This window comes from Salminus brasiliensis, chromosome 8, assembly GCF_030463535.1.
Source record: "Salminus brasiliensis chromosome 8, fSalBra1.hap2, whole genome shotgun sequence".
Classification (NCBI taxonomy): domain Eukaryota; kingdom Metazoa; phylum Chordata; class Actinopteri; order Characiformes; family Bryconidae; genus Salminus; species Salminus brasiliensis.
This window is the reverse complement of record NC_132885.1, coordinates 42648987-42777754: the sequence shown is the minus strand read 5'-3', so window position 1 is coordinate 42777754 and position 128768 is coordinate 42648987. Positions and strand designations below refer to the sequence as shown.

The following is a 128768-nucleotide window of genomic DNA, read 5'->3' as shown; positions in this document are numbered from 1 at the left end:
GCAGACCTCACCTGCACGTACAGCCCAGTCAGGTCCAGTCTGGAGCCTCTAGGGTACGAGTCCAAGTCTTGAGTATCAGTGGTGCGAATCTATGTCCTGAGTCTGAGTCAAGTCTCAAGTCTCTGAGGTGCGAGTCTGAGTCTCGAGGTGTGAATCTGAGTCAAGTCTCTACTGTGAGTCTAAGTTGAGTCTGAAGTCCCTGAGATTTCGTGTTCTGAGTAAATCCGAGAGTTAAAATCTCTGAGTGTTAATCTTAGTAGAGTCTCTACAATGTCTACAGAGTCCGAGTTGGGTCTTTATAATCTGGGGAGTAAATCCAAGTCTTGAGTCTCTGAGGTGCAAGTCCAGTCTTGAGTCTGAGTCTGGGGTGTTAATCTTGAGTCTCCACCACGTGAGTCTGAGTTCTGTCTGTCTGTGAAATCAGGTCCGAGTTCTAAGTCTCTGAGAATCTCATAGAGTCATAGAGAGTGTTCCAATAGTTTTGGTGACGTTGTTGGACTGTCTTGCAGTCCTGGACGTCCATCGCGGGCTGTTAAAGCTGCTTTGATGGGTGCTGTGATCCTGAACTCGACGGTATCCGTGTTTTAATCTCCACACTCCTCAGTGTTTGTGAAACTGTCCCATTTTCTAAGAGCTCTCGTTCCAACGCTGTCTCCAACAGAGTCCCTCCTGTCTGCTTTTCTGAGAACTTGTTTTCACTCTGCTGTAGCCTTTACTGCCCTCCAGCTTTCTCCTTTCACAGCGTTTATGTACAGTTCTATTACGCCACAATAGATTAGTTCCTGGCCGTCCTTGCAGGCTAATCCTCTTGTCTGCTGTGGCACCCAAAGCCTGGGCTCAGCTCGAGCTTTTCTCTCTCTCAGCGCCAAACGACCCTCCTCCTTTCAGCTTCTCCAGAGTTCCTCCATACACACACACACACACACACACACACAAAGTGTGTGAAGACCTTGAGAACAAAGCCTTAAAACCTACTAAGAAGCCACGGAGGCCTTGCAGCGGATGCTAATGTTAGCAAACGTAAAAGGACAGAAGCAGTGAGAGAGGCTCTGCGACAATAGCTGCTGTGTGCTGTTGGTTTTTGAGCGTTTCACGCCTGAGCAGGCTTGAGTAATTCTTATTACTGCATTGTTTGGTCTTTGACTGGTCAGCGATTGTCTTTTTGGCTATTAGCGCTGAGGACTGAAACACTAGCCTCTTTATTTGGGCTGCTGCGATTGGGGCGCCGTTTAGCCTTTAAAAGTTCAGCTTTTTTAGACTGAATCTGTAACAGTAACATCTGAAGTCCTGTTCCTTCTTAAAGAAAAAATATGGAGATTAAATCAAGACAACAAAGAGATCGCATCTCTCATTTCCTCTGATTCTGTTTCTCTACAGCAATTTTTGGAAAAACATCTGACAAAGTTGATTTATCCTTCTCTGTAAGCTGCACCCATTGCTGACACAGATGTGCAAATGCACACACAGCTTGTCTAGTCCTGTAAAGAAGTACTGCCAATAGAATAGGACTCTCTGGTTGTAAGCTGGGGAGTGAGGATGATGAGGTGGGGTGGTGATCATCATCCAGCATCCTAAAGGATAAAGGTGCACGTATTCGTCACTGTACAGTGTGGACTGTACAGCGAAATGTGTCCTCCGCATTTAACCCATCTGGTAGTGAACACACACTCACACACACACACACACACACACACACACACACACACACACACACACACACACACACACACACACGTGTTAGGGGCAGTGAGTACACACACACACCCAGAGCGGCGGGCAGCCAACTCCAGCGCCCGGGGAGCAGAGAGGGTAAAGGGCCTTGCTCAAGGGCCCAACAGTGGCAGCTTGCCGAGCCCGGGAATCGAACCCACAACCCTGTTATCGATATCCCGGCGCTCTAACCGCTGAGCCATCCTGACCTCACTAACGCTCTTGTTGCTGAATACAATCAAATTTTCACAGCAATGCTCCTCCTCCAAAATGAGGACAGTAGAGACAGTTACTCCAACCAAAGCAGGAGAAACTCTTTTAATACCCCTGATTTCACAAGAAACAACTGTGAAATAGCAGGTGTCCCAATACTTTTGTCCATACACTATAAGTGTCCTGAGACATCATAGATCAACATTTGAGCAGTGAGATGTTCCTCTGGGATGGCAGGGCATAGATCAGGTGCAGTACTCTGAACCAGCTGCAGTGTCTGAGCTGCGTTACAGAAGTCTAAGCTTAAAAAAGCTAAATCAACAGCGCTGAGTTCTGAAAGCTGCTGAAAATGATTAAACGCTCGAATGTGACTCTAAAGAACCCGTCCCTCTGTTCTCTGCTTCTGGAAAGAATGAGGAGTCATGACTTCTTGCTTCTGCTACTGATGAAACCTCAGTGTTTTCTTTCCTCCTCTCTGTCGCTGATTAGACGAGCGAGGGGGGCTGGAGGCCCGTGACCTTGCCCAGGGGCCGGCGTGTTTCTGGTTAGTTTTCCGGGTCTGGACAGGGTGCACATGAAAGGCCGCCTCCGTCCGTGTTCCGTCTTCGCCTAATCAGGAACAGGACGCTCTTACATACGGCAGAACAGAACAGAGCCAGACGAACGGCGGGCGGGCAGGCGGGTGGGCAGGCGGGCGGACAGGAGGGCCCGGATACACTTCTGGGCCTTATCTTCTCCGGCTTGGTTGGACTCCAACTCAAACAGAGTGAGATGCGCTGCCTGTTTGCACTAAGACATGTAAATGGGAATGATAAGGACACCAGCTGTTGGGCTAAATCTATTCAAATTGCTGCGCGGACCCAAATCTGGCCGGCGAGCGAGATGGCGATCTGTGAATCTCTGGATGTCTGGAGCTGATAAGCAGACACGATGAGCACGTCGCCGCGAGCCGGCTGTTTTGATCAGGCCGGCCTGTTGACGTGGACATTTGGACGCTGATCTGTTTCTGGGACTTTCAGCCTCGCCACACGCACTGTAGCCCCGTCGCCAGCTTTCCCTCACCTTTTGCAAGGCTAACACGCTAGCCTCAAGTGTTACCCCAGGCTACAGATGGCGTTTAAGCTCAGCAGAGCGCTCTGAAACGGCGCTAATGTCTTTAGCAGCGCCGCTCACGCTGTCGACAGGGCGTAGGAACAGCTGCGGTGGAGAGGAAGGTTCTGTTTATGCTATTTGCAGTCAGGCGTCCCCATTAGGCAATAAAGTGGGAAGGAACCGTCGGTAATTATTTACTCAAGGAAAAATACCTTCTTGGCCCATGTAGAATGTCAGCGTGGGACTCGGACCCCCACAGCCGGATTTGTGAAGCCTCCGCTGGGCTGCTGCCGCTTCCAGCTAGCCGTGAAGGTGCTAGCAAAGCGACTCAGGCCTAGCGTACTGTTTGGTGAAGGTAGAGCTTCCAACAGGAGACGATTCTCCAATTCCAGCCATCTGGGGGCTTGAGAGTTGACTCCAAAGCTTCTGAATCAAGGCCCAAGTCCAGTTTGTGTCCTAGTTGACTCCAGACCGAGCGGAAAACAACTTAACTGTACAATTTAGACCAAAATCAAACAACTCGATTCTCTAGTGCAGCATCTTCCCAAGTTTCCAAAGATCTTCTTGAGCTTCTAATAACTCAGAGAATTAAACATCTTAAGTTCCTGAGGTTCAGCTGAGGTGAGGGAGCATGGGGATAATACAGAGTTTGGAATTCTTACCAAATGCACACACACAGCTTGTCTAGTCCCTGTAGAGAAGAATTACTGCCAATAGAATAGGACTCTCTGGAGCAGATCAACATCATGACCCTATCGGCTCCATGCTGCCTAATAATGCCAGGCGTGGGCTAGAGGGGTATAAAGCCCCCCAGCATTGAGGAGCTGTGGAGCAGTGGAAGAACTGTGTTCTCTGGAATGATGGTGGAGCTCCATCCAGTACTTTTGGGATGAGTTGGAGATTAGGGATGATGGAGGTCCTGACCTGACTAACGCTGTTGTCTTTGAATGCAATCAAATCCTCACAGCAATGCTCCTCCTCCAGAATCTAGTAGAAAGTCTTCTTCTCTGGACAGTTGAGACAGTTACTCCAACAGAAGCAGAATCAACTCTTTTTATACCCTTGATTTCAGAAGAAGTGAATTAGCAGATGTCCCAATACTTTTGTCCACATAACCCTCAGCAATAACATTGCATTACCCTTTCTGCTAGCGCCCTCATAGGATTGTAATAGTATGTAGCGCTAAGCTTAAAACACATATGTTGGTTTAAACTGGTCTGAGACTGGTTTGGTGCTGGTTGATGTCCTTGATTTTCAAGAAACAGTGAATGAGCTGTAGGAGAAGAACTGTAGAGAACTGTAGGAGAACTGTGGGAGAACTGTGGGAGAACTGTAGGAGAACTGTGGGAGAACTGTGGGAGAACTGTAGGAGAACTGTGGGGGAACTGTAGGAGAACTGTGGGAGAACTGTGGGAGAACTGTAGGAGAACTGTGGGAGAACTGTGGGAGAACTGTAGGAGAACTGTGGGAGAACTGTAGGAGAACTGTAGGAGAACTGTGGGAGAACTGTGGGAGAACTGTAGGAGAACTGTAGGAGAACTGTGGGAGAACTGTGGGAGAACTGTAGGAGAACTGTGGGAGAACTGTGGGAGAACTGTGGGAGAACTGTGGGAGATTGGCTCTTTAAAGGTATCAGTATCCGGGCCGGTGTCTCTGCTCCAGCCTGAAGCAGTGGAAATCCCGGCTGTAGGGCTCCTCCTGCTGCCCTCGCAGTGGGCCTTCGGGTCACCGTGTCAAATCAAACAAGCTCCATCTGAACCAGGCTCCAGGTCAGAGGTCAAGAGGTAAATAAAAGGGTCCACCTGAAACCGGCGTTTATGTTTACTGAGCGTCCCGAGAGACGGAATTACTGAACCTCTTTAACCCGGACAAAAACTTCCCCTCGTGCTGGAAATGCTGCCGCTTTCGCCGCAGACTCATTTAAACCCTTAACGCTAATTACCGTCCATTTCCCCGTTATCTCTCACTGTCCTCGCAAACATAACCTCCGCTGACCTCTCCACCTCCTTCAGCTCTAAACGAGTCAGTGGAGCCCAACAGCCCCGGTGTCCCTAATAAATCGACAAGAGGTAATACATATACAATAATCAAATAAAAATGACCTGATCATATTTCACTTCAAAGTTCAGTCCAAACCCAACGTTATTCAGCCAATCAGCAGGAGAGCTCTTCCTAACTCAAGTCAACTTAGATCTAGATGTGTGCAAAAGTTTGGGCACTCCTGGTCAAACGGGTGAGGATGATGTTCTGAGTGTAAATAAGTGAAGAAATCCATTTTCCTGCACATTGTCCACAAACACTCGCCCAGCGAACACGTCCGGGTGGGGCCTGTACGGGCAGCCCAACTGGGAACCAGAAGGTTTCGTCGACATATGGAGGGCCCAAGGGTCAGTGATGGGACCAGGAGGGGTTAAGCATGGATCCCATCTGTGTTGTACACTGCATATGGGACCTAGATGGGACCCATGTGAGGTTAGGGTGGGATGTAACGATGGGGCCCATTTGAAAAGCCCAACTGGGTCCCATTAAGAACTTATGTACAAACCCACTCTGAGCCCATGCCCACCTGGAAATCCACCAAGCCCACATTCCACCCATGTAAGAAACACATGGGCATGTTGGCTGAACTCAATACTCCACCAATTAGCATGCTGCTATCTGCAGTACCGAGTCTTCGGCCACCTAACTGATGCAGCTTTTACTTTCTAACACTTCAGACCAACGACTGTTCCCTTCCCTTCTATACAAAATGAAACTGTCCACCATGTGGTCAAATCTGCAACCAGAGTCTGTGCAGTAGAGCCGCCCCCTTCTCCCAGACTGAGCCTCAGTGTCTCAGACCGTCTTCACTGAGCTTCCAGTGCAGAAGCAGAGCGGGTTTCCCCCTGGACTCCCAGTCTGTCCGGTAAGTGGAAGCTCCAAAAGTAAAAGTTCCTCCATGTACTGACCAGAAAGGATGCCATGCAGGTCCTGCTGCAGACGACTGTCCTCTTCCAGCCAAGACTGTCTGTCTGTCAATCACTTCATTCCTAAGTGTAGCCCCGCCTTATTACGATAGAGCAGAGTAAGGGTTAAACTGATTTCTGGGGGAAATTTATAGTGGGTCAGTATCAGCACAGAGAGACTAACTGCTGGAATCTGGAGACTCTGGAGCTGGAGATGGAAGAAAGATGAGATGGAAGATGGGCGGGGCTTTTAAAAAATTGAAGTATATAGTGATGGGCGGAGCTACACATCATACTGCAACATCTTCACTTATGAGAGATGTTGCCTAGTCTAGGGATTGTACTGCCAGTGCATCAGGCCTCAAATAAGAAGCTTCACACACACACACACACAGCCTTGTGTCCACTCTTGCTGGTCATTTCTCCTGGACTGGCGGTGGTCTCGTATTTCAGCTCTCTGTGTGTTCAGGCTGCAGAAGGCCGGGAGTAAACAGAAGGTATTGGGTTGCGTGGTGCTGGATGGTAGCGCGGCCTTGAGGCAGGTCAAAAGGTCAGCATGCCCCCAAGGAGGGCCCAGCATGAAGAGAGGTCAGTGTGAGAGGGACACACACACACACACACATACATACACTATATGTCCAAATGTTTGTGGACACCCCTTCTAATGAATGCATTCAGCTACTTTAAGTTGCACCCATTGCTGACAGATGTGCAAATGCACACACAGCTTGTCTAGTCCCTGTAGAGAAGAAGGACTGCCAATAGAATAGGACTCTCTGGAGCAGATCAGCATCATGACCCTATTGGCTCCATGCTGCCTAATAATGCCAGGCGTGGGCTAGAGGGGTATAAAGCCCCCCAGCATTGAGGAGCTGTGGAGCAGTGGAGGAACTGTGTTCTCTGGAATGATGGTGGTGGAGCTTCATCCAGTACTTTTGGATTAGGCACCTAAGATTCATTGATGCTGATGGAGGTCCCACCTCACAATGTACAGGACTTAAAGGATCTGCTGCTTGGCTTCAGATACCACAGCAGGACACTTGTGGAGTCCATGCCTTAATGGGATGTTCTGGCAGCACGAGGGGGACCAAATTAATATTAGACAGCTGGTACTAATGTAATGGCTGATTGGTGTACGTAAACTAGACTGCCTGTTTCAGTGTATGAAACTCCAGGCGTTGGGGTCCATTCACCTCTGTGAACAATTCTGGTTTCACACCAGACCCCCTCTGACGGGCTGTTCAGTTCTTAACCGCAGAGAATGTTTCCAGTGCACAGCTGGTTCGGCAGAGGCTTATTTAACACTTTCCTGATGAGCTTGTTCTCTGTTTCCTCCCAGGAGCCGCATTAGCATTCTGAAATGGCTAAAGGCCTCGTCACGTCTCCAGGTTCTGACATCTCTCGGTCGGAGCAACCGCCACTCGGCCGATCTAATTTATAAGCTAATGTGGCTCTGAGGGAGAGACATAACCGAAAAAACATGAGAACAAAAGAAGCAGAAAGCCGAACGAGCCTCAATTTTCAAATGACGCTGAGCTCTCCGGCTCTTTCAGGTCAAGGAGAACGGGCTCTTTCTGGGCTCCTATAAAACCCCACTCCAGACCGTAATGACTGGCAGACGACACAGATGGCCCGCCTTTTGTTCTGGAGTCTTGAGCCTGTCTCAGACATGTGGAGGCAATGAGCGTCTACATTTGTCAAAGGTTCGGTGACGGGTCGTAGTCCAGGACCAGCGCGGATGAAAGGGAAGCGACTCATGAACAACATCGCTTTAATTACGCAGAGTCGTGCAAATGAGGCGCTAGCAAATGTCGCAACTCTTGCGTCAGCGCCGCTCATCGTGGCCATAACTCAGAGCGTCCTCGGCGAGGGTGTCCACACCCTTTCAAGGTCCAGTGATGGATGTTCTCCTGCGCTCGTACGTGGCCAACAGTGCACAAGCAATTAGTAGCCGATGCTAAAATGGCTCGTTCCTCAGGTTCCTCAGGATGGAAAGCTAGCAGGCCATCACAGCTGAGTATGAGGGACAGCGGGTGGAGTGGGTGGATGACGCTGTTCTGTGAGCACGTTCTACGCTGGGCTTAACATGTAGAACTTTGGCAAAAACACTGATGTTACAGACTGGAGCTCCAGATATTATTGGGGTGGTGGACTGTGTTCAGCTCTGCCGTGACACTGACATGGTAGTGTGTGAGTGTGTGTGTGAGTGTGTGTGAGTGTGTGTGTGGTGATGTTACGATCGTATGCATCCACCCCTCTGTAGAGCAGAGTCAAGGCTGAGAACGTCAGCTAGGAATGATATTAATGAAGCCCAGGTGTGTTTACCATTAAGCCTTTCCTCCACACAGGCCTCAGAGAACATGAAAGGTTCTGCTCTAAACACGTCCAGATCCTGCGCTGTTGCCACGGGCGATGTGAGGCCTGCTCATAGCGATTACAATCAACCAGACTGGACATGATAAGAGAGGGAATGGGCTCAAGGCCCTGACACACACACACACGCCTGTAAAGGTCTGTGTTCTCGTAGTCAACGCGGTGGCTGTGGAGAAATGGGCAGCGTGAAGACCTGAGACACTTTGATGAGGGTGCAATGTGCCTTGATGCGCAAGGGTGATGGAGTGGGGATGGGTGGAACCAACAGAAGTTCTACTGCAGCAAAAGATGAGAACAGAGATGCTTAATGAGGTTAGAGGAGGAGGAACGTGGCACAGAACATGTTGCAGCGCCCCCTGCTGCATACTGCAGACTGGTCCACTGTCTTCTGTTACAGACACAGACGTCAGAACTGCTTCTCGGACTGATGGAGGAAGGCGCTGTCTTCTCCCTCATTTGGACGACCGGGTGTATGTGTGGCCAGATGGGTGTTTCTATTAAAGTGGCCGGCTCCTGCAAGCACAAGGTTGGTGTTTTAGCTCCTGCAGTCAGTAGGCAGGGGGGGGGGTTCTGCTGTACAGTTCCCCTTCCTGTTCACTTCGCACACTGACCCCACACAAATTGCACCACGACTGAAAACACCCAACACCCTCATATCCACCCAAACACCAGCGCAGAAGCTGAGCACTGGGACAGAACCGCTCAGTGTTCGAGTCCGAGGAGGGTTTCACAGGAATGCACAGTAGAAGGCCTGAGGGATCTCTGGGTGGGTCCTTTTTCGTTGTTTTAGCCAGAGGTGCGCGTTACGGAAGAGCAGCTTTCACGGTCCGTGTGCATGTCTGCTTCATTACACTGCTTTTGGCCACCAAAGCTGGACGTGTTTAATGGTCTCCAGAGGTCCACCAGATGTTGCGGAGTTGAAGTTTCACACCCTGAAAACTGAACAGAGAGTAAACAACAACAGCATTATATAAAAGGCAGTGGAGCTACTTGGGAGGTGTTTCTAATAAAGTGTCTGTGAAAGTGAGGGGATGGTCGTTCTGCTTGTTACAGCAGGAGGCTCTACAGCTTCCTCACGGCCCATGAAACGCAGTCATGGCCTGGACTTGTGAGGTTGACCGCAGCATATCGCCATGTTCTCTGGGCCTCCTGGGGTGGAGAACCGGATCACTGACTCTGGGAGAAAGAACCGGATCACTGAGTCTGTGGTGCAAACCCAGCTCTTCAGCTCAGAGTCTTCACCGCCCATAAACCTCAGCTAAACCTCACAGACGGCGACTTCCGCCACGCTCTGCGTGCTTCCCTCAGCGCTTAGCATTACTTATTACGATGGTGTGCATCACCATGACCCCACTGCAGGCCGGCTGCGGAGAAGGTGAGGGCTCGATGTGGTCCGATGCTAAGTGTGATATCGCGTGGCTGGAGGCACGTGATCAAAACCATGTGAGGTTAAATATGGAATATCACATTTCAGATATTATGGTCTTAGAAATATTGCTTTGGCGGACAGCGATGGAATATTTGATTGGCATGTCCTGAAGGAGAGCCATACGCTGGACGTGATGGAGATGAGTCCTGCAGTTTAACAAGATAATAATGTCATTGAGCTCTACTCAGCATCGCTGAGGCCTAACACATCACAGATGCTGCGGAAAGCCCTCGCTATGTCATCACTTCAGTGGATGGAAGTCCTGAGTAGCAGAACATTCCCAGCAGCCCCTCCAGATGCGTCTCCAAGGCCAAGGCCGCCAAGGTCTTACGAACCGAGGTCCAAGTCTAGATGCCTCCAAATGGAAGCTCACGTCAAGTCATAAAGCAGTGTCGGTGTACCGTGGGGTTGTTTACGTCACTTTAAAAGCGATGCCGAAAACCGGCCCCAGCATTCACGACTGGAATGCCGAGGGGATTCCAGGGCAGGAAAATTCCAGGAAAAAATTCATCAAGCCAGATGGCAACATCGCTTGCACTCTCTCATCTGCATAAGTTCCACAGCCTCAGGAAAGTGGTGCATAAACTATGGTGGCCAAAAGTATGTGGACACCCAAACCTCATGTCCACATGTGCTTGCTGGACATCTTGTTCCAGATTCAAGGGTGTTAACCAAGACAGTCTGGAAAGGCTTTACACTAGATGTTGTGAGAATCTGACTGCGGTCAGCCACAAGAGCATTAAGCAGCCGTTGTTTGCCCATGAAGAAAACTGTGCCGTTCAGCCCAGTTTGTCACTGACCTTTCCAAAGTGGAACCAGTGAGATAAATGCTTGAGCATGACATGGGAGAAGCCCCTCGCTTCTTCTCCAATCTGTCATCTTGGTTGTCGCTATTTATACACGCATCGGAACTGACTCATCTTTAGCCTTACGAGTGACGTGTCACCATGGAAACACCATTCTTTGAAGTGTCCAATAAAACTGTTTTAGGGATAAAGCTGCTTTTAAGGGGCAGTGTGGAACTCCTGGACTCTCCTCACAATAACACAATAACAGCACTTACGGTTGACCGGGGCAGCTCTAGCCGAGGAAAAATCTGGTGAACTGACTGGCATCCACTATCTGTGCCACGCTGAAAGTCAACGGGCACTACAGTAGGACCTTTTCTGCCTATATGAAGGCTGTGGAGACTTCTGGACTGCAGACTTTACTTTGTGCACCTGTTAGCAACGAGCACGGCTGAACCCACTGATTAGATGAGCACATCTCTGATTTACAACAAAGTTTGCACAAAGTTCCACTAATTGGTGCCTACTGGCATCCACTTAATCACGGCAACATTAGCATGTAACTGAGCTCCACTGGACCTCACTGGGATAAGCGAACCCTGCTGGGTTAACTCTGGCGGGCCATATAAGTGAGCGCTCCAACCTCGAATTATTAGCATAATTAGCCGGCTACGAAACCGAGCCAGGAAGCAATAACACGTGAAGCTAATACAAAACCCAAACATTTTATTAACTAACCACTCGAGTGGTCTGCTCCGAGTCCCAGCAGAGGACGTCTGGTGATTTGTGATCAATCTTTTTGTGAAGAGCCAGAGCTCCACCGCCAAGAATAGCACTCTTTCTCCTTCTCTGTGGTGCCTGGCTCTCATTATAGACCAGATAGGTTTCTCTCTCTCTCTCTCTCTCTGTCTCTCTCTCTCTCTCTCTCTCTCTCTCTCTCTGTCTCTCTCTCTCTCTCTCTCTCTCTCTCTCTCGCTGAAGGGTTACCTTCTGTTTCTCATCTGCACTCTGATGCTGGAAGGCAGCCGTACGTATATGTGTATGACACCGCTCAGATCTGCTTCTCTTCGCTCTGTCATTACAGCTGAGGAGGCCTGTGTTCTGACCCAGACTGCCAGCAGCACTTTCTGTCTAAACACACTCACACACACACACACACACACACCCAGCACTGCAGGTATTGACCACTAACCTGCTCTTTTTCACTGCACACACTGCAATAGTCACCACTTACAGCAGAACCCAGAGTTCAGTGTGAAACTGAGCTTCACTGTAGAGAAACCGACCCACTCTGATCTCTGTACAGTGGAGGTGAATGGAAGCAGGTGTCGCCATGACTACAACAACACAGATACAGCCCATAATTTATCTCCTATCCAAACCCACCAGTGCAGCTACACGAGTCTTCTGAGTTTTATATGGAATGATGATGATGATGATGATGATGAAGGTAAAATAGTGGAGAATCTGAACTAATGCAGTTTTCTTTAGGGACTACTTTCTGTAGCCGCACTACACCCTGCAGCATGTATCCCTCCACCATTTTAATGATCTGGTTCTAAAAGCAGGTTCTAGAGCCGAGCTCTTCTCAGAACTCTGGTAGAACCGTGTCTCAGGCATCAGGCAGCGTCTTCATCACCATTAGGTGAAGAACTTTCTGTGAGGAGCTTTTAGTAGAGCTTCAGACTTCTGCTTCCCTTCACCCCCACTGTAGAACCACAGCTCTGACTGGGGGAGCTTATCTAGAACCTCCACTGTAGAACCACAGCTCTGACTGGGGGAGCTTATCTAGAACCTCCACTGTAGAACCACAGCTCTGACTGGGGGAGCTTATCTAGAACCTCCCTTGTAGAACCACAACTCTGACTGGGAGAGGTTATCTAGAACCTCCACTGTAGAACAGCTCTGGATTTTTCAGTAGTTGGTGAAATTGCCCTTTAAGTTTTTTAGCAGCTAAGCTGTTGCTATGACAATGCTAACCAGTAGGGTGCTGTTGCATCTGATGGTTGCCATGCTATTCAAGGTTCTTGCTATGGCATGACAGCCGGTTGCTTTGGTTTTGCCTAGTGGTTGCTATGATATCTTACATGGTTTTGAGGGTGTTGCTAGTGTGCCGCTTCTGCAGAATTTCAGATTCATTCCTGTGGGGAAAAAAAACTGGATGAGAAATGATTTCTGTATGGAAACAGTTCAGCAAATCAAAAATCTGCAAACAAGCACATCATTTTAAAGCAGACTGAACATTCTGGACCTGGCGAGTGTCGAGTTACAACACGAAAATCAGGCCGGAAAAAAGACAATAACAATAGTGCTGCACGCTACAATAACGAAGAATGAGGTGATAAAATGGGCTTTTTGAGTTTTATTGGTAAAACCTGGGCTGAGTGAAGAGCCTAGAGAGGCTCCGCTCCCACCGCTGGACGAGCAGATCTGCCCTCAGGGGATGAAACTTTCACGGTGATTGAATCTGGCGGCGATGCATTTCATCTGAGGCGAGCGGCCCACCTTCTGCTCAGAGAACAGATTGAGTGGTGGTTCAGCTTTCACGCCTGGCAACCAAACGCTTCAGCTCCTCGAGCCCTTCGGCCGCTTCATTACCCAGAGTAAAACTCAGGCTGAGGTCTGCCTGTTTGAGGAGAGAGCTGGAGGAGTTTCTGTGTGAAAGTCTATTTCGCAGAATCACACTTCTGGAAATGTGTTTCGACGACAAACAGTAATCAGAACCAGCCTTCTTCATCACACAGCACACTGAAGGTCCATAAAGCACCGCTAATCTTCAGGAACGCAGCTTCAAGAAACTGAATAGTTCGACTTCAGGGTCACGCAGACCAGGTTTAATAAAAGAATCCATCTCTTTATCCACTCTCTGGCCACTTTATCAGAAACGTCTCTCTGATGAAGCGTGTTCCCTGTTAGCCATTCTTTAGACCGGGTATTTCATTAAAATTCTGAAAGGTCCAGTTAGAGAAAACGTCCCCAAGCCTCGAGCTCTGGAGCATCATAGTGACCAACCTGCCGTCTGATCCCATGTCAAATCCTCAGTGCTGGACTAGACTAGCAGTTCTGCAACTGACTGCCCAATCAGACTACAGTAACATTACAGTTCAGTAAATGTGGGCAGTATTTATGGTCAGTTTTCTGACTGAACTGGATCAATTATAAATAATAAATACTGTAAATAAATGTTGTTTTTATTTCAGTAAAATTTAAGCATCATAAAATAAAGAGCTTAATAACTGGTCTCGTAGTCCTGCTCTACATTGCTGCTTTAATAATCTCCACAGTCTCAGAGCACATGAGCCATACTGGTGTAGTCAAAGCTCGGTTTAGAGCCGGCAAGTAAATGATTGGCTGAGGAGCATCATGTGTGATTGGTCTGTGAGTCGCCTGGGCTGCTAAATCTGTACCGTAAAGTCTAGAAAAGCTACTCCAGTTAAAATAATCCACTTCCATCAGAATTAAACAGATCCCAGGAGTTTATCAGTTATAGGCCCAGGTCCAGATAGGACAGCGCCTGGGTCCGGACACAGACCACGGCCCATCTACCAAGCTACGTTCACACAGCAGCCTCATCATATGTGACACAGATGTGTTATCGGTGTACTTTTGGATGGGATGAGTTAGGGAGTTGAGGATGAAGAGCGAACGTTCTTCGCTGAATGCAATCAAATCCTCACAGCAATGCTCCTCCTCCAGAATCTAGTAGAAAGTCTTCTTCTCTGGACAGTAGAGACAGTTACTCCAACAGAAGCAGGATCAGCTCTTTAATAGCCTTGATTTCAGAAGAAGCAGTAAGTGAGCAGCTGTCCCAATACTTTTGTCCATATAGTGTATTGTAGAAGCAGCAGAATGCTAATGGTCAACAGAAATGTCCAGCTGAATAGCAGTGTGCAAACACAGTCATGCTAACTGCTAACTGTGAGGTTCCGGTTGTTGTTAGCCATGCTAGCATGCTGGGCTGAGCTGTCGTAGCCTGGGTGTTTCAGAGGAGTGTGAACAGAGTGGATCTGAATCTGCTCACTTTACTCGTCTATTTTCTGGCTGTAAATATAAAAAGCAGACGAGCGTCTCTGCGGTTAGCGGTGGGTAGCGGGGAGAGCAGACGGCTCCCTCTAGAGGCCTGCCTGTTTCTCATCACACTCGTGGTCAGAACATCGCCTCAGGTAACGTCAGCAGCTTCACCTAACGGCCGTATTTATATCTCAATGTGGTAAATGTGCAGACCGCAGACTGACTGATGTTTCGAGGAAGCTCTCCCCCGTATCTTAAATATTCATGCATCTGGCTGCCTGCAGGGGGGTCACGGCGAGTCTAAGCTGAGGCCTGTGGTACAACAACAACAACATGGGCTTCTGTCTCCATGGGTCTGTTTCCCATTACACTGCCTGAGAGCCCTTATCCCTCCATCCATTTCCATCTTGTTGAGCTTCTTAAGGTCCATCTCAAGCAAACGAGGCAGGAAATGTTCTCAGGGCAGTGTGTTGCATCTCTGTGTTTGAGGCAGCAGCAGTCAGCGGAGATGTGGATGAGGGTCTTGGGTTTTTATTTTTGAGGTTTTGCAGAAGAGCCAACTGCACCTGTCCAAGCTGGAGGCCGTGCTATTAGAGAATGATTTGGCTCCTGAAGATGTAGCTTTGTGGCTCGAGCTCTAGTCTGCTGGTCAACCAGTACCAGGCCATCATAAACCAGCAAAAAAAGTTTTGAACACTGGGTTACTGATCAACCAGCACCAAACCAGTCCCAGACCAGCATATGTTGAGTTTTAAGCTTAGCACTACATACTATTACAATCCTATGAGGGCTCTAGCAGAAAGGGTAATGCTATGCTATTGCTGAGGGATCTTTTCTAGTTAAATTATATAGGGACAAAAGTATTGGCACATCTGCTAATTCACTGTTTCTTCTGAAACCAAGGGTATGAAAGACTTGATCCTGCCTCTGTTGGATTAACCGTCTATACTGTCCAGAGAAGAAGACTTTCTACTAGATTCTGGAGGAGGAGCATTGCTGTGAGGATTTGATTGCATTCAGCAACAAGAGTATTAGTAAGGTCAGGATGTTGGATGATGATCATCACCCCACCTCATCATCCCCAACTCATCCCATCTAAAAGTACTGGATGGAGCTCCTCCACCATCATTCCAGAGAACACAGTTCTTCCACTGCTCCACAGCTCCTCAATGCTGGGGGGCTTTATACCCCTCTAGTCCACGCCTGGCATTATTAGGCAGCATGGAGCCGATAGGGTCATGATGTTGATCTGCTCCAGAGAGTCCTATTCTATTGGCAGTACTTCTTCTCTACAGGGACTAGACAAGCTGTGTGTGCATTTGCACATCTGTGTCAGCAATGGGTGCAGCTTAAAGTAGCTGAATGCTTTTAGTAGAAGGGGTGTCCACAAACATTTGTCCATATAGTGTGTATATCAGTACTGGGGAGAGTCAGCAGTGGGACAGTCAGCAGCACGGTGGAGTAGCGGAAATTGAGCAGTTAGCCAAAACCGAGTGGTGTACGTACAGAATGTCATCACACTTCAGGAGTCTGAATGCTTCTGGAAGGTTTTGGAGAGCCTCAAACAAGCAAAGCATGGCCCATATACCAGTCCGTCGCCAGCTAGCTTCAGCTTTGACCTCCTGAGGAGCTAGCAGTGTGGGAGCCGCAGCCACAGCGCTAGCAGGCTCATGGCTGCCTGAGCGCTTGGCGTTTCGGAAACAGCGGGGAGGCTCTTTCTCTCCGGAGTTGACACACAGTATTGTGTTAAAAAAAGAAAGATTTATTACATTTGATCTCTGGAACGCAGATCCCTGACTAACACACCAGCGCTGGGTGCGTACTCACTCACTCCGGCCCGCTGAAGCTCCACAGATGTTAGCCTGCTCTTTGGTCCAAATCCATAATTTTACAGTGACAGGAACCCAATATGTGTTTTATTACCCCTCGAGAAAGTAAGAAACAGTCGCGTCTGCGTCGTGTAATTCAGAGCTGTCAGCGAAGTCGCCAGTAAAATTAAAGGCCGTTTCATTTGCCCGTCACCTTTTAACAACGTTAGCCTGCAGCGTCTGAAACAAAAGCTTAGCAAAGCTCAACATGCTCACATTAAAACCCCTGAAGGGAAGCCGTGTTTGTGTGTGTTCGCAATACGGTCAGTGATGGTCATCTCATAGCTGAGGAATTTCCTCGTAGAGTCTGTTTCATTTAGAAAAAGGCAAATAACCAGTTCTCGTAACTTCAGTCCAGGCTTTGTGTGAGCGGGAGCTTCAGTGAACTTCAGATCAGGTTTAAACCTTTATTTCACCAGAAGAAACAGCAGCAACTCACCAGTTACAGCAAACTACTTCAGTTCTGGACACACACACGCCCTGTCTACTTAACTCACTGGCCACTTTATTAGAAACACCAGCCTTGTGCTTCCCTCACTGGCCACTTTATTAGAAACACCTACCTTGTGCTTCTACTCACTGGCCACTTTATTAGAAACACCTACCTTGTGCTTCCACTCACTGGCCACTTTATTAGAAACACCTACCTTGTGCTTCCACTCACTGGCCACTTTATTAGAAACACCAGCCTTGTGCTTCCCTCACTGGCCACTTTATTAAAAAACACCTACCTTGTGCTTCCACTCACTGGCCACTTTATTAGAAACACTGACCTTGTGCTTTCTCACTGGCCACTTTATTAGAAACACCTACCTTGTGCTTCTACTCACTGGCCACTTTATTAGAAACACCAGCCTTGTGCTTCCCTCACTGGCCACTTTATTAGAAACACCTACCTTGTGCTTCCACTCACTGGCCACTTTATTAGAAACACTGACCTTGTGCTTTCTCACTGGCCACTTTATTAGAAACACCTACCTTGTGCTTCCACTCACTGGCCACTTTATTAGAAACACTGACCTTGTGCTTTCTCACTGGCCACTTTATTAGAAACACCTACCTCGTGCTTCCACTCACTGGCCACTTTATTAGAAACACCTACCTCGTGCTTCCACTCACTGGCCACTTTATTAGAAACACCTACCTTGTGCTTCCACTCACTGGCCACTTTATTAGAAACACCTACCTTGTGCTTCCACTCACTGGCCACTTTATTAGAAACACCCACCTTGTGCTTCCACTCACTGGCCACTTTATTAGAAACCCCTACCTTGTGCTTCCACTCACTGGCCACTTTATTAGAAACCCCTACCTTGTGCTTCCACTCAGTGGCCACTTTATTAGAAACACCAGCCTTGTGCTTCCACTCACTGGCCACTTTATTAGAAACACCAGCCTTGTGCTTCCACTCACTGGCCACTTTATTAGAAACACCTACCTTGTGCTTCCACTCACTGGCCACTTTATTAGAAACACCTACCTTGTGCTTCCACTCACTGGCCACTTTATTAGAAACACCTACCTTGTGCTTCCACTCACTGGCCACTTTATTAGAAACACCTACCTTGTGCTTCCACTCACTGGCCACTTTATTAGAAACACCCACCTTGTGCTTCCACTCACTGGCCACTTTATTAGAAACCCCTACCTTGTGCTTCCACTCACTGGCCACTTTATTAGAAACCCCTACCTTGTGCTTCCACTCAGTGGCCACTTTATTAGAAACACCAGCCTTGTGCTTCCACTCACTGGCCACTTTATTAGAAACACCAGCCTTGTGCTTCCACTCACTGGCCACTTTATTAGAAACACCTACCTTGTGCTTCCACTCACTGGCCACTTTATTAGAAACACCTACCTTGTGCTTCCACTCACTGGCCACTTTATTAGAAACACCAGCCTTGTGCTTCCACTCACTGGCCACTTTATTAGAAACACCTACCTTGTGCTTCCACTCACTGGGCAAATTAAGACAGGGGCTGCAGTCTCTAACTTTACTCCAAAAAGATGGAGGGGTTTCTAATAAATTGGCCGGGTAGTTTATATATGTGCTAAATTTCCACTACCGTACCCCCCCCCCCCCAACTCCCCACCAGAGTAAAACGACTCCCTCAGTTCATCAGCGCTCTATTGTCTGGAGTTTGGCTCGAGCTCAGGAGTCATAAAATGACATGAGCTTTTCCACAGCAGCGCAGCGTGGCGCGACAGCAGCCGCCTCGCTCCTCATCAGGTGGATCAGGGCCACCGTTACTTTGCTTCAGCATTTCCAACCTGACCGGTATCTGCTCCATCTGGAGCCTCCGGTCAGTTACAACAGTCCCCTGAACTCAAATGAACAGAGAACCTGCTGATTCCAAATGTGAACTTCTCTATAATATATCCTATATTGACAAAAGTATAGGGACACCTGCTCATTCATAGTTTCTTCCAAAATGAAAGGTATTAAGTGTATAAATATTATGTTTAGAGCTATTCTAGTGGCAGTATTTCTCTGAAGGGACTAGAAAAGCTGTGTGTGCATGCATTTGCACATCTGTGTCAGCAGAGAAGGGTGTCCACAAACATTTGGACATATATAGTATAATTACAATTTGTAAATCCAGCATTACCTATGCATAGCTGCTTATTTCAGAGATAAGAGTTTTTTCAGGATGTGCCTGATCACCATGGTAACCAGAAAAGTGCAAATAACCTGAACTACTTTTTGACTGTGTAGCTCCAGTTTTGTAAACCCCCATACTGTGCTTCCACTCACTGGCCACTTTATTAGAAACCCCTACCTTGTGCTTCCACTCACTGGCCACTTTATTAGAAACCCCTACCTTGTGCTTCCAGTCACTGGCCACTTTATTAGAAACCCCTACCTTGTGCTTCCACTCACTGGCCACTTTATTAGAAACCCCTACCTTGTGCTTCACTGGTTTCTAAGTTTAGAGAAACCCACTGAGGTTATTGTGGTAATTGACCAAACAACCAAGATGCAGCAGATGGACGTTAGGTCGCAAATCACTGGAGCACTCCTTTAGCGCTTGGTGACCCTTTGAGTGGCTTTGGTCAGACGCAGAGCGATTCGGGCCCTCCTGTCTGCGGGGGTCCTGTTTAGCTAGTCAGGAGGTGAAAGTAAACAAGCCTGCTCTTGTACGTTTCCCGCTGTTCCCCTCCGCTGTTCCCCTCCTCGCTCCCCCGCCGCCCCCTTGGCTCTCTGGGAGCGCAGCCAGCGGAGTTTCTGGAGGGTAATTAAAATGCATGGTATGGAGAAGATACGTTCTGAAGACGTATTGTGTAATCCGGCGCTGGGACTGATAAGTCTCCCAGGAGAATGAATGAGCGCATAATGAGAACTCCGAGTGTCTTCATGATAATAATTCTAAAGCTGTAGGAGCTCTAGCTGCAGCAGAACAGGGGCTGCTGGGGCTGCTGGGCGGTTCTGCTCCCTTCATTTACAGCTGATTCAGTGTGGAGTTTGCTGTACAATGGTCTCAACTTGCTGTTGTAAGATGTAAGAACATGCGGCTCAGTCTGCGTCTGAACTGAAAGGAACCCTTCAGCACATGCACTCCAGTTCAGTCTTGGCGCTGGAGCTGGAGAGTTGATGAGATTGGGGGATAAAGACTCTAATGGAGAGAGGAATGTCAACACACAGCACGCCCTGAACATCTGCCAGCGCTCCTCGAGAAAACGCTCTGAAAGAGTCCAACCAGCCTCGTACGACACTGCAGACCCAGAGCCAGGAGAGCGGACGGTGTCGTTTAGCCGGCATCACTGGATGTGGAGGGAAGCCTGTCGAAGTCCTGCTTAAGTGTGATGGTATTACTCCCTTTTCCGTTCCTGGAGAACTGGACACGCATGCGGTTCGGCATGGATCTGACTGCTGATTGACGAGGCCACTCACTATGCTAAGATGTTCGGTCATTGTGGCAGTACCGGTTATGAACAGGCTGCTCACTGTCCATTGGCCAGGCCTTTGGGTTTGGCTCTGTATGGGAAGATCTGACCAAAACAAACACCTTTTATGATGAAAGCATTCAGCTACTTTAAGTTGCACCCATTGCTGACACAGCTTGTCTAGTCTCTGTAGAGAAGAAGTACTGCCAATAGAATAGGACTCTCTGGAGCAGATCAACATCATGACCCTATTGGCTCCATGCTGCCTAATGCCAGGCGTGGACTAGAGGGGTATAAAGCCCCCCAGCATTGAGGAGCTGTGGAGCAGTGGAAGAACTGTGTTCTCTGGAATGATGGTGGAGCTCCATCTAGGATGAGTTGGGGATGATGATGTAGGGTGGAGTAATCATCTATCCAACATCCTGATCTCACTTATGCTCTTGTCACTGAATGCAATCAAATCCTCACAGCAATGCTCCTCCTCCAGAATCTAGTAGAAAGTCTTCTCTGGACAGTAAAGACAGTTACTCCAACAGAAGCAGAATCTCTTTTTTGTTACTTACTGAATAAATGAGTAGGTGTCCATATAGTGTAGCTCATTTACATCAACATATTTAATACAAGAAACACACGTTCCTGTCTGCTTCCCTCGGTTCTGCCGATCTGTAGCTCATGGCCTCAGTAAATACTGGCAGAGCTGACCGGTGTGTGGATTTGAGGGGGTGGAGAGACGCATGTGGGGTTTTTATGGGTGACGATTGATTTAGACCAGCTTAAGGACACCATAGGACTCTAAGTTTTCGCTTGTCGGGGTGAATATGGTCAGACTTCGGGTTCTGTAATGTTTTTATTTAAATGTGAGCTGAATATTTTCGTGAATGTAATTGAATAAAAAATAATAAATTCATTTTTGTGCAGATTCCGTGGGCATGACCAGCGTATGTCAGAGGCGCTGTGAAGCGAGCCTGAGCGCAACACGCTGGCAGGGTCCTGCTCCCCGCAGCCTGAAAAATAATCACTCCCTCCTGCTGGCGTTTATAAGGACCATGTGGGCCGCCTGCCGCCGCTGCAGCCGCACGCAGCGAGGAACACGAGGCTGAAAGCAAGGCGTTAGCGGGCTTCTCTCGTGTGTGTCGTGTGGAAACGCAGTCCTGCTTGTTAAACTGGAAATATACGGGACCTCCAAGGACATGAACCGCCCAGGGACCTGAGTTTTGTTTGGGATTGTTAGCGATTTATGCTCTACAAACGCACACGACGTTCTGAGAAACCAGCCTCGTGATCAGGAGAAGCTGTTCTTCAGATTTTTACGGAGAGCGGATTTCGGGGTTGGTGATGTTCGTGTTGGTTTCAGAGCGGCGGAAAAGAGATCAAATAAAGCGCGCTCGTCTATCAGGCCATAACTCTATAACTGTAGACCTGCGTATAGTGCTGCTGCACATGTGCTTCCTATCAGGTCCAACAGGCCGATATTAAATCCTATCGCTCACTTTCGCCCATGTGAGCTTATATAAGCGTGCAGTAAAGTGAGGTATGTGTCCCTGGGCTCTGCAGAGATCTTCTGTCCCACTGAAGGAGCTCCAGCACCCCCTGGGAAACGCAGCGTCCGCAGACTCACCGGGACAACGCTGTATTTTTAAAGAAAAGTGGAGCCTGAAGCTACGCTGCTGTAGAGAGTGCAGTATCTCAAAGGTTCAACAACGTGCATCCATGAAAGTCTCCAGCGCTAATAAGAACCGCATGAACATCCACTATATGTCCAAATGTTTGTGGACACTCCTTCTACTGAATGCATTCAGCTACTCTAAGCTGCAGATGTGTCAATGCACTCACACAGCTTGTCTAGTCCCTGTAGAGAAGTACTGCCAATAGAATAGGACTCTCTGGAGCAGATCAACATCATGACCCTATTGGCTCCATGCTGCCTAATAATGCCAGGCGTGGGCTAGAGGGGTATAAAGCCCCCCAGCATTGAGGAGCTGTGGAGCAGTAGAAGAGCTGTGTTCTCTGGAATGATGGTGGTGGAGCTTCATCCAGTACTTTTGGGATGAGTTGGGGATGATGATAAGGTGGGGGGGTGTTCATCATCCAACATCCTGACCTCATTAAAGCCCTTGTGGCTGAATGCAATCAAATCCCCACAACAATGCTTGTCAGAAATCTACCAACAAGTTTTCTTCTCTGGACAGTAGAGACAGTTACTCCAACAAAAGCAGGAGAAAGTCTTTTCAATACTCTTGATTTCAGAAGAAACAATGATGAGCAGGTGTCCCAATACTTTTGTCCATATAGCATAGAAATAGAACAAAATAAACTGCATGTGAAGCAGGGAACACAGGCCAGGCAACAAGCAACCACGCATGCAGGTAATGACGTGAGGGCGGGACTACAGAATACACACAGGTGGGCGGGGTAAAGACAAGGCAGGAGAACTTTAACAGTGGCACTAGTAGAACCTTTATCGTGAGAATCCTCACTGTCTCCTGGACTGTAAGAGAACCGGGCCTCGATGCAGCTGTCACATGAATGGTCACGTTTACTCCGGCCTGGACCGTACTATCCCGGCCAATCAGAGGAGGAGGAGGCGTTCTGGAGGACAGGGGGGGTTTTATGCGACCCGGTTCGCCCATAAAGGAGGAGGCTGAGGATTGAGACTGGCCGTGTGCATTCAGCTTTTTATGAAAAATGGAGGGAGTTTAATGTAGAACTTGCCAGATATAAAAATTGCTTTCTTGGAAGCCGAGTCGGAAGTGCCAATAAAAATCCGTTTATTATTGTAACTGTTGAAGGTTCTGGCTACTATTAAGCATTTATTTTATTTCCGTGATTAAAATCCGGGCTGACGTTAAACCTAAACAGCTTATAATGGAGAAAATATGAGGAGCTGAGGATTCATTTAAAGGAACAGTTCAGTGAAAAATCTAAATTACACAGCTCAGCACGTTACTCCAGACGTACTCGATAACTCGATAATAAGACGAGAACTGTCTCCAAAATATTCCCCCTTACTCTAGATACTCTAGAACAGGAGATACGAGGCTAATGTCACTAACAAACGCTAGAAGTCAGTAGTCAGTGGAGTAATCTTAGGTGTAAATGCACGCTCACAGGCTTCTCCCAACCCACTCAAAACCACATCCAGCTCTTCCTTAGAGTGTGAGCTGAGTGAACATCACTCTAGTCTCTCTGGAGGTTCTAGATAGTGTAAGTGGCAGTGTAAGCTTCTGTGGGCACAACTTGATCGGTTGTGAGTGTGAGCAGTAGTGTGAGTAGAATAAACATCACTTAAGTCTACCGGAATGTTCTAGATAGGCTGTGAGTGTGAGCAGAACAAACATCACCAGTCCACCTGGAGGTTCTAGATAGGCTGGGAATGTGAGTGGTAGTGTAAGCAGGTTTTGGTTAGGTGTCAGAAATGGAGCTGAACTCTGCTGAAAGAGATGCAAGCGAGCTCAAATACAGGACACAGATCAAGCTCTCAATGTTCCTGTTTAATCTAGAACCTCCAAAACATGTTGAAGTGCACAGTTGTTAGCTTTGAGCTAATATATTGCTAGAATTCCATAAGGAGGCTAGCTGAAATTAGCATTATTTGACCCTGAGTTTGACCCCGATCTGAAGGCCGAGTTCTCACCGTTCTCCTGATCTGCCGGTTTTGAGAAGCTGCTGAATGCCGGACTTTTATTGGTTCTAGATTGAGGCCAGACTTGCATACTTTGAAAGATTTGGTGAATGACGCTCCTTCCTTTTAGACAGCAGGTGTTTCAGGCATGTGGTTCAATCCTCCGATTCACACTTTACCCCTGACACCCTCATAAATCCCCCGTCTCTCCGCCGTCCCCCACTGCACTTTACACACCTCCACACTGACATTTACAGTTCCTCTGGAGGCAGAGATCGTTATACCACACTTCCTGTCCTCTCGTCCACTGTCTGTGGAAACTTCCCAATGTCCTAACAGGTCCCATGGACAGGCCTGACAGCAGAACGGCCTTATGGGAGAAACATCTGAGACAGGTCTTGGTTTGAGGCCCAGATCAATTCATTGGAAGCTGCCTTTAACTCTCTGCTCTCGGGTTTTGTTAAGAAGAGCTTCAGTAAAACTAAGCAGCCTAATTACCCAGAGAACGTCCCCATCTGTGGCCAGTAAGGGTAGCCCAACTGGGAACCAACCTATCCATAACTTCCAAGGAGGGGTTAAACATGGGCCCTGTCTGTGTTGTACACTGCACATGGGGCCTAGAATGGGACCCATATGAGATTAAGGTGGGCTGTAATGATGGGAGCCCACCTAGCCCACGTGCAGTGAAACACCTTCACAGGACCGTAATAAACCTAAATAATTCATTCAATTCAATTATTATAAAGGTTAGACATCAGAAGACTTCGCAGTTCTGAGGAGCAGGGCTGCTTCCTGTTTCAGATCTACAAGCCCGAGAGAAGTTGAACCCGGGCTGTTTAATGAAGATACTGATGAAAACGAACATATTTATATATGAACGTCCGCATATTCGCCACAGAACGGAGCAGCGCAGCTTCTCACACTGACGTTGATGACTTTGTTGGTGATTGCAGATTGTGTGTAAGTGATCCATCACTCCGCTCCTGAGTGGATTTTAATTTAGCGTTTACGCTTCGCCCTGCCAATCACTGGGCGGCGCGCTCGGGAAAACGTCTGGAACCAATCTGCGTGGTGTGTGACCTGCTGACGTGAGGTGACATTGAGCAATGAAAGCCATCTCCGCTGTCACCGCAACGGCACGCTAACGCGTCAGACTGACAAGTGTCCTCTCCGCCCGCCCGCACCAGGAGAAATTACGCAGGGCTGATTGTTGGACTGTGAGGGGCAAAGGCGCCCCGAACATATGCAAGCAATTTGTTTGGAGTAAATGAAGAGGAACCGTGTGCTTGACAGTCTTCGCAGCTGTCCGTGCTAACGGCTAAAGCAGCCTTTGTTGTCAGATTGACAAAAGAGACGGCCGCTCGGGTTCGTCAGTTCTCTGGTGTGAAAATGTGGGTTCACGGGACGAAATGCTAATGCTAATGGCAGTAATAATAATCGGGCGAAGAACAAGGAGCGTCGACAAGTTCTCCTCTGGTTCTCAGAGTCTGTTCACTTCTTATTGCGTTCACTTCAATATTGAGCATTTTTAGCTAATCCGCTAACACTTCCCTGCTAACAAAACAGACTGGCCAGCTCAAGCTGAGTTTGACGGGTTAGCATGACTAAGCTGGTCCATCCAGCTTGATGGCCATCTTTGTCATGCTGGTAGACCAGTTGGCATTGAGCAGTGAGAAGCTGTGAAGCAGTGGAATGATGGTGGTGGAGCACCATCCAGTACGTTTGGATGGGATGAGTTGGGGATGAGGTGGGGTGGTGATCATCCAACATACTGACTTCACTAACTCTCTTGTGGCTGTATGCAATCAAATCCTCACAGCAATGCTCTAGGTCCCACAACGTTAGCTGAGATCTCCGTCCTCCTTTTCTTCAGCAACACTGACGCTACTCTTCTGAAAATGCTTTACACTCGATGTTGGAACATTGCTGTGAGGACAATTTGATTGCATTCAGCCCTGAGAGTGAGAGCATCAGCGAGGTCAGGTTCTGATGTTGGGTGATTAGTTCTGCCTCTCCAACTCATCCCATCCAAAAGTTCTGGATGCAGCTCCACCACCATCATTCCAGAGAACACAGTTCAACACAGCTCAGTGCTGGGGGGCTTTGTACCCCTTTTGGCCCCTCAATGCAAAAGTCTGTGCACCCCTCGTTTTGGCCACCTCAGCAGGGTAGGAATAAAGTCTTTAATAAAAAAAAAAAGCTCCAGCAACTCGTACATGTTTAAACCCGACCTGAGAGGAATGAACTGGCAGCAGTTTAAAGACTCCACTGCCGAGCTGCTGATCGATGGAGGTCCACTTTCCTTCAGCCCAGCCCTCCACTGGGCACCAGCGACTCGCGTGTTTACGCTTGCTGGGCACAGGCCGGGATGAAGAACAGCGCTGTGTAAGGCTTGTTAATGTTATTACAGTAAAAGTGAGATGATTTCTAACCTGTCTGGCCTTCCTTCTGTGAAGCAACCGCAAAAGCTGGTTAAAAAGTGAGTCGCTGATGAATTGGTTCAGTGGATTCTGAATAAAGAAAACATTTCCAAGAAACAAATTACAGACGGCAAGCCTCTCCAAGCAGAGGAAAAAACTGATATGAAATTTGCAACAGTAATTTAAAAGCAATTGTCCTTGAAAATAAAAAAGGAGCCTGCAGAGGTTTCTATCTGGAGGCGGTTTCTCTCTCCAGAGCCGAGCGAGGCATTTATAAAGATAAAATGTCTCAGTGTGACAGAAGGTTTTTCCAGCACCTTCAAATGAAATTTCTTCCATTCCAGTCAGATATCCAAGACAAATAAAACGCTTCGTATGGAGATAAACTGCAGCCTGACGTGCAGTGTGTCATTTGCCATATGGTCCATGTGTGTGTGTGAAATGTGTGTGTGTGTAAGAGAGAGAGTTTGGTTTGGATAAGATGGAGCTGTTTCTGTCCTCATGGATACTGGAACAAACAGTACTGAAGACCAGTGTTGGCCCAACTGCGTCCCAAATGTAATCTATTATAATATTCAGAATAACTGGTTGCATTAGGTGTCACTTCACTGGCTCGAGTCCGGGGTCAAGCCAGGCGTATTTTTTTTTTATAGGGTTTTAAATCCTGATCTGGTTCCGTTCCTTTGTTTTTACCGCTGTGCTCTAGTGCTAGAGCGCTCTCTAGCACCCTCTAACTGCTATTAACAGACATTTTCCCCAGGCAGCAGCAGAAAGCAGCGTTCTCAGTCTGGAGTCTGCAGTGTAAAACTATTTTACAGTGGACCATGAGAACACAGCGCTATATCTGTGGTTCTAGAGCTTTGACCAAAACCATGTGGGTGACACACTAACACTACGTCTTTACTTCTGTATTATTGTTGGACAGATGGAGCTACAGTCTGTAACTGTACAACTGAATAGTGGAGCTATATAGTTTCTAATAAAGTGGCATTTCCAGATTCTTCCACCTAATGGTGATGAAGACGCTGCCTGATGCCTGAGACACTGTTCTACCAGAGTTCTGAGAAGAGTTCGGCTCTAGAACCTGCTTTTAGAACCAGATCATTAAAATGGTGGAGGGATACATGCTGCAGGGTGTAGTGCGGCTACAGAAAGTAGTCCCTAAAGAGAACTGGATTAGTTCAGATTCTCTATTCACTATTTTACCTTCATCATCATCATCATCATCATCATCATCATCATCATTCCATATAAAACTCAGAAGACTCGTGTAGCTGCACTAGTGGGTTTGTATAGGAGACAAATTATGGGCTGTATCTGTGTTGTTGTAGTCATGGGGACCGACTCCTGCTTCCATTCACCTCCACTGTACAGAGATCAGAGTGGGTCGGTTTCTCTACAGTGAAGCTCAGTTTCAGACTATTGGAAATATGAATCTAGTTTTGTAAGAATTGTGAAAAATCAGTGGAATTCCTCTTTAACCTCAGTACTGGAAAAGATTTTCCTCTTTGTCGCTGATTTTCTGATCACTGGAGCTCACATTTGGAATCACTCTGAGCTGAACCGGTGTCGGAGCCAGAGCCAGAACCAGAGCTGGATCTGAGCTGAGCTTCACATTTTTCTGTGTTTTTTTGACACAGATTTGATCCAAAAATACCACGTAAAACACTGCATAAACTCGCCCTGGCCCTGCACTCCTCCACCGCAGAAAAACCTCAAATGCAATAAAGGGAGCGCCCCCCCACTTTAGGAGGTCCGGGAGGGTCTCCTGGGGGCTGGCCCTACAAGCTAATTGTTTCTTTCGCGTCAACGCGGCTAAAGGAAAAGACCTGAACCCTGAAGGTAAGAAAATCCTCAAAGGGCCGTGAAGGGAGCATATGAGTTCTGGATCAGGCCGGCCCGGCGCGGGGAGATTTACAGCGGGACGGCCAGCCGACAGAGGTGCTGGATTAAAACGGACTACAGGGCAGAACATCTGGAAGGCCCGTCCTCCACAGAGTGGCTGTTTCAGAGCGATAGTGTGGGTCCGGCCCGGCCTGGCTGCAGGAATGCAGGGCACAGCCAGGGACATGAGGTTTTTCTTTGTGTGTGTGTGTGTGTGTGTGTGTGTGTGTGTGTGTGTGTGTGTGTGTTGGACTGCTCTCTTTAGAGACCTTCATGAAAGGTCATTCAGTCTCCTCAGTTTAGCCTTAATTGTTTAAAAACTGACCAGACTGACTAGAACAGAGACTCTCTGATGTTTCTGACCTCTTTCCAATGAACCATTTGGACTGTTCAAGTTAGCAACCTCGCATAAACACGCCAACACTTTAACAGAGCCTGGCAGCGACTCGTCTCAGAGCGGAAACAGCTCGGCTAACCAAGACTGAATGTAGCTGCACTACATGTCCAAATGTTTGTGGACACCCCTTTTACTAAATGCATTCAGCTACTTTAGGTGGCACACATTGCTGACACAGATGTGCAAATGCACACACAGCTTGTCTAGTCCCTGTAGAGAAGAAGTACTTCCAATAGAATAGGACTCTCTGGAGCAGATCAACATCATGACCCTATTGGCTCCATGCTGCCTAATGCCAGGCGTGGGCTAGAGGGGTATAAAGCCCCCCAGCATTGAGGAGCTGTGGAGCCGTGGAGGAACTGTGTTCTCTGGAATGATGGTGGAGGAGCTCCATCCAGTACTTATAGAGGGAATGAGTTAAGGAGTTGGGGATGAGGTGGGATGAGGTGGTGACCATACATCCAGCATCCTGACCTCACTAATGCTCTTTGTTGCTGAATGCAATCAAATCCTCACAACAATGCTCCTCCGCCAGAATCTAGTAAAACGTCTGTTTCTCTGGACAGTAGAGACAGTTACTCCAACAGAAGCAGGATCAGCTCTTTTTAATAACCTTGATTTCAGAAGAAACCATAAATGAGCAGGTGTCTCAAAAATTTTTGTCCCTATGGTGTAACTAGAAAGTGGCTTCTAATGTGACTTTTTTAGACATTCTCAGGAATGTTTTAAGGAGTAAATGGCACGACCAATCAGACCAGAGCTCATTTACATATATCAGCTATACAGGCACCATCTGTTTCACAGTAAGGGATTAAAATATGACCTCAAGGTAAGAGATCAAATTGGAAGGATGTCGGCTGTGGGCGTCAGCGTCCCGTTGACGTCTGTGGTAAGTGAGGTCGGAGGCAGCGTGTTGTCTGTTAGTGTTAGCGGTCACTGAGCGTACGCTACAGATACAGCAGAGGCAGGCTGGGCGGAGGGGTGTAGGGGTGCAGTAACGGATCAGCCTCCGGGTCACAGCGAGGGGAGCGCAAGGCCGGGTTTGAGTGAACTCGTCTTTCTGTCCTACAGAAACATCACAAAGCATGTGGAGACAAAACATGATGCAATTTGATAAGTTCTCCTCAGGAGCTCCATTATGAGGCCTGCTTTTCATTTAGCACATCAGCTCTGCAAGAGAGAGAGAGAGAGAGAGTGTGTGTGTGTGTGTGTGTGTGTGTGTGTGTGTGTGTGTGTGTGTGTGGGAAGGTGGGTGGGTGTTCCAGCCAGTCCTGCAGAGCTCACTCATTAACACAGCGCCTGTTTGACGTGCGGCCGATGGGACTGGCACATTCCACTGGACTCTAGGAATGACTCATGCTGTATAGACTCACACACACACACACACACACAGACAACCATACTGCCCACAATTCGGTGTGTGAATGAGAGGTAGAACACGAGGACTGATGAACAACAATGCAACCATTTAAAGGAGAAGTTCAGCAAAAACCCAGAGTCTCCTGACTGATCTCTGAGCCCAGATTCAGCCAATCAGTCCAGACGTGTTCAGTTCCTAACGTGAGCTTCTTTAGTTCACAACAGGAGATGCTAGGCTAACACTGCTAAGAAACACTGGACTCTCACCAGACTGTCACCAATTTCAATGTACTCTTCTCTGTAAACACACTGCCCTCAGCCAGGCTCTCCAGATCTTCATTAGCTGGTAGATGGATGAGGTCTAGGAGACGGTGGGACTTACTTTAGTCTAGAACCCCAAACAGAACCTTCTCCACAGAGCTGAGGAACGCTGGAGGAACCGGACCCACCTTCACCTCAGTGCAGTGTGTGGGATCACTTCATGCACTGTATGGATGAGGCGTTCCTTTAAAGGGTTAAATCTTCTGAAGCCACTTGAAGGGAAATTCAGGTAGTCTGTAAACTCAGCTGACCGAGCTGACCGGTGTGTTCCAGGTGCATTAGATCAGAGCTGGGCCGAAGATCTGCAGGGTCTTTATTGGGCTAAATTGAAAACATGAAGGAGGCATGTGTTTGTTTTGAATGTATGGAGCTCTTGGAAGCCTCCACATCTTTGAACGATGCTTTAGAGTGATATTTCGGGAATCAAATTTCCCTCCTTACTCCAAATATACACAAACAGCCAGGAAAGGCTTGATGTTTGAAGTTTGCTCTGCAGTGTTTTTATGAAGATAACGCTAACAAGCAGTAGAAGCTTCCTGCTAGTTATTTGTAGTCTCTGAAGGTGCACGGGGTATTATAGGTATTATAATCACTGTATATATTTATCTGCAACCAAATGGATTGTATGTTATTGAAAACACTGATTATAGATGTTTTATTAGTAGCGCCCCCTAGTGTGACGTCCTACAGTGATGGTAAGTCTCCGACTGTAGGTTTCAAGAGGGAACCACACCGCACCCCGCACCAGTTCTGAAACCTGCTGAAAAAAACATCCTGACAACCATAAGTTTAGCTCCTGGCCAGTATAGGGTCTGTTGTTTTTTGAGTTTGATGGTTCAGATGGTCTACAAGAGTGATCAACCTGACCAAGGTAGACAACCAGTACGACCAAGCCTGACCATGCTAGTAGACCAGCATTACCGGCGTCGCCAAGCTAGTTGACCAGTACAGGTTATGTTTTCACCTGGATGAGCAGCTTTTCAATCATCTTGACCATCAAGACCAGTCTAGATCGTCCAAAACCAGCTTCCAGCAGAAGCTTTGGTTTGACCTTTGAGACACAGATGTATCAGATGGAGGCTGAGCTGAAGAAGTCTGGAGTATCTCTTTGAAGCTGCTGCAAATAGCAAAACCATGTCAGTATTAACGAGCCCACAGACAAACGTCAACAAAGCAGATGACACCAGGGAGACTGTGGGTAGAGCGGTACCATCTGGTGGTAGGAGGCGCTTTCTGGGGTCAGCATGATGGACGGAGGGTTTCATGAGACCACCTTGGAATGGAAGAACATAACTTTTTTTCTGAGGTCATGTGACCTGGGGTTTGGTGGAGATTAGCAACAGAACCTCCTTAGATCTTAGACTGTGAGGAATGACAACAGTGCTGCAGACTTAAAGAGTCTAAAGGGTTTAATAAATCCCCACTACTGGAGCTACAGGCTAATGTGAATTATGCATTAGCATTAGTGAGTAAACAGCATGAAGCCATGGACTGGTTTGAGGATTGCTGCTGACCATGTGTATCCCTTCATCACCACAGTTTAGTATCTTCTAAACATGACGGTTCAGTTCACCAAGGGTTCTTCAGGGGAGGTTCTTCGCAGTTCAACACCTTTAGGATTTGGTAGAATGAAAGTTCTCCTGAAAAATTTGTTGGATGATCACCACCCCACCTCATTCATCCCCAACTCCCCAACTCATCCCAAAAGTATTGAACAGACCTATTGGCACCATCCATCATTCCAGAGAACACAGTTCCTCCACTGCTCCACAGCTCCTCAATGCTGGGGGGCTTTATACCCCTCTAGCCCACGCCTGGCATTATTAGGCAGCATGGAGCCGATAGGGTCATGAGGTTGTTCTGCTCCAGAGAGTCCTATTCTATTGGCAGTACTTCTCTACAGGGACTAGACAATGGGTGCAACTTAAAATAACAGCTGGGTGTCCACAAACATTTGGACAGTGTATATCTTCATATGTGTTAAATGATTTTTAGGTGACTCTGAGTTGGGTTACTATAGTACACCTCATTTCTACACCACTGGCCTTAGCACAGAGCTCAAGTGGTGGAGGATCGCTGATGTGAATGACGTCCCCCTGAAAGTTTGGCCTCGCCTGGCTGTTATTATAGTCCCGTCAGAACACTCAAGACGCTTATTTATTTAAGTGCACATTAAAATTTGTACACAGTGGGTCACACACACTTAAAACCAGGGAAGCTTTATGGCAGCATGTTTTTGCCCAGACCTTCACACCTACTAAAGCTGCAGAAAGCCTTAAACCTCACTGAATGGGCCCTAAAAAAAAGTCCATCACCGTCTCCGAATGGCTGCCGTCATTACCCTCCAATGAGCAGCGCAGATTAGAATCGAAATTAAACTCCAAATTGCTTTCGGGGTCAAATTGGCTGGTCAATGGAGATTCAGTCCGCTAGTTATTAGCGAAATCTCCGGTACCCAATTAGTTCAGGACACGAAGGAATAGCTGGACTAATTCAGGTGACCTCCGAGCGGAGCAAGGACACGAGCTGGTTCAAATGCCAAGCCTCCTGGTAATTGGGTGGAGGCCCGCTGACTGTGCAGCTTTGTGTGCCAGGAGTGTTTCTCTCCTGCTAGGTTAATGCTAGCAATGCTAGGACGTGGTGATGGCGGAGGTGGTGGTGGAGTTACTCAGAGGAAGCAAGTGGGGTGTTTTAATCGGACCTTCCTGGAACCATTAGGCTGATGATGTTTGTGAGTAAAGATGCCATCACACAAAATCACAAAGGTGGAAACAGAAAACTAGCATTTTAGCATGTTGCTGCAGTTAGGAAGCGAACTTACCAACTACAAACAGTAAAACGTAATTATGGTTATACCAAATAATGCAGCTTACTTACTGACACTGTGTCATGTCCTGGCTATTTTTTGGTGTCAGTATATAATCTGGGAATATTACGATGATACTGTTGGGCTGTTAGCAAGCTAGCTAACTCGTCAACTGTAAACAGTAAGAATCCAACAGTAAAGACAGTTCTACGGCCTAATCATGCATCCTCACATAGTCTACTGTGCTTCATTCTGTCTTTCTTTATATTTCTCTTTATGTATCAATTATCGTGTCCAAATGTTTGTGGACACCCCTTCTAATGAATTCATTCAGCTACTTTAAGCTGCTTCCATTGCTGACACAGATGTGCAAATGCACACACAGCTTGTCTAGTCCCTGTAGAGAAGAAGTACTGCCAATAGAATAGGACTCTCTGGAGCAGATCAACATCATGACCCTATTGGCTCCATGCTGCCTAATGCCAGGCGTGGGCTAGAGGGGTATAAAGCCCCCCAGCATTGAGGAGCTGTGGAGCAGTGGAAGAGCTGTGAGGAGCTCCATCCAGTACTTTTGGGATGAGTTGGGGATGATGAGGTCGGTTGGTGATCATCATCCAACATCCTGACCTCACTAATGCTCTTGTTGCTGAATGCAATCAAATCGTCACAGCAATGCTCCTCCAAAATCTAGTAGAAAGTCTTCTTCTCTGGACAGTAGAGACAGTTACTCCAGCAAAAGCAGGAGAAACTTGATTTCAGAAGAAACAGTGAATTAGCAGGTGTCCCAATACTTTTGTCCATTTATTTAGAACACAGAAATCTTGTGATATAAGTGGCTGCAGATAGATCTGTAGATCTGTTCAAAGTTGATTCTTTTTTATTTTGGCCAGAGTCTCAGTTTAGCGATCTGGGCAGGTACCGCTCTGTTTGGCCTTCGCTGGGTTCGGCCGTCATTGATGTCACCCAACGATGTAATTTATCTTCAGCAAAGGATACAATGAAAGTCCTCTCTGCTCAGCTCCTCTGAAGTAAATCTCAGTTCAGTCCCCTGTGCTTTCCATACAGCACTTAACACAGCAGGCAAGCAGACCTCAGAATCGAACCCTCCCTGCCGTGTACGGCGGTGGATATATGATGTTGTGGAGCTGTTTTGCTTCCAAAGAAACCCAGGGGTTCTAAAGGCGAGTTGTGTTTGGATCTTCCAGCAGGAGAGTGCTCCAAAGCTTTCCTCCAGATCTGCTCGAAAGCGGCTCACGGAGTGAAGCTTTTGTTGGTCTCCTGAGATCGCCGTAGTTAGGGGTCACTGGAGCTAATACAGTGATGCAGCGGCCCATCGGTGCTTCCCCAGGAGAAAAGGGGAGTGCAGGTTGACGAGGGTCTGTTAGAAACAGTAATGAAGTAATGATGTCCTTTCACATGCCTTCTGGCAGTTGTTCTTCATATTGTATAAATATGGGTTTTATGATGAATGGACCAATGGAAATGCTCCAAAATTACGTTTTTTTTAGCATTGGCTTTCAGTGGAAGTCAATGTAAAAGACTTTATTCCAGGTCATTTTGGAGCATTTCTATTGGTCCATACATCATACAATTCAGGCATTAATATGGAGCTGGTCCCCCTCTGCAGCAGGTCTGAAGCTCTGCTGCAGTTACTGAGTCAGTTGGAGGACTCTGCTCTGAGCTCAGCACTCGGCCCTGACCCCGCTCTGTAACTTTACGTGGTCTGACAGACACTCGGTGGCTGAGCTGTTCTCTGTGAGCTGTTCCTCCTAAACTCTTCCACTGTTCAATAATAACACCACTCACAGCTGATGGAGGAAGATCTAGGAGGGAGGAGATTTCACCAGCTGACTTGTTGTTGTTGGTGCAGCGGTGTCTCCTATTACATACAGAACCACGCTGGAGTTCAGTGAGCTCTTCAGAACCTCCCGTTCTTTCACTGATGTGTGGAGGAAAGACAGACTGCAGGACTAGAGGCTGGAGTTTATACACCTGTGTGTGCAATGAGACTGAATCACACACCTGAATTCAGTGATTAAGAGGTGTGTCCCAATACTTTTGTCCATATAGTGTGTACAACATATATGTACTGTAAATGTATTTACCTAATAATCCAAAATATATGTATGATCCATATGTTATGCATGTGTCTGATACAGCAGTGTATGATACTTACATATATATGCTATATATATATACAGTATATTTTGACATATATAACTGATTATGTTATATCTGATATGTGATCAGATAAAGTTCAGCGTCTCGTCAGTAGAACTATCCTGAAAGTATGTTTACGGCTCCCTTATTTTCACACAGGTTTGTTAAAATCCTGAAGACAGGACCCGGCCTTGCCGTCCTCCTCACTGTCCTCGCTGTTCGGGTTCTTTCGGCTGCAGTTTTATCGGAGCTGTTGGGCGACGGCTGCAGCTGTGAACGAGCCGCATTAGACACAATTACCCGCGCACATCGTGCCAGTGCATTTTTTCCAGCCATTATCAGCGGGGATGCTGTTAAGTTTTTAGAGCGGCTATAGGTGATGGATGTTTTCTCACAGACTCGGATAAAGAGTCCCATTGTTTGTGTTTTCTCTTTTTTTGGGGTGAAAAGAAAAGGACCTCTCTGAGCTCTGGGGAAAGGTGAACAGAGCTGAAACCACTTTGTTGCCATTATGGTGCCGAGTCATCATGACACACATCCAGTAAACACACACACACACACACACACACACACACTTGGCCTTACCTCCCTGGACCATTTACTTGTGTGACTAGCAACACATACTTTTCATTCTGAAAGGGTTTGGGGGGTTTGGGGGGATTTTGGGGGTTTTTGGGGGGTTTGAGCACATGGAGCTGTTAGAAGCAATTTCAGGGGCCAAGCACTTTGTACTGGATTATGGAGAACCCTGCAGGTGATAAAGGATATATGGGCTGCTCAGAACCTGACTTTCACAAAAGCAGCCAAACGACAGTTTGAGAGAGCAGTGAGACCTGATCCTGAATCTGAATTTACAGAATAACTATATTCCTGAAAACTGGATGAATTGTTGGGAATTCGCACCCATGCTCTCAGTGTGGAACTGTGTTTAATGTGATTAGTGATAGCATTTCCTTATATATAACTATATTCTTCATCATTATTATCTTATTATTACTACTTTGCCAATTTTTGTCTCCAAGCTTGCAACCACTGAGTAACACCCTAGCAACCAATTGCAACAGCTGCCTAGTAACACCATCACAATCACCTAGATCAGCCTCATAGTAGCCTCATAGTAGCACCAATACTTGGCAGAAGAAATCAGCATGCAAAGCCATTGCAACCACCTGAGTTGCCATAACAACACCATCACAACCACAACTAAGATACCATAGCAACCAATTTGCAACCTTCTGGGATCTCATATCAAGCCTTGGGCAACAGCAGTGCAACCATTTGGAACAGCACAGGAACAACACTGAGCAAACTCTTAGCAACTGCTTAGAATACCATAGCATACCATAGACTGCCTAGCAACACCATAGCAACCACCTGGGAATTGCTGCAATACATCCTGTGTTTTACATCTATAAACAATTATGCCTTAACCTTATACTGTATATTTATACACACACACACACACACACACACACATACACCAATCAGCCATAACAACATAAAACCTCTGCCAGGTGTATTGATCTGGTTCCTGTGTCTCTGGTCAGGGGGTGGATCTACATATTAGGCAGTGAGTGGACAGTCAGTTCTTGAAGATGATGAAGGTGATGAAGCAGGAAAACTTTGACAAGAACCAGACTGTGATGTTCTAGATAATGACTGGGTCAGAACATCAGCAAGCATGGGGTGTTTCCGGTATGCAGTGGTCAGTACCTACCCAAAGTGCTCCGAGGAAGGACAACCGTTGAACCAGCGACAGGGTCACACACACAAGGTTCACTAATGCTAATGTAGGCCTCGCCCACCTCACAGCTTACAGGACTCAAAGGACCTGCTGCAGGACACCTTCAGAGGCCATTGCTGGAATGCTCAGATCTGTTGTGGCACATAGACACAGCATACCTCAGAAGGAACATATGAAACCATGCAGGGATCATTTGCTGCTTTCACAAACATCATCTCACTTCCTTTAGAGATGCTGGATTTGCTGCAGTGCTGTTTGGAACGTTGCTGGAGCTCAGTGAGCAGAGAGAGAACCGGGGTCCTACATCAAAGCATGTCATGAAGCCCAGAAGGATGTTTTGATATGCTGCTGCGGAGCTTAGGCCATCCAGGGAATGAGCGGGGAGCCGATCGGCGCAGCGTAAGACGAGTCGACTGTAGGCGGTACATACTTTGTTCCTCCTGGGGGTCCGATGCCGACTGCCTGTGTTGTGGTGTTTGCTGGGTTTGAGTGACGCACTAGATAATAACAGATATGCGTTCTCTCACCATGCCTGGTAATTACCGCTCTAATTATACCAACTGTAAATGATGGAAGGCATGCGTGACTGCAGACGACGGTGAGCAGTGTTGGTATTTTGTGTGAGTTGTTGTGGGTAGGGGTGTCTAGCTTGTCGGAGCTTGCTGATGCCGAATCACGGAACACTGTAAGAATAACAGTGGGGACCCCTCTGGGCCTTCTAGACATTCAGAGAAACACTCCGGCTTTCTGGGAACTAAACTAAACATCAGATTAACCACTAACACAGTAAGGAACCAACCAATCACGCTCTGATTTACAGTGGGTGGGACCATTACGACAAACATCACTCTAGTTCTTTTAGAGGTTCTCGATAGGTTGTGAGGGAGAACAGTAGTGTAAGTAGAAAAAACATCACTCTAGTTCTTCTGGAGGTTCTAGATAGGGTGTGCGTGAGAGCGTTTAGTGTGAGCAGAATAAACATCACTCTAGTTCATCTGGAGGTTCTAGATGGGCTGTGAGTATGAGTGGAATTGTCAGCAGTATAAACATCACTAGTCTTTCTCTAGGTTCTAGATAGGCTGTGAGCGGTTGTGTGAGCAGTAAAAGGCACTCTAGTCCTAGCGAAGGTTCTAGGCAGGCTGAACGTGAGCCGTAGTGTGAGCAAAATAAACAGTTCGAGCTCCAAATGTTCCTGTTTAATCTAGAACCAAAACATGTTCAAGTGCATTGGCGTGAGCTTAGAGCTAACATACTACTGGAATCCTGTAGTAGGGCTAGCAGAAATGAGCCTTATAGAACAGGTGGGGGTTTCCTTTGTGTTCTGAACTGAAGAGCAAGTTCTAATAGCTGAAATGTCACGGTTCTAAATTGATGGATTCACAATTTATATCATCTGAGTGTCCTGATTCTTATGTGCTTCTGGGTTCTCAGGCCCAACAAGACCCCAGGTAGTCAGAGGCCCTTGGGCTGACACAGTAATCCACCCCTGGCTGTGAGTGTCTTGGGGAAGGTTCCACTGTAATCGAACCCCGTCCATGGTCAAGCTGAAGAATAACCGTCCAGTTCTGCCGGTTCAGACCCGAGAGCTGACCCGTCAACTACATTTGGCCTTCCTCCAGTAGGCAGCCGAACATCTCCTGCACTCCAGCGTTTATGCAGCGTCTTGGGAGGTTGACTCAGTCAATACGAAGCCAAAAAAGAAAGAAAAAAAGGCGAAGCGCTCCCCTCCCCTCCAACCTCCACCCTCCCCGCCACCCTTTGGCGCATCTCATAAAAGGCGGATGTGGAGACATACCTCCGCCATAGTAAAGCTTTTGTGCAATAACTGGAATGAGAGTGTTTCATTATATCATTAGGCTGTTCTGCCCGACCAGGTGATTCACTCGCAGTATAATGAGCGGGACATTTTTTTTCACAGGTCCCATCACAGCCAAATCACGGTAAATGAGCCAACTGTGCACTTTTATTGAACTGAAATCCACTGATTCATTGTGAGGCTCCAGGAGCCGGGCCTCCGCGGCCGACCTGCCTCTCGCTGTGGAAGAGAGCCAGATCTGCGTCCTGTAGGAGCTGCATAAAACTAAATGAGAAGCAACGGGGCTGGAGGAGCAGAGCCGGAGGATATTGTTCTATTCCCGAGTGCCACAGGAGGCAGTTTAAACAACTCGGCGTGATAATGAGGAGGACTTACAGGGGAGGAGCAGGAGGCCAGACCCACAGTAGCTGGAGCTGGGGGTCCTGTTGGGTCTCCATACGGGGAAACACAACTTTGCCAATGTGGGGATAGTGCTACTGCATTAGTGGAGCTGTTTCTCAACCCGACCACTCAAACCATCATACCATAATAACTTTACCGTAACAACAATTTCACCATAAGACCAATGTCTGTTTTTGTTTTTTAAAGAATCGATACGGTATGAATTACAACATACATCAACATTTCACTGAGTACAAAGAGATAAATACTAAATAAATAATATTAAAAATTATTAAAATTATTAGAGCTTCATACTGGATATTAATGTTATTAGAACTTCATACTGGATATTAATGCTATTAGAACTTCATACTGGATATTAATGTTATTAGAACTTCATACTGGATATTAATGCTATTAGAACTTCATACTGGATATTAATGTTATTAGAACTTCATACTGGATATTAATGTTATTAGAGCTTCATACTGGATATTAATGCTATTAGAGCTTCATACTGATATTAATGCTATTAGAACTTCATACTGGATATTAATGTTATTAGAGCTTCATACTGGATATTAATGTTATTAGAACTTCATACTGGATATTAATGTTATTAGAGCTTCATACTGGATATTAATGTTATTAGAACTTCATACTGGATATTAATGTTATTAGAACTTCATACTGGATATTAATGTTATTAGAGCTTCATACTGGATATTAATGTTATTAGAACTTCATACTGGATATTAATGCTATTAGAGCTTCATACTGGATATTAATGATATTAGAACTTCAGGTTCTTGTCATGTTATAAATACTAGTATATAACACATCATACCCGATATAATAAAACAGTGCATAGTGGAGCGTAGGCGTCCTCATGTCTCTCAGATAAATGCGTCTACCTTTGATTCGTTCCACAGAGCAGAGCCTGCATTCCACAGCAAAGGAGCTTCAGGTGAAGAAACATGCTTTAATATTCTGACATCTCTGGTCACTTTGGGTTTCCATTCAAGGTCAACCTGAGACGCCGTTATTGCCCAGACCCCCGCAGACAATTCAATAAATGATTATAGCGCTGCTCCTGCTCTGTGTACGCTGCTGAAATGAGATAGTCTTCATCCTGCCCTCGGGTCATCCTCAGAACCATCACAGACTCTCTGTGACTTCTGAGGAGGATAAATTGGTTTGGACTGTTCAGTGTTTTACTTTTTCCTGGAAATCAGCGGCTTTCTCTTTCTGGCAATGCTCCTACCTCTGCCCTCTCACGTCCCTCTTACTGACCTGTACTGTGAGTTATATGTTTTATGTTTTTTGAAGCCTCCTTTTGAGCTCTTCAGCTGCATTCATAACATTTTAAGGGGAAAGTCCAACCACGGGTTAGAGATGAGCTCAGAGATGATAATCTATCTCCTATCCAAACCCACCAGTGCAGCTACACGAGTCTTCTGAGTTTTATATGGAATGATGATGATGATGATGATGAAGAAGGTAAAATAGTGAATAGAGAATCTGAACTAATGCAGTTTTCTTTAGGGACTACTTTCTGTAGCTGCACTACACCCTGCAGCATGTATCCCTCCACCATTTTAATGATCTGATTTTAAAAGCAGGTTCTAGAGCCGAGCTCTTCTCAGAACCCTGGTAGAACAGTGTCTCAGGCATCAGGCAGCGTCTTCATCACCATTAGGTGAAGAACTTTCTGTGAGGAGCTTTTAGTAGAGCTTCAGAATTTTCACACCAAACCCGACTCTGTTTAATCACGAAACATTTTTTTTAACGTTGGTGGAATTTAATAAAGGAGGTGTTGTTTTTGGAGGAGACGGTTTTGTGGTTCTGTTAGAAAAATACATCATCATAAATTTAGGGCAACAAACAACGGCCACAAACTTTTATTTGGATTACAGCACCTGGCTTCACTGGATTCACACTAAGCAACGGAGAACACTGTGCATGCACAGTCATCCGACGCCTGAGAAACAGCAATACCGACTGCAGGCCTGTGGCGGGCCTACAGGAATGATAAACACACTGATTAAAATCTCATCTGACTTTGGCTCTGCTTGCTTCATATAGTTTCCAGACTTTCTCGCTTTCATTAGGGATCATAATGACCAAAACACAACACGACTGGCCCACATGGCTAATTGGCGTCCTATGGCTGAGGTCGTGTACGCTTAATCAGAAAGAAATGGGCTTCATGTGCCTCCTATCAGCAGACACACAATCACTCGGGTTCCTGGTTCAGGACAGGCCAGGTTTGAGCTAGTCCATCATAACTGCACTGATGCACTTCATTTCCTCTCATGGTGATTTGGTTTGTTTTGGCGTCGACTTTCATTACCTTAGATATAATTACAGATAGACACATATGAAGCAAACTTCTTCAATCAGAACATATTAATCATTACTCATTAATCACCATAAATAAGCGGATATTACTCATAAATCTCCATCATGCTGGATTTCAGCTCTCTGAGTTGACTCTGTGATGAAATACTGTCCCCTACTGGACGAAATGTGGCAATTAAAATTACAAATCCATTTTTGTCCATGTCCAAATGTTTGTGGACACTACTTTTAATGAGCTACATTACGTTGCACCCATTGCTGACACAGATGTGCAAATGCACACACAGCTTGTCTAGTCCCTGTAGAGAAGAAGTACTGCCAATAGAATAGGACTCTCTGGAGCAGATCAACATCATGACCCTATTGGCTCCATGCTGCCTAATGACAGGCGTGGGCTAGAGGGGTATAAAGCCCCCCAGCATTGAGGAGCTGTGGAGCAGTGGAAGAGCTGTGTTCTCTGGAATGATGGTGGAGGAGCTCCATCCAGTACTTTTGGATGGGGTGAGTTGGGGAAGTGGTGATGACGAGGTGGGATGGTGATCATCATCATTCAACATCCTGACCTCACTGACACTTTGACGCAATCAAATCCTCACAGCAATGCTCCTCCTCCAGAATCTAGTAGAAAGTCTTCTTCTCTGGACAGTAGAGACAGTTACTCCAACAGAAGCAGGAGAAACTATTTTAATACCCTTGATTTCAGAAGAAACAATGAATGAGCAGGTGTCCCAATACTTTTGTCCATATAGCCTCCTATATTCCGATATTTACAATCTGGCTTGGTTTCTCCTCATGTTCTTAAAGAGGTTCTCCCTTTGAGTGCTGGTTTCTTACAGAGGTAGCGAGGTTCTCCCTCATACTCTTAGAAAGGTTCTCCTGGTTCTTCTGAGGTCTCAGGTCGTATCACTGGTTCTTCCTCATGCTCTTATTGAGGTTCTCCTTTTGGGTCAGGGTCTCAGTGGTTTATCATGTTCTTTAGGAGCGTCTGCTTGTGCTCCTGCATTTCTGCCTTGGAGAACACAGTCACGTGTCTAACTGAAAGGGGGCTGAGCTGAGGTCAGTGGTAGCGTGGCGTGTTGGGCGTTTGCATGTTAAAACATCTGATTTTTTAAAAAGTTCCAAGAGAATCTGAGCAGAACGTGACTCTGATTCTAGTGGGACTGAGTCCATTTAAGACTCTGAGGTTGTTTTGATTCAGGTTCTAATACTGCCATCTATTGGTCATTCCTATCCAGTACCGGTTCTGCTCTCAGTGTTCTAGATGTAGCAGATCTGCACTGTTGCATTGATGTGAATCCAGCACTTAGACCTGTTCTCCCACGGGTTCTACTAATTAGAGATGAAACATTCAGGTCACACTGCAGTCCTGGGGTGGATTTCTACAGTCTCGACCTAAACTTTCCATCAATACTATTTATAATATGCATTTTATCTACATACACTATATGGACAAAAGTATTGGGACGCCTACTCATTCTTTGTTTCTTCTGAAATCAAGAGTATTAAAAGAGTTGATCCTGCTTCTGTTGGAGTAACTGTCTCTACTGTCCAGAGAAGAAGACTTTCTACTAGATTTTGGAGAAGGAGCATTGCTGTGAGGATTTGATTGATTGCATTCAGCAACAAGAGCGTTAGTGAGGTCAGGATGTTGGATGATGATCACCACCCCACCTCATCATCCCCAACTCATCCCAAAAGTACTGGATGGAGCTCCTCCACCATCATTCCAGAGAACACAGCTCTTCCACTGCTCCACAGCTCAATGCTGAGGGGCTTCTACTTTCATCACTGAAGGATGAACCGCTCAGAGCTGGGTTTCTCTACAGTTTGGCTCAATTACAGCAATCACTCCCACGTTTTTGCAATACTAGATGATCCACTTTGTGCCAGCTTTCTTTTAGAACCCAGAAAGAGGTGGCACTCATTCCCCAAGATGTTCAGTGGACCTGAGGTGTGGAGATGAGAACCATCTACTCTTGAAGCACCAACTGAGCGCAGAACTCATCACTTTTTGGACTCTGCTGTACCTAAAGGTGGAGCCAGTTCACAAGTGAATATTGCCACCATTATCAAGCCACCAAATGATGATGGAAAGTCTTGTGGAGGAAACATCACTGCAAAGAACAGAGGTGAATATCTTTTGGCTATTGTATATGAAAACTCTTCTGGATGTGAAGGATCGTCTGCATGCTGGAGGTGAGGGAGCATCTGAAGGTTAAGGAGCTTCTGGTTGCTAGTGGTTAAGAATCTTCTGGATGTGAAGGATCTTCTGAATGATTGAGGTGAAGGTTCCTCTGGAGGCTACCTGTGAAGAATACACTTTAGGGCCTTTAAAGAGCAAAGAACCAGAACCACCTGAGCACCCTGAACACATTTCTTGTGGATGGGATTGTGGATGGATTTGGGGTCATGGTATGATGAGGTATGGAACATATTCAGGGTTCTAAAACTGGCCCTACCACGTCTAACATATGCTGGCTCTCTCGCTCTACACTGTTAGCTGTTTGCCAGAGTGCTGATGGTGATTCACACTGTCCACAAACCGTTCCTCTTACTCAGAACCCAAAGGAGCTGAGTCTGTCAACACTTAAGAACAGCCACACCACTACGGACAGTCTGAGCACTCTCTGAGCGGACTGGGTCGGCTGGAAGTTTCACCAGTTTTCGTTAGTCATGTTGGCCCCACAGTCAGTGATGGGACCAGGAGGGCCACATCTGGGTTGTACACTGCGCATTGGGCCTAGATGGGATGCATGTGAGATTAAGGTGGGCTGTAACAATGGAGCCCATTTGGGAAGCCCAACTGGGTCCCACTACAAACCCACCTGGAACCCACCTAGCCCATGTCCCACCCATGTGAGCTCACATAAATATGTTGGCTGGGGAACCAGACCGTCTTCTACAAAGAAAACAGGGTTCTCACAGAAAGTTCTTCACCTAATGGTGATGAAGACGCTGCCTGATGCCTGAGACACTGTTCTACCAGAGTTCTGAGAAGAAGTGGTGGAGGGATACAACATTTTATGCAGGCTGTTGTGCAGCTGTGAACGAAAGAAGAAAACATTTTTTATCAAGGTTTGGATGGTAAATAAAATGGCTATATTTGTTTCCCTGGTTCCCTGATCACCGCCACCACTGAGAGATGTCTCTACCCCACCACCCGAATGTCTTTGTTTACATCTGAGCTGCTGTGTTCTGCAGAGAAGATGTGGAAGCTCTGAGGCCTTCCCCTTTAAAACACATTTCAAGACTTTGTGGGCGGCATTCGGATGACAGTGTGCTCCAAGGAAAAGGGAGAAACAGCGCTACAGTAGTGTGTGTAGTATCTGTAGTATCTTCTGGACGCTGCAGGGATGTGTGAGCTCCGTCCTTCTGACTGGTCGCCGCGCTGCACCAGCAGCCATCTGCTGAGAGAATGAGCGATACGTGGGCTGGAATAACAAGCGGCGCTGCAGCGGCGGCCGTGACGTGAGGTGTGTGCTGAAGCCCTGCGGGGAGACGCCGCATTGCCATTCACTTCCACATCAGCGTGGGGAGGGCAAGGGGGGTGGGGAGGGTTGGAGCGGGTGGGGGGGTGCTGTGATGCATCCTCAATGAAAAGAGCTCCTGCTAATCTTAATGAAGGCGCGGGAAGGAACCGGGGCACGTTGAAGGCCGAAGAGAGCAGTGGATATTCACACTGACCGCCTGGAAAGGAGGAATGGTCACGGATCTGGCGTTTGATTTGGCTGCCGTGCCGATGTCTCTAATGCTGCTGTTTATGGTCAGAGGGGTGGTGGTGGGGTGGTCAGGGAAGGGGTGGGAGGGGTTGTGCCTTGGGGGTGACACAGAGGTGACCATGAATGATTCATGTGGCGGGCAATGGTTTATGAATGTCAGCCACTGTTCCCTCGGGCTGCCCAGGGCACGGCTGGACCGTCTCCTCTCAGATACATAAGAAGTACCTCAGAGAGTACACACACACACACACACTCACACACACACACACACACACGGACACACACTCTTAATACATGCAATGAGGGAATTTAAAGAGTGCTATACAGCATCCTGGACAATAATGTGTTTGAACGGCATCATATCATTCATAACGATGATCATATTAATAATCGTCAGCAGGCCTCATAATAAACACCTACCTCATGCTTCTACTGACTGGCCATCCTCTTAGACTGTCGCACCTGCACACCTGTGGTAGCATCTTGGAAACTTCTAACTTCATGGGATGTTCTAGAGCCGTTCTAGAGCTTGTAACAGTGGTGCCCCACAGGCCATTAATGCCAAAGGGGGGCAACACCTTCTATTGCCTAATACAGTCCACGCCACGATGTCTCACTAGTGTCATCCGAGCCAAGGCCGGTTATTCCCACTACTAGGTAGGTGGTCATAATGTTCTGCTATGACTGTGTACATTAAAACGCTGCTGTAAAATCCCCCAAAAAGCTGCTAGTAATATAACAGCATGGGAATTGGACTTACCGTCCAATCAACATGCAGCTTGTGTAGTATGTCCAGAACTGTCACAGTCTTTATTGTAGAAGTCCAGTTCATGCTGTAATGTAATGACAGACACGTCAGTTCAGGGTAAATGCAGTATTTTTGAGGTCGTGGTGTAAAAGTGCTTGCGAGAGTTGTGGTCGCGCAAGTGTGACATTAAATATTGACGAGTTCTCGTGGTGTTAGCTCTGCTCGGCGGGAGACATCACACCGTCTGTTACCAAAACAAACAATCTGCTGATCCGACCAGCGAGCTGTGGAGGTTCGCGCTGGCGCAGGAAAACGAGACGCTCCTCCAGCCAGGCTGAATTAGCATGCGAGAGCTCGACACACCAATCCAATGATTCCTTTAAAGGAGGTCTAAAAGGAGGGGGGGACATTCTCACGTCCCAAAAACCTCCAAAACTTGAACAGCTTAAGAAACTCCCACTTAAGAGAGTGGTTGCTATGCAGTTGCTAGGTGGTTGCTAAGAGGTTGCTGTGGTATGTGATTGTACAGCTTAAGAAATTCCCACTTAAGAGAGTGGTTGCTAGGGGTTGCTAAGTGGTTGCTATGGTAACTGATTGCACAACTTAAGAAGGTGGATCAGAAGCGTACTGTAGGTGTGATGGTGGGTGACACAGCAGCTTCTTTTCGCTGACTGTAAGTATTTGGACGCAGATGGAACCTATGTGGATGTGTTTGGGTTCAGGAAAGCTGGACTGAACTGATTGAATAGAGTTTGTATGGATTTACCACACCGTTACAGCGCCCCCTTCAGTCTGGTACAGTTAACCCAGCCTCTGAGGGGAAGCTGTAGCGTTTACACTCACAATAAAGGGTCGGAGCTGAAAGGTACAAAGATAAGGTGCAGAGCAGAGATGTGGAGGAGTACTGTGTAATAATATTATTGGGTTCGCAACAACATTTTGAGTGATTTGGTGAAAAAGTAGAAGAGGTTAGATTCAGTAAATGAGTCACAGTGCTTCACAAATGGTCCGACTGTTCAGCGTAGGCCGAGAGGGAGTTAAATCGGAGGCCTTGTAATAAACCTTCAGACTGAGTGGAGCTAAAGCCATATCTGTAATCTCCGCCTATTAATTAGACGAACACTAGAGCCGCAAAGAGGAGGAAAAGCCTTCTTTCCTTCTGTGGGAAACAGCTCTTAAAACACCACTGACTCAGTTGGCTCTGCAGCGATGGCACAGGCGGCTAATGTACTCTATATGTCCAAATGTTTGTGGACTACCTTAGCATCCCCATAAGTGTTAGCTAGTTAGTTAGCTAAGGTCTGCCTGTAGTCTTCTACCTGTGGCCTTAGCAGAAGGCTAGTTTGTGGCTGCGTTTGCTTTAGCCGCAGCTCTGGGTACAGCAGTCACAACAGCAGGCGAGGGCTGATCACATTAACAGAATGAATTATGTGAGTGCCACGGCCATATGGAGAGGAAATGAAAGCGTTAAGTAAAGTAAAGTTAAAGTGATAAAGATGTTGACGTGATAAACGCGCTCTCGTCATGTTTAGCTAAGTCCCTCCGGTCTAATCTGAGGCACGACTTAGCCTTAAATTATAAGAGTGCATTATTTATCTCCGTACTTTAATTAACTCCAATTCATAAACAGTTATCAGTTATAATTACCTCCCTGCCCTGATTAAAACTGAGTGAATGCGGCTTCGCCTCAGAGGGAGTGTTTATTATGCTGTACTGCTTAGCAGGACGAGCAGCTAGCTAGCGGCAGTGTGCGGTGCCAGTGCGGTGTGAGGGTTAATGGTGAGTGTGTGTTGCTCCTGTGGTCCGGTAAAGTGTTTATTTCCCCGGGGGTTGTGTTTTTCTACCTGCCCGCTGCTCAGCTCTGTGTACACAGTCTGCTAGAGCTCATCCGTTTGACTGAGGCCTGCTAGCAGCCGGGTTAGCCGCCGTGACGGCCCGCAGCTCCTCAACCCAAAACACCAGAACCCTACAAATCCAGGCGGTGTCCAGCTACGTCAGTAACAGATGCACTAAGATTTATATAATATGCTTGTGGAATATAGTAAAAAAATATTGAATATTTAAATATTAAATATAATCACATTTCCACAATTTAAGGGAAATTAAATTGATTGGCTATGTAAAGAAAATGTCATTTAAATAAATAAATAAATCAATAAAGTAATTTAAAAGAATATAAAAAATAAGCAATAATTTAAAAAGCTAAAACGAATAATATATATATATAATATATATAGTCTAATAAGTTCAAATTAGACACTATTTGTTAAATAATAGCAACATATAAATGGTTAATACCTAAATAAAAACAAGCATCACGATAGCTTTAGCATTAGCTATTAAACTGTGGCCTAGATAGCCTAGTTAGCTACAGTGCTAAGAGAAGGTAATGTATTACAGACAGCTGCAAAGACGTCAAGCTGCTCTCTAACATCAGACTCTGAGTCACTGATATCAGAGCGCCGTGTGTGTGTGTGTGTGTGTGTGTGTGTGTGTGTGTGCGCGTGTGTGTGTGCGTGATGGGGGGTTTGACGGTGGGGAGAGTATAGCCACAGTGGTGTCAAGAAAAGGCACCTTGGACGCCTAGTGTATTCAGATCACACAGAGAGAGAGAGAGAGGGAGAGAGAGAGACAGAGAGAGAGAGAGACAGAGAGAGAGACAGAGAGAGAGGGAGAGAGAGAGAGAGAGAGAGAGAGAGAGAAATGGGAGAGAGAGAGATGGGAGAGAGAGAGAGAGAAATGGGAGAGAGAGAGATGGGAGAGAGAGGGAAGGAGAGAGAAGCACCATGGACAGCGTCCTCGGCCTGAAACACCTCTCAGCTTCTCTAGCTGGAGGTCTGGGATGAAATTCCACCTAGGCTCCCGGCTCCCACTTTATCAGAAACCCCTCTCTTGATTGTAGATCATCTGTTCGTGTCATGTAGGTCATGTGTTCGTGTAGGTGTTTCCAATAAAGTGGCCAGTGAGTGGAAGCACACTGGGGGTCTTTGATCCTTCATGTCTTTCTTTTTTTTGTCTCTGTCTTTTACTAATTATTAATTATGTAAAGCTGCTTTGTGACGACAACAGTTGTAAAAAGCTGTACAAATAAATTTGACTTGACTTGACAAGTTGGGTGTTTCTAATAAATCGGCCAGTGAGCGGAAGCACAAGGTGGGGTTTTTAATAGTGGACGGTGAGTATTAAAGTTTTGCTCTGTGCAGTTCATTTGCTTTTTTTAGCTTTAGGCTGGAGTGGTCCGGAGGTCACTCTTGACCTTGCAGCTGACCCCATGAGTGGCAGCGTAAAATCAGTCAGGCCTAGAAGCCCCTGTTATTCTGAAAAGGGTAAAAATCCATCAGTGGACACAGGAACGAGATTTGTCCTGCTGGATGAGTCACAGCATAATGATGGCAGTGAGTCAATATTCACTGTGCTGTAGACAGAAGAGCTCCTACACCCATGAGCCTCGTATCTGGCCACTTTATTAGAAACCCCTACCTTGCGCTTCCACTCTCTGGCCACTTTATTAGAAACCCCCACCTTGTGCTTCCACTCACTGGCCACTTTATTAGAAACACCTACCTTGTGCTTCCACTCACTGGCCACTTTATTAGAAACACCTACCTTGTGCTTCCACTCACTGGCCACTTTATTAGAAACCCCTACCTTGTGCTTCTACTCACTGGCCACTTTATTAGAAACCCCTACCTTGTGCTTCCACTCACTGGCCACTTTATTAGAAACCCCAACCTTGTGCTTCCACTCACTGGCCACTTTATTAGAAACCCCTACCTTGTGCTTCTACTCACTGGCCACTTTATTAGAAACCCCTACCTTGTGCTTCCACTCACTGGCCACTTTATTAGAAACCCCTACCTTGTGCTTCCAGTCACTGGCCACTTTATTAGAAACCCCTACCTTGTGCTTCCACTCACTGGCCACTTTATTAGAAACCCCTACCTTGTGCTTCTACTCACTGGCCACTTTATTAGAAACCCCTACCTTGTGCTTCCACTCACTGGCCACTTTATTAGAAACCACTACCTTATGCTTCCACTCACTGGCCACTTTATTGGAAACACCTGCCTTTCTGGTTCCGCTCACTGGCCACTTTATTAGAAACCCCCTACTATGTGCTTCCACTCACTGGCCACTTTATTACACTGTATAGTACTACATAGAACTGTACAAAAGGTTTTACATATGATGACTGCTAGTGACAAGAGTGGAACCCCTGGTATGGCTCAACAAAACCACAGAGAAAAGGTTTTCCACCAGGGAAAAGAACCCTTCAGTCAGGCTTAGAACATTTAAGAACTCAAATGGTTCTTTAAGTTGTTGTGGTTCTAGATAAGCCCTTTGCTTTAGTAAATACCTCCTTTTATTAGAATGTATAAAACACACTGTAAGCAAAAGGGGTTCTATGGTCCTGAAGAAGAATTCACTGACTCGTGATAGAACCCCTTTAGTGCTATGGAACCATCTATAAGAGGTTCCCACTACTACGAAGAACATTTTAACCATTAAAGCATCCCTGACCGTTTCTTTCAGTTGTCCTGGTTCTCTTCAGAACCGGTACCTTTACAAAAGAATGACTGGAGATTCACATTCACCTCAAACAGCCACAGGCTAAGCGCGTATTCGCAGAATTCAGCATCTGCCCATTGACTTCTACTGTAAGTGAGTTTTGTGTCGGAGGGTTTTCTGCTCGGTTCTATGTTCAGGAGAACGTGGTGAAGTGATGGTCTGTGCTAGTGCACCGCACCGCACAGATGCAGCAGATAGAGAGCAGGTTGAAGAACGCTGAAGTACTCCTTTAACGTGCAGCTGGAGTGTGTGCACCCCACAGCGCTGTGGTCTCCCATATGCTGTCCAGTAGAACCCAGCATGGGGTCTTGGGCTGAGAACTGACCATGGTGGTCCAACACACACCTCCCGGAGTGAGGGGGTATGGGGTGGGGGGTGGTGGGGGGTTCCTGGGATACTGTTGGACGATGGTCAGCTATTGGCTGATTGGCTGCAGGCTTGGTGATTCTCCAGCCAACACAACCCAATAGCAGCAGCAGAAGGGGAGGGGGGGGGAGGTGAGAGAGAGAGAGAGAGAGAGAGACTCACACTTTCCATTCACATTTGCTCCCCCTTCCATTTCAGAACCTCATCATCATGTGCAATGCAGGATAGGAGAAGAAACCTCTCGCGCGTTCTAGATCTCATCCTCCCTGTATTAGCTCTAATGTAGGCATTTGGAGCGCGCGTGACGTCACCGGCACGCAATTGGACTGCGTTGGTTCTGCGATGGGCGGCTAGTTTCACTTTATTGGGGCTGTTTTTTTTTTTTTGCATCCTGGCGTTGCAGAGCCTTTCAGAACCTTCCCCGGGATTATCTGGACCCCTCGCGCAGAGGTAAGAACCCGCGTGCGTGCATGTGCTCATCAGGCAACCTGCACAATAAAGGAAGAGGCTCGTTTCTATGTTTATTTATTTGCTTCGAGCAAATGGTGATTTTGGTTGGTTTTTTTTTTGGGGGGGGGGGGTGATGGAGTGTGCATATGTGTGCATATATGTGTGTGTGTGTGTAGGGGGGGGGCTATGCACGCGCTCGCTCGTTCGTTGCAGGGCAGTGCAGCAGCAGCGTAGAGGTGAGCAGGTACAGACAGGCAGGGTGCACGAGCACAAGAGAGGGTTTTTTTGTGCTTTTGTTTTTGCTGCTGTCCCTTTGGGCTTGCTTTGCATAGAACGTGCAGGCGTTTAGGACGCGTGCGTAGAGTGTGTATGCATTTTGCACACATTAAAAAAACTAACACGCTCGTGCATTTGCATTTGCACATGCATTTATGAATTTTCGAATTTTCTGTGCACGTGCATTGCCATATAACAGTGTTGCGTTAGCAAAACAACGTGTATCGGTTTAGAGAAGAGGTGTGTGTTTGCACAACATGCCGTGCAGCACCTTTATAGTTGGCTGCTTCATCAGAATGGGACAGAAGAAGAGGAGCGTAGGAACTGTGGGGGGCACAGGCAAGCAGGAGAGGCAGGAAAAGGTTGAGAGATCTGCTCAAATATGATCCTAAAAGCACAAAACCGACATAAATTCAGGGTTTGCAAACACATTGCTCATGTAGACTTGCTGTGTTTTGGGGTTAGACATGCTGAAAGGCATTTGGACTGTTCACCCCAGCACTGAGCCTGCAGACCACAAGGTGGTACTATGGACATCGGTCAGAGGCGTTTTCAGCCTTTTCTGGGCACAGAGAGCAGAGAACCCAAATGCTGGATATTGCAGCATGTCTAACCTCACCTAGAACCACATACTGTGTGAGACAAGCACAAGGTTATGAGGTTGGTATTGGTGCAGCAAAATGCTGTAGATGCATCCTCTGTGCTCTGCGTGCTTCAACCGTGCACTGCTCTCGGACTTTCAGCAGGATTTCGGTTCCCTGGATGAAGTAAATGGAGGCCAATTAATGGTCAGAGCTGAGCTTTTTACATCACGCTGACCACGGGTGATAGACTGCCTACACCGTCTTCATTATACTAACAAAGCTCCCTTCGTTAGGCTGGTTTTAACCCATAATTAGCCACTGAGTACATTTACTGAGAGCTGTTTGGTTAACACTCCTACAGCATGGCCTAGATAGTGTGCTAGATAACACCCCAACATGTGGGTTTACCAACACTGGCTGAATTTGGGACGTCTCGTTCGGGACTGTGTTGCTGAGTATTACAGTATATTCCACCCATTCCACCCCGTACTGGCCGACGTTCTCCTCGTCTACTCAACTAACGTTCTAAACGTTCAGTTCGGGTTGTGTGATCAAAACGAGCAATTGTCTACACTTCTAACTTTCTCTGAGCATCAAGAAGAACAATCCCTAGAACATTATATAATGTTTTATAATAGTGTTCTCAGTGTTCTTAGAACATTAGAACGTCCAGGTAGGTTTTTCCTAAGTCTACTTTAGTACATGGCCCGAAGAGAGTGCTAGATAGCAGTTAGCATTTTAACTTTCTGGGAACATTAAAAAGAACAATCATTACAACGATACATGGACCTTACGTTCTAGGAACATGGTCTTGTAATGATCTGAGAACATAAATATATATTTGATAATGGTGTTCTCAATGTTCTTAGAACATCAGGACATCCCTACGTGACAGGTAGGAGCATGTGAACACAGAACAGTGCTGAGTACTAAATTTACTGAGAACCCAGTGGTTATAAAACTCCACCAACATGGCCTGAAGAGTGTACTAGATAGCATTTAGCCTAGGTTCCTCTCAACATTGCAGAACTGATATGTGGGTTTAGAAAGACTGGCCCAAAGCTGGGACCTCGACACTCATACAGCAACCTCCGAGTCTAATACAGTATGTTCCACTTATAGTGTTATAGATCTCATTTTCCCACGATTATCCAGAACTAGACCCGTAGTGTGGTTGTGGGAGCGTAGTTTTACTGTGACGTGACTGTGAGGAACGTCCAGTTTGCTTCACGTTCCCAGAAAACTGGGAGAACAGTCTCGAGAACATTGCCTTGACCTCATTTACACAAACAGGTTGGATGTCCCAGGAACCTTGGTTTGTAATGTTCTGAGAAGGTGAGAACGTACGTTCTTGAGAGGATGATGTAAAGACGGTTCATCTAATTACAGCGTGCCTTTCCGTGATCCTGCAGGATATCCAGCACTCATGGCTAATCGCACTGTAACGGTTCTGGTTCAGCTGACAGACGCTAATATATATATATATATAAGTGTTCATAAAGATTCATCGTACATTAATGAAAGTGTTCTAATCCAATAATTCTGTGAAATGACGTTCCCTGGTATCAGAGAGCCAGAACTTACCCGGCGTTTAGGTTGAGCGTCTTTAGTTTTAGCACTGGAGCTACGAGGCTAATGCAGTCAGGTTAGCATAGTGCTAAATCCTCAGACTCTCCTCCGACCGGCTTTCTGATACTGTATGACTCTCTGTTATCTAGAACATGGAGGGGGTATGTTAGCATGGCTAAATACAGTAGCAGCTTGAGGACTGTATAGGGATCAGTGCTGTAGTGTCTGGATGCAGTGTGCAGATACTTTAACTGAGAGAGAGAGAGAGAGAGAGAGTTCATTGTGATGCTCGCTTGACCACTTGTGAATCAGCACAGTGCTAGTATGCCCATATTAATTCAGCTCAGAACAAGGTTCTCTAGTAGGAGCCAAGCATCATGGTCTGAAGCCGTCACACACACACACACACACACACACGGAGAAGCGGAGGGGGGGTGTTCTGGTGAAGTAACAGGACGGCTGTGATGAAGAACACACGAGCTGAAGGCCAGTCCCGTATTTCATCACACTGTTATTTCAGCAGAACAACCAGAACACACAACCTCGAGTTCTGCTGCTTTAATACGTCAGTGCTGAAAATAAACAAACAAACATACAAACAAATAAATGAACAAATTAATTAATTAATAAATAATTGGAGTTGTGAAAGCAGAGTTTAAGATGTTTAATGTTAGCATTTCCTTCTGCCAAATTCCTTCACAAGCTCCGTCACAGTAACAAACTCCACCCACTGCACCGCCTGCTCCTTCTACAGCTTCTTCTCCAGCTCCTTCATCAGCTCCTTCTTCAGCTTCTTCTTCAGCTTCTTCTACAGCTCCTTCTCCTGCTCCTTCTACAGTTTCTTCTCTAGCTCCTCCTGCTCCTTCTAGAGCTCCTTCTTCAGCTCCTTCTTCAGCTTCTTCTACAGCTCCTTCTCCAGCTCCTTCTACAGCTCCTTCTCCAGCTCCTTCTGCAGCTCCTTCTTCAGCTCCTTCTTCAACTCCTTCTACAGCTCCTTCTACAGCTCCTTCTCCTGCTCCTTCTTCATCTCCTTCTCCAGCTCCTTCTCCTGCACCTTCTCCAGCTCCTTCTTCAGCTCCTTCTCCAGTTCTTTCTCCTGCTCCTTCTCCCGCTCCTTCTCCTGCTCCTTATCCAGCTCCTTCTCCAGATCCTTCTCCAGCTTCTTCTCCAGCTCCTTCTCCTGCTTCTTCTCCTGCTCCTTCTCCAGCTCCTTCTCCAGCTCCTTCTACAGCTTCTTCTCCAGCTCCTTCTCCAGCTCTTTCTAGAGCTCCTTCTCCAGCTCCTTCTTTAGCTCCTTCTCCAGCTCCTTCTAGAGCTTCTTCTAGCTCCTTCTAGAGCTCCATCTCCATCTACTTCTCCTTCTCCAGCTCTTTCTCCGGCTCCCTCTCCAGGTGGCTAGTGTTGATCCCTGACAGTGTTTTCACTACAGAGTGTGTGAATGCTACTTGGTGTACATAGGCTTCCATTACTTGTTAGCTACATTAGCTTGTAGCTCCAGTGCTAACCTAAAGACAGTAACACGTCTGGGCTGATCAGCTGTGTTTAGGGTAAGGGTGAGAGGGTGTGTAGATGTGATTCTTTGCCTGGTTTCTCACGTTAGCGGTGACGCTACGACTGTTTACAGATGAAAAGTCCATTTTTTAAGGCTTTGCTCTTCTCGGAGAAGTCACAGGTCACTGAGAAAAGAAGTGCAATTTGTTACCGAAGCAGTGCGCTCGCTTACAGGCCACTTTCTGCCCCACAGGCTTGTTTTTTTGGAACAAATTGAGTTTTGCGGGTAATTGACACTCGGAGGTCGCGGCTGACCATTGACTGTGTCAGTCCAGAGGGGAATTTGCAGCGGAGAGCAGTTTGAGGAAGCGTGCCGGAGACGCGTGAACAGCTTACCAAGAGCAGCGGCGCCGGGGTTTGTTAAGGGGGAAACTAATTAAAAAGGCTTTTCAGATTTAAGTTTGGGCGGCTGAAAACCTGCTGACCACTCGATACTCCTCTTCCTCAGACCGGCGAGGAGAAAAAATGGATTATCCTTGAAAATGAAATTACCTGCGGAGGGGGATACGGTTCAATATTATCCGACCGAGATGGGCTCCGGGGTGACATCGTTTAAATATTAAAGTTTGGGGACGAGTCAACTTCGCACACTTTGCCACCACCACCAGATATAGACACATAACGTAACTGCCCTGCAAAAAACCTGTATCTTCAAAATGGCAGCTTTACAGGAGCAGGAAAACATTTTGGAGCATTTCTATTGGTCCATTCATCCAGAAATTCTGATACAGAATAGAGAACAGCTGCAGATTCACACGATGAAGAAAAGTGAAAAACAGCAAAAACTGGAGATGTGAGTTTTTGTGTGACAGTGATGATACGCTACTGTTTATTTAGCTGTGGTAACTTGTGTTAGGTCATGTTCTAGATAACAGTGAGCCTAACAGTGTCAGAAACCACATGAGCAAGTCTATTACAGATTACTGAACACCTCCACACGCTTTGATGACTTAGACATGCATTTAGCACCATGCTAATTGGCATACATAAGCTTCCATTACGTCTTGGCTACACTAGCCGTGTAGCAAAAGCTTTAGTTAAGCATAAGCTTACTTTCACTTTAATTCCGAGCTCCATCCAACTCCATTGCTTTTAATGAACGTTTTAGCAATGTCTACCAACCCCTGACCAATCTGCCCGCTGTTCTAAGCTAATTGAGGGCCAGTATTCGTAATATATCCATATTATACAGTTAGAAAGACTGCTGGCCGTGTTTTTAGTCGTTTTCCGTCTACCTCTGAGGTGTAGCTCTGAAGGGAAGGTTATATAAATCAATAGGTGCGGATCTTGCTAACAGCACGCTGCGTTGCGGGGGCCCACTGACAGCTGTGTTAATGGCCTGGAGCATTAATAGACGAGGGCTGAAGGAGGCTGTCTGATTTATACAGCAGGCCTTTTTCATTAGAGACAGTGCACTGCAGTCTGCCAGCTAAAACCACCCCCACCCCCTCCCTCCCCCTTTAAAATTTAATTCATTTTAATGACGACTCCGTCCTTATAAACACTGCTGTTCAAAAGCCTGGAACCACTGTTTTAAACACGACCCGTTACAGATCCATTTACATTCTGCTGCTCTGCAACTGCACAGCTTTCTAAACCGTAGTCCAGGACAGAGCTGCATGAAGTTCCAGTATGAAGTTCTAATAGCATTAATATTTATTATGAAGCTATAATAACATTAATATCCAGTATGAAGCTCTAGTAACATTAATATCCAGTATGAAGCTCTAATAACATTAATATCCAGTATAAAGTCCTATTAACATTAATATCCAGTATGAAGCTCTAATAACATTAATATCCAGTATAAAGTCCTATTAACATTAATATCCAGTATAAAGTCCTATTAACATTAATATCCAGTATGAAGCTCTAATAACATTAATATCCAGTATAAAGTCCTATTAACATTAATATCCAGTATGAAGTTCTAATAACATTAATATCCAGTATAAAGCTCTAATAACATTAATATCCAGTATAAAGTCCTATTAACATTAATATCCAGTATGAAGTTCTAATAACATTAATATCCAGTATAAAGTCCTATTAACATTAATATCCAGTATGAAGCTCTAATAACATTAATATCCAGTATGAAGTTCTAATAATATTAATATCCAGTATGAAGTTCTAATAACATTAATATCCAGTATGAAGCTCTAATAACATTAATATCCAGTATGAAGCTCTAATTATATTAATATCCAGTATGAAGCACTAATAGCATTAATATCCAGTATGAAGCTCTAATAACATTAATATCCAGTATGAAGCTCTAATAACATTAATACCCAGTATGAAGCTCTAATAACATTAATATCCAGTATGAAGCTCTAATAATATTAATATCCAGCATGAAGTTCTAATAACATTAATATCCAGTATAAAGTCCTATTAACATTAATATCCAGTATGAAGCTCTAATAACATTAATATCCAGTATAAAGTCCTACTAACATTAATATCCGGTATGAAGTTCTAATAACATTAATATCCAGTATGAAGCTCTAATAACATTAATATCCAGTATGAAGTTCTAATAATATTAATATCCAGTATGAAGTTCTAATAACATTAATATCCAGTATGAAGCTCTAATAACATTAATATCCAGTATGAAGCTCTAATAGCATTAATACCCAGTATGAAGCTCTAATAACATTAATATCCAGTATGAAGCTCTAATAACATTAATATCCAGTATGAAGCTCTAATAGCATTAATATCCAGTATGAAGCTCTAATAACATTAATATCCAGTATGAAGCTCTAATATCATTAATATCCAGTATGAAGCTCTAATAACATTAATATCCAGTATGAAGCTCTAATAACATTAATATCCAGTATGAAGCTCTAATAATATTAATATCCAGCATGAAGTTCTAATAACATTAATATCCAGTATGAAGTTCTAATAGAAATGACTGATGTCCAGAATGAGCACTAATCAGACGTGGTTGTAGACGATTTGAGTAATGTGATTTGAATTCATGAATTAAACAGATTTTGGTTGGAAAGCTCATTTACATACTGCAGATGTTCTACTGATTAAAACACTTCAAGAGTTTTACTTATGACTCGTTGCCAAATGATACATTTTTTTATTTTATATGATTTATTTTGATGCGCTAATGTTTTGATGTTAGGATCTCTCATTAGTCTAATATTTGATCTTTTTTTAGCAGTATTAGTTCAGCCTTGTTCAGGATGTGTTTATTTGACTTCAGAGGGTTCCTCAGATTTACAGAAGATATATCAGAATGAGATCCTTTAGTGTGACATCATGTTCTTTGATGTGACCAGCATGCCTGACTGGAGAACGTAAGTACGTGGGCAGATGTTGATATCTGAATAAACTCCCAGTTAACATTATTTTTAGGTGGTCATTATTTTAACGGAAATACAGTACATGGCCAAATCTTTGTGGACACCCCTTCTAATAAATGCATTCAGTTGCTTTAAGCTGCACCCATTGCTGACACAGATGTGCAAGTGCACACACACACACAGCTTGTCTAGTCCCTGTGGAGAAGAAGTACTGCCAATAGAATAGGACTCTCTGGAGCAGATCAACATCATGACCCTATTGGCTCCATGCTGCCTAATAATGTCAGGCGTGGGCTAGAGGGGTATAAAGCCCCCCAGCATTGAGGAGCTGTGGAGCAGTGGAAGAGCTGTTTTCTTTGGAAAATCTAGTAGAACAGTAAAGATTTCGGAAGAAACAGTGAATGAGCATGTGTCCCAATACTTTTGTCCATATAGTGTATCAGCCTTGTTAGGAACTGAAATTTGTTTATATGCTGAAATCCCTAAACCAGAACGTTAACTTCTGGGACTTTATCTGTCCCATGCCTCGACACACGTGCACAGGGCTGTCAGAAGACACATTTCTAGCAGCAGATGGAGATGTGGAAGGGCTGAAAACAGAGAAACAGGATTTACAACACAATCCTCAACCAATTCAACAAAGGCCTGAGTGTGTTTCTGCTCCAGCGGAGCGTGTTCGCGAATAATTCTTTCAAACTGCCTCCTCTCTAGCCTCTCCCTCTCTATCTCCCACAGGATGATCGTTCTGACTGGAACTGAGTCAGGGAAGTGACTGTGCCAGAGAGCGCCTGGAGGGCCGACTACGCCATCTCTCCTGCTGTCCACTCAAGGGCGAAAGGCTCTACGTCCGAGGCCTTGACATGGGAAGGAACAAAGGCACTCGTTTGATTGGTGAGCTGGCCGTCGGTCAAAGCGACATCAGGCGGCTGGAGTGAGATCATTGGTTCTTTCTTGGATTGGAAAGCAGGGTGGAACCATGTCCAAGCTGAAGGAACTAAAGAAGCCCTTGTGGGAACCTTCCGTGGGTACCTTCTCTGGACTTTTCGTCGTAGTTTTGGGATTTACAACAGTCGTCTGCCAGCAAGTCCAGTACACAACGGTCACGACAAACTACGGGAAACTTCGGGGGTTCAGGTCTTTGCTGCCCAGTGAAATTCTGGGCCCCGTGGAGCAGTATCTGGGTGTACCTTATGCCCTGCCCCCTACTGGCGAGCGAAGGTTCCAGGCCCCGGAGCCGCCCACTTCCTGGCCTGGCATCAGGAACGCCACCCAGTTCGCCCCGGTGTGTCCACAGTACCTAGAGGACCGGCTCCTGCTGAGCGACATGCTGCCGGTCTGGTTTACAGCCAACTTGGACACTGTGGCCACCTACGTACAGGACCAGAATGAAGACTGCCTCTACCTGAACGTCTATGTGCCCACAGAGGAAGGTAAACCACCCGTATTCTGTGAAAAAGTGTCCAAATGTTGGTCCATGTTCTAGATAACAGTGAGTCAAACAGTGTCAGAAACCACAAATGCAAGTCTTTACATAGAGTGGGAGAACCAAACAAAGTCTGAATTTTAGTGGAGGGGTGAGACAACACAGTCAACCTCAGTGGCAGAACCAATCAAATTATTTCAGTTGGGGCGGGACATCAGGCAGTCAGACTTAGTGGTAGAATCAATGAAAATCCTCATTTCAGATGAGGGGCGGGACAAAATAGCCAAACTTGATGTCTAATAGAACCAATCAGAATTTCTATTATACCTGGGGGCGGGACAAGAGGCAGTCAAACTCTGAGGGGTGGGACAACGTAGTGAAACTTAGTGGTAGAACCAATCAAAATCTTCATTTCAGTTGAGGGGCGGGACATTAGACATTCAAACTTAGTGCAAAAAAAAATCAAAACCTCCATTTTAGCTGGAGGGTGGGATGAGAGGCAGTCAAACTTTGCACTAGAACCAATCAAAATCCTCATTTCAGTTGAAGGGCGGGACAACGTAGTCAAACTTATTGGAAGAACCAATCAAGACCTCTATTTTAGCTGGGGGGTGGGACAACATAGTGAAACTTATGGGTAGAACCAATCAAAATCCTCATTTCAGTTGAGGGGCGGGACATCAGGCAGTCAAACTAAGTGGAAGAACCAATCAGAGTCTATTTTAGCTAGTGGGCAGGACAACATGGTTAAACGTAGTGGCAGAACCAATTAAAATCCACATTTTAGTTGAAGGGCGGGACAACGTAGTCAAACTTATTGGAAGAACCAATCAAGACCTCTATTTTAGCTGGGGGGCGGGACAACATAGTGAAACTATGTGGCAGAGACCAGAGCTTATTTTTGAGCGTGATTATCCGAGCCGGCGTAATCACCCTTTGCCATCTGGTCAGTGCACCCCATGGGCACCATAACGCTCCATCCACAGTCCACAAATGCAGAATTTTTAAAAAAACTTCATGAACTTTGGCTCCGTTTCAAGGGACACCGGGACAGATGGTAACGAACAAATGTCAGGGACACTCGTTTAACGTCTCGTCGATCGATGCGTAATGATCTTTTAACGATTTAAGATGACCTTTAATGGAAGTTTCTGTGGCGAATTAGAGAGAGAAAATAACAGTAATAGCAGCACGCCGGCCTGCAGAAGGACCGCGGATGAGTCAAGGGTAAGTGGTCAGATTACAGGGCTTTGTTTCGTCAAATGATAACACAGGAACGCAGAGCTGTTGCAGCGGGGCGCTTCCCTTATTTCGAGTGATCCAGGCCCACAAAGAGCAGTGATTCATAGACACGTGATCCGGAGCTGCAATCAGCATCCGGCATCAGGCGAGCGATTAGACACACCAACTTTCAGTTCACTTCAGTGAGAATGAGCGATAAAAGACTCTGAGACACTCTGACAAGAACCAGACTGTGATGATCTAGACAATGACTGGGTCAGAACATCTCCAGAACATCAGGCATCAGGTCTTGTGGGGTGTTCCTCCCGGTATGAAGTGGTCAGTACCAACCAAAAGTGCTCCAAGGAAGGACCACCGATGAGCCAGCATCAGGGTCATGGGCACCCAAGGCTCTCACTGATGCTCATGAAGGCCCCGCCCACCTCACAGCTTACAGGACTTCTTAATGGATCTGCTGCTAACATTAGTCTTGGGCTGGACACCACAGCAGGACACCTTCAGAGGTCTTCGGTGAGTCCATGCCTTGATGGTCAGTGGAAGGGTGGTTTAAATGTTATGGCTAATTTGGCAAAGACTGCGTGACCCAGCTTTGAGATATATACGTGCCCAAATGCCTCGCCCTCTAGCCCTTCATCAGCGGTCAGGTTTCTGAGGAGCAGAAGGTTCTGCATATGCAAATGATCTGCCAGTGGAAGATATAATAATATAATAATAATAATATTCTTACAGCAGTTTCATAACAAAGAAGTATTAGACTTATTGATTAGATTTACAGTGATTTCGCTCACCCAGACATGGTGTTTTGCAGTGTAGGCTGAGTGAAAGGCCTTTAGAGGACTGATAAATCAAGCAAAATGTTGCAGCGGCATAAAATTGAAGTTTATTCCTCAGGAGACCTGGATTAAATGAGAGGGCAGATATGAAGAATGTCACATTTTATGAATGTATTTTGGGCATGTGTGTTTCATACACACGACTTGACTGAAAGGCATTTTTTATAGATTAAAAAAAAAGTCCAGCTCAAGACCAGCTTCTGCTGATATCTGGTTTCTGATAGTCTGACCTGGTCTGTGATGGTCAAGGTGGTCAAAAAGCTGCCATGAGCATACACGCGAGAACATACCCTATACTGGTAATCCAGACTGTTCATGCTGGTCAACTGGCTTGGTCATGCTGTTGTGGATGGTGGGATGTCGGTCATACTTATCAACCAGCTTGGTTTAGCTGGTCTATCAGCATGCCCAGCTTGACCAGACTAGTCAACTAGCACGACCAAGCTGGCTGACCAGCTAGATGATGGATATGACCAGCATGACCAACATGACCAAGCTGGTTAACCACCATCAAGCTTGGTCATGCTGGTCATATCCATCATCTAGCTTTGCCTTTTTAGGCATGCTGGTCATGCTGGTCAACCAGCTTGGTTGTGCTAGTTGAGTAGTCTGGTCAAGCTGGGCATGCTGATAGACCAGCTAAACTGCAAAAATACCCCTGAGTCTGAGCTGACCAGGCTGTGCTGTTCAGCAGGGCTGCCTCATGTGTTGTTCCCTGAAATTCAAAGTAAATTAAAGTAAAGGTAGAAGTCAGCAGCTCCTCCCAATAGAGTAGGCAGGTGTAAACCACCTTCAGAGACTTCTGTTGTAGAAAACAAAGCAATTTGGAGGCTGGAAGGAAGGAATTCCGATGAGAACTGCAGCACGGAGAGTTAGCGTAGCGTAAATCACCAAAGCGGAATATCTCAGAGAAGAGCGTACCTACTTAGCATTCAGCGATCAGCTGGGGACGGCCGATACGTTTTAGAGTAAAGCATTTCCCAAAGCTGTACAGAAAGCTTTTAAAACCTCAAAATCTGCAATAACCCTCGCACTACAGGAACGGCCTGCTGTTCAGAGAACCGCAGGCAGGAGGCTAATCGTAAGATAGCATTGCCAACAGAAGCCCGCGAACACCTACTCAGACCTTCCTGTGAGGACACAGCCCTACATTTTCCCCACATTTACTCCCAACTTACGTTTGAGGCCTAAATGAAAGGTCGAAGGCCGAAACTTGCTGAAGAAATAATGGAAGCTAGTCATTACTGACCCTAAGACTGAACCTCACCACATAAAGACCCCTGATCTCCATCCAGTGTGGAGTTAAGAGGCTTTAGCAGGTTTAGGCAACAGTTTGAAGAGCTGCTGTTAGTTTAGTAGCAATCAGTTTAGCAGTGTTAGCTTAGCTTGTAGCATGGCTGTAGTATTATTTGTGTTTTAGCTCCTTAATGAGCTCCTAATTCACAGGACGTGGAGACATTGGGGGGGACATGTTTGCAGGACTGAACGATCGGGCTTTGGAACCTGTGTGTTTACCGCAGGGAGAGATGGAGGAGAGTTTCTAAAGCCCCTCACAGAGAAATCCAGCTTAGACCCAAACTTCCAGATACAGCCCTGACTTCGGAGGTCTGTAGGGGAGCTCAGCACTCCAGGAGTTGGACCTCAGACTTTTTACTGAAGTTCTTTTTTAGCCCACAGGAGTTAAAAAACTCCTAAGTATCCACGTCTTACTGAATATTCAGTGAAGACCACAGTTCTGGCGGCAGTGTCCTGGTGCGCCGGAAGAGTAATGGGGATCATTTATCATTATTTGACAGCAAATAGGACCGTTTCCAGACTTTCGGTTCTGAAATGGCATTAGATGTGATGCTCTGATGGGGACACAGGACATCATGCTCACAGATAAGGAATCATTTTATTATAGCCAATCAGCTTAATACTGAGCAGGCCCCCCTCCACCAGACCCCTAACTAACATTAGCAGCAGATCCTTTAAGAAGTCCTGTAAGCTGTGAGGTGGACGGGCGCTCCATGAGCATCACTGAGAGCCTTGGGTGCCCATGACCCTGTCCCTAGTTCACTGGTTGTCCTTCCTCTGAGCACTGCATAACGAGCACACCCCACAAGATCTGCCTGATGTTCTGGAGATGTTCTGACCCAGTCATTGTCTAGAACATCACAGATTCTTACACTTGTCCATTTTTCCTGCTTCCACACCTTGACCATGACCTTCAAGAGCTGACTGTTCACTCGCTGTCTAATATGTAGATCCACTCCTCGACAGCCAGGAAACACTGGAGCCAGATCAGCAGTGTTCTTCATGTCAGCTGGCAGTGTTTTGGCTGATCAGGGTTAGAGGATGGAAATACGGTGTTTATTGCATTCTTTTAGAATCTAGGAGGGCAGCAGTGTCTTCCTGTTGGGTTCACAGTGAAGTATTTGGGAATGTAGGCCAGTGTATGTTGTACGTCTCTGGTTGTGTATTCACATAGATACACACCAGACGCTCGCCCTGCTTAAGCAGTTTACTTCGCTCTTATTGGCTTTACTTTACAAAAGAGCAGGAAAGAAGGAAAAGCTCTGACTGCAGAGCCGTTATTTTAAACCCTTCATTCTTTTCTTTTCTCCACCCAAAAATTAGCATTTCATTTAGCCCATCTCTTTTGTCTCCGCTCCGCTTTTTTCCCGCCAGGTGATCGTGAGCATTTCATTAGCGGCTGGGGGCGCGAGAGGTGCGAGAGGCGCCGCGAACGGGAGACAATGGCTTCGTTCGGGGCTGGATATTATGCCATTATTCCCGGTGAAATACTGGGATGTTGTCATGATCCCATTAGCGCTTTTCCCATTTAGTACCCGTTTATATTTACCGTAGACAAAGGGAGGCGCAATTAGTTCCCCCGGAGGGTCGGCAGGATTTATCTGCGTCCGTGCAGACGGGATTCTCTCGTGTTCGTGTTGTGTGTTTTTTTTCCAAGTCATGGGAATGCAGCGCACGTCCCAGGGCGACATCACGCCATGAATCACGCTCTAAACATAGCCCTCGCTGTAGTAGCAGCAGCAAAGCCACTGCATGTTTAGAACGCTCTCAGATGACTCCCGCCTTCAAACCGAGGGTTGGTTCTGGTGAAGGTGGCCTCGCAGGAAGCAGCCCAGTGTCAGCGCAGTGTGTGTGTGTGTGTGTGTGCGAGCGCTGGGCTTAGTCACGCTGTACTCTATGAGTCAGGGGGAGGCCGGCGTTCCAGCCCGAGTCACTCGGATGCTGCCGTGGTTGGAGGATGTGACATTGGTGGGGGCGGTATTTGGTTTTACCAGATAACCGTATTTACATTAGCATTGTGCTCTAATACACCCTGCAGTTGACCTCCACCTGCCCTTCAGCTTCACCTTGTAAGACCTTCAAAAATAGCACGACACACGATAGTTAGACAGATATACAGATAGATAGACAGACAGATAGATAGACAGATGGATAGATAGACAGCTGGGTTGGTTGGGTCTAGACAGCTAGATAGATAGGTATACAAACAGACAGATAGACAGACATACAGGCAAACAGACATAGATAGATAGACAGATAGATAGATAGATAAGCAGACAGATAGATATACAGACAGATAGATAGATAGATAGATAGATAGATAGATATACAGACAGATAGATAGACAGATAGATAGATAGATAGATAGATAGATAGACAGATAGATAGGCAGCCAGACAGATATGCAGACAGATAGATAGATAGATAGATAGGCAGACAGACAGACAGATAGATAGATAGATAGATAGATAGATAGATAGATAGATAGGCAGACAGACAGATATACAGACAGATAGATAGATAGATAGACAGATAGATAGACAGATAGACAGATAGATAGGCAGACATATATATAGACAGATAGATAGATAGATAGATAAGCAGACAGATAGATATACAGACAGATAGATAGATAGATGGATAGATAGACAGCTGGGTTGGTTGGGTCTAGACAGCTAGATAGATAGGTATACAAACAGACAGATAGACAGACATACAGGCAAACAGACATAGATAGATAGATAGGCAGACAGACAGATATATAGACAGATAGATAGATAGATAGATAGGCAGACAGATAGATATACAGATAGATAGACAGACAGATATATAGACAGATAGATAGGCAGACAGACAGATAGATAGACAGATAGATAGATAGATAAGCAGACAGATATATATACAGATAGATAGATAGATAGATAGGCAGACAGACAGATATACAGACAGATAGATAGATAGATAGATAGATAGATAGATAGGCAGACAGACAGATAGATAGATAGATAGATAGATAGATAGATAGGCAGACAGATAGATAGATAGATAGATAGACAGATAGATATATAGACAGATAGATAGGCAGGCAGATATATAGACAGATAGATAGATAGATAGATAGGCAGACAGACAGATAGATAGATAGATAGATAGATAGATAGGCAGACAGATAGATAGATAGATAGATAGATAGATAGATAGATAGATAGACAGATAGATAGGCAGACAGACAGATATGCAGATAGATAGATAGCTCAGATGCTCAGTAATGTGGCTGTAAAGTGATCCTGTAAGGAAGTGTGTTTAAATGTATACCCCGGAGGAACGCAGGAACGCAGGAACGCAGGGTTGAATTCCTCGTGTGTTTTTTCATCCCGGGAGCCCAGGCTTGTTTTCCATACAGCTTCTTTGTCGCCTGATAACCTCTAAAACCCCCACAGGGGACCCGGCATTCATCTATATGCTAATCTGCCCCTAAAAAAGGCCTGATCAGGAACGTAAAGTGTGTGAGTGTGTGATTACATCTGCGCTGTCTGAGCCGCGCCGGCGCTACAGTGCAGCAGAAAGGTCAGAGCGAACAGCTGAGGGACTTCAGATCCTTCTAAACCCGTCAGACTCATCCTGTCCCGCGCACAGGGATGAGCTTCAGGCGTCCTGCTCAGGTCCCTCACACTGCCTGGACTCAACACTGCTGCTGCAGGACCTCTCTACAGGCACTAGTGTGTGTGCATTTGCACATCTGTGTCAGCAGTGTGTGCAACTTGAAGCCGCTGAATACGGTACAGTTATTGTTGTGGTTACTGGCTGATGAGACGCGAAGCATGAAGCTCTTTTACCTGACAGTGTTTTCCTTCCTCCTGTGTTTCAGACATGCACAATGATGATGGACTGAAGCCGGTGATGGTGTACATTCACGGCGGCTCATATGTGGAAGGCACGGGGAACATGATTGACGGCAGCGTCCTTGCAAGCTATGGAAACGTCATTGTGGTCACCATCAACTACCGGCTCGGCGTTTTAGGTCAGTTCAGTGAAGCTCCGGCTTCATCCCTCATATATTTACATATGATTTAGTATAATAATATAGCAAAGCTACATTGATCTTAACCTCTTAATCACTGAATTCAGGTGTGTGATTCAGTCCCATTCAGCCACAGGTATATAAACTCCAGCCTCTAGCCCTGCAGTCTGTCTTTCCTCCACACATCAGTGAGAGAATGGGAGGTTCTGAAGAGCTCACTGAGCTCCAGCGTGGTTCTGTATGTAATAGGAGACACCGCTGCACCAACAACAACAAGTCAGCTGGTGAAATCTCCTCCCTCCTAGATCTTCCTCCATCAGCTGTGAGTGGTGTTATTATTGAACAGTGGAAGAGTTTAGGAGGAACAGCTCACAGAGAGCAGCTCAGCCACCGAGTGTCTGTCAGACCACGTAAAGTTACAGAGCATCACTGCTGTGCTAAGAACGATCCACCACACCAACAATATCTGTGGTCAGAAACTGACCAGTAACGAATGGGGTAGAGAGAGTCTGATAACAGATAGAGCTCCAGTCTGTAACTAGACATCTGTAGAGTGAAGCTTTAAGGTAGGTGGGGCTATAAGGAAGGCGGAGCTTACAGTGGGTGGAGCTGTACGGTGGGTGGAGCTTTAAGGATAATGAGCAGTGTGAACTGAAATGTGCAGAATAATGCTGTTCTCTGACCGTCAGACAGAACCGAGTTTGTTTGTTCTTCATTTGTTAATATTCCATTGTTCTCTCCTGACCCCGCTGAGAGCGAGAGCGAGCGCGAAAGACCTGCTATTGCGAAAAATATGTGCATAACTTCCCCAGGGCAAACCCACCACTGCGCTTCTGAGCCAGTGCGGAAAAGAGAGAGAGAGACAGAGAGAGACAGAGAGAGAGAGAGAGCGAGAGAGAGAGAGAAAAGTAAATGATGTTCACAGACAGAAGCGACGCCACCTACAGCTTGATCCTCTCATAACGTTTACAAATGTGAGATTAGAAGAAGTGCGTCTGGGAAAATGAACGGGCAGAGCATCGCGGCGTGGGGTCATCTGTTGAGGCTCAGTGTGGAACAACTATGCTAATTTGTTAATGCTATAGCACAGCATGGTGGCGCTCCTTCGCTGATATGTCCCATCTCCAGTACGCACAGAAGGATTAACGGGCCCGTATCCTGCACTGTTTATCATTCCTTTTAAAACGACTATTTTCAAACCTCTTTATCCCTCCGACTGTTTCTGTTACTGTGCCTTTAAGACTGAAATATGTATGTAAATAAGCTCTGCTCTGACTGGCTGCCCTGTATTGTGGCAAAAGTCAAAAAGCAAGTGCTGCAAGCTTAATCTTTACACTATTCAGTTCTGCTGGAAACTAAAGGGTTAAACTGTCCAATCAGGATGGTTCTCCCAGTGGTATCTGGGCAGATCCCGCTAAACCAGCTCTCCTATTGGTTGGAGGTTTACTGGTAAAAATAAAGGCTATAAATAAAGGGTGTGAAATAGAATAAACATTACTCTAGTCCTTCTGGAGGGTCTAGATAGGCTTTGGGTGAGAGAAAAAAAAGCATTACTCTAGTCCTTCTGGAGGTTCTAGATAGGCTTTGGGTGTGAGAAAAAAATAAACATCACTCTAGTCCTTCTGGAGGTTCTAGATAGGCTGCAAGTATAAGTAGTAGTGTGTGCAGAGTAAACATCACCCTAGTTCTACATGAAGTTCTAGATAGGTTCCAGTCAGGTGTGTACAGAACTACGGTTCCACTGCAGATGACAGGTTAATGTTTGAATGTTCCTGTTTAATCTAGAACCACCAAACATGTTCCAGAGCACCATTATTAGCTTAGGGCTAACATACTACTAAAATCCCATAGCAGAAATTAGCACTTGGGTAATTTTGACGTTTGTGTTCTGAACTGAAGGCCGAGCTCCAGTATTCTGATAGTCACGGTTCTACACTAGAAGCTACACAGTTAATTAGACGGGATTAACTGCCGGCTAGAACTTTGGGGCGGGTGTAGTTGTGATCGGACCGGCCAGCTCGTACGTTACTGCCAGGTTTAGCGAGGCCAGAGAGCAGAGTAACAGAAGGTCCGCCGTTAGAGCGTACATCACTGCAGATCACATTAAAGAGGTTCTTCTTCACACAGGCGTCGCTCCGTGATTCAGCGATCGAGTCATTGCGATTTAGCTTTCAGAGATAATCCCAAACCTTTAAATCAGGTCCGGAGCGAGCCTCGTGTCCGCACGGGTCAATGCCTCATTAAAGGACTGCAAAAAGAAAAAACACCCCCACAAGCGCAGATGACCCTGGAATAAATTGTCCAGGCAAAAAAAAGTCCTACATCACAAAAGGGGATTTCAATTAACCTTTATCAAAAGGCCGGCTGGGGAGAGGTGATTTATGCACGGTGGGTGAAGGTTACCCAGGGCTCATTCAATTTGGGGATTGGCGCTGATGCCTCCCTGGAATTAGCCACGCCACCCGCCAAGCCACATCCCCTCTGAGCGAGGTTCGGACGTTGCCCTGGACTCGTGCAGAAATAACATCATTCAGGGTCAGGAGGTCATAAAGAGGTGGCTTTGTGTGACTTTTTGAGAACTTAATTGGCTTCATAGTTTAAAAATGCTACATTAGGTTAAATTGACAGACGTATCAGATTAGAATCCAGTCAGTTTCACTTTACTTGTACATGAGTATCAAAGTAACAGTGTTCCACCTCAGCTCTTTAATATTTAAGTTTTACACTTTTTATAACCCAACCTAACGAAGAAAGTACCTAATTAGCCATTTTCAAACTTTCTTTATCCTTTAGAATCAAACACCCTGTGCCTTTGAGACTGATATATGTAAATCAGCTCTGTTCTGACTGGCTCCAGGTATGGTATTTGGAAAGCAGTGCAGGCTCTTTAGATCTTCAGCATTTCAGCAACCTGCCTGGGATCAATGAAGTCAGTCTATCTATGCTACAGGCTGAATGGGTGGGGCTAAACTGCTGTAGGCTGAATGGGTGGGGCTAAACTGCTGTAGGCTGAATGGGTGGGGCTAAACTGCTGTAGGCTGAATGGGTGGGGCTAAACTGCTGCAGGCTGAATGGGTGGGGCTAAACTGAATATTATATAGGGTGAATATTAAATATTCATTCATAGGAAAAAAATGAAATCTAATTCGCTGATAACTGGACTGACAGGTGAGTTCTCACTACAGCAGGAATACTCTTCACTGCCCGTTAAATCAGTGTCCTGATGAAAGCACTGTAAGTCTATAGAGTTTTCTGCACGTATGTATTTGGGCTGCAGGTTTTTCAGCTGGTTTGTGTGGCAGTACTAACAGGCAGCAGTTCAGCTCAGATATGGAGAGACACGCCATCTGGCGAGACGGAATCATCAGGTGTAATTGATCATACAGTCATGTCCTTAAAAGGCAGATTAATCAGACGAGGCACAAAGCACCACTGCAGCAGTGTAAATTACTACCCCTGCACCTCCTCGAATTAGCAGCGAATTTATTAACGACCGTGACGCAAATGAAAGCCAAAGTCAATTTGTAGCTCTGTCTGTTTAAGATGTAGCGGCCCACCTTAAAGGGGAAATCGCCTAAAATTCCTGCAGAGCTCAGAGTTAGGGCGGAGGTGAATAGAAGCAGGCGTTGGTCGCCATGACTACAACAACACGGATACAACCCATAATATATATCTCCTATCCAAACCCTCCAGTGAAGCTACACAAGTCTTCTGAAAAAGTACTGGATGGAGCTCCTCCACCATCATTCCAGAGAACACAGTTCCTCCACTGCTCCACAGCTCCTCAATGCTGGGGGGGCTTTATACCCCTCTAGCCCACGCCTGGCATTATTAGGCAGCATGGAGCCAATAGGGTCATGATGTTGATCTGCTCCAGAGAGTCTTATTCTATTGGCAGTACTTCTTCTCTACAGGGACTAGACAAGCTGTGTATGTGTGTGTGTGTATGTGTGTGCATTTGCACATCTGTGTCAGCAATGCATTCACTAGAAGGTGTGTCCACAAACATTTGGTCACACGGTGTGTTACGGTATGCTGTAATGAGAGTGAATGAACTACAGCGCTCCTGCTGAGTGAGCTGTTCCACAAACCAGCGTGGTGAGGGTTAAAGCAGGCGCTAATAGCAGCAGAAAAGATGACTCAGCAATGCAGATGATGCTCGACACAGCCCGAGTCCACAAACGAGGGACAAAACAAGGTGTGGGCAATCAGGCACTCTGAAAAAAGGGATACCATCGAGGAACCCTAAAGAACCCTGTTTGAGAAAGGGATCTGTGAGTGTGAGGAAACGCCACACGACAATGTTAGATTTAAAAGGTTGCCGTTATGAAGTGCCTTTAAACTTTAAACCGTTTCATGACTGAGTGTGGTTCTCTAAAGAACCGGCCTCTGGAGCAGTTTGATTAAACCAACAGCGGTTCTGCTATGTAAATGTGTAAGGAACCCTTTTCGGGTACCGTTATTTTTAAGTGGGCAATGCCTGGGTGGATCAGAGGTCCTACCAGTTTCCCATCCTAGGGTGCACCTTTCCATCATTTCACTCTCTTAAATGTGGTTGCTAGGGTGTTGCTAGGTGAATGTAGTGGTCAAAGGTGTCAAAAGTATTGACATTCATCCCTCAGGTAGAAGTGAGTGGAGATACGAGGGTTTAAAAGACTTCTATAGAAGCTGAAGAATCAACTGAAGCTTTTTACTCCAGTAAAAGTGTAAAAGTACTGGTTTCAGAACGACTTCAAGTAGAAAAGTAAAAGTAATGGAAGGAAAACAAAGGCTGAAAGCTTAGGCCGCGCCACAGGGGTCTATAGTGCACTATCCCCCCCCCCCCCCCCCCCCCAAAAAAAAAAAAAAAAAATTCTCTAAAAGCCATAATGAGGAGAATGTTCTATTAAAATGTTGATGTTAAAAATGTTGGGCTGCACTAGGCTCCTGTTTCAGCTGCAGATCTGCCCATTAAAAATGAAGCATTTCAGTAATATCAGCTCTATTAAAGGAGCGTCTCTGTGCTCTACTGAGCATCAACATGAGCTTCATGGAGGAAAATATGAGGAGTCGTTGTCTAGAAGTTCTGTAAAGCTGCAGAAAGTCAGACTTCAGAGGCGTGTGATCAATAAGCTTTATTGGAATGTAAATGTGGGGCTCAGTCGGGACGTTTCACTGCAGCTCTCTTGAGCCTCTGCCACAGACACAGTCTTCATACTAGACTACAGACGTCTGCTGTGAGCTCGCTGGAGAGTGACGGGACGTGTGCAGGTGTGATGATCTCTTATAAACCAATAGGGAGTCAGAATGGAGTCTGTTTATACTTCTCATCCAATCAGGATCAGACTCTCACTTTCCGGATGGAGAGATTTATCTGGAGAGGGTTTTTATTGATGACGAGCCGGAATTAAAACAAAGGGAAATGAAATAGGAGAACGAGGCTGTTTTTAAAATGTAAGGAGGAGAAAGTTCAGATAATTGGGGGTAAATGTAAGAAGTAGAAGAAAAATAAAAATAAATAATTACTCCAGTAAAGTTTAGAGAACCAACATTTCTACTAAAGTAAGATAACAAAGTATTTGTACTTCATTACTTGACACATCTGCTAGTGGTATTCCACTGCAAGTCCAGTCCAAACATCAGAAACTGCTAATGTGGGGAAAGTCTTGGTTCTGGGACATTTTCTGTCCAGTAAAGAAAATGTCTTTTTTGTAGACAACTGGAATTCAGGTGGGATCCCTAGTGGCAATATGACCTATTTGGGCTCACCTGTAGTCGCCCCTCTGGGGTGGGGCCAGAGTAAGAAAATGAGGCAGGCAGATTCAGGATGAAGGTGGAAAGACTAGAGGACACTGAGTCTCATAGTAAGGTATTGTCCTCTGTTCATCCTAACCCTCTGTCTTTCATCCCAACCCCCTCAGCAAACTATTTGGACTGTAGGAGTCCAGGAGAACCTCCAGAGGGAAAATGTGATGCTGACAGATACAGAAATCCACTGACTGATAAACTCGACGTATATGGCTCCATTCTGTTTCCTGAATTTACAGACCTGCATTTTAGAAACGTCCTTCCTCTCTCCACTGCCGCAGACAGTTCTGTTGCTTTGCTGGTTAGGAGCACTACAGTCTCCAGGAGCAGTTTAGACTTGAACCCTAATTCATGAATCCTTGCAGGAGTTTCTGTGGCTGCACATTAGTAGCAGTGAACAACGCTGTAATCTGTTTTTCAGGGTTTCTGAGCACAGGAGACCAAGCAGCCAAGGGGAACTATGGGCTGCTGGACCAGATCCAGGCTCTCAGATGGGTGAAGGAGAACATTCAGGCTTTCAACGGAGATCCTCGCAGAGTGACCATATTCGGGTCTGGAGCTGGAGCTTCGTGTGTCAGCCTACTGACCTTGTCACACTATTCAGAAGGTATGCTCCTGTTTACACTAACTGACCGAAATTACAGTTGAAGATTTAATATAAAGAGCTTCATGCAAATGCTGGAATGGACTAAAGTCCGGGCAGAATTCAGACACCAAACATGGGCTGCTCTGCTCCCTCAGTGTAAATTGAGATTTTTAGATTTTTTTGCTGACCTAGGTGTTCTTCAGTACCTGCTTTCCGTTAGCACTGTTTAACAGTCTCGTCCATCTGTCCTCCAGACCTCTTCCAAAAAGCAATCATTCAGAGCGGCACGGCCCTGTCCAGCTGGGCGGTGAACTACCAGCCGGTCAAATACACGCGCATGCTGGCCGAGAAGGTGGGCTGCAATGAGGACGACTCTGTCGAGCTGGTCCAGTGCCTCCAGAACAAGAATTACAAGGAACTCATTGAGCAGAGCATCACGCCTGCCAAGTACCACATCGCTTTCGGCCCTGTGATTGACGGAGACGTCATTCCGGATGACCCGCAGATCCTGATGGAGCAAGGCGAGTTCCTGAACTACGACATCATGCTGGGTGTGAATCAGGGAGAGGGGTACAAGTTTGTGGACGGTATCGTGGACAGCGAGGACGGGGTCAGCGGAAACGACTTTGAGTTTGCCATATCGGATTTCGTTGATAACCTGTACGGCTACCCGGAAGGGAAGGACACCTTGAGGGAAACCATAAAGTTCATGTACACGGATTGGGCGGATAAGGAGAATCCAGAAACGCGGCGCAAAACACTGGTTGCTCTCTTTACGGACCACCAGTGGGTGGCTCCAGCTGTGGCCACGGCGGACCTACACGCTCAGTACGGTTCGCCCACATACTTCTACGCATTCTACCACCACTGCCAGAGCGAAATGAAGCCTGCCTGGGCAGACTCCGCGCATGGAGATGAGCTTCCGTACGTATTCGGGATCCCGATGATTGGCCCAACCGATCTCTTCAGCTGTAACTTCTCCAAGAACGATGTCATGTTGAGTGCTGTGGTTATGACCTACTGGACTAACTTTGCCAAAACTGGGTGAGTGATGTTCACCGTCACACACAGTCAGGGTATTATCACACAGATGGTTGTTGTACCAGTGGTTTAACCCATGCCTAGCTTTTAACAGAATTCCTTTCTTCTGTCTGTCATTTCAGGGACCCCAATCAACCAGTTCCCCAGGATACAAAATTTATACACACTAAGCCCAATCGCTTCGAAGAGGTGGCATGGTCCAAGTACAACCCTAAAGACCAGCTCTACCTGCACATTGGTCTGAAGCCACGGGTCAGAGACCACTACAGGGCCACCAAGGTCGCTTTCTGGCTGGAGCTGGTGCCACACTTGCACAACATCAACGAACTTTTCCACTACGTGTCGTCGACCACCAAGATTCCGCCTCAGGACACGACCCCTTTCTCGTACACCAAGCGTTTGTCCAACAAGCTCTGGCCATCGACCACTCGGCACCCTGCCATTCCCCCTGGCAACACCAAGCAGGCCCCGGACCAGCAGAAGACTCCGGACCACGACGACGGAACCGTGATCATCGAAGCCAGAGACTACTCCACCGAACTCAGCGTTACCATCGCTGTCGGAGCGTCCCTGCTGTTCTTGAACATCCTGGCCTTTGCCGCTCTCTATTACAAGAAGGACAAGCACCGCCTGGAGTCAAGCCGGCGGCTGAGTCCCCCCAGGAACCTCGTCAACGATGTGCCGCGAGTCCCGAGCGAGGAGTTGATGTCCTTGCAGATGAAGCAACTGGACCACGACCATGATCACGACTGCGAGTCGCTGCAAGGCCACGACATGCTCAGGCTGACCTGTCCCCCGGACTACGCCCTCACGCTGCGTCGGTCCCCGGACGACATCCCCCTCATGACCCCGAACACCATAACCATGATCCCCAACTCGCTGTCGGGGATACAGTCCTCGTACCACCCCTTTAGCACATACGCCAACAGCACTCCCAGCAATACCGGCCTCCCTCACGGACACTCCACCACCAGAGTATAACTCAGTGGCAATGACTGTACTCTACAAGCAACAAATTATTTAAGTGAAAGAGAGCGCACCCTGGTGTTTGGGTACAAACGCTTGCAGGTGTTATTTTGTTACTGACTCTTACTATTGAATTGCGTGACGTCAAGCTCCTTGATTAACCTGTATAATGTGAACAGTGAATGTATTGATTTTCACATCTATGGCGCAACAAGTCAAGCTCAACCGAACTGTTCGAGCAAAAAGCTCTTCTTCAATCTCTCGTACTCTATATGGTAAATGAAGACCCATGGTTTGCATCCTGATCTCTTTGGTGAGGGAAGCGATGTGACAATAGAGAAGCGACCACAAAGGTACAGGAAATTCCGGTGCGACCCAGGACCATTATCTTCAGTTAACGAAAAAAGCCTTTAGAAGCAATAGTAGCGTTAGCCGTGACGTCCTTGGCCGTCTTGATTTCAGAGATCAGTATCCCATCTTTTACTGAAAGACCTGGGTACCACTCCACGCACTTCCTCTTTACAGTTCTAGTGATTGATTGCTGTTTCTTTGTTCCATTGATCTCAACGCCGTTTCTTCTGATTTTACATTGGCAGATTTGCAATTTGCACATCAAACAGATAAAAAAAAAGTCAAAATAACAACCATGTCTCAGAGTCACAGGCTTGCACGGCTTAAATCCTGACGGAAGAGATCAGAGTGCAGTGTAAATATCTGTGCCATGCATTGAGCGCTCGTACCGTAAATCCAAAGAGCTTAGCTCCTAAGGGCGATTGCCTTGAATTGGCAGCAATCCCATTTCTCACTCGGAATAGTGTTATTTTAGAGACTAAAGTAATGTATATAGCATAGGATAAGGTGCGAAAAGCTGCAGCTCTTAGTGTTGTTCCGCTTCTAAAGACTCTTTTGTTCCATTTGCTTCACGTGCCAAAATTCCAGCTGTATGCTGACCAGCTACCCGTCTGTTCCTCGGCACACTGCTGACGTTTCGGACCTTCCCATCACGCTTCGGTTTACAACGTGCCCCGAAATCAAACAACCTCCCAATGACGGCCTGTTATATTGCAAAGAAATGTAAACATTTGTTTAAAAACGTGTTCAGATATTGAACTTCGCCGAACTTCGCCAGTCCTCAGGAAGTCCCAACAGATGGCGGTTATTTATTTACGAACTCTGAATCGAGGCAAGTTGGCCAGCGTTTTTCTATCTCACCCATTACTGTAGCTCGTGATCTTTCAGCGAAGGTTCTGGTGAAGCCGCGGTCGCAGCTGTGGCCTCAAAGCTCTGGTACTGTAAGTTCCCATAAAAAAAACAACCAACCAACACTGTCATTAACGAGAAATCGGTATGCGACGTTTTGCTATGCTGGGTGACGGGATCTTTTCAAAACCAGTAGTCACATCTGCAGTGTGTTGATGTCGTCCAACACAGCCCTTTAAACTGTCTGTATCTACGGTAGGCTAGCATCCTTGATCACTAACAGACCAGGCTCAGTTCCCCAAAAGCACCGCAGTGTAAAACTCCACGTGTCCTTTTGCAGTGCGACGCTGCAGGGAACCACATTCCGTTGGGTTCGTTTTTCGTTGTTGCTGTCGTCGTTTCGTCCTTCTGCCAAGTCTGTCCTTGTATATAGTTATTCCTCTCCTGTTTTAGCTTAGATCTGCTCTCTGAGAAGCCAACAATGTTTGATTTGATTTCTTCAAGAAAAATTAGTGAAATGTTACCTTTTCTGGTTCTTTTGACCTTTTCTTTTTCGCAACAAGGAGCGTCCACCAGCTCTGCTGAGGATCCGCTGTATCAGCAGAGCCGAACGGATGTGAACTCTACGCTGAAGTCATCTGTGGGGAGTTAACCACCATCTTCGTCCAGTTGGAAAGGGATTTATAAGCTGACGCTTTCTGTCGACCACATGGGCAGCAGGGTAAACTGTTGTTTTATTTCTGAAAGTTTTGCTTTTGGCTCAAACGTGTATGAGACTTTTCTGCTGTCGTTTCTAAAATAAAAGATCATAGATTTTAGTTGCATGATTTTTTTAGGATACGCCCACTTCCATTTCAATTGGGCAAACAGTGCATTGCATTTCTACACTCATCAAAACAGGGGGTTCCTTAAGAGTTCTTTAGTAATGGTAGCAATTCTATTATTTTTCAATCCACTACGACTCAGAGAACCATCTGAATGGGCTTTGTTTGGTTGAAAGGTTCTTCAGCTTGGTGGAAAATCTTTTTAAATGGTTAAATAGCAACAAAAAAAAGTACTGTGTAGGGTTATAGTTTCATTTTAGTGGTATCTACATATACACTATATAGACAAAAGTATTGGGACACCTGACTATTTAGTGTTTCTTCTGAAATCAAGGGTATTTAAAAGAGCTGATCCTGCTTTTGTTGGAGTAACTGTCTCTACTGTCCAGAGAAGAAGACTTTCTACTAGATTCTGGAGGAACATTGCTGTGAGGATTTGATTGCATTCAGCGACAAGAGAGTTAGTGAGGTCAGGATGTTGGATGAAGATCACCACCTCACCTCATCTTCCCAAATCCACAAGTACTGTATGGAGCTCCACGACCATCATTCCAGAGAACACAGTTCCTCCCCTGCTCCACAGCTCAATGAGCTGACATGGCTGGCATGGTGCCAATAGGTTCATCAATAGGATGCTCCAGAGAGTCCTATTCTATTGACAGTACTTCTCTACAGGGACTAGACAAGCTGAGTTTGTGCATTTGCACATCTGTGTCAGCGATGGGTGCAGCTTAAAGCAGCTGAATGCATTTCCAATAATGGTTTCCAATAAAGTGGCCAGAATGTGTGGGCTGTTGACTTCATCCTGCTCCTGTGGGAGTGTGTAACATGCCCAGAGGCCCCTGTTATATCACAGATCATAGAGTTTAGTTATCTGCTTTTTTTGTTTATTGTAATTTCTGCTCCAGTGTTTCCAGCTCCACTGACATCCACCGCAACGTCCAGACCTGCGGTGTAGAGCCAGCTTTATCCACGTATTCTAGCGCTGAATCCTCTTAGAAGGAATTAAGAAGCTGCAAGAAGCTTTCCACGCCTAATTGGTTGTATCAAACCGAAATCCAGGCAGACAGCAATATTAATTTCCAGAGGCTCAAATGACTGGATCCTCAAACGACTTAAGGAGATACGGTCATATAAGAGTACTACAGACACACTGTGCACCTGCACTGTCTCGCAGAACTGCTAGTATCTATTACAACTCAGGGCTCACTATCCACCCACAGTGGCCACTATATGAACCATGCTGCAGGAGAACCACTTTCAGTTCTCTAAAGAACCATGTTTGAGAACATTTTAAAGATTCAAAGAACCTTCATGTAATGTACAGGTTCTTTACCAAAACGTTCTTCCTATCATCGGCAGCCGGAGTCAGAGGGAGCACAACTGGCCTTGCTAGTCTTCACCCTCCTAGTGTTGGCGGCATTGTTAGTAAACAAGGATTTTTTCAGGGTAGAAACAAATGGGGTATTTATTTATTTAATACCCCATTAAATTATAAATATTCATTATTAATGACTTATAATTATTATAAATAAAGAACATTTTGTAGATGTTCTTTCAACTTTCTACGTATCCTATTTACAAAACTGGTTCTCTAAAGAACTGGTTGAAGGGCCGAAAGGTTACCGTTCTTCGTTGAGAGGTTCTTCAGGAAGCTAAAAGTGGTTCTACTATGTTATTATGCAAAGTAAACTTTTTTTTTTTCGATGAACCATCGCAAATAGTGAAGCTTCAACGAGGAACCCTTCATTCACACTGGGCTACAGGATGGCTAACACATAAGCACATCAACAACAACAAACAAGCCTCTATCCCACAAAGGCTGGGTATTTCCAATAAAGTGGCCAGAATTAATGCCTCTCTGAGCTGTGTGTTGCTCCTGAGACAGCAGGAGTGTGAACGCCGCATCAGTGAGCATGCTCGGCCTGCGGTGCTGGTGTTCCTCTCGGCCTGTAAGCAACGCTTCACGGTCGAGGGAACAGTAGCGGGCCGGTGCCTGAGGGCTGCTGTGTAGCAGGGGAAGATCTTTGTTCCATAATAAACAGCGGCACCGTTCTTCTGAGGCCCTTCAGCTCCTCCTCGGGCGAGCAGAAGGTTCCTCATGCCGCCGAGGGCTTTCTCTGAAACAGGGGGTGATGGTGCCACGCTGACCACTCGCTGGGTTTCAGGGTTAGCAATGGACTCTAACTGAAGTGACCTTATAAGTCTTTGGTTCTGCAGCTCTGTGGAGAAACATCAGCGTTGATGATAGAGCGACGTCTTTTCAGTGATTTCAAAAAAGCTACACACACACACACACACACACACACACACACCTTCAGACCCGGTCAGATGACCTCAATCAGCCATAACTTTCCTGAAGGTGATGAAGGTGCTGAAGCTGGAAAAATGGACAAGTGTGAGAATCTGAGACACTTTGACAAGAACCAGACTGTGATGTTCTACACAATGACTGGGTCAGAACATCTCCAGAACATCAGGCAGGTCTTGTGGGGTGTTCCTCCCGGTATGCAGTGGTCAGCACCTACCAAAAGTGCTCCATAAGAGAGGACAATGTTCGTTCCTGGGTGCTCAAGGCTCTTATTGATGCTCATGGAGGCTCCGTCCACCTCACAACTTACAGGACTTAAAGGATCTGCTGCTGACGTTAGTCTTGGTGCCGGACACCACAGCAGGATACCTTCAGAGGTCTTTGGGGGTCCATGCCTCGACAGGTCAGAGCTCTTTAAGAGGCACGGGGTTACCTACTCAATATTAGGCAGGTGGTACTAATATTACGGCTGATTGGTGTATATGCCGTTCCCTGCAGTGTGTGTGTGTGTGTTGTAAAGAACCTTTCTAGAACAGAACCTTTTCATTATGTGCTCTTTCTGAAGTCTTTCTGAAGAACCATCCATCGACAGGTTCTTCAGGGAACCAAAAGTGGTTCTCAGATGGCACTGTGCAAAGAACACCTTCATTGAGAACAGAATGTAAAGATTCTAGGAAGAACCCTTAACCCTTAGACGCTTTGACTCTTCTGTTCTACAGCAGCACCTTCTCTGGAACCTTTCTCTGGAGGGTTCTTCTCACAAAAATGGTTCTGTAAAGAAGTACGGCCTAAAGGTTCTTTAGGGCAGTGGTTATTAAACTGTGTGTGTGTGTGTGTGTGTGTGTGTTGTGGTCGAGGACGTGAAGAACCTGAGCTGCAGTATTGATTTGTGTCGGGTCCGGATGTACACGGAAATCAATTATCATTTCTACCAAGGGAGTATCTGTGTGTGTGTGTGTGTGTGTGTTTGTGTGTTTAAAAGAGGTGCAAGCTCCCTTATAGCACTGCAGCAGAACCTCTTAGAACATTCAGCATCTCTCTGCTCAGGAACCGAAGTGTGTCCGACTAAACACTAAAGCTCCACAGTGAGAGGAGAGAGCTGAACCAGCAGAACCGCAGTGGTCGGGTTTTACTGCCTAACAGCAGCACTGTGGAGAACTGCTAGCTCCTGCTCCTGGGCTCCCCCTACAGTCAGGCAAAGTACTTCGCGCTTTGAGCCTCCACTAAAGGACAAGCTGTACACCTGCATTTCTGGACAAGCTGAGGGATCCAGAAGCTTGATCTGAAGGTGGAGCAGCATGTGGGCGGAGGCGGTAGAGTAATACTACAGGATTTTACACTAATATGACTCTATGGGTTCTGCAGCGTTACACAGCAGTTCTGGAGAGAGGTTCTCCTCCTGCAGCTCCACCACCAAACCTCCATATAGTGCAGTAGCAGCAGCAGCGCTCCGGCCCGGAGTGGGAATGACGGAGACGCCCTTCTCCCTGTTCAGTTCAGTCAGTGGAGCATCAGCATGATCCTGAAGCTGCTGAGTCAAGGTGGAGATGATTCAGGATGATGGTTTAAAGCAGTTGCAATGTTGCTACGGAAACAGGAATTGTGGGTAAGCATTAGCCGATTATAGTGTCTCATTATTTTGAGGTATTCTCTGTATTCAGATACTAAGTCATTATTGTGAGATATTGTCTTTATTGAGATGCTACATCATTATTTTGAGAATGAACAAATGAACAAAATGAATCCTTTTCCATTTTCAGTGGCATTTGCATGGGCACTTGTATATTTGTCACTGGTGAATCCTGATTTTTCTTCTCGGTACGAGTTTAGAATTGGAAAATTTCCAGTAGCACTTAAACTCAACACGAGGGAAGCGTAGAGCCTCGGCTCAGTAATACTCTCCAGCGTTTGTACTGATTTAAAGATTCTCATAATGAGTCGTTTAAAGTGCTTTTGGTTGGTCTGGCTTGCTGATCGCGGCTGGAAGCCCCTCACATTCACACACATTAGAGAAAACAGCATTTGATCCGGGCAGTTTAGGCTGCACAGAACCGGGCCTGCTGGATGTGGGGACGATGGTGGCATTTCAATGGGGCAAGCGTCTTTCTTCCAGGCGTTAAAATTGACTTAAAGTGACGTCAGCTCGTGGGTTTAATATACAGCTTTCAGTGATGGAAGAAGCACAGTATTCTCTCCCTGCTTATTCAATAAGCCTTCCAGACAGGACAAATCTTTTCCATTTGAAACTCAATAAAGCGCAGTACGGCAGGGCGCTCCAGTCAAGGATAGACATTTCGTGACTGTTTTCCACTCGGTACATTTTCACCACCTTATTTTAGTACATTATTCCTCTGAAGAGCCGAGCTCTGGTTTGTTTGTCAGAAGAAGAAGGACAAGGACATTCGTCACTGGCATGCTCTCGAGCTCGGGCCTTTTATAAGTGCTGTGTGTGTGTGTGTGTGTGTGTGTGTGTGCTATGAAAAAAAAGGGATCAACTGAAGCCTCACATCTAAAAGTTACTGAAAGGCAAAGTGATCACATTACAGATCTGATCTGCTGCTCTAAAAGTTTGTGGACGCCCCTTCTAATAAACGCATTCAGCTACTTTAAGCTGCACCCATTGCTGACACAGATGTGCAAATGCACACACACAGCTTGTCTAGTCCCTGTAGAGAAGAAGTCCTGCCAATAGAATAGGACTCACTGGAGCAGATCAACATCATGACCCTATTGGCTCCATGCTGCCTAATGCCAGGCGTGGGCTAGAGGGGTATAAAGCCCCCCAGCATTGAGGAGCTATGGAGCAGTGGAAGAACTGTGCTCTCTAGAATGATGGTGGTGGAGCTCCATCCAGTACTTTTGGGATGTTGGGGATTTTTTCTGAGTTGAGTATGAGGTGAAGTGTCCCAAAACTTTTGTCTAATATTGGGTAGGCCCACCCTGTGCCTCCAAAACAGCTCTGACCCATTCAGGCATGGACTCCACAAGACCTCTGAAGGTGTCCTGTGGTATCTGGGTGCCCATGACCCTGTCGCTGGTTCACCGGGTGTCCTTCCATGGAGCACTTATGGTAGCTACTTACCACTGCATACCGGGAAAACCCCACAAGACCTGATGCCTGATGTTCTGGAGATGTTCTGACCCAGTCATTATCTAGAACATCACAGTCTGGTTCTTGTCAAAGTGTCTCAGATTCTTATGCTTGTCCATTTTTCCTGCTTCATCACCTTCATCATCTTCATCACCTTCGAGATCTGACTGTTCACTCACTGACTGATATGTAGATCCACTCCTCGACACTAGACCCAGATCAGCAGTGTTCTTCACTTCAGCTGATTGCTGTATATTATATAAAATATTATATAAAATAATATAATAACATAGATACACACACTTCGGGGCTGGCTTCGGCCTCCAATGGGTTGTGTTTAAGTTTGGCAACCCTCCTCGCACATGTCCACTGTTTACACACCCCAGACGTTCCTAAATGCGTATATTTGTGAACACTGCTAGCTAAGCACCTCATTACCCAGCTGCAGATAAGCTCCACTGTAGCTAATTAGCACAGACTTCACTGTGGGGTCTTCAGTGGTTCTTCAGTAATGGCAATGGTTCTATATATGTAACCACAGCCTCTCAAAGAACCATTTTTATGCTGAAGGCCTCTTGCTTAGTGTGCCCCTTGCTAGTAGCTTTGTTAATGACCATTAATCCTACAAACATGCTGTGATCTAGCCAACCTAACATGAAAGCATGCTATCATCACTTATAACACTGCATGCCACCAATCTGTGCACATATTATACACCCATGCTGGTCTCCGCTGGTTTATGCTGGTCTGGTGCTGGTTCTGCTGGTGAACATACCGCTACCATGCTGGTTTTTCTAGCACGTCTTTGAAATGTAATGCTACGCCCATGCTACAGGCTACGCTAACACTGCTGCAGAGTTATAGAACACCAGCAGCTCCTCACACTGGGGCCTAAACCTGCTAAAGCCTCCTAACTCCTCACTGGAAAGAGATCACGGGTCTGTTTGGGTATTTTGGTAAGAGTCGGGCTGTGTCCCAGTTGTGTAGTAATTGTTAATACTAAGTGGTTTTTGAGTATGTAGTGTGTAGTATAGCTAAAAGTGTCAAAGCTGAGGATACTCTATTATCCATGATGAAGACCTAGAACCGGTCAGTTTTTCAGTGCGGTTTTGATGGACAGTATCGTTCACCAATGCAAGGCGAAATGGATAAAGAGGAAAAATGGCGGATACTGATGCAAGCACAGCAGCAAGTAGAACTCGCAGCGATGTATGTTGCCATAGCAACGCTTCATCACTTCCTGTTAGAACAAAACACTAATATTTAGTGTACTAACCTGACAAACCCGCACTATTAAGATTAGTACGTAGTCTATTCATTATAGTATAAGTGTGTGGTATGCAATTGGAACGCAGCCTTAGGTCAATTCAGTTAGCAGCAGTGTTAGCTTAGCATGTCACATCATTAGCATTTTAGCTCCTTAATGCCATTCAATTACTGAAGGATGCTTGTGGAGGCGTTCCCTTGCGATGAAAGTCTCATAATTTAAAGACGCTGCCTTAACCCCTTATAGCCTGAACCAACAGGAAACTGCTAGAAATGTCTAATTCTACTAAACCGCAAACTGGACCTGGTTTACCTGAGCTTTTGACCAATTATTATCCAATTATACCAATTATTATTAAATAACACTTTGCGTAAAGGACTTTTATTTTGTATCATATTTGATACAATTAAAATTTTACATTTAAAAAGCAGCAAAGGATTTTTAAGCTAGCTAAAACATATCGAGCACACAATTATTTAACCCCTTACAAGTCATTTCAAACTTCAAAAATCTGTGTGTATTTTTCTGGTGCATGCAGTGCCCAGATAATCCACCAGGGGGCATAAAAAAACATATATCTGATTTTTTTTTACATTACATCATTTTTTTATTTATGTATTTTATTGTTGTTTATTTCATTTATTATACACATTGTTTTTATTTACATATTATTTAAGTTATTTTTTATTTAATGATCACACTGATGTTGCTGAGGTCTTCAAATATCAAACACTTGGCTTTAAAGAGGTAAGAGTTAAGAGGTAAGAGGTAAAAATGTAAGATTTGACCAAAATACCACCTTTAAGGTAGACCTGAGATCAGCCTTCGCACTTTAAATGATTTAAAGTCCTGTGTATGCAGAAGCTCACTAGGTGTTCAGACATAGCCGGAGAGCGCATTGCCTCACAGTGAATATTTTTCATTTATGAGGGCCCATCCTCCTGAGAAACTTCCCCGGCTCTACAGAAGCGCTGGCCCTGTAACACTCAGAAATACCAGAAACAGATCAATACTTCTGCACCTGGATCTTCTGCATGACAGGAGAACTGCCGGCTTTCATCCGCCGCCATTACCATTCCTGAGCCGCCGCGCTAGAAATTAGCCCTCGCGCGAAAGGTCAAACCAGTCACCTCTAATGACGGCCCGCCAATCAAACGCACTTTGCTATTCCGCCTGCAGCCGAGAGCCGCCGGCGCGATCCATCACGGTGCGCGCGCCGCCTGCTTATCAAACATCAAGCCAGGCTCATTCATCATCTTAAAAGGTTTGGAGGTTAGAGGTTCAGCCACTGTCTCTACACTTAGTTTTAGTTGGAGTAACGAACGCTGAGGACGTGCAGAAGCTTATACCACTCCTCCATGCGATTTCACACCAGGTCCCGTTAGCCGTCCGCATCTCACGTTCTTTCACACCGGACGTGGCACACAGCTTCACCAGGGGCTACTCAAGACCCTACTATCATAGCTTTTACATTAGCCTAACTACTCCTTACAACTAGCTGTGTTACTTAAAGCATCAGTTTGCAAATATTACATAACACTATCTGGACAAAAGTATTGGGACACCTGCTCATTCCCTGTTTCTTCAGAAATCAAGGGTATTAAAGAGCTGATCCTGCTTCTGTTGGAGTAACTGTCTCTACTGTCCAGAGAAGAAGACTTTCTACTAGATTTTGAGTAGGATTGCTGTGAGGATTTGATTGCATTCAGTGACAAGAGCTTTAGTGAGGTCAGGATGTTGGATGGGATGATCACCACCTCACCTCATCATCTCCAACCCATCCCATCTAAAAGTACTGTACCATCATTCCAGAGAACACAGCTCTTCCACTGCTCCACAGCTCCTCAATGCTGGGGGGCTTTATACCCCTCTAGCCCACGCCTGGCATTATTAGGCAGCATGGAGCCAATAGGGTCATGATGTTGATCTGCTCCAGAGAGTCCTATTCTATTGGCAGTACTTCTTCTCTACAGGGACTAGACAAGCTGTGTGTGTGCATTTGCACATCTGTGCCAGCTTAAAGTAGCTGAATACGTTTATTTACAAATCAGTGGTGAGGAGACGTCTGTTATACAGAGACGTTTCCCCCGCAGTGTGGGCTTGGCCTAAACACACAGAGTCCCTATTAGATATTAGAGAAACTGGAGAACCTGAGCTCAGTCTGCAGGTGTTTATTAAGGTGATGAAACAGTTAATAAACTGATTAATGAACTGATTAATGAACTGATATCCACAGACAGTAATGACAGGAATTCTGCTGGAACGCTTCGTCCCGGTCAGGAGAGACACGCTGGCGATGATCATATTCCAAAGCCTTCAGAACCTGGACAGCCGTTGACCTTCAGATGAACAGGTCAGGAGTTTGCAGCATTTACAATTCATGGGAGACTCGAACGCGGGAGTTTAACGCCTGCCAGAGTCGTTCAGCCTGAGAAATTGCTCTTTGTCTTTCACTGGAATATGCTTGACCTTTCTGCGTGGCGGAGCAGGACGCTTCCAGCAGCGGGGCTGCCTGTCTCACTCTCAGAAACCAACTCATGAGCATTCTGGCACCTAGCATTGGCTAAACTCCAGCGCTTAAACTAATTCTAGCCTCGGAGAATCAAGATTTCTAACACAGGCAACAAAACACAGACGGACAGTCGAGTGTGAGTGTCCGTGCCTGCGGGTCTCACGTTATATAAGAGTTTTTAAAGTTTTTTAAGGTATTTAATAAATGGAAGTGAGTATTCAGACGATAGGCTAATCCCTTCTGTACACTGAGAGAGCTGCAAGCCTGAAACACTCCTTATAACTTCTGTCTGAAGGGGCGGGGCTAAACTGCTGTGGGTGGAATGGGCGGGGCAGAATTCCTGTAGGTTTAAAGAACGGGGCTAAATTGCTGTAGGATGAATGGGTGGGGCCAAACTACTGTAGGCAGAATAGGTGGGGCTAAACTGCTGTAAGCTGAATAGGCGGGACTTAAGTGCTGTAAGCTATAGTCTGAATGGTGGAGCTAAACTGCAGTAGGATGAATATGTGGGGCTAACCCTACTAACCTAGCTAACCCAGGCTGAATGGGTGGGGCTAAACTTCTATAGTCTGAATGGGTGGGGCTAAACTGCTGTAGGCTGAATGGGAGGGGCTAAACCTCTGTAGTCTGAATGGGTGGGCCTAACTGCTGTAGTTTGAGAGGGTTGGGGGATGTAGGATGTATGGGTGGGGTTAAACTGCTGTAGGATTAATGGGTGGGGCTAAACTGCTGTAGGACGAATATGTGGGGCTAAAGTGCTGTAGGCTGAATGGGTGGAGCTAAACTTCTATAGTCTGAATGGGTGGGACTAAACTGCTATAGCTTGAATGGGTGGAGCTAAACTGCTGTAAGATGATTGGGTGTGACTTAAATGCTGTAGTCTGATAGGGTGGAGCTAAACAGCTATAGGCTGAAAGAGTGGGGTCAAAGTTTTGTAGGCTGAAAAGATGCATATATGTAAATGAGTTTGTTGTGACAAAAATCACAAAAATAATGAGGTCAAACCTGGCTCTTTTATATGGTCGGTTCTGCTCTGGGGAGGCTGAGAGTGATGGGTTTACAAGTGTTTTCTGTGCTGAAAGACTGAAGCAGTCCAGGCTCTGAAATCACACTGTGAATCACACTGTTTTTACTCATTAGCATGCTAATTCCATATTCACCGCAGCGTGTGGATGATACCGTCCTCTACAAACTGAGGTGTGAAGTGTACAGGCATGTAGAAGCGCCGCTGCTGCGGGAGCTGCAGAGTACCCGGCTGTGTACATGGATGTAAACGATGTCATGTGTTATATACATGCGGCGCGGCGGCTCATCCGTCATGCAGTTAAGTGTTGGAACTCAACGCGCTCGGCCTCGCGAGACTGTGCCAGAGCCTCGCGTCCCTGTGTGGGGTATTAAAACCATGTCGGAGTCCTGGCGGACCGGCGCGTATCTGAGAAAATGTCTGTTTAATTGATGAGACTGGAGCTTTTCGCCCCGGGCCTCGGCTCCCGGCTGCTCTTTGAAGTCTTTGAGCTTCTCCCCCTCCGTCCCGTTCGCTCTCGCCGCTGCGGATTAGCGCAGAAATGGCCGAGAACAAACACAGGCCGCTCGCGCTCGGTGCGGAGACGCCAACACTTAGCAGTGAGCTTAGCGTTTACTCCGGAGCGCTTCGGAAAGCTGAGGGATTGTTTGGTGAAGTTTCAAACAGAATTCACTGACGCAATGAGGGTGTGCTGATTCACAGCCAAGGACATGATGGGATTAACATCACCCAGCCTAACCCACTGCTCCTACAGCGCAGCGCCACCGCCGCTAATTTCTGAAGGGGTCAGGCCTTAATTAATTAGCCAAGCTCTCAGTTACACACATAGAAACACCAACATACCGAACCATCACCAGATTTTACTTACCAACACTAACTGATGCCGTGTTATGGACACCATTTATGGTGTCTAAATATTTTTGGACACCCTCTAATGAACGCATTTGGCTACTTTAAGTTGAACCCGCTGCTGACACAGATGTGCAAATGCACACACACAGCTTGTCTAGTCCCTGTAGAGAAGAAGTACTGCCAATAGATTAGGACTCTCTGGAGCAGATCAACATCATGACCCTATCGGCTCCATGCTGCCTAATAATGCCAGGCGTGGGCTAGAGGGGTACAAAGCCCCCCAGCATTGAGGAGCTGTGGAGCAGTGGAGGAACTGTGCTCTCTGGAATGATGATGGAGGAGCTCCATCCAGTACTTTTGGATGGGATGAGTTGGAGAGTTGGGGATGATGATCATCATCCAACAGCCTGACCTCACTAGTCCATTCATATAGTCCACTATTATTGCCCACTTTGGGTGGGGTTACCAGCTTGAATGGCTGGGTGGTGGGGTGGGAACCTGCGACAGGACTGAGAAAGTTTCTGTTTGTAATGGATCGAAATAAAAAACGATGGCTTTCCAGAACGCTGCCAGTTCAGACTGGCTCGGTTACAGTCGGCCCTGGCGGGTTCCAACCGTTCCCACCAAGAATTTGGATGCAAAGCACTGCAGAAAGCAACAGCCCGAAGGACCAGCCCGAAGGACCAGCCCGAAGGACCAGCCCGAAGTCTGACGAGTTTACACTTTCACATTCAGGCAGAGTCCACAAACCGCCGAGACTCTACAGGCGGCCGCACCCCCGGTTTAGTCATTCAGGGACTGTCAGTGCGCTGTCAGCGGCTAGCGGGTGGAGGAGATCTGCGTTATGATAGCGTGTGGTGATGTTGCTCTGGCAAGATGTCTTTTATGTACTCTATTCTACTCCTTTAAATTATTTATTATTGCTAAATGACGGGTGGCAGATAGCCTAGCGATAAGACTGAGCGAGCCAGCAGCCGTAAGGCCGCCAGCTTGAAGCAGAGAAGTGGTTGAGTATTCCTAATTGGTGGCTGGGCTGTGAATTGGAAGGATGCGGGGAGCAGGGTCCAAGATATGACTGGGCTGTCGTTGCGCCTTCAGGCAAAGTATTTAACTCTCGCTGCCCTCGGGGTCCGGCCTGGCACCTACAGTCCCGCTTCCATTCTGGGCTTTGGCAAACGGAGCACTAGGTTAGCGATAGTTTTCCAAAAATCAAACCACAGTTAGAATTTTGCACTGCAGCTTCCTCACTCACCCCAAGCGTAGTCTGACAGCCAAGACACGGCCCTGGAGTCTCAGCGCTGGAGCTCTGCTGCTAATGTGGACAGGGTCACCATATTTACTTATTATTAAAAAAGAGGACACTGGGGCAACACGGGCATCTGTCGTGGTTGGGATGGGGGGCTGGGGGGCTTTAAGTAGGTTGTAGGACTGTGGCAGTGTGTGTGTATTAACATATTAACTATGTTAACAAAAATTAATGCTAATATTTACTCATTTACCAAAAAAAAAGCCCTAATATCCTATATGGTTCATAATCTCCTTAATAATCTTTTTGTGAAATAATAATAAAAAATAATTTAAAAAAACATTATTATTTTCATGCCAATATAAAAATATATCTAAATAAAATAAAGTCAGTTGCTATAATAAACCCCGCTGTTGCTCCTGGAGTGTCCAACAGGCTATAACTGTGGGTGAGTTTGGGCTACATTTAGCAGAATTCTGTCCCGTCCACTAGGTTATTGTCTGTGTTTTGGTCTCCTGTCCACAGAAAAACAGTAGCAGCCACGTGACTCCTGATCTTCTGCCTGTATTTGTGTCGGAGTGTATAGATAACATCACATCACTGATTTTGTGTTGCAAATGTCAGGCTAAGCCAAAGTCGCCCATGCCGCTTCGGCCTGCGGGGACGCGTCCGAGGCCGTAGATCGGTTTGCTGCAGTGTGGTGTCAATAAAGCAGCCGAGATGCAATCAAACAGCATTCTGAATGAGCAATGTGCCTCTAATAATCCTGATGACTAAACGACTTGGCTCGCAGCGCTGAGGGAGATAACGCCACAGTGAAATCGCCTCTGTCAAACACCGCCAGGAAGCACGGCTGTCCACGCACCGAAGTGTTTGATCGCCCCAGCTGTGCAAGAATCACCTGCATGGTTTTAAAAGGACATACAGGAGCGTGACAATAGGCTTTAATCCGGGATGTGTCCCACGTCGTCTCAGCAGGCTGGGGTTCATTTGCCGGAGGAGCAGCCGTCCTGTGCCATTCGTCTGAATATTCATACCACTGAGAAACAGGATTGCATAGTAACCAGGCTGAATTATGGAATAGGGTTTGAATATTCAGCGGCATATGGGGAACAGGAATTTGTCCTATTGTTGTGAAACTGGGCTCCAGTGCTTGACTCGTTTAATTGACTGCAGCAAAGCTATGAACCATGAAAGAACAGCTCAAGCCACTGACTGTGGAAAACATGGACACCCTGGTTCACACAGAGCACCCTTATGCTCTATAGCGCAAAACTGTCCGCCGTCGTGTTGTCAAATCTCGCCTACTCACCTAGCCACGCCCCCTTCTCCCAGACCGAGCCTCAGTGTCTCAGACCGTCTTCACTGAGCAGAAGCAGAGTGGAGGACTCCCAGTCTGTCCGGTAAGTGGACGCTCCGCAGTAAAAGTGCAGCTCATGTAAGTTCCTCTACAGCTCAGCTCCTCCATGTACTGACCAGAGAGGACGCCATGCAGGTCCTGCTGCAGACGACTGTCCTCTTCCAGCCAAGACTGTCTGTCTGTCAATCACTTCATTCCTAAGTGTAGCCCCGCCTTATTACGATAGAGCAGAGTAAGGGTTAAACTGATTTCTGGGGGAAATTTATAATGGGTCAGTATCAGCACAGAGAGACTAACTGCTGGAATCTGGAGACTCTGGAGCTGGAGATGGAAGAAAGATGAGATGGAAGATGGGCGGGGCTGTTTTGTAATTGGAACATATAGGGATGGGCATAATTGGTAGCTATGTGAATTCATTCACCCAGTTCCTTTAAGGTGATGTGATGTAAATTGTGGATGGTGAATAACTGTGAGTTTCAATATCTGTTCAGCCTCCATGAACATGCTTTATATGCCCTTGTGCATCTGTGCGATGTGTTTGGGTCAGAGGTCGCTGCTTATACCAGGAACCAGCAGATGGTGCTGTGAGTCACTGCCGGTCAGTCCGAGCAGGTGTCTTCCTCCACCTCTCTCTCTCTCTCTCTCTGTCTCTGTACTGAAGTTTTCACTGTGTGCACCTAAATGTAGCTCTGGTTCGTTCCTCTGGATCTTTCTACAAGGCGATTGGCTATTTTAATAAAAGGGTGTGGCTTCCCGAGCTATTTCTTTCCTTTTTAAACCAGTCAGCTGTCTCAAACCATCTTCATCCTCCCGCACTTTCTGACCTCTGCTCTGCTTTGGTGACCTAAATGGGTCACAATGAGCTTCAGAAGTGACTTCCCTGAGCTGTGAGCCATGAGCTGTTATCGCTCTGTTTACCAGCTTGACACTTGGATGCTAACACCTCATTCTGGATGCTAACACATTGCAGATTGACCATATGGCCCCGCTACAGTGCAAAACCAGTCTCTACGGCTGGGCTGCATGAAGCCTCCACTTTTCCATCACTTGCTTGGAAGATAAAGCCCTTTCTCAGTGTGCTGCTGCTCGGCTCAGCCACCGTCCTCGTGGCAGGTCATACAATAGAGAGCTGGACGTGACCACCAGGCCTTGAAATGACCTGATTGTAATCATTTCACTGAAAGAAGAGCCAATCGACTCGAGGCACATTATCACAGTCTTGTACTTACCAGCCCATTTTAGCCCACCTGAAGCATTTCTATTCACTTTGCTCTAATTATCCTTTAAAGCTGCAGCGACGTCCACGACACGCCGCTCACTAATGACACCTTTGTAGACTTCAAAGGAGAGATTTTTCACAAAATGCTCTGCATAATTAAACAGTTAGGATCTGAACAAAGTCATTCAGAGTGGGGGTTGGTGTGAAACGCTCGGTTCTAGATAACCTCCCCTCTACTCTGGAGATCTACAGTGGAGGTGAGGGGAAGCAGACGTCTGAAGCTCTAATAAAAGCTCCTCACAGAAAGTTCTTCACCTAATGGTGATGAAGACGCTGCCTGATGCCTGAGACACTGTTCTACCAGAGTTCTGAGAAGAGCTCGGCTCTAGAACCTGCTTTTAGAACCAGATCATTAAAATGGTGGAGGGATACATGCTGCAGGGTGTAGTGCAGCTACAGAAAGTAGTCCCTAAAGAGAACTGCATTAGTTCAGATTCTCTATTCACTATTTTACCTTCATCATCATCATCTTCATCATCATCATCATCATCATTCCATATAAAACTCAGTAGACTCGTGTAGCTGCACTGGTGGGTTTGGATAGGAGATAAATAATGGGCTGTATCTGTGTTGTAGTCATGGTGACCGAGGCCTGCTTCTATTCACCTCCACTGTAGAGAGATCAGAGTGGGTCAGTTTCTCTACAGTGAAGCTCAGTTTCACACCGGACCCCCGACTCTGACTGAGCTCAGCTCTCACTCTGGGTTATGTGGGAGTAGTGGTAAAATGGTGTAGGAAAGCACCTCTAAGCTAATAAGAAGCGGTGGATCCCTGCTAATGTTTTAGCACTGAAAGCTAGCAGCATCATGCTATCTGACAGCCTGACCTTCCATTAACTGCAGGCATGTTCACAGTTCACCTTGTTGTGTCCGAGTGTCTCCTTGCGTCACTATTAACCGCCCAACAGATTCCCGGGATGTGTCGAAACTTCCAGTCACATCGTTTAACTTGCAATTTTCGTGCGATCAGCGGCGTGGTCATTCCTCACTGTCGCCCAGACTAGCCGCCGCACTTCTCGCACTGTAATTATCTGGAGGAGGTGACAGCCCAATGATTTACGTCATTATTCTCCTCGGGAAGAAAGGATGCAGATTGGGATAATAGGTGTCAGTAGTGGAGTCGGCGCAAAGACGGTGACTCTAACGGTGTGATTTATTTCCTACTGTCCGCACTCCTGACTTGCAGCATTGATCAGCGCTCGCGCTGGCGGCCCAGACTGTCGCAGCTGCAGCGCTAACCAATCCTGAAAGGGAGAGCAGTCGCTAAGCGCTAGGCTTGCTGCTGGGGATTGATACACTATGTGTCCAAAAGTTTGTGGACACCCCTCTAATGAATGCATTTAGCTACTTTAAGTTGCACCCGCTGCTGACACAGATGCACACACACAGCTTGTCTAGTCCCTGTAGAGAAGAAGTGCTGCCAATAGAATAGGACTCTCTGGAGCAGATCAACATCATGACCCTATTGGCTCCATGCTGCCTAATAATGCCAGGCGTGGGCTAGAGGGGTATAAAGCCCCCCAGCATTGAGGAGCTGTGGAGCAGTGGAGGAACTGTGTTCTCTGGAATGATGGTGGAGGAGCTCCATCCAGTACTTTTAGATGGGATGAGTTGGGGATGATGAGGCCAACATCCTGACCTCACTAACGCTCTTGCCGCTGAATGCAATCAAATCCTCACAGCAATGCTCCTTCAGATATTAGTAGCAAGTAGCAGTGTTACTCCAACAAAAGCAGGACCGGCTCTTCAATACCCTTGATTTCAGAAGAAATACTGAATAAGCAGGTGTCCCAATACTTTTGTCCATTTTGTTTAAATGGTCCTAGCTCTGTACTCTGATTACGATTAATCTGAACGACAGACTGCTGCTGCCGCTGGTTCTGCTGATGATGGTGGTGGTGGTGATGGTGATGGTGATGGTGATGTGTGTGTGTGTGTGGGGGGGGGGGGGCTGGGGTGGTGTAAAAGGTCTAAGTGGAGGGAGGCTGTTTTTTTTATGCTGAACGACGCGGCGTTAAAGCGAGCGCTTTTTGCTCAGAAGTGGCTTCACCTGCTCTCGCTGCCAAGCCGATAACGTCTGGCCTGCAGCCACATTCCCAGCGAGAGATTTGCACAAGGACGAGCGAGCAGCACTGTGTGTGAGCGAGAGAGAGAAAGGGAGATGGAGAGAAACCCACTCAGACGTACATATTCCCTGCATTTTTTTGCATAATCAGTTGAACTCTGTGTTATAGTCTCCCATCCACAGTATCTCTAATCCTTAATCACTTCACTGGCTCTGTAATTAAGATGCACTGACATCTCCAGAACCATCCAATTAATATAAAAAGACCTGATTATTTCAGTAAAAAAAAAACTCAGGAAATATACACACAAAAAAGTGATGATTAATAAAAGAAGTTGGCCCCAGAAGATAACCCTGGGGAACGCCGTCTCCGCTCATATACCGCATGATACGAATTAATTAAACATCACAGTAATTCATCATCCCCGCTCGGGCCGGCGAACGAGATACTGATGCCACGCTTTATTTCCTCGTCATTTTTCATACGGTACGCGTAATGAAACAGTACGGATCCCCAGTCCACCGAAGGTCTGTTCCGACGCGGGCGTTCATGCCACTGATCTTCAATTTCAGCCCACGTCCAGAACTCAATACGCAGGAGAACAGAAGAGGCGGAAAATAACCCAGAAAGAAGAGCATCATTAAAGCAGAGAGCTCCGAGAACAGCTCTGCTGACACCTCAGCCTGGAAACATGTCCGCAATAGAGGTGTCCCGAGACTGCAGGAGGACTGGAAGAGGAAACTGCGGCAGCGGCCCAGGAGACACGCGGTACGAGAAAGCCTAGGACAGCCCTCAGATTCAGAGAGGACTCTGTGATTTCGGGGAATAAAAATACACATTTAATTTTAGCTCCTTCAGTTCAACTAAAGTCTTGTTCTGTCCAGTTCTGCTGGAAACCAAAGGGTTAAATCCACGAAACTACACAGAAACCGTCTAGTCAGGAAGATTCTCAGTGGCATCTGGGCAGATTCAGCTAAACCAGCTCTCCCATTGGTCGGGACCTCACTGGTAGAACTGCAGAACGTTGGTTGATTAACCATCAACATAATTAGAAACCAGCCAATCACCTTCTGGTTTACAGTAGGCGGGACTGTGGCTAAAAATGTTAATTTAGGGGCTGAGAGTGGCTCAGTGGCCTACTGCACTTCCACTATGGCCGGGGGGTCTTGAGTTCGAATCCCCATCCCAATGCAGCTTTGCCATCAGCAGAAGGAGTCTAATAGAGCACAATAGGCCATGTTCTCTCCGGGTGGGTAGATGGCGCTCTCCCCCCTCATCACTCTCTCACTAAGCAGTGTTAGCCGGAACAGTGTGGTGGAGCTGGAGACCCGATGCGTCTCTGTCTGTCCTTACCCTCCTAGTGCTAGGGGGCGCTAGGAGGATAAGGGTGGGTTAATTGATAGAACCAAACTTCTGTGTGAACAGTAGTATGAGCAGAATAAACTTCACTCTTGTTCCTCTGGAGGTTCTAGATCAGCAGTGAATGAGAGAATACACATTACTCTAGTCCTTCTGGGGGTTCTAGATAGGCTGTAAGTGTGAGTATTAGTGTGAATTTAATAAACGTTGCTCTAGTCCTGGCTGTGAGTGTGAGCAGTAGTGGAAGCAGAATACACATAATTAGCCCTTCTGGAGGTTCTAGATAAAATACATGCTAATGTCTGTTACAAGCTTCAGATCATGCTCTGAATGTTCCTGTTTAATCTAGAACTGACAATCATGCATTGCGGTTAGCTTCTCGCTAACATGCAACTAGAATCCTATAAGAGGACTGGTGGTCAGCTTGTGCTTCATCATTAGCCTGTTGTTCTCCATGGCAGTGGTCCTTGAGAGCCCTGAGAGGAACCCAGAGAACGCTGAAGGTTCCTCTGCCTGCACGAGTGCACAGAAATACCACCCAGTAGGCGAGCTGTAGTTGTGTGGTGGAACTGATGGGGTGAGGGGCAGCGCTGCACTGGCAGGCCCTCACCATCTGAGAATCGGCTTTGACTAAACACTGGCAGGAGAACCGGGAAGCAGATCAAAAAGGAAGTGGAACAGTGGTTAGAGAGCTTCATTAGCGGAGAGCAGTGTGGGTGAGGGTGTAACAGGGCCTCATTTTACTGATGAAGCAACAGTATGTGCTGGAGCTCGTCTATCAAATATGAAATGATTCTGATTCGGCTCCAGATTAAAGCCTAATACCCATCAGTGAGACCTGCTCTAATGTCCACTATGTGGACAAAAGTATTGGGACACTTATTCTCATTCAAGGCTATTAAAGAGCTGATCCTGCTTCTGTTGGAGTAACTGTCTCTACTGTCCAGAGAAGAAGACTTTCTACTAGATTCTAGAGGAGCATTGCTGTGAGGATTTGATTGCATTCAGAGACAAGAGTGTTAGTGAGGTCAGGATGTTGGATGATGATCCACCCTGGATGGAGCTCTACCACCATCATTCCAGAGAACACAGTTCTTCCACTGCTCCACAGCTCAATGCTGGGGGTCTTTATACCCCTCAAGCCCACGTCTGGCATTAGGTCATGATGTCATGCTGTAAATATCTTCAGTAATGAAGAACGAGACGATCATAAACTGCCCCCAGTGGACCAGTGGCCACAGAAGAGAATCAGCCAACTCATCCTGAAGGTATTGGAATGAAGCCCAGGCTGAACCCTGCCCTATGACCTCACTGTGAGTGGGTGGGGCGAAGCTTCTGTGGGTGTTTAAATGGCTGAACATCATCATATCAGAATCAGAAACACCTTATTGATCCCAGCAGGGCTATTGCAGTATGTAAATGTCGTATGTCCTATTTGCATATGTAAATGTCCTGGGTTTTGTGACATCACAAAAACAGCAGCAGCTTGTTTGGAGCTGGGCAGTAGGGATGGTGTTTAAACACTACCTCACACTCAGAGAGCGAGTTTCAGTGATATCGTCCCTTTAATCACTGGAAGGACACCTTTAGGGCAGTTTAAGGAGTACAAACAGGGCCCTGTCTCCGTGATTCGTGTGAAATTGCAGTTTTGCTGCCAAAGTCGGATGAAAAGCCGGTAGTTAGCATGGAAGGATTAATTTAATGTATGTTGGGTCGATCCTCGCAGGAGGCCCGAGTGGACAACAGTGATAAATCCGGCTCCGTTAGATTAACGGCCACTCCGCTGGACGGTTGGCGCTGCGGGGTGTGCAGGGGGAGATATGGTTAAAAGGGGAAGGAAGAGGAAAAATGGCTTTCAGCTCGGTAAGGAACTGTCTGAGAAGAGAGGCGGTGTGTTTGCTTTATGGCTGACTTTGATAAAGGGATAAAACTGGAGAGCGCGGCTTTAACTGGCCGTCCAGCCGAGAGTTTCCCTTTATCACGCCGGCTGTATGATCGCCGAGTGATGGTGACATTTATTAAACTCAGAAGAAAATACAAATGTACTGAATTTACTGACAGGATCAACTCACTGAGCTCAGTTTATACAAACACAGCTAACACCCCCCCAAACCTCTGAAAGCGCCAGTAATCAGTAATCAGTGAGTGATGTTGTCTCAGTTGAGTTGTGCTGCAAATGTACTGCATTTGGTAATGCCCAGCTTCTACCAACAATACAGTGTTGTTCTTAGTGAAATACAAATAATAATAAAGCATATATATATATATAGTGGTTGGTGTGGTGCAACAGATAAAACCACTACCTGCCAGTGAGCTATTACACCATGTGGGAGACCAGGGTTCGATTCCCAGTCTGGGTGACTGTGCTGCTGCGCTACACCAATAAGAGTCCCTGGGCAAGACTCCTAACACTACTTTGGCCCACCTGTGTAATACAAGTCACCTTGTAAGTCACTCTGGATAAGAGCGTCAGCTAAATGCCTTAAATGTACATAGAGTGTCATTATTTCTTTATTTGTATGTGTTTATTGTTATTATACATAGTATAAAATACAGCATTTAGAAATGTTTGCATTTGAGTGTGTAATATGTATATATAATACATTTCCATATATATATGTGTGTGTGTGTGCTACATATATATCATTTCCATTTTTCAATTTTCTCCATCATGTGAATCTACCAATTGTATTATATATATATATATGTGTGTGTGTGTGTGTGTGTGTGTGTGTACTGCTATTATTTAGAGGATATTACTTTTGTGTATGAGTGTCAGAACCATCCCTGGCAGTGAAAACACTGGTATGCTCATTTAACACTTCCTAAATGAGCAGATCTAAGCTTCTCTTACTCCAGTGCTCCTCAGTCCACCGCCGGTCAACAGGCCAGATGGGAGAGTAAGTCAGGGCTCTCAGACGAGAGCACCAGGCCTCCTTAAATATTTATACGCAACAATTACAGCCTCCCGCTAGAACACTTAACACTGACGCCGCGATTCACTGCAGGCTGGATGAAAATACGGTCCAAAGGAGCGTCTGCGGTACTTTAGAGAACCTTCGGTTCCTGAACTGTGGGGTTCTGCTGACACGGCTTTCACCTTTACAGCCTTTACCTGCTGCTCTGACCCAGAGCCCTTACAGGTGAACCGGTGAACCGTGGGACAGGTAGGAGGATTCTTATTGGTGAACTCTTATTGGTGTAGAGTGGTGAGCTTGTCCAGCTAAGGAATTAAACCCCAGTCTGTCACGGGGGTGGGGAGGGGGAGGTGGTGTTGTTAGACACTGACAGGCTGTAGAGGCTTTTCTGAAACAAAGCCCAGGCTTTTGACTGTCCACAGCATAAGCCCCGCCCCTCATCACTCTCTTAACTCTGATAGGCCACACCAAGATGCCTCCTGTTGATCGTTGACAGTGGCTTCACTGGAAGAGACACTTAGTTGTACAGTAAAGCTACAGGGGAGGCGTTTCTGATAAAGTGGCCTGTGCACTTACTTACTTTTGGTCTTTGTTTTGTTTTTTCCAGAAAGTGTTTCATATTACACTTTTTTTTAAAGGGCTCTTCAAGGGTTCTTTGCCAAAAGCACCAATTCTATAGAACCATGAGAACCCAAAGAACCATTTGATTGCCTGGTTCAATGGAAACATCTCATATCCAGTTTTTACACAAAGGTCACATCAAAGAACCCTTTTGTTTAGCGAAGAATCAATTAAACTATGAGTTTAGGAATCTTTCACCTGTCAGGGTTCTATATAGAACTCTTATCTTTGCTGAAGAACCCAAGAAGAACCCCCGTTTTAACAGTTCTTCTCGATGGTGGAGAAACTGTTATATGTGGTTCTTTAGTGACATATGCAAATAGTCCAAAAAATCTTTCTACCAAACTCTCTCATCAAAAATGGGGTTCTTTGAGGGTTCCTTAGTAAAGACAAAGGTGATATATATATATATACCTACCTTCCAACTAAAGGGACCATCTGAATGTTTACATAGTTCACTCTAAGAAAAAAGGGTTCTGTACAGCACCAGATACTATATGGTGTCCATATAGTTCTTTGACTAGGAACAATAGTGGACCCTTTCTGGTGCTCTGTAGAACCCTTTTTAAATGTTTGTATTTAAAGAACTACTGGTGCATTAAAATGGGCCATTGCATTGTCACGGTTCTACACAGCACCGTTGCCATTTGTAAAGAACCCTTCTAGAGTATGAAGGCATGACAACAAAGGAACCATTTAAATGTTTAAATACTGGTTCTACAACAAAAGGTTCTATGACTTATCATAGCAGAACCCTTATTGGTGCATATACCATTGCACCATACACCCTTACACAAAAGGTGGTTCCTTAAGGGTTCCTAAGTAAAGGCAGAAACCTTGTTGGTACTATGTAAAACCCTCAAAGATATAAACAACATATACCATTTCCACCAAACACCCTTAAATCAAAGAGGGTTCTTTAAAGGTTCCTTACGAACAGGTAACAGTTATAGAACAACTCAAATAAACTAAACGTTCCCACCATGCAAAAAAAGGGTTCTGTATAGTACCAGAAAATGACAAGACATAGTGGTCAGGACTGAGGAGGATAATGGTGAAGTGTGGTGTTCTGCAGTATCAGAGGAGGCGACGGAACCGAGCAGCAAATGAAATGAAACATAATGAAAGTTGATTTGCATAGAGACGGAACATCCAATCAGCAGTCTGAATCAGGTAAGACTAAAGACTCTAATGTGTGTGTGTGCGTATGTGTGTAAGTGTGTGTGTGTGTGTGTGTGTGTGTGTGGTGCGGTCTGACAATGCACTGCTCGGAAAGGCCTTTGCTTTCCTGAAAGCGCCACAGCGCCACCTCCTGGCTCTACACTCTGTTGCAGCGCTCTCACATTGAGAATCTGAGACTCATTTTAGTAATATGAAGTAACATCATCATCTTCATCATCATCATCATCTTCATCAGGGCCCTGGTAGATAAAGATTATGCCCTTATTAAAAATAAGAGGTTCTGAAGATCACATGATCCCAAACTGAGCTTCTAGTGTAGATGAGATCAAGCAGGAGATCCCACCTACACCTACAACACGGTTTCTCATAACTTAGATGACCAAATGTTTGTGGACACCCCTTCTAATGAAGCATTCAGCTACTTTAAGCTGCACCCATTGCTGACACAGATGTGCAAATCCACACACACAGCTTGTCTAGTCCCTGTAGAGAAGAAGTACTGCCAATAGAATAGGACTCTCTGGAGCAGATCAACATCATGACCCTATTGGCTCCATGCTGCCTAATAATGCCAGGCGTGGGCTAGAGGGGTATAAAGCCCCCCAGCATTGAGGAGCTGTGGAGCAGTGGAAGAACTGTGTTCTCTGGAATGATGGTGGTGGAGCTCCATCCTGTACTTTTGGGATGAGTTGGGGATGATGATCATCATCCAACATCCTGACCTGACTAATGCTCTTGTGGCTGACTTCAATCAAATCCTCACAGCAATGCTCCTCCTCCAGAATCAAGTAGAACGTCTTCTTCTCTGGACAGTAGAGACAGTTACTCCAACAGAAGCAGGATCAGCTCTTTTAAATCCTCTGGATTTCAGAAGAAACAGTGAACGAGCAGGTGTCCCAATACTTTTGTCTGTATAGTTAAACACAGAATTTCCCACATTTTACAAAATAAAAAAAAAAATGGAGGGTCTGGTGTGAAACGCTTGGTTCTAGATAACCGCCCCCAGTCAGAGCTGTGGTTCTACAGTGGAGGTGAAGGGAAGCAGACGTCTGAAGCTCTACTAAAAGCTCTTCACAGAAAGTTCTTCACCTAATGGAGATGAAGACGCTGCCTGATGCCTGAGACACTGTTCTACAAGGCCTGTATGTGTCTCATCTTCATAAAGGGTCATTAAAGATCTCAGCTACTGCAGAGTAAACCTAACAAGACATGGTCTCACTGCCCAGACGGTGAAATTACACACTGCTGACTAACGAGATTACACCCTGACTGGACCGCAGGGCTGCTTTACAGTGCAATGATTTATCACACCTGCAGTGCATACATCTGCCCACAAGGGGCAGTGATGAGTTATTACAGAAACCACTAAAGGCCAGTGTATGGAAGCACATAGTTGGGGTTTCTAATAAAGTGGCCAGTGATTGAAAACACATAAGCGTATAAAGTGACCAGTGCATGGAAACCCAATGTAGGTGTTTCTAATAAAGTGGCACATAGTAGGGGTTTCCAATATAGTGGCCAGTGATGTAGTTTGTAACAGTTTTATCATTTTGGGTTTGATATTAATTTATTATTTTTCCTAGCGAAATCCTAAAAGAACTAAAAGCCACCAATTAGCATGGTGCTAACTGCATCACGCTCTCCTCAAGCGTGTAATAGACTTGATCATGTGGTTTCTAACACTGTGTGACTCACTGTTATCTAGAACATGGGCTGAAGAACAGAAGGCTCATTTTAGTGATGCTACATATTGTGATTGTGCTCATTGTACAGTGAGCCGCGAGAGCCTCTGCACAATGCTAATTGGTGGGATATAAGATAGCGTTAGCGTCTTAGCTATGGCTAATTTAGATCTTCACTTTAAGGCCTGCTTCTTGATGTGGGCAGTTTAATTATTAATCTCCCTTAATTAGAACTCAGGTCGGGGCTGGAGTGGACGTTAGATCCGATCAATTATTTAGAGCTTGGACAAAAGGCACTGGGTAGTAAATCCAATATTCCTGTAAGCCACAGGGACCTCCCTAACCGTCCGTTTAGGAAAGCATACAGAGCTATTCGATGCAATAATCCCCCGGATTTGTCACAGCATAACATTAAAACCACCTGCCTACTGCTGTGTAGGCCTTCCTAAAACAGCCCTGACCCGTCGAGGCATGGACTCCACAAGACCTAAGAAGGTGTGCCGTGGTATCTGGAACCAAGACTAACATTAGCAGCAGATCCTGTTATATTATATTATATTGATGGGGGCGGGGCCTTGAGCCTTGAGCGTCTATGACCCTGCCAGCAGTGCTGTTTACTTCACCCGCCAGTGGTTTTAATGTTGTGGCTGTTATTAGTGTTTATGTTTATATATGTAGACATGTAAAAACCCACATCATGCTTTATTAATGTGCTGTAAATGAAGATGCAGAGCTCATGCATCATTCAGGTTCCTCGGTAGCGTGCTGCTGAGTGTAAGCTCCGGCATGTTCTGGGTTAAACTGAGGTTTGAAATATTTAGCTGACGCCGGACTTCCGGAAGTAAGCTGCAGAGGTTTTCAGGGAATAATAGATGAGAGGGCTCTCCCGGCGTGGGCCATTAGTAACGCTTCAGCAGACTAAAAGTCTACAACACACCATGCATGCTCCTCGATCCCGAGGCTGGACCAGGCCGGCCCGGCTCACAATAGCCATGGCTCACGGGCCTGTGCTGTGACGTTAACCTCAGGATGGATCGCAATGGCTTTTAAAGAGAAACATAAGCTAATTAGACCAGTTGGTAAAAATGGTGTCAGTGGCAGTTTTGCTGAGGCAAACGGGTTGCATAGGTCAGTGAAAAAGCTTCCCTCTGTGTTTTTTGCAGGTGGAGAGCATGAGAGCGCTAATAGACTCCTCTTCCACACGACGCAATCCAGCGCACTATAATGCAACACGATGAGCCGTCGCCATGCAATCGCTTTCTCCAGTATAATATAATACACTCGTCTTGACATGACCTGTGCAATGCAATAGACTCCCATGTAATGCAATATGCGCCTCCAGCTCACTGCAACACCAATCGGATGCCCTGTGCAATGCTGGAGAGTCGTTTTCAATGCAGGCTAACAGATTTCTGAACAGTGCAATAAACAATCCATGCACTAAATGCAATGCGATGTAACAGATTCCTGCACAGTCTAAAATAGGCCAAAATGCAATGCATTAGACTTACTCTATACTCCAACGTAAGTGGCTGAAATTTAATTAAAGTCTCATCCTGCACAATGCAACCGACTCCTATACAATGCAAGACTCGCTCATTGCAAAATCCTGTGCAGTGCAACGGCCTCATTTTGTAAAATGCAACAGACTCCACCTATGAAACACTATGAATTTGCGCAATTGGATATAACAGATCCCTGTACAGTGCAGTGAAATCATGGGCATCGCAGCAAACTTAAATGTAATGCAGATGAGTCTCTTTTGTAGAATTCATGAGATGCTACAAAACTGCGCTGCAACGCTGTGCAATGCAACAAACGTATGCACAATTTAAATGATAAAAATGCAATGCACCTGACTCCTATACTATGCTATACTACAGTGCTATAGTATGCTTTTGGGCAATGCAAAAGACAAAAAGATGCCTTTTAGACTCTTAACCTGTGCACTGCATCACACTCCTCTTCTCAAATGCACCAGACTCCACTTATGCAATGCTGACTAGGTTTTTTATGAAATGCAAAACACCCCTATTCAATTAAAGAGTCTTATCCTGTGCAGTGCATCAGACTCTCACGCGATACAATAAACACGTGCATTGCAACAGACTCCTCTCGCGCAATGCAAAAGACTCCAATTTTATTAAAGAGTGTCATTCTGTGCAGTGCACCCGACTCCACCTATCAAACGCTTAAGCCTTGTCCCGTGCAATGCAATCCTGCACTGAAACTCCTCTCGTGCAATGCAACAATCATGTTCACCGGAACCAGTCTCGTCCTGCACAACACTGCTGACTCCTCCCGTACAGAGCAACAGACTCCTCCCGTGCTCCCCATCCCAGAGGTCCCAAATCCAGACCAGTCCAGCCGAGAGGCGCGCGCAGACGATGCTCGCCTCAGCCATGTCGTTAGGGAGCCTCTATCCGCAGTGCTTAAAAGGTAGCCTTAGTCTCGCGCGCATCCTTGTCCTGATGGGCTGCTGAACCCCCCTCCAACCCCCTCCCCCTTTTACTCCAGCGCAGCCTCGTTTCTTTTCTTCCCTGTTTTGTGTTGTTGTGGGAGCTCGTGCGCGACGAATGCATGGCGCCAAACACCTAAAATGAGGCGTACCGCGAGCGGAATTAGAGGATGACAGCAGCCAAAACGTCGCCCGCGCGGGGCACGGGATCAGGAGGAGGATCTGGAGGAGGAGGAGGAGCAGGAGGTGGTGGAGGAGGCGGAGGAGAAGCGTCCCGGGACGGAGGCAGCACGAGGAGGGGCGCGCGCTCGCCGGCCGGCGCGCCATGTATGCAGCCCCAGCCCGGCTGCGCGGACTTCTCCCCCGGCATCTTGGACTCGGTCGCCACCGTGGGTGCGTGCACGTCGTGCAGACGGCAACGTTTTGCCAAGTTCAACGCTTTGCACGTGCATACCATCGCTCCGTGCATCGTGCTCGACGTTTTGCAATCATGCGTGCGTGCTTCGAAGCTTGCACGTTTCTTAGTGCAAGTTTGCATTTGCAGCATCGGGCAAAATATCATCTTTGCAACTATAGTATTGAACTAGAGCTGCAGGCTGGCGCGTGCATGCTCCAAATTGCATATGCATATGGTAAACGTTTCAGACAAATTGCTAATTGCTAACTAATACGTACTCAATACGTTGTAGTGAGTTGTAAGACACGTGCTCTGAAATATGATATGCTTCTTGCTTAGTGCATCAAAATCACAGCTGCAGACTGGCTCGTGCATGTCTTTCCAAACGAGTATGCATTGTGATTACTGTGTGCAACTGCAGTATCGAGCAGAAGGAAGGCTGCCTCGTGCATGCCTCGGAATAATATACATGTAGATTATAACAGTGCACCTGCAGCAATGATTAGAATCACAGTTGCATGGTCTGACATGTGCATGGTCCAGAATAAATATAAGCATAAATATTACAGCGCACAAATGCAGCATTAGATTAGATTTGGGCCAGGCTGGCATGTGCATGCTCTCAAACGTGCAATGCATCTTGATTCTGTCTCGATTTTATTTGCTTTATTGATTAGAATCCGTGCATGCTCGCTTTAAGTGTGCAACTGCAGCAATGATCAGGATCGCAGTGGCAGGCCATATACTGTATGTGTGCATGCTCTGACAGGATATGCACCATGCTTAACGTCACTGCACTGCAAGCATGACCAGTTTGCTGCATGCATGAGTGCCTATAGTGTCCCACATGCACGCTGAGGGTGTTCATTCAAGCCTGCAGGTGTTGCAGAATTGCTGTGGTTGTAACTGGGCTGCAGGTGTATTTGTACCCATTTCCCTGAAGTACCAGTGCCAGCGGCTGCACTGTGAATTTACATACATATATATATATATATATATATATATATATATATATATGCCGCTCCAGCCTGTTAGATGAGGATGCAGATTAGGACCACCAGCAAGCAAAAAAGAAAAGATCCATTTGGCGTTATGATGACACAGGCGATCTGTGGTGCATCCTCTATTTGCTTGCAAATTAACTTTATGGATTGCAGAGCGCTCACTTAGAGACGGAGGGTCCAGCTGCACAATTGCTGGCTCGCCTGCTGGTTTAGCACTAAATGCTACAGTGATTAAGAGCCAATGTTTGCACCAAGATGTTGCATTAAGCTGGATAATGGGGCCTAAAATTATAAATGGTAATTAATAATATCCAGGCCCAGATGGACAAGTGTAAAAATCTGAGACACTCTGACAAGAACCAGACTGTGATGTTCTAGATAATGACTGGGTCAGATAAAGCTACCACCAGGTTCTTCTACAGCAGTAAAACCCCTAATTATTATTGCTGCTCTGAGACGTTTCGTGAGCTGTTGGCCTCATATCTCCGCAGGCACAGGGACGTTTGGCCGAGTGGTGCTGGTCCAGGACAGGAGGTCCAAGGGCTTCTTTGCGCTGAAGTCGATGAGGATAGTGGACCTGATCCGGCTGAAGCAGCAGCAGCACGTTCACAATGAGAAGGAGGTGCTCATGGAGGTCAACCATCCCTTTATCGTCAAGCTGTGAGTCGGACTTGGTTTATTCAGTCTTCTCTTAAAGAGCAGCAGCTGTGAAATTTCATTCCTTCCTTGAATGCTCCTGCTTTAGACTGCCCATCATCATTTATTTCCCATCCAAACCCACCATGATGATGATGATGATGAAGGTAAAATAGTGGAGAATCTCAACTAATCCAGTTTTCTTTAGGGACTACTTTCTGTAGCCGCACTACACCCTGCAGCATGTATCCCTCCACCATTTTAATGATCTGGTTCTAAAAGCAGGTTCTAGAGCCGAACTCTTCTCAGAACTCTGGTAGAACCGTGTCTCAGGCATCAGGCAGCGTTATCATCACCATTAGGTGAAGAACTTTCTGTGAGGAGCTTTTATTAGAGCTTCAGACGTCTGCTTCCCTTCACCTCCACTGTAGAACAGCTCTGACTGTGGGAGCTTATCTAGAACCGAGTGTTTTACACCAAACCCACCAAATATACACAGTGTTTTGACACAGTGGAGTTTCCTTTAACCTCAGACCTGAACATAACCAGCAGGGTGATCAGATTACTCCAGTGTCAAATGAGCTCCAGCCTTTATCCAGATATGGAAACATCAATATTCTTGATTTGGTTTTCTTCAGATGTGGATCCCTGTGGCTTTAGACTGTTGGTTATTTTTTTGTTCTTGTGCCTGAGGACAGTATTGGGTTTACAATAGCCCAGTGTCCACTAGACCATCTTCTAAAAGTATCTTCACCCATATTAGGTTAGGCATATAGGAACATGTAATCCTGGGTGTCCTCCCTGCTGATGATCAGCCAGGGCATTTACCTTCAGTTACAGCCTGACTCTCCACTCACCGTTCTCCTGTTGACCCGTAGGTTCTGGACGTGGCATGACGAGCGCTGCCTGTTCATGCTGATGGAGTTTGTGCCGGGCGGAGAGCTGTTCACCTACCTGCGGAGCCGCGGCAAGTTCGGAAACGACACGGCCCTGTTCTTCTCAGCCGAGATCATCTGCGCTCTGGAGTACCTCCACGCCAAGGACATCGTCTACAGGGACCTGAAGCCCGAGAACATCCTGCTGGACCGAGAGGGACACGTCAAGCTAACTGACTTTGGTTTCGCTAAGAAGGTCATCGACAGGTTAGTCGTACAGGGTTCGATATACACTCAATGTCCAAATAAGTGCACTCGGCTCCTTTAAGCTGCACTCATTGCTGGCACAGATGTGCAAATGCACACACAGCTTGTCTAGTCCCTGTAGAGAAGAAGTACTGCCAATAGAATAGGACTCTCTGGAGCAGATCAACATCATGACCCTATTGGCTCCATGCTACCTAATAATGCCAGGCGTGGGCTAGAGGGGTATAAAGCCCCTTAGTATGTCAAGAAATGCTAAACAGGTGCAGAGCATGAAGTAGGACCACTGAGTGGACCCGAGATTCTGCATGGGAACCCGTCCTGCTTCGGGCTGGAGAGTGCAGCGAGGACCTGAACAGTACAAACAGGATTAAAGAGAATAAGCAGGTTTTAAATAACATACACAAAAAAAATACACAGATTGGTGAATTGATGCCCCCTGGTGGCTGTGAGACGTAGCGCACCTCTCTAAGGGGAACCCCTGTGGTGCAGGGGTAGTCGGGCTGAATACAGATTAGAGGTAAAGAGAAGCTGATGATCAATACAGTGGCTGAGCAGAATCAACAGTGTTCTCTTAGTAGTGACCGTAACACTAACAGTTATAATAGCAGAATAATTCAGTTTATGGTGTAAATCTAATAACCTGGACAATTATTCTTCACTATTTTCACAAATTCAACATTAATTACATTAATTACAGCGCGACAGTGGCGATATATATTTATCTATGTGTGACAGTGCAGAGAGGCTAACAGCAAAGCGCTGCACTATTGTCAATTGGCTTTTGGCTGTGCACAGCGTGAGCCTGCACTTAATGATCTCTCTTGAGGCCGAGAGGGGGGGGGTGTATGTCAGCCGATCGTTCAGAAGCAGCAGACCCCACTCCAGCCTGGAGTCGCTCTCCCGCAGGAGAACGAGCTGTTTTTATAATGGGGCCTAGGCCGAGAGACAGAGACAAACAGGGAGAGAGAGAGGCACTTGTTGTGGTATTAGGATGCTGTTTGTGTACACAGCAGACACGGATAGCTCCTACTTGTTTACTAGGTTCTGGCCAATGTGTCTCGGTATCGGCCGATAAAGCGGACACTGCACAGTCCTAAATCAGTCAATCAATAAGTGTTAAACCGTCAGTCTGATCAATACTACTGTTAAACTGCTCTGATTGCTTTTTAGCATTAGCTCAGTTAGCAGGGTAACTGCTACATGAGAGGAGTGAGCTCAGAACAACTCCTTACTATTACATCATCAATATAGGTCACAGATACAGGTTACAGAGTTAGAGCAAAGCAGAAATTAATTGTATAACCTGTAGGGGGCGCAGTAGCCGGGTGTTTAACGCCAGAGCTGTCTTAATAATCACCTGTTTTAACAGAATGCTACGAAGAGAATGTGTGTAAGGATGTTTGTAGAGACAGTGTGCTTGATGCTCAATATATCACCATATCATTGATCTTAGAAGAAATACTAGAAAAGCATGTGTCCACATACTTTTAGCAAATTAGTGTATATGCATATAAATGTGTTGCAACACACTGTCCAGTGTGGCCAGAAAAATAAACTTTGTGTGTGTGTGTGTGTGTGTGTGTGTGTGTGTGTGCAGGACGTGCACGTTGTGTGGAACTCCAGAGTACCTTGCCCCTGAGGTCATCCAGGGCAAAGGTCATGGCCTGGCCGTCGACTGGTGGGCTTTAGGAGTGCTCATCTTTGAGATGCTGTCTGGGTGAGTTTGAAGCAGACCAGCTTTCACAGTACACTCCTGACCCGCCATCACATCTACAGTACACTCCTGACTGACCTACCATCACATCTACAGTACACTCCTGACCCGCCATCACATCTACAGTACACTCCTGACTGACCCACCATCACATCTACAGTACACTCCTGACCCACCATCACATCTACAGTACACTCCTGACCCACCATCACATCTACAGTACACTCCTGACTGACCCACCATCACATCTACAGTACACTCCTGACCCACCATCACATCTACAGTACACTCCTAACTGACCCACCATCACATCTACAGTACACTCCTGACCCACCATCACTTCTACAGTACACTCCTGACTGACCCACCATCACATCTACAGTACACTCCTGACTGACCCACCATCACATCTACAGTACACTCCTGACCCACCATCACATCTACAGTACCCTCCTGACCCACCATCACATCTACAGTACACTCCTGACTGACCCACCATCACATCTACAGTACACTCCTACTGACCCACCATCACATTCACAGTACACACCTGACCCACCATCACATCTACAGTACACTCCTACTGACCCACCATCACATCTACAGTACACTCCTGGCCCACCATCACATCTACAGTACACTCCTGACTGACCCACCATCACATCTACAGTACACTCCTGACTGACCCACCATCACATCTACAGTACACTCCTGACCCACCATCACATCTACAGTACACTCCTGACCCACCATCACATCTACAGTACACTCCTGACTGACCCACCATCACATCTACAGTACACTCCTGACTGACCCACCATCACATCTACAGTACACTCCTGACCCACCATCACATCTACAGTACACTCCTGACTGACCCACCATCACATCTACAGTACACTCCTGACTGACCCACCATCACATCTACAGTACACTCCTGACCCACCATCACATCTACAGTACACTCCTGACTGACCCACCATCACATCTACAGTACACTCCTGACTGACCCACCATCACATCTACAGTACACTCCTGACCCACCATCACATCTACAGTACACTCCTGACTGACCCACCATCACATCTACAGTACACTCCTGACTGATCCACCATCACATCTACAGTACACTCCTGACTTACCTGGGTCCATAACAGCAGCTGGGGGGGGGGTCTCTCATTGTTTACTTTGGGGGTCTTAGTTACAGTAGCAGTGTGTGAAACTACCTCCACCATGTTTGTAAGCTGTACTTTAGCCTGGCTAGCTCTCACTGTGAGCTGAAGTTCTGCTTCATGGTGCCTTATGGTACTGAGACAGTTTAACTACAGTAAATATCCCTGTTATTCTGTTTTATCCTGAGTGAGTTAGTCCTGCCTCTCCAGTCTGTCTGGCGGAGATAAGCCACCATCGTGTAGGATAGCAGTGATCTCCTCTCTGTATTCTCTTTAGTCTCACTGAACGTCTCTAAAAGTCCAGCGCTGATCAATACGGTTTCCATTTGAACGTGTAATTAAACCATTTGGAGCGACTCCTGCTGTAAAACGCTCCTTCTGAAGTCCGAGCCTCGTGTTTTATTAGAGGACGTTATTGTTTTACAGCGTCATTCTTTTGTTTTACAGCGGTCACTCACTCACTGCTAACACACACACACTAATCATTCCTTCTCCTCTCTGAATTATGTAATAGTTGCTCATTTACAGGCCAATCTGGCTCAATTCAGACCAGAGCAGAATGAAACCAGTCGTAAAGAAGCAGAGGGCAGTAAAGTGTGTGTTTACTGCACTGACTGTGATGCTGATTGACCCAGATTACCACATTACTTTCATTTAAAGTCTGTTTCATCAATACTCTTTACTTTTTATTAAAGATCATTGAAATATAATAAAGGTAATTGTGTATTTCATTAAAGATAACTTTTTATTATATTTACACAAATGTTTACACATTTATTAAAGAGTAAATTAACTACTAATTAATTAACATTTCTTTCTAATAAATGTGAATGTTAAATCTAATTTAAAAAATACATTTTAAATTGAATGTTTTTCTTAAATAATAAAGCATTTAATATTAATGTTAATTATCTTTTTTATTTAAATGTAAGTTTTAAAGTTAATACTTGTATTAAAGAATTTAAAATGTAAGATTATTGTGTTTATTGAAAATTTAAAAAACATATTTCTTTTAAATAATTTTTTATTAAAGAAAACTAATCTATTACTAAAATAACATTTTTTTTCTTTACTTTATGTCAGTTGCTGTTTGAACGTAAAGTTTAATAATAAGTATTTTTATTACTTATACACATTTATATACATTTATAAAAGTAAAAAAACCACAGGTAGAAGAGTGGGATTGGCTTTATTGGCAGTGAAAAGCTGCTGAGTAAAATAAATGTGTGTTAAAGTAAAGTAATCTGAGCTGCTCTACAGCCCAGCCAGTTTATCCCTCCACCTCACTGCATTGTTCAGCATGACGTCCACATCAGTCCAGACTGTCCTCACTCAGCATCCTCAGCTAACGGCCTCAGCAGCGTTACTTCTTCCATATCCGACTCCCAGGCAACAGAGGTCGTCACCCGATACAGCACGAGTCACTGTGATGCTATTCACTACACCCACAATACACCACTACACCCACTCGTCTGCAGCTGAGCACGACTGACCTCAGGCAGCTCGTGGAGGACGCTTTTCTGGGTCAGATGCTTTGAGATTCCACCAAAATTCAATTGAGAAAACGGTGTCCGAGTCCCTTTTGATGGCAGGCGCAGTAACAGGGGTGTCCACAAGGGGTCAGCATGGGTCTTAGAATCTGCAGGTCAACACCTGGAATGTACACTAGATGTCCAAATGTGCACCCATTGCTGACACAGTTGTGCAAATGCACACACACAGCTTGTCTAGTCCCTGTAGAGAAGAAGTACTGCCAATAGAATAGGACTCTCTGGAGCAGATCAACATCATGACCCTATTGGCTCCATGCTGCCTAATGCCAGGCGTGGGCTAGAGGGGTATAAAGCCCCCCAGCATTGAGCTGTGGAGCAGTGGAAGAACTGTGTTCTCTGGAATGATGGTGGAGGAGCTCCATCCAGTACTTTTGGGATGAGTTGAGGAGTTGGGGATGATGAGGTGGGGTGGTTATCAACTCTTTTAATAAGCTAATAAGCTTAATAATTTCAGATGTCCCAATACTTTTGTCCGTTAATCAGATACTTGGATCATTGTCATTGCTACTGACTGTCTTGTTCAAGGAATATTTCCAGGATGATGCAGAGAGCCCAGAAACAGAGGCTCAGTCCAGGCCTGGGATCAGGATCAGGGTTTGGTTGATCTGTGGATCTCCTGAATTCTGTCCAGGTTCAGGATATGAAGTCTGGAAGGTTCACACAGTTGATGCTGACTGGTCTGGGATTGAGTCCTTGTTCAGGAAAAGCTAGTGGGACAACAAGTGCTGCACTGTTTCTCTTTTGGTGAACCTGATATTACTAGGACAGTTTTATAACGTCCACAGATTGTTGACCCAGAAAAGGACCGGTGGACACACCTCCTCCGGTGTGGATTTGATTCCCCCAGTCTGTGAGAAGCAGCGGAGAACCCTCAGGGCTGTCTAGTCCCAAATATTTCAGCAAATGGAATATATAACACTTCTCCTATTATAAACTCTGCTCCTGCCTGGTGAAAAAGAGGCGTGTCGGAGGGGGCGTGTGTTGGTCTTGCCCCCTTACTAGTATCGGGGGTGTCGCATGTGGTGGGGTGGGGTTAAGAGAATACGTACAGGTTTGGTAATTGGCGATGTAGATTTGTCATGTATTATAATGATGTAAGAATATTTTATATTAATAATATTATAATGAATGAAGGTCGATATCAGAGGGAAGTTTGTCTGATTGACAGATCTGTTTTGCTGCTGATTGGCTGCCAGCTCTTGCTCCAGCTGTAACATTGGGTCCAGCTCTAACCTGATGTGTCCTCATGGCCTTCAACCTCCTGTTCCTCTCCTCAGCCTGCTGTGTGTGCTTTTCTCAGGCGGTCCTGATCTCCCAGCCGGTCCTGCTCTGTGTTTGGTGTGTGTCAGCTCCGGGCCCAGCAGTTCTGTTATGGTTGGCCCGTTCTGTCTGTTGGCCAGAGCTCGGAGAAGGAAGGAAGCTGGACTTTCTGTCGTTTACTGTTTTCTAAGTGCAAATACGATGACCGTCGGGTCAGCATGGGAACCGTCTATCGGGTCCCCTCCTCCGGGCTCTGTGAGCTCTGTGCGGTGCCTCTAGAACGGGACTAGATCTGAGAGGAACTGGGAGACGTAGCCTGCATTAGTCATGTGGTTTCTCGCTGAGCTCCACCTATAGCACCTGTGTGTCATCAGACATTTCCACACCAACCCCTCGTCCTCCCTTACAGTTATACACACACTCCACCTTTAGCCCTGATATATTTAAATGAGCTCTGTTCTGATTGGATACCCAATTGTGTCACATTCAAAAAAGCAGTGTTTGCTGAATGGGTGGTGTTAAACCTCTGTCAGATGAATGGGTGGGGCTTAACTGCTGTTTGTTATTTGAGTGGGGCTGGAGGATGTATGGGCAGAGCTAAATTTCTCTAGGCTGTATGGGTGTGGCTAAAATGCTATAAGATGAATGGGCAGAGCTACATTTCTGTAGGTTGAATGGGTGGAGCTATACTGCTGTAAGATGAATGGGCGGGGCTAAACTGTTGTCTGTGTAAATGTGCTGGAGTAACTCCCTGGGATGTAAAAGGAGAGCTGATTTCTCATGTACCTGATCCTCACTGCTGACACTGAGGATGTGATGGACAGCTGGTGCGAGCAAAGTCGGGACTGGCCACTGTCCACTTGAACTCGCCGAGGCCGGATGGTGGATGTTTTTTTACGGACTTTTTGGCGGCCCGCTCCTGACCTGACTCCGCTGTAGGCTAATGCAGTTGGAACTTGCTAACCTCTTTCCCGCAGTGGAGGGAAATTACAGCCGCCGAGCCTCCAGCACCATAAATCACAGCAGTCTTTGAAGTCGCAGCCCCCCCTTGAGCGAAAGTCCTTTACCCCTGGGGCTTTTCTGTCCATTCGAGCGATCCCTCGGAAGCTGAAGCAGTCGCCCCCTACCTTCACCACCACCCCCCCTCCAGTCTGGAGGCCCTAAACACGTCTGTTTCTTCCATGCTTGTTTTCGTCCCAGGAGCCACAGCTTCAGGTACTGAAATCCTCGGGACCAGGGAAGGTTTTTCATATCTGCCACATTACATAACCAACCCACATCTGGGCCACCTGTACTCCCTCCAGTCACGGCCGTATTTTATGCCTCGGAGCTCCAGAATGAAGAATATCTTCAGGATAAGTGTCGCTTGAGCTGAAGACTTTGAGGCTTGGGTTTCTGAAGCTTCTTTTTCAGCCTCTTTAATATTTATTTGTTGATGTTGGAGGGGCTTCATCTCTTTCATGACCTTCTGAACTCTGTGGAGGATTTACAGGTTCACCAGATTGTGCTGCATTAATAAGAGTGAGAGCTGAGCTCAGTCAGAGTCGGGGGTCCGGTGTGAAACTGAGCTTCACTGTAGAGAAACCGACCCACTCTGATCTCTGTACAGTGGAGGTGAATGGAAGCAGGCCTCGGTCACCATGACTACAACAACACAGATACAGCCCATAATTTATCTCCTATCCAAACCCACCAGTGCAGCTACACGAGTCTTCTGAGTTTGGAATGATGATGATGAAGATGATGATGATGAAGGTAAAATAGTGAATAGAGAATCTCAACTAATGCAGTTCTCTTTAGGGACTACTTTCTGTAGCCGCACTACACCCTGCAGCATGTATCCCTCCACCATTTTAATGATCTGATTTTAAAAGCAGGTTCTAGAGCCGAGCTCTTCTCAGAACTCTGGTAGAACCGTGTCTCAGGCATCAGGCAGCGTCTTCATCACCATTAGGTGAAGAACTTTCTGTGAGGAGCTTTTATTAGAGCTTCAGACGTCTGCTTCCCTTCACCTCCACTGTAGAACAACTCTGACTGGGTTATCTAGAACCGAGCGCTTCACACCAACCCCCCCCAATAACACCCCTAAAATTCAATCAGATCTTTATTATGTTGAAATCAGTGGAATGCTTCTTTACATGGTGTGGAATCAGTTGTATAAGTGCAACACTGGACTAGCGGAAAGGCTACGCTGGCCAAAGTAGACTCAGTCAGGTCAGGACGTCTCGTTATCTCCCGTAAGAAAAACACACCAGCGTTCTCGCCGCATCCTCTGCTCCATTTGAGGTCATTAAGGCCATTTGTCACTCTCTCGGGTCACAGGTCGCGGTCAGGACTGAACTCTAGCAGGCTTGTTGTTAAACTCTTTAACATCCACTGCATTAGCTGCGCTAATTAGTCACGCTAATTCGCTGATTAGTCTTAGCTGGGCTCTGATTTCAGAGAGTCTCTGTACGGCATTATAGCATCAATAGAAATGCAGAGGTTTTTTTTGTGAGGAATAAGTTTGGACACCCTGTGCCCTAATAGATATAAAGTGACCTCAATTAGACGTTTCCTAGAACCGCCTACCAGTCTGACATCGATCACATCCACTGGGAGAACAATTGTCCCTCTCCTCCATGCAGAAATCTCTCAGCTGTGAGCTGTTTGAGCTTCAGTGTTTACACACATGGTCTCACAAGTTCCTCAGGCCCCTTCTGATACAGTACAGAATTCATTGTGGATTCTGGAGAGCTCTCCAGAGCCGGCTGCTGCAAGACACCTCCACCTCCGTGCTTCTCAGTTAGTATGGATTTTTTTTATGGATGTTTTTTGTGCTCAGATGCTTTGTGTGGTTTGTGCCAATTTGAGATGGAAAATGTAGAGCTGCCCTGGCAGTTGGAACAAAATCCTGGGTCGGATCTTTATTTTCTGGATCTGAATTATCCTCTGTTACCGTTCCCACATCATTTGACTCTAGGTGTTCTAGATGTCCTGGTCTTGGTCTACGTGTTTGCTGGAGAACTTTAGTCTTACCCCAGTGTTTATTTTTGACAGTTTCCTCCCTCCCATGAAAATCAAACCACTCACTTCAACCATCAAGATCAGACCAGACTAAACGTCTGAGGTGTAAATCAGACAGACTCCTCCAGAATAATCCTCTCCAACCCTGTTCTGATCATCTGCAGCTGATCTTCTGCAGCTGGTTCTGATTCAACACATTTGAAGGAATAATAAATGTTGGGGGTTGAATTTCTATTAATTACATTTCTATTAATTTCCTTTTAAAAATGATGATTAGTTAGATTACCTCCATCTCTCAGTGTTGATCACATGAAGATCAGATCTCCAGATGTCCTAACTTTTTCACCTGACTGTATACTGTATGTAATGTCGATATCATGGCTATCCAGAATGTCATGTTGGTCATCCTTGGAAAATGGTATCTTTGGAGGAGGAGGCTAAAGTGCTCTTGGCTTTCAACAAAACCACAGATCTGTACGTGGATCGGGTTTAAAATAGCTAATACTTATTAGAATATGCCTAGATCAACCCCTGTCCCAATCCACTGGATCAGATCAGGATTTGCTAACCTACAAATGACCTCAGTGTGCTCCCAATCCCATCATTCTTTGCCTACCCTTTAAATACTGGCTGTATGTTTAATGCTAATAGCAGAGAGAGAGAGAGAGAGAGAGAGTGAATGTGTGTTTTTCTCTTATTTGTTGAAGGTATCCACCGTTCTTCGATGATAACCCCTTTGGTATCTACCAGAAGGTTCTCGCTGCCAAGCTGAACTTCCCTCGCCATCTGGATTTCTACGTAAGGTCAGCACGGACGTCTGTTAATCTTACACAGCACAGCTTTAGCGTGTAGCCTCAGGATGGACAGGAGCTCAGTTTAAATGGAGCCGAGTTATTAAGTGAATAATTAATAATAAACACTCATTCGCATTTTTTTTAAAGATCCAAATGTGAGGTTCCTCTGGCAGTGAGGGAATCCAGTGCTGGTGAAAGTCTGTCCCTCGCTGTGCTGTCAGCTTAATTAGCCCAGGTTTGGGCCACCAGAGGCCCGCTGTGTGTTCAGCTGCTTTACAGTCTGTTCTGTGGTAACAGGTGGTGCAGCCACAGAAATACGACGCGTTATTGACTTGACGCGACTTGTTGTGCAGGTAGAGAAGCTCGTACAGCCAGTGTGCTGTGGGCGACCAGGTCCGGGTCATGATGGACGAAATATCTGCGTTCATAGTGATCTTGAATAGATGATATCTCCCATCACGGACAGAACCTCCAGCAATTTCAGTGAATAATTTGATTTATCTGCTTCCTTTGGTGGAGATCCCCCTCCTCATTCCACTGAGTCAGGAGAGAGCGGGGACGATGACTAAGTTCATAAAATAAATGAGTAATAAATATCTGGGCCTCAGTTTCTTTCCATTGTTCCTGACCTGAAGTTCCTAGGCTCACTTCAGAGCTTGCTGTGAAACTGCTGACAGGTGCTGATTAACTGGAGGATGGGTTTCTGAAGCTGTGTCTGATGTTCTGAGTGAGAGATCGTATTTTTATAACTTTCTGCTTTTCTCCATCTAGAGACCTCATCAAGAAGCTGCTCGTCGTCGACAGAACTAAGCGGCTTGGAAACCTGAGGGTAAAACCTTTAGACTCATACTCCCATTTCACCTTTTATCTGATAATGCAAAGCTTTGGGTAACCTTGGAAATGGGCGTTGCATAACTATGAAAATGTGCATCATGTGACCATGGCAATAGGTGTAGAGTAACCATGGAACTGGGTGTAGTGTAAACTTGGAACTGGGTGCAGCATTACCATGGACCTGGGTGTAGCGTAACCAAATAACTGGGTGTAGCATAACCATGGAACTGGGTGTAGCATAACCATGGAACTGGGTGTAGCGTAACCATGGAAATGGAAGTTAAGTAACCATGAAAATTGGTGTAGTGTCACCTTAACATGAAATGGGCATTGTGTAACCATGGCAATAGGTGTAGAGTAACCATGGAACTGGGTGTAGCATAACCATGGACCTGGGCCTAGTGTAACTGTGGAAATAGGTGTAGCGTAGCCGTGGAGTTTCTGTAGTGTTTACAGTACGTCTGTCTCCTCAGGGGTGGGTGCGTTTACACTTCCCTACACCTCAGGTCTCCCAGTGGACACTACTCTCAGGCTGTCAGTGGTAACGCTTGGTTCTCCACTACTGAGGGTTTTAAACGAGAGGCCTTTATTTCATAACTGACCCGGAGTCTGTGTTAAACGTAGGACCTCTGACCTCTAAGCCGCCTCTGATCTCCCGCTCCGCACTTTTTAATGAGCCTCACCGTCTTGGAGCCCAGCACTACTTAACCCCTAACGGGCCCTCGGGCGGCGCTGGTGTGGAATGTTACAAGGTGTCCGGCGCTGAGGGTTTCCTTTGGAGTCGTGGTCAGGTCCGGCTCCACAAGGCCTTCTATAAAGCCCTCCATAAAGCCCGGCCGCCGCCACCCTGGGCGAAAATTAACCACGGAGGGGGTCAGAGGTCTCCAGACGCAGTCTGTAGAAGTCCAGGCTGGAGGGTTCCAGTACTTTTAGAGAGGAATCCTCACGGTTCTGCGCTCTGGATCCAGCTTTTCTGCACGTCTGTCGGCGAGAGCTTCTGTAATGTCAGATTAGACAAATGTGGCACCTGTTGATTGGGATCATTTCTCTTAATAGCTGTTTGTAAAGGGTTTACACCATCCCTTGAGGTGCTTGAAGAAGAAAGCCAAAGTACACTTGTGCGACTGCTGTCTGCGACTAAAAAGCAAAGTGGTTTGGTTCCCTCAAGTGCTTTGTCATATTTTTTTTGCGCTGTTCAAGGATTCAGCTGCAGCAGAACGTACTCAAAGGGGATTATCGAACATCACCAAGGCAATTCTGTTGACGTCAAGCACCTAAGCTGTAGAAATCTCCTTGTGTTGCTTCTCCAGAGATGCGTATCTGTGCTCATGAGCAAAATGTGGCTCATGAATTCCGATATTTACAGGATATTGTGGCCCGTTTCCCAGATTCCTGAACACTGGGACTTTCTAGCTGTAATTTTTACAGTTTTGACCGCCCTCTTTCGAAAACAATGATTCACTGTCTAAACGAGGTGACGGCATTCCGACACGCTTCTGAAAACTCCACACTCAGCCTAATCAGGCACGACTCCTTTCTTTCCGAAGAGCCGTCCACCGTCTGAGTGTGTTAAAGCAGGGCCGTATTTGCTTGCATTCTTACGTTAAATGTGAAGGAGCAGGGTTAATGCGGAACAGCTGAAAATGAGCGGCGGCTGCTCCTCAGAGTTGCAGGTTGCTGCTGGTTAAAGGTCGGGAGGATGGAAAGTTGGTTGCTGGCATTTGCTTGTGGTTAGCGGTGGCACATGGCTGGCTCTGTCCAGTGTTCGCTAGAACTCAGAAGAAGCTTCTGTTTGTTTTCAGAACTAATTCCTGGATTTACTGACCCTTCCTCTGCCCTCAAACTGCTGAACATTTGAGTTTCCCCTCAAGTTCCAGGATCACGTAACCCTGGACAGGACAGTCACTTAACGTTTGTCAAATGCATGTGTTTTCTCGTCAGTGGGAGACAAGACTAACAAGAGATGGACTACTAGATTTATGTGCATTGTTGGACTTTTTGGGGAGGAGGAGGATTCTCAGACCAGGTGGGGATTAAGAGTAATCGCAGTCAGCTGGAGGAGTCTCAGAGCAAGCGAGGCAGCGATCACAACCAATCACAGTCAGGAGGAGGAGTCTCAGAGCAAACGAGGCAGCGATTAGGACCAATTGCAATCAGCTGAAAGTTTTAGAACAACAAGGTAGTGTTTAAGACCAGTTGGAGTCAGGGGGAGGAGTTTTAGAGCATCAAGCTAGTGGTTAGGGCCAATTACAGTAAGGGGAGGAGTCTCAAAACAAGCGAGAAGGTGATTAGGACCAATTGCAATTAGAGGGAGGAGTCTCAGAACAAACAAGGCAGCGATCACGACCAATCACAGACAGGGGAGTGGTCTCAGAATAAACAAGACACTGATTTGAACCAATCACAATCAGGGGGAGTGGTCTCAGAACAAACAAGCAGTGATGAAGACCAATCAAGGTCGCAATTAGGACCAGTCACGCACAGGGGGAGGAGTCAGAAAAAACAAGGTGGTGTGTAGTGTAGAAGCGTGGAAGCATTCACAGTGGAGGGGGCGGAGTCTTAGAGCACATGAGGCAGTGATTAGGACCAACTGCAGTCAGAGGGAGGAGTCTCAGAACGAACAAGGCAATGATTTGGACCAATCACAGTCAGGGGGAGGAGCCTGGCCGATCTGTTTACACTGCAGTGTACTAATTAAAACCACCAGGTTGTTTTTGGGTTCTTGTAAGAAAATGTCAGAATTTCCAAGAACCACAGCTGTGATCTCCAGAAGGAGCCCTGACTGATCTGACTGAGGACTGTTGAAGACCATCTCTCAGTATAGGTGCAGAAATGGAGCTGCTAGCATAATGGAAGTATAATGGGCCAAACGGGGGTAAACTCTTGGCTCAGTTCACCTCCATTGGAAAGTGAGTGTGTTGAAATTCTCCAGACAGAGGCCGGTAATAAACTCGGCCTGGGCCAGACGTATGCTGTACACTTGGGTTTAATTATTTGTTGGTAAGTTTTGAAGAGAGTACCTACCATACACTGACCGCACCGCCAGGGCTGAGCGTCGGCCTCAATCCCCACTACCTACCTCTGAATTCCGTCTAGTCTGTGCTTTAGAGAGTCTAGATCAGATTCATGATGTGTTTCAGGAGCAGAATTGTTGTCCATCGATGATGGATCTCTCTGTGAAAACCAGGATCTTCATTAAAACTGCGTTCATTTCTTCTTAAGAATGGTTGGTGAATAAGCTTCTGTCATTTTGAATATCTTTGTAAGTTACACTATCTTGACAAAAGTATTGGGACACCTGCTTATTCATCATTTCTTCTGAAATCAAGGGTATTAAAAGAGCTGATCCTGCTTCTGTTGGAGTAACTGTCTCTACTGTCCAGAGAAGGAGACTTTCTACTAGATTCTGGAGGAGGAGCATTGCTGTGAGGATATGCTTGCACTGCATTTAGTGACAGGAGCATTAGTGAGGTCAGGATGTTGGAAGATCACCACCCCACCTCATCAACCCCAACTCATCCCATAAAAAAGTGGTGGCATTAGGCATGGTGTCAATACATTCATAGACTGCCAATCTGTCCTAATCTATTGGCAGTATTGTCAGTACTTCTCTACAGGCCTAGACAACTACTGTTGGCAATGGGTGCAACTTAAAGTAGCTGAGCGCATTACTTAGAAGGGGTGTCCACAAACATTAGGACATGTAGTGTATTTGTTAACTGTGAGCTGATCAGCTCATGTCTCGAGGCTGTGAGTGTATAAACGTCTGGAACAGAGCCAGTGTTAACGCCGTTAGTGAGGGGGTATCTGTTTGAATTGTATGTAGCTAGAGTCTTTTCACAGGCCCGGGAGCGCGGACGCTCTCCAGTACGCCAAGGCCTCCTCGTTCCTGCCAGCTACAGCTTGGAATGAGGCGAATCAGCGCTCCTCTTTTATTTGGGTCTGAAATATGCTCTTTGTTGGCGCCGTGAACTCACTGGTATTCCTGGCTAGCAGAACCCTAGGGTTCATACGCCGTTACAGTGGGACGGGAACTGGTGGGCTAAAACAGTCCCTTTCTCCACATCTGTGTTTGTGTCTGGTCTCTGCTGGTTTTATCGCATCTCTAGGAAGTGGTCGTCCTCAAACTGCTAGCGTTTCAGAGTGTGTGTGTGTGTGTGTGTGTGTGTGTGTGTAGTAGCAGCTGTGCTAACACAGATTGCTAAGACTGTCATACTGTTATAAACCCTCTTAAAGCTTCACTAGTTTAAAAAACATCAGATTTACACAGTTTCAACCCCTTTACTCCAGATTTACTCCAGATTTACTCCAGATTTACTCAGTCAGCCAAGACATGTTTGGTACTTCTTTAGTTTTAGCACTGGAGCTACGAGGCTAATGTGGCTAACAGTAGACGCTTATGTAAAAACTGCACGTCTGAATCATCCCACTCTCCTCAAAACCCTGTGGAGGTGTTCAGTAATCTCTAATAAATTCATCTCTAAGATTGTGATTTCCAGACCCTCACTTTTAACTAAAAAAGTCACGAGAGCGGAGCTGAGAGGACATGCTAATTTGCTAAAGTGCTAAAGTTCTTAGCAAAAACAGAATTCCCCACTTTAGTAAACTCTTATCTGTTTAGTGCTAAATAACTAATGTCATTTTACTTGATTATTCATTTTTATTATAATAAAAAATACTAAAGATTAATTATGGTTTGTTGGTATAATTTAAGGGAAGGAATCTTAGAGTAAACAAGGTGGCTACTTTGTACTAAATAATAAACCAGTAATAAAAAAAACTTAGTTTAATAGTTTATTAATAATGCTGTAGTTATTATCCTAATACTTCATGAAGTGTATAAACATGAAGCATTTAGTTTTAAAAAAGCTTACAATTATTTTTTAAGTAATTACACCTAAATAAAATACGTGAAAATAAAGTCATATTGCTTTAACTATTTTTTTGGAAATCAATAAGTTAAATGCAGAAGAATATTATTGACTTTTATTTTGTAATGTTTAAGCTGGTGCCTCAAAGGTGGCTGCCTATACACATATATGAAATATAAAATACAAATTGTAATAAACAAAATCATACACTTTGTAAACTGTGGACTTACATTTTTAAGCTAATGCTAATTAACAGGCGTCTGTCTCTAATAGAGCAGGACTCAGAACAAAAGCATCTCTGTTTTTATGACCATCGCTGTAACGCCCACAGAGCCGGTCTGGGGTTAACTCACCAGGACCTCAGCAGGTTTCCTCCCTTGCTCTCCTGTCAGTGGGTTTATCCTCTGTAGATCATCTACACCCAGTAGATATAGACTCTGCGTGACGTTTGGCCACGACCTTCAAAGCCTGTTTGAATCCCATTTTTAATAAATCATCCAGAAGACGAGTCCAGGCGAACGCTCACATCGTATTTCCTTCTCTGCGCTCCTGTTTGTTTTGTGTCATAAACAATAAGCTCCAACACGAGTGAACAGGGGTTCAGTTCGGAGGTGGAACTGCCATTGGCTGGCCGTTGGCTGGCTGTTGCTAAGCAGTGTCTGTAGTATCTTCAGTATTTGCTGTTGCCAAGATGTTGATTTGAGGTTGCCAAATGGTTGCTATGGTATCCCAAGTGGCTGCTAGGGCGTTGCCAGGTGGTTGCTTTGGTATTCCACATGGCTGCAGGGGTGTTGGTAGTATGTTAGAGGGGTGAACTTCCACTATTCATTCTTATGGTAAAAAAATCATGCCAGAACAATGTGCTTTACAGATTCATCATTTTTATATTATTAAATATATTATTATTATCTTTTGATAAAAAAAAAAAAAACGTTGTTCAGTGTGCTCTTATGCTTATGGAACCTACTGTACTGTATATCACAATCATAAAGAGACGAACAGAGACCCACTTTTAGGCTCCGGCCTTCAGTTAAAAATAGCTCGGCGGAGGTGCCCGTTAGACCTGTGTGTGCTCGCCCGGTAAATAGTGTCGGCAATAAAGCGATAAAGCAAAAGGCCATTTCCGGAGGCCTGAATGTCCACAAAAGCTTCCCAGGCTGAGAGGAACAAAGGAAATCTTGGGTGGATTAGCTTATCGCTAGTCGCGCTAGGCCTTTCTCCCAGGGGTTTTCCCAGAGAAACTGAGCGACCGGCTGGGGAGAGAGCCGGAGGGCAGGGCATCCTCTTACAGGAGCTCGCCCACAATCTGCTTGTTTGCTTTATCCACTGTGAGATTATTTGGCTTTAACTTTTGATCTTGAATGTTCAGAGAGGCTCACGCTCTGAAAGAAAGGACCTCCAGCTTCCTCAGGGTAGACCAGACATGACCGGTCTGGTTCTGCTGGGCTGTTTGTCTTGTATGGTAAGATGTATGTGAAAGCGGAAGCGTCGCCATATTGCTTAGAAGTAGCACAGATACCACAGCCAACAGTAGCTAATGCTAGCTAGCCAAGAAGCATTATGAATGAACTAGCTAGCTAAGTACCCGTACTTAAAGTATTTGTGTTTGGCAGGTATTCGGCCACGTAGCGCAGGTTCAGTCCTCAGTGATGCCACAGCCATCCGTCAGTGTCCTGGAGGCACAGACAGCATAAATGTCCTCTGTCAGTGATTAATGCCATCCTGACTAACACCATCGTCCAGCAGGACAGTTGAACTGTTTCTAAGCTATAAAACAGCTGTAATAAAAAATAATAATAATAATATAAATGTGACTAAAACACATTTACTGTTTATTCTGGACATGATACAGGACATGTGTATTAACCGTCTGTTGGTCAGTCTTAATCACTGTCTGGCTTATATAAAGATAATGGTACTCCGGAAATTGAGGTCATATGATGACACGTCCCGTTTGTCCTCTTTGAACCTTTAGGGTGGAGCTGATGATGTGAAGAAGCACAGATGGTTCAGGTCTGTAGACTGGGACAGCGTGCCTCAGAGGAGGCTCAAGGTAAAACCTTCATGTGTTTATACACACACACACACACACACACTGTATATTTACAGTATAGTGCTCTGAGCATAAAGGTCAGTTCATCAAGTTTGACTTTCCAAAAGTCTGTAGACACCTTGTACTCTAGAGGTCCTACTGAAATCATAGTAGCTAGTAGCCGGGAGTTTGTCCCCCTTTGCTGCAGTAACAGGCTCTGCTCCTCTGAGAAGCTTTTACACTAGACGTTGCAGCATTGCTGTGAGGAGAATTTGATTGCATTCTGCCCCACGGGAGAGAGAGCATCAGTGAGCTCAGGTTCTGATGTTGGATGGCTAGTTCTGCCACTCTAGCTCATCCCAAAGGGATCAATCTGTCAAAAGAGGAGGTGTCTGTAAACATTTGGACATAAAGTTCTTCAAAGCATGGACATTTGTGTGATGACTGACTCTCTCTCTCTCTCTCGCTTCCTCCCACCATCCAACACAGCCCTCCATCGTTCCCAAAGTTTTGCACGAAGGAGATTCCTCAAACTTTGACACGTATCCTGACGAGAAGCGGAAAAAGGAGCCGGCCGTGTCTCCGAAGGACTTGGAAATTTTTAAGAACTTTTGAATATGAATATGGATCAGCGTTTCTCCAATATTTATTTATTTAGCCTCTTTTCACTCGACCCGGTCTTGTTCTGTGTTGTCTGTAAGTCTTGTAACGTAGCATAATCTATGCACTGGTCAACTCTTTGTGTTATGCAAGTGCACATGACCTTTACTGTACGCCGTCGCCGCCCCCTCCATATGGCCACGCCTCTCTCTCTCTCCGTCCTCTGGGAATGATTATGCAACTTCTACTTACAAGCTATGCAGATTATTGGTTTGACTTGATGATAAGTTTCAACATCTGTCCACCCGTGACTGTACCTCTGAACCTGTACGCGTATGTGTATGATGATGATGATGATGATGATGATGATGCAGATGAGTTTTTCGTCCTTTGTTCGTTGTAACGTCTCTCTGTGACATGCTTGGTTATGTAATAAAGGCAGTATATGCCGTTTTACACAAGACTTTGGACTGGAATGTGTTATTGATCAATGATCAAGATTGGGATTTGTGTTTCCAATAAAGTGGCCAGTGAGTGAAAGCACAAGCTAGGATGTTTCCTATAAAGTGGCCAGTGAGTGAAAGCACAAGGTAGGATGTTTCTTATAAAGTGGCCAGTATTTCAGTTGTCACTGTATATGAAGTTGAATCCAGCACATCTGTTACACATTCGAACATGACCCTTCATACATAACGTGACTATTGATTGAATACGGGCTGAGCTACTCATGCTTGTTGGAAGGAGGTCTGGAAGTGACGAGTGCAGGGAATTGTTTGGGGCCTGTGTGAGTGTTGCTCGCCCCACCCTCTTAAACACCCATTAAATACTTACAGATTTCAGCTCGGTTACAAACAACTGTATAACCATACTGGTTGACCAGCTTGATCATATTGGTCATACTGGTTGACCAGCTTACTCATACTAGTAAGCCAGATTGATCATGATGAACCAGTTTGGTTGTACTGGTGAACCAGCTTTGTAACGTTAGTGAAGAATCCTGGTCTTACTGGTCAACCAGCTGGTATTTTATTTTTCTGCTAACTGGAATACATAAGCTTCCATTACTGTGAGCTACATTAGCTTACTAGCTAATGACTTGTACCAGTGTAAAAACCCCAAAGGCTTCTTGGCTAATCGGCTACATTTGAAGATCCAGCGATGAGGGAAGGGCAACTGTCGGGTTTCCAAACTATTCCCATAATGCTTTAGCACAGTAAGCCAGTAGCATAAATTAGCCTAGATGAATTTCCTCGGTAGCAGATGAACTTCATCTTCACCTTCCTCTCTGACATTAACAGCGTCCTTTGAGAGAAGAGGTCCAACACAAACAAAAAAGCTGACTCTGAATGACCAACGGCTCCCTCAGAGTGACCAGTGAGCCAAATATAAGCATATTCCATCAAAGACTGAATAAATCTCTGTTTTTCGGTTTAGATTATCTAACAGTGTTTCACTCATTCCAGAGCCGCCAGAGGCCGTTCGGGAAAGGTTATCCAACCTGGAAATAACAGATCGCTCTTCTAGTTGGAAATCTTCCTCAAGCACTTCTCCAGGTACTGTTGCGTTTGGCCGGAGGAACGGCACTAGATAAGGATTCATTAAAATTGATGGGCTTCTCTGGTGGTGATTTATTGTGGTGGTATGATTTTCAGACCCGAGGCGAATGCAGGAAACATGCTCGGAGCTGACGGAGCTGATGTTGTTGATGGGCCGCTCGAAACTAGGCCTGCGTTTGGGTTTTCTTTATGGTAATTGCTTATCCACTACACCAGAATTACCCTCAAATCATAGTCTGGCTTTCAACAAGCTGGCCTGGGATACACTACATGTCCAAATGTTTGTGGACATCCCTTTTAATGGATGTAGCATTCAGTTACTTTAAGCTGCACCCATTGCTGACACAGATGTGCAAATGCACACACACAGCTTGTCTAGTCCCTGTAGAGAAGAAGTACTGTCAATAGAATAGGACTCTCTGGAGCAGATCAACATCATGACCCTATCGGCTCCATGCTGCCTAATAATGCCAGGCGTGGGCTAGAGGGGTATAAAGCCCCCCAGCATTGAGGAGCTGTGGAGCAGTGGAAGAACTGTGTTCTCTGGAATGATGGTGGAGGAGCTCCATCCAGTACTTTTGGTTGGGATGAGTTGGGGAGTTGGGGATAATGAGGTGGGGTGGTGATCATTATCCAACATCCTGACCATCCTGACTTGTCTCTCTGGACAGTAGAGAGAGTTACTCCAACAAAAGCAGGATCAGCTCTTTTTAATACTATTGATTTCAGAAGAAACAGTGAAAGAACAGGTGTCCCAATACTTTTGTCTACATAGTGTATACCCTGAGGTTTAGGCAGGGTGCTACTCAGCTATTCGTCTTTATGCTGCCCTTTTCTCTGCTGGAGTTGGTGTAAGGTGGTTGCTGTGGTCGTGTTTTAGGTTTAGGAAACTGATGAAATTCTATTCTGTCATTTATTTTAGCTGAAGTGCAAAAGCAGCGCTGTGTTTCATTTGTTCTGGCTCGCAGCTGTTTTCTTTCATTTGTGATGGATTAGTGATGG

At 46.0% G+C, this 128768-nt stretch overlaps 2 protein-coding genes across 3 annotated transcripts; both read left to right on the top strand.

Annotated features, from left to right (window-relative positions):
* The first annotated feature begins 51187 nt into the window (after positions 1–51187).
* On the top strand, positions 51188–77922 carry nlgn4xb (neuroligin 4 X-linked b). 2 transcript variants are annotated; one of them, XM_072686688.1, is made up of 6 exons: positions 51188–51437; positions 59485–60179; positions 67412–67564; positions 73773–73958; positions 74192–74981; positions 75101–77922. In XM_072686688.1, exons 2-6 carry the CDS (start codon positions 59726–59728, stop codon positions 75957–75959), a joined length of 2442 nt encoding a protein of 813 aa, XP_072542789.1. In that variant the 5' UTR covers positions 51188–51437; positions 59485–59725; the 3' UTR covers positions 75960–77922. The 2 variants fall into 2 exon arrangements, with proteins under 2 accessions (XP_072542789.1, XP_072542790.1); XM_072686689.1 differs by lacking the exon at positions 59485–60179.
* A 27393-nt stretch (positions 77923–105315) lies between these two features.
* Positions 105316–126570, top strand: LOC140560769 (cAMP-dependent protein kinase catalytic subunit PRKX-like). The gene is made up of 8 exons (XM_072685300.1): positions 105316–105588; positions 107088–107256; positions 108111–108374; positions 109972–110091; positions 117787–117882; positions 118645–118702; positions 125554–125631; positions 126100–126570. The coding sequence occupies exons 1-8, from the start codon at positions 105366–105368 to the stop codon at positions 126223–126225; spliced, it is 1134 nt and encodes a 377-aa protein (XP_072541401.1). The 5' UTR covers positions 105316–105365; the 3' UTR covers positions 126226–126570.
* The last annotated feature ends 2198 nt before the right edge of the window (positions 126571–128768 follow it).

Bases quoted from the DNA above. Each gene is read 5' to 3' on its own strand.
- LOC140560769 (XM_072685300.1), top strand. From the start codon at position 105,366: ATGACAGCAGCCAAAACGTCGCCCGCGCGGGGCACGGGATCAGGAGGA. The intron at 107,257-108,110 runs GTGAGTCGGACT...GTTGACCCGTAG, and splicing joins CATCCCTTTATCGTCAAGCT to GTTCTGGACGTGGCATGACG. The intron at 108,375-109,971 runs GTTAGTCGTACA...GTGTGTGTGCAG, and splicing joins GCTAAGAAGGTCATCGACAG to GACGTGCACGTTGTGTGGAA.
- nlgn4xb (XM_072686688.1), top strand. From the start codon at position 59,726: ATGTCCAAGCTGAAGGAACTAAAGAAGCCCTTGTGGGAACCTTCCGTG. The intron at 73,959-74,191 runs GTATGCTCCTGT...TCTGTCCTCCAG, and splicing joins CTTGTCACACTATTCAGAAG to ACCTCTTCCAAAAAGCAATC. The intron at 74,982-75,100 runs GTGAGTGATGTT...CTGTCATTTCAG, and splicing joins ACTAACTTTGCCAAAACTGG to GGACCCCAATCAACCAGTTC.